The 144,179-nt window shown below is 42.3% G+C and overlaps 1 protein-coding gene across 4 annotated transcripts; it reads left to right on the plus strand.

Annotated features, from left to right (window-relative positions):
* The first annotated feature begins 20,244 nt into the window (after positions 1–20,244).
* KTN1 (kinectin 1) lies at positions 20,245–117,904 on the plus strand. 4 transcript variants are annotated; one of them, XM_058666483.1, is made up of 44 exons: positions 20,245–20,410; positions 41,110–41,659; positions 45,353–45,490; positions 48,200–48,370; positions 49,248–49,378; positions 53,305–53,421; positions 55,859–55,999; positions 59,383–59,489; positions 60,702–60,834; positions 62,533–62,620; positions 65,746–65,912; positions 66,355–66,423; positions 67,659–67,696; positions 68,378–68,468; positions 68,809–68,877; positions 69,243–69,280; positions 69,429–69,510; positions 70,685–70,753; positions 77,070–77,104; positions 77,549–77,639; positions 78,572–78,640; positions 79,132–79,169; positions 80,494–80,584; positions 80,734–80,802; positions 81,852–81,889; positions 82,451–82,541; positions 82,621–82,689; positions 83,099–83,136; positions 85,074–85,164; positions 90,199–90,267; positions 91,691–91,728; positions 93,169–93,259; positions 95,206–95,292; positions 98,803–98,892; positions 104,925–105,005; positions 105,749–105,838; positions 105,960–106,052; positions 106,872–106,943; positions 107,176–107,259; positions 107,423–107,506; positions 110,414–110,497; positions 112,163–112,255; positions 112,736–112,849; positions 117,428–117,904. In XM_058666483.1, exons 2-43 carry the CDS (start codon positions 41,140–41,142, stop codon positions 112,838–112,840), a joined length of 4,050 nt encoding a protein of 1,349 aa, XP_058522466.1. In that variant the 5' UTR covers positions 20,245–20,410; positions 41,110–41,139; the 3' UTR covers positions 112,841–112,849; positions 117,428–117,904. The 4 variants fall into 4 exon arrangements, with proteins under 4 accessions (XP_058522466.1, XP_058522467.1, XP_058522469.1 ...); XM_058666484.1 differs by lacking the exon at positions 107,423–107,506; XM_058666486.1 differs by lacking the exon at positions 95,206–95,292 and having other exon boundaries at positions 20,246–20,410.
* The last annotated feature ends 26,275 nt before the right edge of the window (positions 117,905–144,179 follow it).

Genomic DNA, 144,179 nt, shown 5'->3' on the forward strand with positions numbered 1-144,179 from the left:
AAATCTTAAAAGCAAGGCTTTAAATTATTTTATGGCTATATAAATATCTAGAGATAACAAAGAATATGCAGGGTGAATGACAGCAAATTCGTGAGGGAGGCTGGGACACAGGGACTTGATGTAGGAGCCAGGCCAGCCAAGGTGGGCTTAAGCATAATTTGTGTTAATATGTTATATATTTCATATGTCTACATTTCTTTTTTAGAAGGTTGTATTCATTTATTTGAAGGAATTACAGAAAGAGGGAGAAATGGGGAAAGATTCTTCCACCTGCTGGTTCACTCCCCAGATGGCCACAAAGGCCAGTACTGACTCAGGCCAAAGCCGGGAGCCAGGAGCTTCATCTGGGTCTCCTACATGGATTGTAGCGGTCTAGGTGCTTGGGACATCTTCTACTGCCTTCCAATGCCATTAATAAGGAGCTGGATAGGAAGTGGAGCAGCTGGGATATCAAGGACTGTGTCAACAGGTAGTGTGTCAACAAGTAGTGGCTTTACCTGCTATTAGCAACCTAGGCCTCTGTCTATTTTTTTTAAGGCAATTCCAACAATGTTATGACTGACAAAATCACTGCTTTTCAGCCTTTTGGCTATGATCAAGTGAAGACTGATAAAAACTAGCGGTCAGAAAACACTTGCTTATTATTCTCCACACCTAAATGTATATTTGAATATAACATTTTTGAGAAGTTCGAATCCAAAAGTCCATATGTCCTATAAAAAAGAGAAAGGATGAAAAGAAAAAGTGCTTTCTCAGCAATGCAGCCTGAGAACAGTGAGCTGGAAGACCACCACCAGGGCGTGGCAAGGGGTGCCATGGCTGTGGGAATAGGGAGGCCGTGAGAAACAGGAAGGAGGTAATGCCTGGGTCATGGAACAGTCCATGAAGAAGGTGAGGGAGTGGAATCCAAATGACTCCTGGCATTCTGGCAGGTGTTCCTGAGTGGGTGGCACGGCCAATCACCAAGAAAGGGAATGTAGGAGAAGTAACAGGTTTGGCTGGGGTGGGGTGGATCAGTTTCAGACTTGTTTAGTTGAACTGCTTGCAGGAAGAAAGTCCAATATGTGATTTGATAATCAGGCCAGGGGCTCATAGTCTGGCATAGAAATATAAATGTGATCATCACTGGTATTTGGGGGAACCATAAGAGTAAATGAGATTATCTTATTAAAGGAATATAGGTGAACACTATACATAACAAAACTCATTGTAACAGGAGATGAATCCAGGTATGAGAGATGCTGCATGCAAGCGAAATATTCTTCTGACTCCTGCTCATTGCATTTGAGATTTTTACAAGAATTAGGCACCTGCTTATGACAAATCCCATGTGCATTTCTGGAATATACATAGTCCTAACCCCTCATCTTCTTAAGGAGAAACTAAGCTTAACAACCATCCAAACAGCACAGCTAAATGAGAAAGAAGGCTGATGTGGACAACTCAGTCAATGTTCAGAATCACCTGGGGAATCCACAGAAGCAATTCAGAACACAGACTGATGGAACCAGAGTCCCGGCACAAAACCTGAGAATCACAGCTTTGAGAAGTTCTGTGGTCGGTCCGGTCATGACTCAGGTACACAAGCCCCACCAGCTGACAAGCTTCTGAACTACTTATAATGTTGGCTTCAAGCTGTTGGCTTAATGGTGTGAACACCCAATAAAATACAGTTACTATAATAACAATTACTATTTAAAAAGATTTATGTATTTATTTGAATAGTAGTTACTGTTGGAGAGGGGATGAGGGAGAGAAGGAGAGAGAGAGGGTTTTCCATCAGTTGGTTCACTACCCAAATGGCTGCAACAACTGGAGCTGGGCCAGTCAAAAGCCAGGAGCTTCCTTCAGGTCTCCAACATGGGTACAGGGGCACAAGGATTTGAGCCATCTTCTGCTGCTTTCTCAGGCCATTAGCAGGGGGCTGGATCAGAAGTGGGACATCTAGGACTCAAACCAGTGCTCATATGGGATACCAGAAACATAGGTGGAGGATTATTTTGTTATGCCACTGCACTGGCCTCTATAATTATCTTTATCAACATATATATATCACTAGAGTTCACAAACATGATTTCTGCTACTTAAAGTATTCTGAAGTTTTTTTTTTTTTTCTTAAAGAAGAGTGGATTCTTACACTTGATCCTTTGCACCAAGGCTGTCCTCTCTGTCTTCAGGTCTCCTCATGCAATGAACCTGTCTTTGTGAACTTGGCACAGGATTTTTGCTTGGAGCTACAGGAAGCCTGAGAGCGGGAGTGTGAGTACCAGCCACCAGTCAGTGGGAGATCTGGCATTCCAGGGAAGGGGATTCTTATTCAAATGGCTCTCATTACTGCTTGCTGTCTCAGAAAAACTGCTGACATTTAGAATTCCTGGCAGTTTCGGGGCAGTATTCCCACGGTTAAGAAACTTGCTAAGAGAACTTACTTTGTTGGACTTCAGGCCTGTGCATGCCCCAAAGATCTAATTACATGGACTTCCTGATTGAGAGATATCACATTACACCTACATTTTTTGAAGGAAAAATTCCTTAAATTATTTTGGTGGAACTAGATTGTTAATCGAAAAGGTTCGCAAGGAAGTAAAAGCACACATGTGCTTTGCAAACATATTCGCCAATATTATTAACCGCCTTACACTAAACACTCACCTGAGGTATAGTTTATGAATATCATGGCAGCTGATTTTGACAGTTAAAATTTCTCTATGTTGAAAGTTACTTAGGGCCTGGTGTGATGGCTCAGTGGCCTAAGTCCTCACTTTGCATGCACCAGGATCCCTTATGGGCGCTGGTTTGTGTCCCAGTTGCTATACTTCCCATCTAGCTCCCTGCTTGTCACCTGGGAAAGCAGTCGAGGATGGCCCAAAGCCTTGGGACCCTGCACCCGCATGGGAGACCCAGAAGAAGCTCCTGGCTTCTGGCTTTAGATTGGCTTAGCTCTGGCCATTGTGGCCAGTTCAGGAAGTAATCAGCGGATACAAGATCTTTCTGTGTTTCCTTCTCTCTGTAAATCTGACTTTCCAATCAAATAAATACATTCTTTTTAAAAGAAAGTTAGTCAATAGTTTTAACTTAATGAAAAGCTAATAACTCGTCCAGCAGGATGCCCCATTACCTGATAGGATGAGGGATCAGCAGAGGGGTCACAGAAGGCATTACTATGACACTGACTGGCATTCAAGAACCATACTCGGGGCTAAAATGTGTGAGGCATGCGTGGACCAATCCCCTGACACCCTGACCCCATTGGACGGTTTAGAAGGGCCGGTGGAGTCTATGCAGGAGGCATGACAGTCTATAGGATGCTCTGGGCTGACCAGAGCAACCTCTGGCATAGTTAACAGTGGCTGGCAACAGGCCTGGTTGGAGAGCGTGGTGGAGGCCTTGGCTGCGTGGAGCCTACCACTAAGGGGCACAGGAACTGGAGGGAGGCTGAGTTCTGGTCGGGTCACAGTTGTAATCCCTTGGCACAAATATCAATTCGGCTTTGACGCACCATGCCGGATTAGACCACAGCACAGTTTGGTGCTCCGGAGGACCAGGATAGACGTTGGACGGGCTCGGCTAGGCCTCAACCCCATCTGAGCCATATATGAGATACGCGTGGGTATGGACGAGCCGTAGCTGGGCTGAAACTCTCAACAGCAGGAACCAGAATGGATTGAAGAGCGGAGCTGGCCGAAGGACCTGCTGGAATGCGTGAAGCCCGACACCATGAAGGAGTCGGAGGGAGGAACCTGAACAGTTCCTCTGACAGGACACTGACTCTACAAATAAACGCAAGAAGCATGGAGGTAAATAACCCAGAAGAGGCTTTGGAATGTGACCCACTGGAATACACTTGGCTCGGGTTGGGGCAGACCAGGCTGAGTCGGTTCATGTCATCCACTGGCAAGCCCAAGTGCTGAAACTGTGTGGGGGCCTGGCCGGGTTTGGTTGCGATAAAAAAAAAAAAGTACAAAACACAAAATGCCAAGGTGAAATGGCCTGTGCTAGTAGGGAATGCAACACCCGACCAGCACTCCTCCCACTGGTTTAGGTGAGGGACGAGAGTGTGATGGGCAGAGCCGGGGAGAGATGCGATACTCATTGGTTCCAATAGAGGTCGGGGCTCAGAAGAGAACCAACCCAAGGGTTAAAACCATCAGCTGATCGGAGTGATGGACGGTGGCGAGTACTGTGCTTACTAGTAGTACATGTAGGAGCCTGGACTGGGAATGCCTCAAAGTTTTTTTTTAGGGGGATTCCCCTGAACAAAATGGAGGAATCAAAGCATTAACCAAGAAAAGATGGAAAATGGAGTAGATCAATCAACCACCTCAGCTTTATGCTTCCAGCGGAAAACTGGACAAGGGGAAACCCTAAGATGGACTATGTCAATCAGTGGACTCTGCACCAGCCTCATCATACCTGGACTGTTGCTGATGATATGTTGGAGCTTCTAATTGATCGAGGTGACGCTCTGCTGGCTCTGCCTACAAACCTGAGAGGGCCTCCCTAAGAGGCCGTTGAACTTGAACTGGACAAGTGGGATGCTGGACTCTGTATGGTGTAAACTTTTAATTAGGGAATCTCAACGGAACTTGAGCTGTGGTTATGCATCAAGGTGAAGGAATTCATGATGGGGGAAGGGTTTGGGGTGAAGGGGGGGGAATTCCAGTACCTATGAAATTGTGTCATGTAATGCAATGTAATTAATGAATAAATGAATATTAAGGAAAAAAAAAAAAAGAAAAGCTAATAACTCTAAGTGTTTCACCTACTCAGTGGTTAATTGTTTCTAAGCAATAACTATGCAAATAAGCAGCTAACTAAAACAATAGCCAAGTTAGAGAGGACATGAAATGATGCAACATTAAAATTTTAGCACATGAAAAATTGCTCAATCATATTAGGAAATGCAAATTAAAACCACAAAGAAAATACACTTACTAGAAGGTCTAAAACAAAAGAAAAAAATCTCAGTTACTTGACAATGTAACTATTGACCAGGCTGCGGGAAGAATTAATATTCTCATATAATATTGGTTAAACAGTTTGACAATTTACGAAGTTGAACATGCATTGCATGTGTTTCACTTTTGGAAAATGAGATTAAGAGATAAGCTTATTTTAGTCCTAAATTGTTTAGAATCCATGCAGATTTTCATGATACTCATTTTTGTGAACTTTCTGACCTGTAGGCATGCATTTCAAACTTTTGTTTGCACCAAAATAAACTCAATTCTTTATTTTTTTCATGAACTTTCATGTTAGTTTCTGACCCAGCAATATAACTCTCAGGTTTTTACCCAAGAGAAATGAAAACTGACATTCTTAAAAATTGCAAATACAAATATTCATTTCAGTTTTTATATAACTATCCCAAGTATCTTGTGTGGGAGAATGGATGTTCTCTGTAGTATATGCACATTGAAGCCTGAAGAAGAAGCTGTACAACAGTTACAGCACTGATACACAGCAAAACAAAACAAACAAAAGCCTATTCTGATGAAGTACTGCTAAGAACCTTAGAATGGGGAGACTCGCATTTGTCCTTCTGAGGAGGATAAATGCCATTCTAATTCTAAGCAGACCGGAGAGGAGGCGCTGCCCCTCAGAGGCAGATGATGTGGCTCTAAGCCAAGGAATGGAAGAGACAAGAAAGGGCTTTGCCCTTGAGGATCTAGGGTCCCAGCTCACACCTTGACTTTGACCCAGCAGAGGATGTCTGACTTCCCCAGAGGTGAATACATTCCTGTTGCTTTATGCCACCATGTTTGTGGTAATTTGTAACAGCAGAAATAGGATACTAATATTCCATACAGGATGAAAAGGAACGATCAGGTGGTACACAGCAATGCAAATGAGTCACAGATACAGGTGCTTTGTGAAACAAATCAGATGCACAGGCCACACACTGTCTGGTTTCATTTATGTGGCATTCTTGCAAGTAAGGTGTACAGGGAAAAAGAACAGACTGGTGGTCATCAGGGCCACCAGGTGGTCGCCCTGGAGTAGCCGAAAGGAATTATTTTGGAGTGACAAACTTCTGAATCTTGACTGTGATGGTGGCTTAAACATTCTTGTGTTTGTTAAAGCCATAAAACTGCATACCAGGGGAGGTAAACTTTACTGTATGCATGTTTAAAAATAAAAAATTAAAAATAACTCAAGCTTTAGCAGCCAGGAAAAATGTTGAAGTGTTGAACTTCAAAGGTCACATAACACGAGTCCCTGCCCAAATAGGCACTTGGTTTCAACTCAGAGATCAATCAGGAAATTTTTCTTTCCACAAGTTAACCCTGTGGAGGCTCACATTCTGGGCAGAAAGAAAGGAACTGAAACAAGAGCATATTCTTATGGGTGACCAGAGAGAACTGAGCTCTTGTGTGAGAGCAGAGAGAGCTCCTAGGCCACGAGCAGAGAGAGGAGTAGGTGTCTTTTGAGTTCCTGCAGCCTTCTTCAAGACGAACTGGAAACAGTCAAAATTTGAGAGTTCCTGCAAAGGGCCAAAGATACCAAAAAATGATGGCCTTGTGCCTGCAGATCTACATGAAAGGAGGCATGACAGGTTAGACAGCCCCAGGTGACAAGGAGACCAGAGCAGACTCCACAGTCACTCATGTCATTGTCTCTAGAAGGTTCTCACTCCAGGGGAACTGGATGTTTTTAGAGGGAATCTTACTCTCCCTGTAACACAGATAACGCACTGTGAATGTGAACAAGTTTGGGTGTGGTGTTTCAGGCCATGTGCTGGTTCTGCTATTGTCAGCACTTCTGCTGTTTCATAAAGTTCAAAAGAGAAGCAACTTTTTTTTTTTCTTTTTTGGCATTATGGCCATCCAGGGTTGAGAATGAGAGACAAGTTAGATGTTGAAAGATATTTGTCACAAATGGTTATTTTAGATTTGAAACACTAAATGTCATCCCTTTAAGTTGTGGCGCCCCAAGCAGTGAAAGATGACTTTTTATTACTGATTGGTTAGTAAGCTGACAGAGGGTAAGTCACAAACAGGACTGCTGAGCGTGCTAAGACTTTAGCTCTGCCATTCAATTTGTCATTGTCCCTGCTGGAGTTTGATGTCACCTGGTGGCAGTTCACTGACATAAATATTGTGGGGACAACACTGTGTCTGGCTGCAGCTGCTGGAACAGCTGGTGAGGCACGAGGCATCTCTGGGTTGGTTGGCACAATTTGGATGGATTAATCCACAGTCCAAGAATATACTGTGGATTCAGAGACTTCAGAGATTGGAATTGTACATAGTTTCTATTTTGTCTGCCTGTTATTGCCATACGATTCTGCGGGAGATAAGAATTTTAGCGCGATTGGAGAATTAGGGCTGAATGGATAATGGAAAACAAGCAACAGCTGCATCATATGTGAAGCAATCTCATTGCAACGTGTATTATTACTTTGAGTTTTTGTTTGTTGCTTAATTCATTATCTTTTTTAAAAAGATATTTATTTTTATTGGAAAGTCAGATATATAGAGAGGAGGAGAGACAGAGAAGATCTTCCGTCCATTGATTCACTCCCCAAGCAGCCACAACGGCTAGAGCTGAGCCAATCTGAAGGCAGAAACAAGGAGCCAGGAGCTTCCTCCAGGTCTCCCATGCAAGTGCAGGATCCCAAGGCTTTGGGCCATCCTCGATTGCTTTCCTACGCCAGAAGCAGGGAGCTGGATGGGAAGCTGGGCTACAGGGATTAGAACTGGCGCCCATATGGGATCCCGGGCGTTCAAGGTGAGGACTTTAGCCATAAGCTACCGTGCTGGGCCTGCTTAATTCATTGTCTTTAACAGCAAGCTGAAAACAGTCTACTAAACCAGCCCTAGCCTCAAGAGAAAAAGAATCCAGGAGTCTTAAAATGTGGTTCTCCTTCTCAGATACATCCTCTACTTCCTTGCTCTGCCACTTTCTCAGGCTCTTATGCCTGTGGCTTCTAGCTGCATTTGGTCTGGACCCTTCTTGGTCCTTTTCTTTTGGGCCTAATGGTGAGACCAGTTCTACTGCTGCTGCTGTTAGCCCTGGGTACCTACATCATCCCTGTGGTCTTCCTGAAACTCCCCCACACCGTTGGACCTCATGCATCTTATTTCGAGCGTGACCATTATTCTCTAACTGGTTTAACCTTTGCACCTAAATACCTATGTATACCTTTATCTTTTTTTTTAAATAAGTTTTTATAAAGAGAGTTTTCTAGTGCTTTGAGTACACTTGCTTGAGAGATACGTGATACATGTTTTGACATTCATTTCAGATCAACTACATATGATCCTCATAATACTGAAAGTCATTGTTTCCAAAATGTGTAATCTGTACCCTAGATCCAACCAGATGAGGATATATTTAAAGGATCTATCAAGGATAAGGAAGTTGGCAAGGAATACAGACCACCAGGTATTGTGATATTTCAAAAGTTTTAGAAACCTCAGCTTTTAATAAATCTGTTTTGTGAAGAAATATTATCCAGGTAAAAAGTTGGAAGAAAATCTGTTCAGTAGATGCTGGTTTATAGCACCAAATAAACAAGCCTCCCTACAGGTCAGCTCTTATTAAATTCTTCACACAGGTGGACATGTCATCCAGTTTATCTTTGCTTTTTTTTCCCAAAGATTTATTATTTTTATTGGAAAGTTAGATATACAGAGAGGAGGAGAGACAGAGAGGAAGATCTTCTGTCTGATGATTCACTTCCCAAGTGACCTCAATGGCCAGAGCTGAGTCAATCTGAAACCAGGAGCCAGGAGCTTCTTCTGGGTCTCCCAGGCAGGTAGCCATCCTCGATTGCTTTCCCGGGCAATAAGCAGAGAGCTGGATGGGAAGCAGGGTTGCTGGGACATGAATCAGGCTTGTCTTTGATTTTTAACATCAAAGGCTCCTGATAAGGATTCTTGTGTTGAAAATTTTCTCAGGCAATTTAAAGCAGGTGTGGCATCTTTGAATATAGTCTAAAAATTCAGGGGTGCAAGAAATAACACAGTTTGGATGTTGAGTTATATGAATTTGATATTTTTGCCTGTCCAAAACATTCAAATATCCACTATTTCATATGCTTCACTTTAGTAATTTTCTCTAAATCAATTTAACTCTATTTTGAACCTCTACCTTGGCACACTGGCTAGAAAGTTAAGCTTAGTCATTGGTGCACCTCCCCTTCCATCAGCTCCATCCTTCCTCCAAGCTTCCCTCTGCCTAGGAGTATGTCAAGGCTCCAGGAGGCAGATGATGCACATCTAGGCAGACGGATGTGGTACCTTGCATTCTCCTTTCTGACTCTTCTACCTGATCTGAGAGCTTGCCCAGGATTCCTTCTTACTGCCTCTCACATAGCACAGCCCTGAATGGGAAGGGGGTCTCCCTGATGACTACGTCAAGGCTTTACCGTAAAGCAGATGGATCCCTACCACAGTGCCTGGAACATCACAGCCACTCAGTAAATATTGATTGAAGAAACAAATAAGTGATCTGATATGGTCAGCCGAAGCATAGGTAAGCAGAGTGAGCAGAAAAATGCAATTGCAAACACCAATGTGATAGGCATCCCCTAATTATTTTATTTGCATTAATTCCTCCAGTTCTGGGAATGACTGCAAGAGGTGCTTAACAGAGGAAAGTTGAATTAACTTCTCAACTGTGTGCCAGGCCCCCTGCAGTCTGACTTGAAAGCCTGGATGTTTAACCACTACTCCATCACAGGAGTTGGAAGCAAGGATACTTTCTGCTTCTGTGGAGATGAAACTGAGCATTCAATGTCCTTGGATGTTGCATGTAGCTTCAGCACAGATTTCACCAGTGGCATTTATCTGTGACGCTTCAGATCACTGACAGATCCTGGGTGCCATCCTAGCATACAGCATTCCTCTCTGGCACACTTTTCAGGACTGGCCATGCAAGAAAGCTAACAGCAACAATTGCAGGATGATGAATGGCTAGAAGTAGGGCAGCTTGAAGCATAACGGGGACAAGGAATGCAATCAGGAAATGCTGACCTGGAATTTGGAACGGGGTGAGTTAGGCTGTGATGGATGGAAGGCAGCAGCTGCACGTACAGCACGCTGGCACGTACAGTCTGGGAAACACTGATTACTTTGCACTGAAATGAGCAGCTTGAGTGGTACAGAGGCAAGCACCGACCAGAGCCACAAACCAAAATACAGACCTTTGATTCATCTTTCCAACCACACTCACTCTTGGGAACACAACTTTCCAGTGAGCTGAACATGACTCTTTCTTGTTCAGCATAATTTTTCAATATGATAAAAAGCCACAATACAAGACTGTGGGCCCAGTGCTATATATTATGAGGCCTCTGGACAAAAACAGGGAGGGAGTGGGCAGTAGAAATCTCATGCCAAGATTGAGGGTACAATCATCTGAGCCAATCTCTGACCCAGGTGCTTGCCACTTTTTTGAAATGCTAGCTGGAGCATGCAGCAAAGTGCTCAAGGGCACCAGCAGAATGTAATAAGGCTCCCTTTACAGTATCTCCAAGTGGGGAGCTCCCTTCCCATCAGACTCTTAGCGCCTGTATCTTAGCCTGATACTCCACTTCCAATCCAGCCTCTTGCTAATGGCCTGTGAAAACAGATAAAGATGGCTCAACTACCTGGGTCCCAGGAACCCACATAGGAGACCTGGAAGAAGCTCTACACTCCTGACATTGGCATGGTCCAGTCCTGGTTCTTTGTAGTCATCTAGGGATTAAACCAGCAGATGAAGATCTCTCTCTCTCTTCCCTTCTCTGTAATTCTGAGCCTCTTACAAATAATGCTGCTATGAACACTGGTTACACATATTCTATTTCAGTTTCTGCATTCTATCTTTTCAAGCATAGACTCAGAAGTAGAAATGTTTGAATATGTGGTAATTTAATGTTTAATTTTTATGGCATCATCATTTTCCAGAGGCTGCATCATGTTATACTCTCACTAACAATGCACATGAATTCCAATTTCTTCTCCACATTCTCAAACTCTTCTTAATTCATTTTTCCCCCTTTCAGAAATATCTTTTAGTTTTCCTTTCTCAATACTAAATAACTTTCAAATGAAAGTATTTGTAGAAGATCTTGGTGCAGCATTAATGCTGGGATGGAGGCTTTTACATTGGCATTGTATATTCTACTCTTGGGCTAGAAGCTGAAAGGAATTAGCTGCTGCTGACATTTGCATTTCTCGACTTGTTTTCTTTACAAGCTCCTGAGCCAATGAGAATTGAGGTCTCCTATAGCAAGCCTAATGCATGCAATAGGAGAAGTACAAGCATAAAATAGTGACTTTAAAAGTCAAAGGAGGAAAAAAATGGTTTTAAAAAAATCTCTCTTTAGGGTCTGACATGATTGGCTCAATGGCTAAATCCTTACCTTGCAAGCACTTGGATCTCATATGAGTGTGGTGTGAGTTTGTATCCTGGTTGCTACACTTTCCTTCTAGCTCCCTGCTTGTGACCTGGAAAAGCAGCAGAGGATGGCACAAAGTCTTGGGACCTTGCATCCGCCTGGGAGACCTGGAGGAAATTCCTGGCTCCTGGCTTCTGATCAGCTCAGTGTCAGCCATTGTGACCACTTTGGAAAGGAACCAGCGAATGGAAGATATTTCTCTCTGTCTCGCCTTCTCTTTCTAAGTTTGCTTTTCCAATAAAAAACAAACAAATAAATCTTTAAGAAATAAATCTCTCTTTAGAAATCCGCCCCCCCTTTTTGTCCTGGCAAGTTCATGAAAGGTAGATCCTAACAAACTAACATGAGATTTTAGGCATAGTGATTATTTCTTGGTTCCACAGTATTTAAAACTATAGCTGATTGTTTCTGACAATTTCTTCTCTCTTTACTGTTGTCCTTGGTTCATAAGAATGGAATGTAAGACCAGTGGTCTATTTCCCCTATTATTTGGTGAACAGTAGCACCAAATAAGTGGAAATTTTGTGGGAGGGCTTTGTTTTATCACAGTTGTTTCTCTTCTGAAATGAAATGCATCTTAATCGTGATTTTTGAGTTCTACTCCGTGTTTGGCGCCGTAAGCCCAGCCCATATGGAAGCAGATCTTTTGACAATCACAGATCTCATTACGAAGACACAATAGAAAATGAGACTAATGTACAGTACTTACACGATCATGGTCCGTCCTCAACAGGCTCTCATTGACTAGTGATTTTTACGAGATGCTAGAGAACACTGTGGTTGTGAAAGCTGAAGTTCAAAACCAGTACAGACGTGAAAATAATCAGTGGGTTAAATTTCCAAGTGTAATTTTTGGTCAGTTGAGGAAATAAATGCCTGGGAAAAATGACAAATCACAAACCCAAGCCATAATTATAGGGCAATAATGGAGTAGAGGAGAAAGGCTGACTAATAAGTATTAAGTGATAGATCACAGAATAAGCTTTGGTGTTCTATGGCACAGCAGGGTGAACCAGCACATAAACATCTCTGTGTGTTGTTCTGCTTTTCAAACAAACAAACAAACAAACAAACAAACAATAGCATGGAGTAATTATGGATTATGACAATATACTGAATACATCTTTCAAAAGCTTAAGAAAAGGATTTAAAATGTTCTTACCATAAAAAACTATGCATGTTTAAGGACAGAGTTATGTTATTTGTACGTGTGTCAAGGTACCACATGGTAGCCCTTAAATGCACACATGTTTATGTTTTCATTAATGACTTAAAAATTAAATTAGAAAAATTCTAAAAAGTTAAAAAAAGAACATTTACAAGTAAAAATGAAATATTTGGGTTGGACTAGATGATTTCTACAGTCCCTCTAGGACAAAAACTTTTTTGTACTGCTGGGAAGATCAGATGAATGAGAATTAATTAGAAGGGTAAAGATCAAGGCAGCACATCATTTCTGGACAATAGGAGTATATCACAAAGAATGAACTGAAGTGTGTGTTAGCCAGCACTTCTGCCCTTTCCCTCCAATTTGTCAAGGGCATCACTGTCTCAGATACACCCAAGCCCCTGAAGATGTTGTCTGACAACAAAAGTGAAGTTAGTACTAATACCACAAATTTCTCTTTGGGATACAAAGAAAGCTTGAGTGTCCTGAAGGATGTATTTTGGGAGTCTGGGGACAGACTCTGCCTGTTGTAAGATCCACTGGAAGTAAGTTTACTGAGTATTTTCCACTGAGTAATTTCAAGGACTTGGGAAAACTGGTTTAGTGACCCTACTTGCCAGGGTCTGACTGAGGCATTTCCTGAGATGTGAGACTTTGAATGATTAAACAGGAAAAATCTCAGGCAAACTGGCACAAGTTTGTTACCCTCATTGTGAGGGAAGTAAGCAGCAGTTCAATCCACTGCTGTCTTACTCTTCAGTTGTGTGAGAAATGGACGCACACAATGGCCAGATGGAAGCCTCAACCCTCAGTTCAAATAGGACTATGTCTCCTGCTAGAAGCATTCTTCCCTTGAGAACGAAGACCTTGAAATCTGCAGCAATCAGAAGCCAAAAAATTTTAAGTAGATCATTGGGCATAACACTGGGAGGAAGCATTCTTACTTTTCCTCTTGGTGTCTGTACCTATAGATTCTGTCTAGGTATGGGGAGCTAACTTGTGGCCTGTATTGCCTCTGGTAGAACAACATTCTCATCTTAGTAAGCATTACTTTGGTCTCTCTTTTGTCACCTCAATTCAATCTGGATAGCCATCCCAGCCATTCTGTGGTGTCTGCTACTTTTGCTGAGTCCTTTAGGCCTTAACTCATTGCTGCACGCTTTCTGCTGTAGAACGAGTTCCCTTGTCAGAGGCAATTTTGCCCAGCATTTCAGGGGAACCCTGTGGGTGATGTTACTGAAATCAAGGGAAGAGAAGCTTTTCAAGCAGTAATCAGTGGTGTCATGTGCAACAGAGGAATTCTACGAAACACTGAAACATTTTGCTGGAGTTAGCAGCAAGCATGTCACGGGTAAGTGTGGTAAGAAATGTTTCAGGACCAAGTTGTAGATGTAAAAGCAGATTATCATAGGCTTGAAGGAGTAGTGAAAATACAGTCAAATGAACGTCTATTAGCTAGCCCATCAACCAAGTGAAAACATGTCTTTATAGGAGATGAAGTAGATAGATGAGGTCTGACGTTTGAAGGAACATTTTTTCCCATTAAGTAGAGAGAGTCCTGGATGCACTCAAGGCTGTCAGAGAGAGAGAGAACAAAGGGTTGGAGATAGACAAGAAGGCCATTGCTGCTGATGGGTGACGTCCCTGGGGAGGCCGAGAGCACTGCCATCCAGTGCTCTGAGTCATGTTACTTGGCACTCAGAGAAATTATTCTAGAGCTTTCATAGAATAACAGGTTGTCACAGAACTTGAAGTCTGTTTACTTGTTTTCACAAATATGAAATTTACCAAACAACATGCAGATGTACTAAAAGTTAGCTTTTAAAAAATTGTTGGCCCAGATGGAAAGGAAGTGGCAAATTATAACTATAGTCAGATGTCAAGGGAACAGAGCTTACAAAGGTGAATCGTGGGGTTGTACCACAGGGAGAAAAATGGTGGGCAAGGACTGTCTGGTTCCAGGAGTTAGCGTAGAAGAACTGAACAAGAGCCAACAAACCTAAGCATGGTTGAACAAGCGAGCACAGGGAAGAAGGGGTGGTGTTTGGCGCAACAGGTAGGATGCTACTGACGATACTTGCTTTCTGTCTCTCTGTCTCCCTGTCTTCCAAATAAAAATAAGAGAACATAATCTTGAAGAATAAAAATTTTAAGTATACATTTCTATTGCAACATTTAGTATGATGGAATATTTACTGATTGGATTTTTGACTTGCTGCTATGGGTCTGCCCTCATCAGAACATAGTCTATTTTATTCTACTTTTAGACAGCATTTGTTTATTAGAAAAGAAACGCAAATTATTTACATGATGAAAGATTTCAGAACTTCAGTGGATGAGCAGCTTCATGTGATACCATTCCAATAGATTTCCATCTACATATTTTCCCCAAATGTCTCCATTTCTAAATATAAAACCAATTCTTTTTCTCCAGGACTACTTACCTGGTTCCATATTCTGGTAGAACTTTATTTCCAACTCTCATACTAACTGGTTGAATGTCTCCACCCTTTCTTTTACAGCACGCTACTTCTAATGTTTGTGGTAGTTTTCCTTGAGGTTCTTCTGGCAGCATACTCCCTCCTTTGGTTCTGGTTTCTGTGATACATCCTAACAACCAATACTCAAAGTTCAAATGAAAATTTTAAATGCTTGTTCTACCCTAGGCTCAGCTAGCACCACACCATCTGCTCTCTTCTCTCTCCACCACTAGGAGAGGTTTTTCTTTTTTAAATTTATTTTATTTTTATTGGAAAGTCTGATATACAGAAAGGAGGAGGAGAGACAGAGAGGAAGATCTTCTGTCTGTTAATTCACTCCCCAAGTGGCCTCCATGGCCAGGGCTGAGCCAATCTGAAGCCAGGAGCCTCTTCCAGGTCTCCCAAGCAGGTGCAGAGTCCCAAGGCTTTGGGCCGTCCTCATTTGCTTTCCTAGGTCACAAGCAGGGAGATCGATGGGAAGCGGGCCTGTTGGGATTAGAACTGGCACCCATGTGGGATCCTGGCGTGTTCAAGATGAGGACTTTAGCCACAATGCTACCACATTGGGCCTATAAGGTCATATTCTTAACAGTTACTTGAGTAACAGTGGTGATAGGTTGTGCTGACCCATTCATATCCTCTTGCCTGAATCTGTAAACCATGTGTCATAGCTGCAGCAGGGATGGTCAGCATGAAGGCTTTGGGACACTTAGCAGCTCACATGGTGACCATATTTTTTATTTAAGCCTTACTGAAGACCTAATGGTAAACAATCAAAACTGATAAAACCTATCAAACAGACAACTTATGATGTGAGGATGAAAGAATGCTGCAGCAATTTTCCATTACTCCCCAGGCCATACATCCTACTAGTAAAAGGATAGCGCCCACAAATAAAAGAGCCATAACAATTGGTTATGACAGGACCCCAAAGGAGAGTTGAGAACTGGAAAAGGAAGACTTGTGAGCAATTGCATTAGAGAAAAAAATACTGTAAGGTTTATTTTCACAAACTCTATTCACTAAGAAATGTGACCATCATACAAGATAAAAAGCAGACAACAACACTTGTTTTTGTCCATATGTTTTCTTTTTTGTTTTCTGCAAGTGTTACATAGTAGTAATGAGTTTCTTCTGGACTTTTCCCCTCAGTATTTAATCATGAAAAATTTCAAGCACAGAAAGGTTGAATAACCATGTAATGCACAGTTATACACTTATGTCTTAGACTCAACAAGTGGTGCTATCTTCCTCTATCTATTAGTTTATTATTTCTTTCAGTTGCTAGGGGTACTTAGACAAAAAGGTACACATTTCAGCATTACATTCAGCCAACAGAGTTTATGTTATCTGCTAGTTATTGAAGTAACACTGTAGATTGGATTTCATGTTATATATCTTACTGTGGTAATGACAAAGATATCATGAATAAGTAAAAATGTATATATTCACATGCCAGTAGTTTACATGTAGGTGTTAAAACATGGCCATGGCATATCTGTTTGGGAGTTAAACAGATCTGGGTTCAAGTGTTATTATGCCAGCCATGTGTCCTGGCATTACTCAGTTATTCTATACGCTGCTTTTACTATAACACACTAGGTGAGCTATCATACATTACACACTGACTCAGTGTTTCTACACAGAAAGCACGGGCTGGCTCTTCTCTCCCCATTTAACCCACCCATTTCCAACTCATCAGGCAGCCTTTGAAGAGAGCAGGCATTAAGGCGATTCCAATCATGCTAAATTACGCCACATTCTAACTTTACCCATCCACTCCTGCTCATATTTCCCTGGCAGGTTCCAGTGATGTCTTGAGGTCATATAAACAAAGCAAAAATTTTTTCCTGATTGTGGGAGATTGCTTGCACCTCTGTAGAGAACTGGAAGAAAACTGTTTCATTTATCTATGACTGCATGACCACCTAAAATCACAAAAATTATCTTGTATCAACTAAGCCAGAGATTCCAACAGGGTTTGGTTAGTGATTTTTATACTCTGGTATTTTGTGTGGTCACCTGGCAGGAGGTAACTTGTGGTGTAGTTGGTCTGAGGTCCACAACGGCCTCATTCATCTATCTGGCTCTTAGTGAAGACAGGTGGAAGGCTGGGTTCGGCCATGCCTTCTTCCTCCTCAGGCAGTCTCAGGGCCTCTCCCGTGTGGAGAGGTAAGGTATTGGAACTTTTTCATGGTGGTTCTAAGACACAGGAAGTGGAACTGCCTATCTCTTTCAGCCCACAACTTCTATTATATCCTATGGGTCACAGCAATCACCCAGCACTTCCAGATTCACAAGTAGGGGACATAGATCCCTTCACTTCATGAGCATAGCACAAATCATTCCTCATCATTTCTAACCTGATACAAACACAATTGAATGCAACATATTTGAAGAATCTACCAAAGGGGCACAAGGGAAACCTTTCATGCACCAGATATTCTGTTAAAACAGCTAATCACTTTTAGGTCTGCCGTGGGAGAAAATATGAGCCTCCTCATGCCATGAGTGAAGACAAGGCATACCTGGAGTCTTCCTTGCACATCTAACTCTGAGAGTAGCTTCTCTGCTCAGCCCTGATGTGGTAGAGCCAGGAGATACAATCTATTACTCATGTACTAATGAAATTGCTCTATAACCCAGCACTTCGGGGAAATCTGCAGGCACACAGGAGTAGGTTGCTTTCTTTTCATTTGCTTTCCTCTAAACTTTCCCAAAACACAGAAAGAAGTTCACTTTTGTTACATTTTAAAGAAGAGAGATGGGCACTTTTTAAGTAAAGGTGTCGTATTTTATACTTTTCAATAAAATTTAATGTTATTAGCTATTGCAATGAGAGCTCAGATGCCAGATGTGCTAATCTTTTGAACAATTAGTTACTGATTTCAATGACATTGGAGAGCAGTAAACAGTAGCCAAACTAATTATATCTTAGGTTAATCACATATTAATTGCAGCTAATTATATTACATTATACTATACTTCAAAACTTAGAGGTTTTTCTTAATATCTAATGAGGCTTGCCATGTAGAGAATGTCTAGAAAATCTTTTTGTTCTGATATGAATAAACAGAAAGCCTACAAACAGCAAGGCAACCAAGCACTTTTTCTTAAAAGTCAAAGTTTGCTCACCCAGAAAAGCTGCAGGACCAAAGAGTTAGCTTTTCCTCAGTATAAATACCTAAGACAAGCTACTTATGGATGAAAGAGGTTGATTTTGGCTCACGGTTTTGAAGATTCACAGTCCAAGATTAGTGGTCCTCATGGACTCAGCAATCTGTCTGATGAAGCCCAACATGGCTACATGAGGCCTGTGCAGAGAGAGGAAGGGTCACAGGGTGAACCAGGAATCAGAGGACAACTGGGCAGGCCCTCAGAGACCCCTCTAGGGAGACCACCTGACCAAGGAATGCTTCAGAGCCCTAAGGCCCTCCCTCCAGGAAGGCCACCTGACTAAGGAGTGCTTCAGTGCCCTAAGGCCTACCAACAGCCCAATTGTTTCAACCATCCACCTGGAGGGTCTTCCCCTTCCCAGCACCATCCACCAAAACCCTGGGGTTCAAACTTCCCAAAGTCTGCCTTATTTCAGGGACCATATTCTCTTTCAACCATAGCAGACAGGTCTTTGAAAGTTTCATGAAAAATGTTTATCATGGAATAAATATGCCTGGATTAAAACGTTTCCTTTACACAAAAACCAGTTTATCTTTCAATCCCAGTTTCTCTTTTTGAAATATTTGTTCATTTTTCTTGGAAAGCAAGATTTACAGAGAGATGAAGAGACAGAGACAAAGATCTTGCATCTACTGGTTCACGCCCCAAGGCGGCCACAATGGCTGGAGCCAAGCCAGTCTGAAGCCAGGTATCCCATTTTGGTGGCAGGATCCCAAATCCTTGGGCCATCCTTTTCTGCTTTTCTAGGCCACAAGCAGGGAGCTGGATGGGAAGTGCGAAGCTGGGATACGAACTGGTGCCCTTATGGGATCCTGGTGCATGCAAGGCAAGTACTTAAGTCACTAAGCTATTGTGCCAGCCTCTTTGATTAGTTTTACATGAAATGTTGGAAGTGCTCTTGTAGTTGACACATTTGTAGCCATTATTTCAAAGTGTGAAATGCAGAAGTAAGTGATCTTTGACTTACTTGTATCTAAATACTAACCATCTCTGAAATTACATTGTGTGTGTGTGTGCATTGAAGTCAAAAGGTGCTTTTAAGTACTAACCTGAGGACATGACACGGTTGGTTGTAAGCCCTGAACTCTACTGAAGAAATGCTGTTATCCCTTTGGGTTCAGAATCTGGTGGCTTCCCTTGCAACTAAGCGGGTTTCATGGCACCCGCTGGAACGCAGCCCGTGGATCCCTGAGTGATCCTGAGTGATCCTGAGTGATCCTGACGAGAACGGAAAAGGAGGCAGCTGGTGGAGTTTCAACCACAAAGACTCTCTGGAGAATACAGTGACAGAGATGGGCAGTCCACTCAGCAATTCGGGGGCTGCCACTACATATGGCTCAGTCTTTATTAGCACTTTGCAGGTGCTCCTGGAAACTCAGACGACAATTACCACAGAGTGCAAGTGCATAGTACAGCAGCCCCTTTCAAACTGTAGAAACTTCTGGGCCGCTCTGGTCCGTCCGCACTTGGTCCACCTCGGTCTGGCTCCTCAGCCGCGCTCTGGGAGCGCGTGGGGCCCCGCGGGTCATCGCAGCCCTGGGGCAGGGCCGCGCGGTCTCCCGTGCAGGAAGCCTGGGATGGCAATCAGCCGGGAGGACCGCCGCCCTCATATTGCACACTTTCTCTGTGTCGGTTTCTTTTTTTCCCTCTCTGCCGGAAGGAGAACTTTAAGAGCAACTGGAGGACGGCGGAGGATTTACGGTTTTTAGTGATTTCTGTGGAGAAAGCCTGACGGGGCCCTCGGCTGAAGGAAATCACCCGGTGTGGAGGGCCAGGTCTGCTCCGGGGACAGGGCGGCGTGAGACCAAGCCGGCCTCAGGAACAGGAGAGACGAGCAGACTGCCGAGCCTCCGGTTTCCTCAGTCCTCCCCTTGAGGGCTGTGGACTCGCCGTGAGGAGAACGCGGGGCCACGAGGCGGCCCACGTCCCGGGTGCGGGAGCAAGGCGGGCGACGCAGGGTGTCCCCCCAAGGCGGCGGGCGCCTGTTCCTTTAAGGGGCTGGTCTCCCGGCAGCGCCGGCCCAGACGCCGGGACGTGCGGGAGCCGCCCCGCCCCGAAGCCGCCTGTTTCCTGCGGGGCGGCTCGGCGGCACCTGAGCGACTGCAGCGGCGGCGGCGGCGGCGCCTCGAGCAGGCATCTCGGGCTGCGGAGCCGGCGCCGCCGCTTCTTCTCGATCTCCTTCCTCAGCCGCTCACGGTGAGGGTGAGCAGGCCGCGCGGGGCCTGGGCGCGGGGTTCCCGGAGGGAGGGCTGCTCCGCCCGGGGCTGGGCGTGGGGGCGACCCGGGACGGCCGGGCCGTGCCGGGCAGGGGTGGGGGGCGCGGCCCGGTCATGAGCCGGAGCACCGGCGGCCGCCGGCTAGGCCTTGGGCGTCTCGGAGCCGCCGGCGGGCTCCCGCCCACGCCGGGCCGCCTTGGCGAGCGGGCTTGGCGGGGGCCGCGTGGGCCTCGCTGGGCCCGACCCCCGTTCTGCCGCGGCGTCAGGGATCGTGGCCGGGGACTCTTCGCGGGCACGGCTCCTGAGGGCGAGGTCGGGAGAGGGCCCCGGGGTGACCGAGGCGCCTATTTTTAGCTAGGCCCGAGGGCCCCCGGGAGAGAAGGCGGATTACCGCCTGCTCCGCCTGGGGCCCGAGGGCGTGCGTGTCCCGTGGCTGGGGCGGCTGGAGAGCTGGGCCACGCTTGCGCCATGCTGGAATTTCGCTCTTCGCCGCGCCCTCCGGGTCCTTGGGGGGCATTGGCCTTTCTCCCTGGCCCTTCCTGCCCCGTGCACAGCAGGGCTCGCTGTGGCAGGCAGAGCAGCGTGATGGGAAGAGTTGGGGAAAAAAAAATGAGTGGACGGCCCGGCGTGACGGACCAAGTTAGCCTTCCTCTCCCCGAGGGGTGTGTCCTCTTCGGGCGTCCCCTCCCCCTCTGCGCCCAACAATGGGATGTTTGGTGTTGGGGACCTGGGCCACAAAACCAAATGGGCAGCTCAGAGCCTTGTACCGGGCCATCGGAGCTGGTGTGGAACGTGCGGCGCGGCTTGGGGGAGGCTGGGTGGCAGAGGGGGACGGGGTGCGCTGGAGACGCCACGCGGGCGTGGCGTCCTAACCTCGCCCTGCTGCACCTGGAAGGGGCTGGAAGGGGGCGCTCCCTTGGTAGCCATCCCTTCCGGGAGGAGGGAGGGAGCGGATTCCTAACTGTGGGGCCTGTACCGGGAGCGGATTCCTGAGCTGCTGCTTGAAGGAGCGCTGCCTGCAGACTGTGCAGAGCGACCTAATCTTGACATGAAGTGTTGGAAGTTGTGGGTTTTTTTTTGAGGTGCTTTGTGGGACGCCTTGAGAAATGCGGCTGTCCAGTAGCCTGCCAGAGATAAGCTCCTCGGGTCGACTCCACCCTCGAAAGGGTGTGGGCGTTCACTTGTATGTTTGAACTTGGCTGAATTAGGTGGCACTTGTTCTCACAACCTCACCTAGTAGACTTGCGGCAGCAGCAGCTTCAGTGTGGCTCAAGACAAGTCACCTGAGACTTGAGCTAAACTTGCCTACAGCTGAATTTTTTTTTTTTTTTTTTTTGGTAGAGGTGCCTTGCATAGACTTTCATATTGGATGTGTTCTCTGATAAAAGCTTTTTCTTCCCCCTTTTTAGTTGAAAGACACTGCTGAAATGGGTAAACATGTTTTTGTAGATTCTAAATGCATTACCACACCATCCTGACGTTGACCCAGAAATTTCCTCTAGTTGTGTGGCTAGTAGCAGAGCTAACGGTTTCTCAGTTGTCAACCACAGTTATCAGAATATAGTGTTACATTTACCTTTCTGAGATGTAATGTTGCATTCATCTTGCACTGTGACTTAACATGTCACAGACTAAACATTTTGTATCTGAACATTTTTCTTAAGTATGTTAAACTCTTCAAAATTGCTAAGGATTCCAAGTGTTTAACCCTTTCATGAAGATTAGGTGGCAGTATTAATAAAAGACCCATTAGTTTCCCATTGTATTCATATAAATATATGCATTTATGTATGTATATAAGGAGCGCCATTATTGATACATTACCATGTGGAGTTCTTCCTTTTTTGGATAGGCAGGTTTATAGAGAGAAGGAAAGACACAGAGAAAGCTCTTCAGTTTGCTGGTTCACTCTTCAAATGGCCACAATGCCCCAAGTTGAGCCAATCTGAAGTCAGGAGCCAGGAGCTTCTTCCAGGTCTCCCACACGGGTGCAGGGTCCCAAGGCTTTGTGCTGCCCTCGTCTCCTTCCCAGGCCACAGGCAGGGAGCTGGATGGGAAGTGGAACAGCTGGAACATGAACTGGCACCTGCATGGGATGCTGATGGAGGATTAACCAATTGAGCTGTCTTGCTGCCCCTGCAAACCCCATATAGAGTTTTTGGTATTTTATTGGGTGGGGGCAAGGGACAGATAGAGATATACCTTCAATCTGCTGGTTCACTTTGCAAATAATCACGGTGACTGGAGCTGGACCTGGCTTGGGACCTCCATCCTGTGGAGGTCCAAATACTCAGACTATTTTCAGCGTTCCCATGCCATTTGCAGGGAGCTAGATTGGAAGTGAATCAGCTGCGATTCTGACCTGTGCTGCTATGGGATGCTGGTGTCACAGATGACAGAGCAGCGCTCCTATCTGCTGGTCTAGTCCCAGAGGCCTGCAGTGGCCGAGGCTGGGTGGGCTGGAGGTGGGAATTCCAGCTGGGTATTCCTTGAGGAAGTAGGAAGCCAGTCACTTGAGTCATCTTGACTGCATTAATGCGAAGCTGGAGCCAGAGCTCAGGTGCTCTGGTATGGTATCTGAGAAAAATATGGCATTATTTTTCTCTGGCCATCTCCTCCTGTGTCACTTCTTAAAGCCTGCTGAATCTGTCCAGCTGAATGAACAGTTGTCAACCCAAACTTCCAAATTTGTCTTAAAACTTAGGTGTGGTCTAACGGTTGTATCTTATGGCAGCTCTGTTCAGCACTCCCTCAAAAGTAGGAGTCTGCTTTTTCTCTTCTTGAAAACAAATCCAGAATCCGGTCAGATCTTAACTGCCTCCATTATTCACTACCCTGGTGCAAGGCATTCTTTGTGTCTTGATTAAAATTTTCCAGGTAGCCAGTTTTTAAGAACACTATTAGCACATGTGCTGGCAGCAGCACTAGCTATCACTTGCTGTTTCACTTCCCAAATGCCTGTGATGTCCAGGACTGGACCAAGGCCAAAGCTGGGAGCTGGAAACTTAGTTGAGTTTTCCAAGGTGGACAGTAGGAACCCAGCTATCTGAACCACCACTGTTGCTTTCCCCCTTCTGCTTTAGCAGGGAGCTGAAGGTGGGAGTCTGGGCAGGGACACCCAGGCACTAGATGGGGATCTTGAACTTCCTAACTGGTGCCTTTGCTGCTGGGCTTAATGCCCAATCCTATTTAGCTTCTTGACTGATCGTCCTGCTTCTGTCCTGGCATTCTACTGTCTTCTCAGCACAGCAGGCGGATCAAATCATCCTGTCCTCAAACTCCCGCAGTCGCTTCCTCCTGCAGAATAAAGACAAGTGCTATGGCTGTAGAAGCTTGCCAGATCCCACTATTCCCATCTTCCTGGATTACTCAAGTTAACAAGCTAGTCTCCCCTGCTTGTTTCCCTCCAGCCTGCCCCTGCCCCTTTCCCAGACCCCCAAGATTCTTGCGTGGTTGACTCTCCTGTTAGCTTTCATTCTTGCTTCTTTGAATGTCACTGTCATGAAGTTCTTCCTGACTCTTAAATACAACTGCATCCCCTCCCCTTTCAATCTTTGGGCACTGCTGTTTTCTCCATAGCACTTGCTGCTACCTTTTCTCATAGTATAATTTCCTTACTGTGTGGTCTCTTTCCCTAATCCCAAACACTATCATGCAACCTCTGTGAGGGCAGGAATTTTTGTTTAGGATGCATGGAGGGTTTAGGAGTAGATGGCCAGTAAGGATTTGTTGCGTGCATTCCTGCCCTGCAGTTCCTTGAGAGATGCCTCATTCTTGGATGCAGAGTTTTCATTCTGCTTCTTTCCAGCAGAGTGTGGCTGCAAGTGGGGTTGAGATCCTTGTTACCACCTTACGTGATTAGCACCTCAGTTCATAAGGACTCAAAATACATGAGTGCCTTAAGTGGTTTTTTACCTAATACACTCAATTTTATTTTTATTTGATTGTCTTTTTATTTGGACCAATCGTTCTTCCTCCCTCCTGCTCTTTCTTTCTCTTAAAGATACATTTATTTGAAAAGCAGAGTTACAGAGAGAAGGAGAATCAGAGGTCCTCCACTGTGGCTCACTCCTCAGATGGTTGTAATGGCAGAGGCTGGGCCATGCCAAAGCCAGGAGCTTTATCTGGAATTGGGTGCCAAGGACCCAAGTACTTGGGCCATCTTCTCCTGCTTTCCCAGGTACATTAGCGGGGAGCTGGAGTGGCAGTGGAGCAGCTGGGACTTCAGGTGGCGCTCTGGGATGCGGGCACTACAGATGGCGGTTTCACTTGCTGTCACCTGACGCTGGCCCCATCTCTTTCTTTGATCGTGGAGTTTCCTGATCATCTTTCCATAAATTGTATGCCAGAGGCATTGCCAGTGGTATCTAGTATTGGTTTCTTGAAAGTGGGATGAAAATGTAGGCCCTGGGAAACTAGGTACAGAATCTTTCTAGATTCTACCGATCTTCATTAAGGTCTTCCTTAGGATTTAGCTTAATTTTCTTAGAAATAACACCTTTTGGCATTCCTTTCCTATTTAGCTTATTTACATAAGTCAGTGTACACTTAACTGCAGTAGAGCACGCTGTTAGCTAGAAACAGCTTTCTGTAGATACGCCCATTTTTGCAAAGTAGGAGAGATCCTTTAGGTAGCTTCTCCTTTGAATGAACTCCATAGGGGCCATAGGATTTAAGCAGAATATGAGAATGCCATTTACTCTTTTGTTTTGACTGAATAATATTTTCTTTTCTTTTTTTTTTCTTTTTTAAGATTTTATTGTTATTGGAAAGCCAGACATACAGAGAGGAGGAGAGACAGAGAGGAAGATCTTCCATCCGATGTTTCACTCCCCAAGTGAGCTGCAACGGGCCGGTACGCGCCAATCCGATCCCGGAAACCAGGAGCCTCTTCCGGGTCTCCCATGTGGGTGCAGGGTCCCAAAGCTTTGGGCCGTCCTCGACTGCTTTCCCAGGCCACAAGCAGGGAGCTGGATGGGAAGTGGAGCCACCGGGATTAGAACCGGCGCCCATATGGGATCCCGGGGCTTTAAAGGTGAGGACTTTAGCCGCTAGGCCACGCCGCCGGGCCCTGAATAATATTTTCAAGTGCAATTAGATTATCAGAATTTACATGAGCTTTAAGTATGTTGTTGATCAAGAGATGTTACAATTGGCTACATTCTCACAGGGAAATGTGGGACAGTTGTTTTTCTTACTTATGAGTCATTTGAATTGCCAACGAAACGATCTGATTTGGTGTAGTGAAGTCAGTAGCTGGGTGACCTATAGGTCTTGGGTCTTGTTAACTCTATGACTTTATGCAAATTATTTTAAAAAGTATTTACTTATTTTTATTTGAAAGGCAGATTTACAGAGAGGAGAGACAGATCTTCCATCTGCTGGTTTGCTCGCCAATAACTGCAATAGCTGGAGCTGAGCCAGTTTGAAGCCAGGAGCCTGGAACTTTCTTTCTGGGTCTCTCACAGGGTTCCAAGGACTTAAGCCATACTTTGCTGTTCTCCTAGGCTGCAAGCAGGGAGCTGGATGGGAAGTGGAGCAGCTTAGACTTGCACTGGCACCTATATGGGATGCAGGCACCACAAGTGGAGGATTAACCTGATTTACCACTGCAGTGGCCTCTTATGCAAGTTAGTTATTATTTAGTTCTTTGATTATATAACATGTGTCGGTCCTTGGGAGTTTGAATTTGGCCTTCATATTTAGTACCACTTGTTGTATGTGTGATCTTATAAATTAAATTTATAAGATTTTCCTCCTGAAGTTAGAAGATTAAATGTTTAGTCATAACTAAAATTGGGAGACTTGAGTTCCAAATGGGGAAAATAGTAACAACTATATAAAACAAATGCTATAAAATGTTTTAAGTTCTCCTATTTATTAATTTGAAGGGGGTAAGAGAAACATCCCCCATCTGTTTCTTCAGTTTCCAAATATCCAAAACAGCCAGTTGGGTCAGCCTGATGCCAGGAACCCAGAACCTAATCCCGGATGCCCATTCTGGTTCCTCACCTGCTGCCTATGGAGTAGGGCATTAGCAGGAAGCTGGAATTGGAAGTGGATGTAGGACTCAAACCTAGGCACTCCAAGCAGCGCTTTTTAAAAATACATTTATGGGCCCGGCGGCGTGGCCTAGTGGCTAAAGTCCTCGCCTGGAATGCCCCGGGATCCCATATGGACGCCGGTTGTAATCCCGGCAGCTCCACTTCTCATCCAGCTCCCTGCTTGTGGCCTGGGAAAGCAGTAAGAGGACGGCCCAAAGCTTTGGGACCCTGCACCCGTGTGGGAGACCCGGAAGAGGCTCCTGGTTCCTGGCTTCGGATTGGCGTGCACTGGCCCTTGCGGCTCACTTGGGGAGTGAATTATCGGATGGAAGATCTTCCTCTCTGTCTCTCCTCCTCTCTGTATATCTGACTTTAAAAAAAATATATGTATTTTTATGTGTTTTTATTGGGAAAGTAGATCAGATCTGTGGGTGGGGAGGAGGAAAGGAGAGGCAGAGGGAAGTATCTTCCACTTGCTGGTTTACTCCCCAAATGGCTGCAATGGCTGGAGCTGAGCTGATCCAAAGCTAGGAGCATCCAATGGGTCTCCCTTAAGGGTACAGAGTCTCAAGGCTTTGGGCCATCCTCTACTGCTTTCCCAGGCCACAGGCAGGGAGCTGGAAGGGAAGTGGAGCACCTGGGACATGAACCAGTGCCCACATGGGATACTGGTATGTGCAAGGCTAGGATTTAGCCACCAGGCTGTGATGCTGGGCCCTCAAGTGTGCTTCTTGAGGCTGTCGTTATTAGTGCTCTCATTTTTTAGTTCTAGGTGTCATTTCAGGCACTGCGCTGTGGAATCTTTGTGACTGACGCACTATTGCTGATATGAGTGAGGTGTCATTAACCAAATAGCTTCCAGTTTGACTTGGGTGTTAACACTAATTTTAAGTTTAACCTGGACCCTTTGTAAAAATGGCCTAATTCTTTAGGGGACCAACTTTAGTTGAATTTTGACTTAGAAACAGTGTTTCAGAGCTTGAAATTTTTGTAACACTTTTCAAGTAAAGCATATATTTACAAATTGGAATTATGTGTAAAATATAGCCCATGCATTTACATTGTCTGGATTTGGAGGAGAGAAATAATTAATAAGTGTAAATTAGTTATAAAAGGTGCAAGCTGAATCCTTGCTGTTTAAAAAAAATTTTTTTTTGCTTATTTCTTTTCATTTGAAAGGCTGAATTACAGAGAGGGAGATTGCCTATCTGCTGGTTCACTCCCCAAATGGCAGTGAAGACCAGGACTGGACCAGGCCAAAAGCAAGGGCATGGAGCTCCATCCGGGTCTCCCGTCTGGGTGGCAAGGGCCCATGTTATCTTCTGCAGCTTTCTCAGTTGCATTGGAAGTAGAGGGGCTGGAAGTGGAGCAGGCAACTTGAACTCCACTCATTTGGGATCCTGGTGTCAGGCAGTGGCTTAATTCCCCGCCCGCTCTTTTAGTGCAGATTATTTGGCTCGAATAGGTATCCCTATTCCCCCAGTGTTAATCTGAGCTTTTTTTTTTAAACTTCTTTTTGTTATTATCATTTTATGATAGGGTACCGTAGGCCCTGGGTTTTCCCTTATCCCCTCTGCAATTCCCTCCCCCCTCACTGAGTTCCCCTATATCATTACTATAGTATAATTTTTTATACACAGTCATATGTCCATTATTGTGGGCATGGACAATGGCAGAGAGTCCAGCATCCTATTGTCAAGATATAGTAAGCAGTTTCATTGGGAATTCATTTTTGATCTGGAAGTAGAGATGCATACTGCATTGTATCCTCACATCTGGATATGATAGACTCCATTACAGAGTTACTATACATCCCCTTAAATGAAAAGCCACAAAACAAAATCAACAACAGGAAGAAAAAAATAAGCTTTTTAAACAAAAACAAAATCCAAACAACATTTAAAATAACATAGTTAATCCGATTTATTTTTTAAAAATTTTAAAAAAGATTTATTTTATTTTTATTCAAAGACAGGTTTACAAGAGAGAAGGAGAGATGGAGAGAGAAAGATCTCTGCTGTTTCACTCCCCAAATGGCTGCCAGTGGCCAGTTCTGAGCTGATCTGAAGCTAGGAACCAGGACCCTCTAGGACCTGGGCCATCGTGTTGGTTTCCCAGGTCACAGTAGGAAGCTGGATGGGAAATGGGACAGTTGGAACACAAACTGGTGCCCGTGTGTGATGCTGGCACCTGCAGGTGGAGGATTAGCTCGTTGAACCACAGCACTGGCCCCTTCATCCAGTTTCTTAAAACTGCTTTGTACCATTGATATAAACCCAAGGAGTTTCTGTAAAAAATTTTATTATGGATTTCTTTAAGTATTTTATTTCTTTTTTGGGAGGAGAAATTTGTTCCAAAGTCTAGGAGTATTCAGTATTGTAAAGGTATAAATTAGGGATGAAGTTTATGACTCTCTACCTTCTTTAATTTACATTTATCTTTTCCTACTTGCCTTTACAATTTTGTTGAATGTTAAATATTAAATGTTTCAGTCATTTTGGTATGGTAAGTTAAGCTGCTGCTTGCAATTCTGGCATCCCATTTGGGCACTGGTTCAAGGCTGCTCCCTGCTTATGTTCCTGGGAAAGCAGGCAAAGGATGGCCAGTGAGCTTGGGTGCTGGACCCATGTGGTAAACTTGTGGTAAGTTCTTGGCTTTGGCCTGGTCCAGCCGCTACAGTCATTGGGGTGTGAATCAGTGGATTGAAGATTTCTGTCTCCCTTTCTCTGTAACTCTTTTGAATGAATAAATATTAAAAATATATGATTCAGGGACTGGCACTGTGGGATATTGGGTAAGTCCCCTACTTGCAAAGCCAGCATCCCTTATGGACATGGGTTTCAGTCCTGGCTGTTCGTCCCACTTCTCATCCAGCTCCCTACTATATGCCGAGAAAACAATGGAAGATGGCTTCAGGATTTGGGACCCTGCACTCAGTGTGGGAAACCCAGATGAAGCTCCTGGCTTCAGGCTGACCTTGCTCCTGTCATTGTGGCTATTTGGGGGTGAGCCAGCAGATGGAAGATTCTCTCTTTCTCTCTCTACCTCCACCTTTTAAATAAAATTAATCTTCAAAAGATTCATATATAAAAATAGATATCCATCATTGTTCATATATAGTTTAAAGATTAAATATGAGTACTTGTGTGTTATGCATCAGTCTGTGTTTCTCTTAGCTTTAATTTTTTTAAGTTTAAATGGAGCATTTATGGGTTAGGCACAATGTCTCAATGGTTAAATTGTCATTTGGTGTGAGCTGGGATCCCATATGGGCCTCGGTTCATGTCTTGGCTGCTCCACCTCCCATCTAACTCCTTGCTTGTGGCCTGGGAAGACAATAGAGGACGGCTCAGAGCCTTGGGACCCTGCACCTGTGTTGGAGATCCAGAAGAAGCTCCTGGCTTCTGGTTTTGGATTTGCTTAATTCTGGCTGTTGAGGCCATTTGGGGAAGTGAACCAGTGGGTCGAAGCTCTTTATCTCTGTATCTCCATCTTTCCATAAATCTGATCTGCCTTTCCAATAAAAATAAATAAAAGCATTTATAAGGCATGTATATGATGTAAAAATGTGACCATCGTGTGCCCTGGTCAGATCTAAAGCATTGTGCTAATAGGTATTGTGTTTGCTGAGTGTATCAGAGCATAAAAGAGATCTCTGTCTCACTCCCTCGTTGTTGCTTTGCCTTTTAGATAAATACATAGATTATAAAAAAGCTGAGGTGACACAACAGATTAATCCTCTGACCTATGACACGTATTCCATGTGGAAAGTGGTTTGAGTCCTGGCTGCTCCACTTCTAATCCAGCTTTCTGCTTATGATCTGGGAACACAACTGTGGATGGTTCAAGTCCTTGGGACACTGCACCCAGGTGGGGGACCCAGAAGGAGCTCCTGGTTCCTGGTTTTGATTTAGGTAGCTCTGGCTGTTTTAGCCATTTGGGAAGTGAAAAGAAGTGACGGAAAACCTGTCTCCATCTCTCCTTCTCTGTGTGAAACCTGCTTTTCAAATAAAAATAAATAAGCAAAATCACCATTTCAAACTCCTAAGGAATGATTTCTGGTCAAGGTGAGCATTAGTTGGTAACACCACAGATCCAACGTGGTGTATTTCTGTATGGAAGGATGACACACCAGCTCTACTTTAGGTCTGTTCCCTAATCAAAACCCAGGCATTTGATGGAGTCTGCAAGCCTAAGTAGCAATTGAAAGCAGATAGAAAAAAATGGCAACACTTGTTAAGCATTACTGGTATGTCATTAATAAAATTGAGATTTGGGGCCCAGTGCAGTGGCTTAGTGACTAAGGTTTTTGATCGCGCCTGGGATCCCATGTGGGCGCCAGTTCTAATCCCAGCAGCTCCATTTCCCATCCAACTCCCTGCTTGTGGCCTGGGAAAGCAGTCCAGGACGGCCAAGGCCTTGGGACCCTGTACCGCGTGGGAGACCTGGAAGAGGCTCCTAGCTCCTGGCTTCAGATTGGCTCAGCTCCAGATTGGTGGTCACTTAGGAACTGAGTCATCGGATGGAAGATCTTCCTCTCTGTCTTTTCTCCTCTCTATATCTTTGTAATAAAAATAAATAAATCTTTAAAAAAATTGAGATTTGGGGGTGATATTTACCAATTAAGAAGCCACTTAAGATGCCTGTCTCTTGTATCTGAGAGCCTGATTTTTAGTCCTTCCTCCCTCCCTATTCCAAACGCACACTCTGGGAAGTGGCAGGTGATGACCCAAGGAGTTGATTCTCTGCCGTCTAAATGGAAGACCTGGGTCTTGCTTGGCTTGGCCCAGCCCTGTCTGTTGAGGGCATCTGGGTAGTGAAGTAGCAGAGGGGAGTCCTTTTTGTCTGTTAGCTGAATACAGCAAATAAATAATAATAATAAAAATTCAGACTGGAAACTAGAGGACTAACCCTATCCTCCATTCCAAAGCTCTGATTTCCAAGAACTGAATAGTTAAGTAGAGGTAAAGTTAGACAGCAATAGTCAAAGAACGATAAAGAACGTGGGGCTGGTGCCGTGGCACAGCACGTTAAACTGTTTGCCTGTGCTGCTGGCATTCCTTAAGGGCCCTGGGCTGAGTCCCAGCTGTTTCCACTTCTCATCCAGCACTCTGCTAATGGCCTGGGAAAGCCACAGAGACTGTCACAGTGCCAGCCCTGCTTTCCTATGTTTGCTGTCCACATGCCCCACCTTCAGCACTTAGTGTCACGCAGTGAGCCTGGTTGTCTTCAGGAGCTGTACCTCTGGCTTGCCAACAGTCCGTTCTCTTTGCAAAGCCAGTATTCAGTTTTTATGTCAGTTCTTTCTTGTGTTTCAATATAGGCTTGTATTACTGCGTTGATATTTTTTTTTTTAGTACATTTCTGATCCATCTCCTTTTTTTATCTTACTTTTGAGTTGAGCCATCTTTTAAATAATTGTAATGTTTCATGCAATCATTAAGTGTTGGCATAGAAGGATACTTGAAGTTTTTTCATCTTCATTTCTATCTGTATTGTTCTTGAAGCTCAGCTTGCTACATCCTGGGTAATGTCATTTCCTTCTTTCGGTCAAATGTGTCCTTTTAAAATCTTGTTAGATGTTATTTAACTCTTGAGGAAATCTGATTCTAGTAGCACACTGATTTATGAGTGTGACTAGTATCGTTCAGGCTTTAAGTGCTGCTTGTTGGTGCAAGTTGATCTCACTCATGTTTCTCCAGTCTGAAAGTCGCTAGTCCAACTCAAGATGAGTAGGCTTTTTTTTTTTTCTTTTAAGGAGTAGGACTGGTATCCATTGTCATCTGCACTCTTACTGGTTTTTGTGTGAAGTTTGAAAATCATTTGTTTATTGACTAGGATTCATTTTCTTAAAAAAAGATTTATTTTATTGGAAAGTCAGATTTACAGAGAAGGAGAGACAAAGATCTTCTGCAAGTGGCTGCGACGGCCAGAGTTGAGCTGATCCACAGCCAGGAACCAGGAGCTTCTTCTGGGCTTCTGGACGGGTGCAGGAACTGGAGGAAATGAACATGTTGAGCTTTTTGATACATGATTAAGATGCTTTCTAAACCATTAAGTGACAACTTTGGGTTATGACTGTCTAAGCTATAGAATGCTTTCCAGTTTGTGTTATTCAGTGTTCAGGTGTTAGCTATTTTGTCTCCAAAGATGTCCTGCTTTATATTTGTTCTGCCAAAATCAGATGTTATGTATTGTGCATTGGGTTTTTCTGATTTAATAATCTTTTTATTTAAAAAAGAAGTCGGATAGCTTTTTCATATTTACTGATTTATGGTGGATGAGTTTTGATGTACCTACATTTTTTAGTTAGTGACCATGTCTGGATTTGACTAAAATGATTTTGCTTGTTTTTTTCTGTTATTTTTTGTTTTCCTTTAAGCCTCTGACATCTTTGTTATTTTTTTGAAGATTCATTTATTTTACTTGAAAGAGTTAGAGAGAGAGAGAGAGAGAGATCTTCCAGTTGCTGGCTTACACCCCAAATGGGAGCTGGGAGCATCTTTAGGTTTCCCACGTGGAAACCTAAAGGGGCCCAGGGACTTGAGCCATCCTCCGATGCTTTCCCAGATCAAGTAATTTCATCGTTATGGAAGTCTTCCAAGCTAGAAATGTGGGCATTATCAAATTTCTCACTCTTAGGTTGTTGCCTTTCTTGTTAGTTGTCCCACACGAATATTGTTTCATTAAATATATGTAAATCATGGAAAGCCAGTTTAATTGGTTTCACTTGGTTTTGATTTATCTATTGGGTTTTATGTTGTTTATTATTATTTTTTATTTGTGAGTGTCCTCATTTAGATCTGGCCTGTCTCTTTGCTTATTTTTCCAATTCTTTTGTAAATTTTTTTCTGTTTGAAGGCAGTAGACTGAAAACCAAATACTCATCTCCTGCCTATTGGTTCATCCTCCAGCCGTAACCTCCAGGGCTAGGCTAAGTCAAAACCAGAACCAGGAATTTGTTGATATCTCCCATGGGTGCTTGGAATGTCATTTGTTACTTCTCAGGGTGTGCATCAGCAGGAAGCTGGATGGAGAACCCGGTTGCCCAAATCCAGGCATGTCAGTGTGCCGTATTGCCATGTTATATGCCAACTGCCATATTAATAGCTTCATTAAACAACTATTCCCCGTACTTTCTTGTCTGTTTATGTATGTTTGTTGTAATCTGTAGTTGTTAATTCTAGCATCTTGAGTCTTTGGGGATCCAGTTCTTTAGCTTGCTCAGTTGCCTCTTAAATCATGGTGACTTCGAGTGTATGCTCTCACTTGGCTGGGCATGCAGTCTGGATAATAACAATCTTTGAAAGTCTGGAGGATCCTGGCTTAAGGAGGGAGGATTTTACCAAGAGGGTGAAAACAGTTTGGGCCTTAACATCGCGTAAGAAGAAATCTTCGGGCACCAAATATTAGGGAAGACCCTGAGCAAAGGCAAAATTTGACCAAACCCCACGACTGTTGACTTTGATTTTAGTGCTTTGTTATCTTGCTATTTACCAGTCTTTTGTTTATTTTTGTTTAGGATGTATCTGGAATAGATAGCATGAACTCTGTTTGAAGGTTAGCAGCGATTCAATGCTTCATCTTTAATTTTAGCAAGAGGAGTTCATAAAACACTGCTGAATTCTGAGAGACAATGAGAATCTGAGTAAATGATACTTGGCCTCCAATTATAGACTTTACTACTGTAGACTCTGCCCATTAAATAAATCATGAAAAAAAAGATCAACTTGCCTATTTACAGTAAAAAAAGCAACATACAATTTTTTTTCTTTTTCGATTTAAAGGAAGGGAAATTTGGTTTGATTAATGGCATGTTTGGAATGCAAAATATCTAGTTCCAGGTGATCAGATTACAAGGATCCTTCCCTTTTAATAGGCTTTTCAAGGTTTTTTTTTTTTAAACAAAGAACATGTTACAATAGCATTCAACTTAGATTTCAAAGCCTTAGTAATATTTTAACTTATGGGATATTGAATAAAGCTCTTGTAGATGAGTCTGCAAGCCTTTATATCTTTTAAAATGTGTTTTCATTTGGCCAGCAGTGTGTTACTGTTTTACAAGAACTTTTATGTGATTATGCGTTTTCCTAGGTTGCAAACTTTTTTCCCTCCATCTGTTTGCTGCTGTGCCTGAGTGCTTAGAGGCTGTTTGTACATAAGTGGAAAAAGACTGGCTTGCAGTCTTGCGTTTTGAATTGTTAAGCTTGTCCTAATAAGAGAGTGAAAACAGAGTTTTTTCAATGGAAGGATCGAAAGATTTATAAAATTAGTTTGTATATCTTCTGTTGTAAATAATATTTTTTATAAAGATTTATTTATTAAAAGTTAGGAGAGACAGAGAGAGAGAGAGATTTTCTGTCCTCTGATGCACCCCAATTTGGCCACATAGCCCGGAGCCAGGAGCTTCATTCAGGTCTCCCCTGCGGGTGGCAGTGGCCCAGGTAAGTGGGCCATGTGCAGATGCTTTTCCCAGGTGTATGAGATGTGGAGCATTTGGTGCCAATGTGGGATGCAGGCACTGCAAGCAGTAGTTTGACCCCGTATGCCACAGTGCTGGCCCCGTCAGTGCTTTTTCTTAAAAGCAACGAGCATTGGAAGCATTCCAGTAGTGAGAAAATAGAATATACATTCTTATAGTTGCTTGACATTTAACAGCATATTAAATAAACCTTCAGGTTTTTCCTTTAATGTGTAAGAAACTGATCTTTTTTATTTGTAATATGTAAGCAGTAGTTCTTAGCTTTTATATTTGAACTTTTTATATTTAAACTTAAAAAAAAGAGATTTATTTATTTTTATTTAAAGGCAGATTTATGGAGAGGAGAGGCAGAAAGAGAAAGATGTTTCATCTGCTGGTTCACTCCCTAAATGGCTGCAGTGGCCAAAGCTGAGCTGATTTGAAGCCAGGAGCCAGGAGTTTCTTCCTGGTCTCCCGTGTGGGTGCAGGGCTCAGACGCTTGGGCCATCCTCTGCTGCTTTCCCAGGCCAGAAGCGGGGAGCTGGATGTAGAGCAGCTGGGACATGAACTGTCTCTCTTATATTTAAAATTTTAGAAGTGTAACATGCACTTAGGGATTAATTAAAATTCTTTTTGTGTGAAAGGCATCTAAAAAGTTGAGCAATTACCAGCATGTGAATGTACTTCTCATCTTTTTATGTGATTTTATACTATATATATAATTATGCTCATCATAAAATAATTTAGCTTTTTAATTCTGTATTATCTGTTGCTGAATTAGTCTATATTGTGTACTATTTCTGTGTCCTACACTGTAATACTTCATTTTTTTTACCTTTATAAAATAGCCTTTATGTTTTATCCTTCTTGGTTAAGCAGGTGATTGAATTTAATAATTGCCCCTAAAATTTTTTTGAAAGATATATTTATTTTTATTGGAAAGGCAGATTAGATATATGAAGAGAAGGAGAGCCAGAGAGATCTTCCCCAAATGACTGCAATGGCCGGACTGAGGAGTCTGAAGCCAGGAGCTTTCCCAGTCTGTAAGCAGGGAGCTGGAAGGGAAGTGGAGCAGCTGGGACATCAACTGACACCCATACGGGGTCCTGGCGCATGCAAAGTGAAGATTTAGCCATTGAGTGGTTACGCTGGGCTCTGCGCCTAAGATTTACATATTAGATTTTAGATTTCACAGATTTGTTTTATTAATAGGAACAGATTGTTGCTCCTTCTGAGCAGTTTACATAATTCAGTGATGTAGTATGAGTTTTGTATGAACAATTGTAAGTTACAGGTGGGCGAATAATTTTTTAAATGTTTTTATTTTTTGAAAGGTAGAGTGACACAGAAAGAGAGGGAGAGATGGATCTTCCATATACTGTTTCATTCTTCAGATAGTTGCATCAACTGGGATTGTGCCAGGTTCAAGCCAGGAACTTCTTTTGGGTGACTTATTGAGATACAAGTACTTGGGCTAGCTGGCATTCACTATTTTCCCAGGCACTGTAGCAGGGAGCTGGATTGGAAATAGAGCTGTTTGTGTTGAACCAGTGTACTGATATGGGATGCTAGCTTAAGGTGCTTAACTTACTGTGCCACAATCCCTACCTAAGAATTTTAAACCCATTTGATTAGCATTCATAATAATACTGTTAACATGCAACTTTTTTCTCCCCCATTCTGTTGACTTACTGGATTTCCTTAAGCTTGGGGCAGGGGGAGAACTAATGCTTATTCTTAGAGTAGGGCTTTTAACTTAAGCCTCTCTAGTAAATCCAGAGCTTGTGATTATGTGCAAACCGGAGGCAGTGTGTATACATTTAATCTTTGCAAAAAACGGGTCTGTGTCTTTCATTGATTGCTTAAAGAATTTAGGAGTAGAAGATGGAAGTCGCTGGTATCTTGAATACGGTTTGAGAGTAGTTTGGGCTTGATCACTCATCCCAGGATATTTTACTCCTGCTGCATTTTTTTTTAAAGATTTATTCATTTTTTTATTACAGCCAGATATACACAAAGAAGGAGAGACAGAGAGGAAGATCTTCCGTCTGATGGTTCACTCCCCAAGTGAGCCGCAACGGCCCGATGCGCGCCAGTCCGAAGCCCGGAACCTGGAACCTCTTCCGGGTTTCCCACGCGGGTGCAGTGTCCCACAGCTCTGGGCCGTCCTCAACTGCTTTCCCAGGCCAGAAGCAGGGAGCTGGATGGGAAGTGGAGCTGCCGGGATTAGAACCGGTGCCCATATGGGATCCCGGGGCTTTCAAGGCGAGGACATTAGCCGCTAGGCCACGCTGCCGGGCCCTCCTGCTGCATTTGACAGAGAAATCCCTTTTACCAACATTGTCTGTTTATCCACATTGGAATCTACTAAGCTTTAGATGTGATTAAATATAAAAAGATAGTATTGAAACAAAGGATGTGTGATAATGTGGGAGAAATTATGAAGAGTTTCACTTATTTTCATCTTAAAAGCTACATCTCTGTGGGTTTTCACTTTTGTCAGTTAAACAATATAGCACAGTCTACTGTGGACTTAGGAGAAAGTTGGTATGTTAGTTGCTATACTTAGAACTAAATTGACTTTGCTTCTACTGCTCTTTCCTCTTCCTTTTGTTTTTTCTTTGCTTTTGTACTGTTAAATATCTTGCTGTATTTGCCCCTCAGAGAATTCTCCTAATTTTGTTCTCAGTCCTTTCGCCTTCTCTTTTTTTCTCTTTAAAATACTCTGATCCCATGATTAATCATGCAGATATATTAATTGATACCGTATTTATCCACTAAGCCTTAAGCAGTCACTTTGCTATTTCTTGGGTTATCTTTTATTTTTAAAATTGCTTGCATAGTTGAGAGGAGTGCATGCCCATGGGGGCCTCTGATTAGGGTGGAGAGTGTCAGGTATGGAGAAAGGTGGGTGGGATAAATGTTTCAATATTTTTTTCCTCACTGATCCACAGGGGAAAGGGTTGGGGGTTGCTCCTTGCTGTCAGACAACATCAGAAGCTAGGGATGGGAGACGGGCATTTGATGACACTTGGGAGAGCATGGTGTGGGGAGCAGTGTTCCGAGCGTCTACTTGAGTAGTCGTGTTAGTTGTCGGCTTCATCACTGCAGGGTTGAGGAAATCCTTCCCAGTCTGTTGGCTGACCGGTTCCACCTTTAGTGCAGCTACAGGCCCAGGAACATGCTACAAAACTTAACCATGAGAATTATCCAACTTGTTCTACCCTCCATCTTCTGATGGGGCAGTTGACGTTCCCTGCTGGCCTAGATGAGCTGGCCGTCATGTCCCTCATGCGCATCTGGGCCTGTTGTGCACTGTACAGGCATCAGCAACTGAGGAGGCCCAGTGCTGACACTTGCACTCCAAGGTTGGAGCACACATCCTGTAATTTTCCCTGTGGCTGGGGTCTGAGTCCAGCAGTCTAGTTGAATCTCCCAGGAAATCTTGCTTGGGCTTATGTCAGACTTGACTCTGGTGTGCAATAGCCAGTACAAGGTCAGATTTGGTTTATCACTTGCAACAACCAGTGCACATACAGGTGCATGCAACTGCCTGGTCAATTCTGCCCCAGCCCCGTATTTCACGTGAACTGATGGGTGCTGTGGCCTAGTCTAGTCAGCCTGCTGCAGACTCAGTCCTCACGCATTTTAGCAGGTGCCACGGCCTAGTCGGGGTGGCCTCTACTAACTTCCACCAAGCCCACCCTCAGCCCTGAATTTTGCACATGCTATAGCCCATCCCAGCCTACCCCAGCCCAGCTCAGCCTAATCCAACCTGCATCCCACTTGGTTTTCATGCATATCTGTGGGTGCTGAGAGTTAACTGACCTGCCCCCAGACCCAGTCCTCATGTATGCTGACCCAGTCCTCATGTATGCTGACCTGCCCCCAGACCCAGTCCTGTCCATTGTGGCCTGCACCCAGCTTTGTCTCTCATTCTCACCAGTGGTAGTTACAGTCTAACAGGGGAGTGCCCATAGTTCTCCTACCAGGCATGCTCTCAGTTTTGGATCTTGTACCCACCTGGACACACTATGGTCCAGCCTGACTTGACTCCCACCCAGTCCTGGCACTTACCAGTTGGTGCTGTGGCCCAGCCCAGCTGACCCACACCCATTCTGGGTCTTATGTATGCTAGCAGGTGTAACAACCTAATAGTTGGCATTTTAAAAAAAGAATGGAATGTTTTAGGCATTTCTGTTTAACAGTTTAAACCAAATTTTAAGGCAGGTGAGACCATACACTTGCTTCTGGCACAACTCTATTAACTTTTAGGTTATTGAACTTATTAAATATGTTTTGATCATGTAAGAAAGGTCGTTATTGACTTTTAGCAACACTGAATTTAACAAAGTCTTAGTGTTTCTAATTTTTCTGATGTTTATTATGAATTGATATTTGTAAATTTAATGTATTGTTTATGTAGGTTCAATTTTGAGTATAATGTTGCTCTAAACAACTTTATGTGCTTTTTTTCATAAGCCATGCTGTTGGGATAAAGAATCGGGATTATCGTGACATAGGAATAAAGACATTTTCTGTCTTCATGCTTTGGCATTTGGGTTAGGCTTCTCTGCAGGAAGCGACTTGGGTGAGCCTAGGAGTAAGTTAGATTTTGTGAGGGGAATCTCATGAAGGATCAAGACAGAAAGCTTGATCCCACCAGTCCTGTGTGGCACCTACAAAGTGAAGTAGAAAACCGTTAGAACATTTGAGGAATTCTGGTCTCAGGGTTCATGTGTTCTGTGGCCTGTATTATCCTAGACTTTTCTCTGTTCAGCTTGATCCTGGAGTCTGTTCTTAAGCCCCTGGGGATATAGCTTGCTGTTACTCATCATGCTTTTCTAGCTCTGGCTTGACCTGCCCCTCTTCTCTGACTGCTTTAGCCTTCTGTTTCTTTAAAGCAAAAATTTGGAATAACTCACTGTTCTCACCTTTTCCTCCCTTGTCAAATTGGAACAATCTCTTTGTAAAAAACAAACAAACAAACAAACAGCCCCCAAAACAATTCAGTAATTCTTAAAAAGAAAAAAAAAGCATTTCTGTTGACCAGTAGTACTTAACTAGGTGCTGTAAATATGTTTAATCAATGTGAAACCTGGATAGTTTGTATTAAATAACACGAATCAGCAGAGAAGAACAATGTTGAGTGAGGGTTTTTTTTAGCATTTTATTAGCACATGATTCCCTCTTCAGCTTGGCTTAGTAAGTTCAGGATATATTAATGCTATTATAGAAATTGTGTAGGGAACTATAGACTGTTAAATGACAGTGCAAACACTAAGTTCAATAATACACTTGTTGAGAACTGTTGCTCTCAAGTTCCTTTCCTGACTGACTTCAGAGTTGGATCATTGCTGTTATAGTTTGAATCAAGTATGCTACACATTTTTCAATGAGATATAAATTAATTGAAAGACAAGGTTTAGTAAGTTCAAGTTCATAATGTTAACACTGTCTTGGTTGTTAACAGACAAGTGACAGTAGTTTTATTTGTCTTATAAAATTCATGAGTTCTGTTAAAATTCATGAGTTCTGGTAAAGTTTATAATGTACAAACACAGATTTATGCAACTTAAAAAGCAAGTGTTTTAGAAGGCCTAAAATAATTCTTTGAATAATGTTTCTCTGTTTAAGTGGAATTTGATTTCTTTATCTAGTCATTACTTGTTTGTGAGTAGTCTTAAATCTGTTAGTGAAGGAATGAACTACCTATTTTGTGTTTGCCTTTAAGAGTAGGTATTTCTGATGACTACATAGATGTTGATAATACTTAATCCCTCTTTATTTTCATGTGTTGTATTTATCATCATTATGGAGTAAAAGGAAAAAGCTAAATACTCCAACCAAAAATGGATATTTGGTGGGGATAATGAACATTTAAATTTCGTTTCTTTCTACTAAGGTCTTTTCACATAACTTGAAAATGGAAGGGCTTGTTAAAATTACTCTTTCTAGTTACCACTCATATTCATATTTCTTTCATAGTGATTTGAGTTGTAATCGACGGCACGATGAAGTATGTGGCTTAAACAACTGCTAGCCTGTGTATATTTGTAGATTAGGCAGGTATTTCTGAAACTCTACTTTAAAAGAGCAAATAATTTGTGAATTTGTTTTTTCAAAGATTGAGATTTTTCTGTTTTTTGTCTCCAACCCCCCCCCCCCATTTAGGTTTTATCGGATCACGGTAACGAAAACACCATGGAGTTTTATGAGTCAACATATTTTATTGTCCTTATTCCTTCAGTTGTTATTACAGTAATTTTCCTCTTCTTCTGGCTTTTCATGAAAGAAACACTGTATGATGAAGTTCTTGCAAAACAGAAGAGAGAACAAAAGCTTATTCCTACCAAAACAGATAAAAAGAAAGCAGAAAAGAAGAAAAATAAAAAGAAAGAAATACAAAATGGAAACCTCCATGAGTCCGATTCTGAGAGTGTGGCTCGAGACTTTAAATTATCTGATGCTTTGGCTGTAGAAGATGAGCAGGTTGTACCTGCTCCATTGAATGTGGTTGAAACTTCTAGTGTTAGGGAAAGAAAAAAGAAGGAAAAGAAAGCAAAGCCTGTCCTTGAAGAGCAGGTCATCAAAGAAGGAGATGCCTCGAAGAATCCTGGTAAAAAAGCAGAGCCCGTCCCAGTTACTAAGCAGCCCACCCCGCCCTCTGAAGCTGCCATCTTCAAGAAGAAACCAGGGCAGAAGAAGTCTAAAAATGGAAGCGGTATTAGAATCTGTTTGACTTTACTACATGATTCTGTTTCTGTTAATAACTTTAGGTCTTTGCAATTTAGACACTTGGTGAAATGAGCATGTTGGAGTCTGAAATAAGGATTATTCTTTTCACCGTTCTCGTTTATATTAATTAGTGGTAGAAATTAGTATTGCTTACAAAACAGCATTTAAAACTAAACTTTATATTGTAAATATAAAGAAAGCTCTTAATGAAATGCTATAAAATATAGCTTAGCTGATTTTACTAAAGCTACCAAGGACCTGTAAATATCAGTAAGCTAAAAGTCTATTTATTTCAACCAACAATTTTTAATCAATGTAATTAGAATTAAAGATGAAAAGATAAGTCATAGTTTCTTTGATTTCACTTTACAAGCATTTGTCATGTAATTATTTTATGGCAGGCAGTATGCTAGATATTATGACTATAAAGGTAATGGTATGTAGACACAAACATAGGTCATTGTAATAGAAAGCATTTAGTATCATGATCTAGGTTTGTCTGCATCAATATAAGAATTTCGAGGTACCCAGTTAGAGTATGGACTATCTAAAAGTAATTTTAGATTTTGCTCAAGTATGAGCTAATTTTCTTTTTTTAGTCATCACTCTGAATCCATGAGATTCTACGTTGTTGGAATCAGTCAAGCCAAGATTAAAAATATTTTTAATTAGGGGAAATATTTTTATTAGGGGAAAAAAGTGTTATACTGAATGTGTGCAAACTCTTCTCTTTTTTGTCATTATTTCCTAAGCAATACAGTAAAACCACCATTGGCGTTCACGTTGTATTAGGTGCTCAAGGTAATGGTAGAGATGATTTAAAGTATATGGAAGGATGGATGTAGGTTCTGTGTAAATTCTAGATGCTTTTATATAAGGGACTTCAAAACCTGTGGGTTTTGATGTCCTGGGGTAAGGGATTCCTGAGACTAATATTCCAAGGGACAACTATACAGTAGAAAGGGCTTGAGAAGTGGTGCTGTGATGTGTGGGCCTTGTATGAAAGAACTTACTGTCAAGCTGGGGAGTGTGAAAATTAGGTGTATTGAATTTTAGATATTGGCTTGCCAGCCATAACCAAGGCATGGCAATACAGATGCAAAAGTAAGCACCCTGTGTTTTAGTGGGGTAATAGGACATGAAAGACATTAATAAAATGTGATTTATATAAGAGACGTACACAGTAGAGGAGTAACAGAGAAGCCAAAGCAGCTATCCCTTACAGGGATAGTGCCTGAGTTGGGTCATTAAGATTGAATCTCTTCATCATGCAAACAGTGGGGTCTTATTTTGCATTGAGTGAAAGTGCAAAGATAATGCAGTATGGTGTTACTGAGCCATGTAAAATGGCTAAGAGCAAGTGTGAAGAGTGGTAGGGAATAAAACGGAAAAGGTAGCAGTGGCTAGTTCATGGTTTTTGTATATTGTATTAAGGCGCTGGGATTTAGAGGTTGTAGCCATGTTTATATTTCCAAGCATATTTGTGTCTTTTCCTTGTCAGAAAACTTGTGAGGATAGTTTTCATGGGGCATTATTTGATATAGGTTAACCACTTAAGAGATAATTATAGTTGCCCAAAGTTAGGATGTAGACCTAAAAAATACGAATTAGGCATACAAAGGGAAAATCATATGGTTAACCTCATTATGTATAATATGGCAATTAAAGACATAAGGTCAAGGTTGGTAAATTGGAATCTGCAAGTCAAATCTGGCCAGCCTCTCTTTTTTTCAGTGGCCTGTGAAATGAGAATAGCTTTTACATTTTAAGTTGTTGGTAAACAAAGAACAAAAGAATATTTGGAGAAATGTGGAAATTCTGAGTCAAACCTCTGTAATTTTTTAAATTTTTATTTTTAAAATTTATTTGAGAGGCCAAGAGGAAGAACTAAACCATTTTCATATGCGGATTCACTCCTCAGTTACCTACAACTGAGAAGTTGGAGATGGAGCTGGAAACTGGGAACCCGACTCAGAGGACCCGGGAGGATGGCAAAAACCCAACCGCTCGAGCTGTTACCACTGCCTCCCAGGACCCTCACTAGCAGGGAGCTGGAGTCAGGAACAGGAGCTGGCCATTGCAGATAGCCCCTTGGATGTGGGACGTGGGCATCTTGACGAATGTCTTGATAGCTGGACAAGATGCCTGTCCTCATGAAGTTTATTGTGTGCTGCAGCAGTTGTTCCAAGTACATCCATCTGTGAGGGCTTTCACCCTGCAATGTCAACTTGAATAGCTGTGGCAGAGTCTGTGTGGCCCACAGAGCCTAACCTTCTCATTCTGTATACCTTTACAGAAAAAAGCCCTTGGCAATCCCTGGTTGCAGCAAACACTAGCTTAGGGGCTATTAAAGGCTAAATGTGTTTGTGGAAGAGAATGCTTTCAGTTTGTCTTCCAAGTGCCTTTGGGACCATCTACTTGGAGAGCTACAAGGATAGGATAGGTTGGGCAGAGTCCTAAGGCCACAGTGTATATTCAGAGGCCTTAACATAAAGGGAGTTGTACTTGTGAGTGTGGATAAGATCCTCCAAGGGAATGAGGATATGAGATGTTCTGTAGGGGCAGTTCTTGGGAGGCTGCGAAGGAATATTCCGTGTAGCATTCTCAGGGGAGCTGATAGGGGATTTTGTGTTTTCTTGTGGAAGATAAAGAAAACATGGCATATTACCATTTTAATCATTAAAAAAATATTTAATTGAAAAGCAGATAGGACAGGGGTTTGTCACCTACTTGTTTACCCCCGCAAGTACCCAAAGCAGCCAGGTGAGGGACGATGCAGAGCACTGAATCTGGACCTCCCACATTGGCTGCAGCTGTTGGAGCTGTAAGAGCTGCCTCCTAGAGTTTACAAGAGGGATCTGAGGCCAGACTGGAACCCAGACATTCTGTTATGGACATGTGGATGTATCATTAGGCATGTTAACGATTGCATCAAATGCCTGCCTCGATTTTCCCTGAAGTGGCCTGTTCATTCACATGCTTGCTTAGTTGCCACCTCCTGCTGTCTTCTGAACTCAGCTTCCCTGAATGAAACTTTATGTTCACTAGTTAACACTACTTCCTCATTCCCCTTTTCTCCGCCCCTGGCAAATACCACTTTACTTTCTGACTTCATGAATCCCGTCCTGTAGGAGGTTCATTAAAACATGCATTATTTACTCTCGTATTACTGGTTTATTTCACTTAGCATATGGGGAGGAGAGAATTTTAAGAGGTAGAGACCAATAGAAAGAAATGTTAATGATCAGTCTGGTAAGGATTCATGAGATTTATTTGCAGAGTATTGGTATTTGGAACATGAGGGTTCTGAGTTCATCCTTTTATATACTGTAAGAGATAAAAATAAGGTTTCAGTAATTGAGAAGTGATTGATTGAAAGAGTGCAGACCAGGGTGTTGGCAGCCAGGGATAACAAGATGGGGGAGTTTTTATTTTTTAGACTTGTTGGCTGAATTGGGCTGTAAGTGGCTTTGGGGTGATTTATAAAAGAAGGGCAGTTACATGGAAGAAGTGATGTAGTAGAGTAAGAAAAAATTTAGAATGTAAGTTGTTGGTGAATGTTATATGTCAGAGCTTAAAATTGTAGTGATAAAGCATTCTGAGATTTATTAATAATTGCATGTTTTGTGCTGTGTTCATGGTTTGCTATGATGATTGTTTCCATTTTTGTTTGCTGAAGATGACCAGGAAAAAAAGGTGGAAGCTGTCATGTCACCTTCAAAAAAACAAGAAGTGTTACCCCCCCATCCAGAGACTAAGCAAGAAATCATAACGGCGAAGAAGAAAGTTTCATCAAAGAAGCAGAAGACAGAAAATGGTGAAAATGTGTAGATATTTGTTTTATAAATGCTAATTTTAGAAAAATATGGTAGGACAGGGCTTGTGGAGACCTCAGTATTTACTTCGAGACATGAACAGATAGCACAGAGGTCGATCCTGTATGTGCTGGTATACTCCCCAGGTGCCTGCAGTATGCAGGGCAGGACCAGGGTGAAAGTAGGAGCTGAGAGTTCAGTACCATGTGAGCTGTGGGTGCCCAGCTATTTGAACCACCACCTGCCAGGTCCCTGGGTCTGCCCTAGGATGAACCTAGAAGGGCAGTACAGCCGTGACTTAGGCATTCCAATAATCTGTACTGTAGCAGCTAATTGTAATGTACAATCCAAAGCATGGAGGCTTTGTAGTGCTTTCACAGATGGGCAGAGTGTAAATTAGTGATGGAAAGATTATTTGAAATCTAAAAAGTGCCAAACCTTTATAACTATATTCATTTTTAACCAGTTTTAGAAAACTGAGGTTAAGTTGCTGCTTGCGGTCCTGGCATCCTGAATGAACACTGGTTGAGTTGTGACTGCTCCATTTCCCAGTCCGGGTCCCTGGCAGTATTCCTGGGGAAGCAGCAGCAGATGTCCCGAGTCTTTGGGTCCCTGCTATGAGACCAGGCTCCTGACTTCAGCCTGGCAGCCCAGACTGTCGCAGCCATTTGGAGAGTGAGCCAGCAAGTGGAAACGCTCTCTTTCTGCCTCTTCGCTTCACTGGTTTTTAAATTAAATGCATCAGTTTTTTTTTTTTTCCAAAAAATGTGAGTAGCATGCAAACTATACATAAGAAAAAGTCTCTGCATATTTTTACCTTTAAATACCACTCAAATGTTATACTTGAGGATGTTAACTGGATTACTCTGCATTCTCTGCTATTTCCTAAGAAAGGTATGCATCTTTATAGTTAGCATCTAATGTAACAGTAATGGAACAGTCTTTTTTGTTAGGAATTTTCTAAAGAAAGCAGTAATTTTCAGATATTACTGGACTGTGGTTTCAACCAGTGTTAGAAACACTAAATTTGGAAAGAGGAAAAGTGAAATATTATTGCTTGCATTAAAGTTATGATTTGTAAAACAGGTCTGTAAGAAACATTATCTGAATATATTTGAGAAAGCTGTTAACATTTAATTAAAACAGTAAAAAATTATTCTTGAAGGCAAAGGAACAGTTTTCTCAGCCACATGTTCACTCCCAGTATGTCTACAACATCCGGGACTTGGGCCATGCCAGTGCTTGGAGTTGAGAACTCAGTCCAGCTGTGGTACAGAAGTAGCAGGGACCCAGTGACTTCTGTTGTCACCTGCTTTCAGTAGCAGGAAGCTGTCACAGGAAGGGGAGGTGGAACCCGGAACCAGACATATTGCCAATATGAGATGGGGTGTTCCAGCAGATACCATATCTGCTGTGCCAAATGCCTGTCCTTAAGTAGTGAACATTTTTAAAGATTTATTTATTTGTTAGAAGTAGAAAGATTGAAGATTTTCCCTTCAGTGGTCAGCCTCCCCAAATGGCTGTAAAGGTTGGAACTGGGCCCATCTGAAGCCAGGCACTTCTTTGAGTCTCACATGGGGACAGGAGTCCAAGTACTTGGATCATCTTCAGCTGCCTTCCCAGGTGCTTTATCAGGGAACTAGATTGAAAGTGGAGTAGCCAGGACTTGAACCGATGTCCAAATGAGATGTTGTGCAGCAGGAGGCAGCTTTGGTCATTACGCTGAGGCACCAGTCCCAATATTTAAATTAAAAAAGAAGATCTGTTTATTTGAAAGATAGACTACAGAAGGAGAAATCTTCCATTTACTGTGTCACACTCACTAAATGGCTAAAGGGTTGGGCTGAAGCGAGAAGCCCAGGACTTCATTTTGGTCTCTGACTTGGGTAGTACGAGCCCGAGTACTTGGCCCATTCTCTGCTCCTTTTCCAGCTACATTAGCAGGAAACAGGATCAGAAGCAGCCAGGGCTTCAACCTGGCTTGGATGTGTACATGGGCATTGCAAACAGTGGTTTAACTCACTGTGCCACAAGTGTTTGATGTATTTAATTTTATATGAGAGAATTATATGCACACCAAAGCTGTCTCTGAAAAGGTAGGATGTAGAGATTTGCTTCTAGGCCTGGAAATTCGAATCTCTAACCAAGAAACATCAGGTTTGGAAGTTTTTCAGGAATAAAATAATTAGACTTCCTTCCTTTGCTTTTAATATTGTTCTGGAAGTTTTGGCAGATATAGTAAGAAGTACCTCTGGAATTAGAAGCATGATTGTGAGAAATGAAAAGATATTTTCAAGAAACAGTGACTGTGACCTTTGTAGTTAGTAATTAAAAGGAACTTAATAAGTTCCTTAAGAGCATGAAGGATTAAGCAAAGTACCAACACAGATAAAAATTTGTTTTTTTGAACACTGATTGAATGTGAATTGATACTTCCATTAAAACAAAACTTAAAGAAATGAAAGAAGACTTTAAATACTATTAGAGGGGAGATAGTACACATTTTTTATTATTAAAATTTTAACGTTACTTTAAAATATTAAGCTGATACTGCTTAGTTGGAAATGCTTTGCTTTGTTAAATGATGAAATAGGAACTTAAAATGGCTAGTGTTAGACTTTGAAAAAATGCATATACCATTTTCTTGCATGTTGTTTGGTTCTTTGGTTCTTAAAAATTCTTATTATGGTTTTGTTGAACTTAAATTGCAGTCTTGATAGATGAACCCCTTATTCATGCAACCACTTATGTTCCTTTGATGGACAATGCTAACTCAAATCCTGGGATGGATAAGAGAGAGGTTATTGATCTGATTAAAGCTGACCATGTAGAAGGGATCCAGAAACCTGGGGCTAAAAAACTGAAGACAGAGACGGACAAAGGTAATTAAAGAATGGGAAGCTTTTGAAACACTTGACTTCTGAGAGGGCAAGTACATCTTCACTTTCCAGCAATGCATGGCGCATACTGCTGGAATCCCGGCGCTGAAGGACTCTGGCGAGGCGTGGAGCACAGGATCCCCCAGCTGCTTGGCTGTCTGGGGGGACTTTTCTCTGCCTGACTCCTGTGAGATTTTTGGTCACTCACAACTGCCTTCATCTATTTTGAAAAGCATGATTTTTTTTAAAGCTCTTTTAGGATGACATAAAATTATGTGCTTCCATTCTTCACGCATGCATCCAGCAGGCTTTTATAGCTTATGATGCAGCTGATGTGTTTTGGTTTGAGGGGTGGCGGTCTCTTTAGATTGTATTAGCAGGGAGCTGGATTGGAAGATGTGGGTGTCCCAAGTAAAAGTGGAACCAGCTGTGCCACAGTGCCCTCCCCAAGGATTTTATTGTCAGGATTGTGTGTATGTGTGTGAATGCATGTTTGTATGTATGTATTTAATCTTTTTAGAATCAGATTTGTTACCAGTATCTTAGAGTTTATTTTCTCATCCATGTAATTTGGTTTAAATGTCTCAGGTTTATTTGAGACTATTGTTATATATCTAGTGTAGATACTAGCATATGTTATATACTTAACATTTTTAAGTGAAGGCATTCTGGCATTTTGATAAATGTAATTATTCCACGTTATAGGTGATAAACACTTTCTCCTGCTCTTGATTTGAGCATTTATTATTTGACCAGAAACATAAATGTACTTTCTGTTGATAATGACTTCCTGGGCCGGAAATTCTTAGTGCTTACCTTTGTTGAAGTCACTACTTAAGTCTTTTAAAATGTCAACTCCCTGTTTTTTTTCTTAATTAAGAAAATGCTGAAGTGAAATTTAAAGATTTTCTTCTGTCCTTGAAGACTATGATGTTTTCTGAAGATGAGGCCGTCTGTGTTGTGGACCTGCTGAAGGAGAAGTCTGGTGTGATACAAGAGGCTTTGAAGAAGGTAACCGTGTTTGTTGATTGTATTTGTGAGCAGTAATTACAAGTTCATCAAGCAACTTCTGCCGGAGGGATCGTAGTCTGCTCTCATCCCTAATGCCTCAAAGCATGTAATTACACCTAGAGGTTCCATAGGACTTCAGAAATTATTTCACATGTCTCACCTAATAAGTATACTACTGTAGTTGAATCAAGTGTCTTTTGAGTCATTGCTTTAAGTGAGAAGATGTGTGCCTTTGGCAGTTGGACATTGTATAACTTGCTTTGCTCTGACTGAAGGACTAATGTCAAGGTCAGGTGGTATCTGAATAATATCTGTGGAATGTTTTTGTGATTGAAGATAGCACATTAAAAACCCTAAGGATTGTTGTTTGGTGTGTGTGTATGTGTGTGATTGTAATAGTATCATTTTAAAAGAAATGATTTTTAGATGGCAGAATCACTACTATAATGAAAAATTTGTAAAATATCTCAAAAAAAATCCCCTGAGGCTAACATCACTGTTCTTATGAGTCATGCTCACTGTAATGCCACTTGTTATTTAAATGCTGGGAAAGGTGATAAGGTTTCTAGTATTACTTAAGATAAGGTGACATGGTATGCAGTATTTAGTATTAGATGATTGACTTAACTGTTCTTTATCTGAGGTGTAGTGGACACACCCTTAGGCCCCATTCCACCCTATAATCATTTACCTGCTGTGAAAGCTTCAGTGATTTGGTTTTTCGTTCCCTCAACATACAGACTGCTGTAATCCTACCTATTGCCTCTGTGCTTCCAGATTCAGATTCATGTTTCCTTTTAACTTTCATTTTTTTTTTTCACATAACTATAAAGTGACTTTAACAGATAAAGCAAGTTTCATTACTCACTACTTTAAAAATTAATCTTTGTGACTTTCTCTTTGTACTTAAGAAGACATAATCTGAGCCTGGGCTGGGGTCATTTTGGAATAGGGAGGTAGGCTGGGGTGATGTTCACTGAGGGCTGTTGATGCTGGCAGAGCTGGCACCAGCGGCCTGTCTGGGTCAGGCTGCTGCATCCATCAGCAAGTGTGAGATCCTGATAGTCTGGTGCATCGAGGCTCCCTGGTCCAGGCCACAGCACCTGCTAGTGCCAGGGGCAATAATGGCTTTTGGTGTCTGCAAGCGGCCCATGCTTTCAAGTTGTGCTGTCCTCAGGCTTGTCAGGATCATCAGTCTCAATGACTAGAGTCTGTGGATGTGTGGTCTGGCCTTGGTTCACACGTTCCTTGATTGGGCCACTTTCGCTGCTGACCACGTGCAAAGAAGTCAACAATTTCTCAGAGCAATGATGATAATGATGCCGGGTATACAACCATTGACACTGGTAGGAAATTTTCTGGCTTATGAGAAGGATCCATTAGAGGGAGAGATATTTCCGAATCCAGGATGCATAAGCCCTATGCTGCTAATCAGCAATAAGTAACTATAGAAGATGTGATGAGTCTGCATGTTTCAGCAACCCTTAAGATTAAGGGTCAGGAATTTTTAAGGAGGGATTGAAATGGGTCAGCTAGATCACTGGTTTAGAGTTGGAAGCACATCTCCCCCATTGCATGTGTCTGCCACCTGCCTACCAATCAATCGAATGACCACTGCCACAGGTCCTGCTTTGGACCTGGGATGGTGTCACAGAACCATCTTTTTGCTTCCATAAGGCAAACATGAATTCACAGTCCAAATTGTTCTTCCTGCTGTTTTGTCTTGCAACTGTTTGGACTTTTCTTTTCATAGCAGCATAAATCTGTCTTTACTTCCAAGTGTCTGTTAACAGTGTGCTTTAGAAATCCATGGCATTTTGTAATGTACTATGCTTGTCAGACAGCCTCCAGTGGTGCCTGACTGGATTAAACAAGGAGTTTGAGGGTACTCAGAGAGTAAATTGATAATTCTATATGACTTTGAGTACACAGTCCGATTGTTCTGTTCCAAAGTACTTTCTTGAGTGAAGAATCTGTCCTTTGGCTCATTTTATTGAAATTTGGTGAGCACCTATCTAAAAAGAATTGTTAGCTATTTATTTTGAAAATTGGGAAACACTCCTAGGAGGAAAAAATTCTCTTGCTGAAGTTAATATATTACTATCTAGGTGTTGAAAATCATTGCTTTTAAAATAAAAAAGAAAAATCGTTGAAGTGTCTCCTGACTAAGGGTGTTGCTAGTGGCCCAGGGGGCAAGAGTAGTCCTTCGTTGTTTGAGACAGCTTTGAGTTCCAGAGACTGAGTGGTAAATGAGACAGACCTAAGCAGCTCAGGTCTGTGAAGAGTGAGTGAAACAGATCCAGTGTTTCTGAAACTGTTCCCATTTTCTCTTGTCCTTAGAGTTGTTTAAAATCTTGTTCTTGGTTTCTAGCAGGCTGATTCTGTTCTCTGCTCAAGCAACTCTGCCTTCGAGTGTTCCTGTATCTGAGGAAACCTAGTGGAGTTTAATTTCTTCCTCTTCCTGCCATAGAAACTGAATCATGTCCATATTTTTTCAGTAGATTGCAAAGTCCAGGTGTGAGTGGATTCCCTTGCTTAGTAAAGACAGCTGTCGAGTGTGGAGCAGGGTCAGTCCAGTGACTGGTGAGAAGGATGCTCAGAAAGGAATCCTGGGCAATACCAGCTGTTGGAGGTCTAGAAATGTCACTGCAAGGGATGCTGAGGAGGAAGGGATCCTGGGCAGTGCCAGCAGCTGGACAGCTAGGAACATCACTGCAAGGGATGCTGAGGAGGGAAGGAGGGGAAATGCTAGGAGTTGGCAAGACACAGAGTCCAGGGACTAGGAGGGATGGGCAGAAAGGTCACTTGTGGTCTTGTGTAAAGGGGACAAGAAAGAGAAGAATGGAAAAAGTGGGTTTAACTCAACAATGGAGGAAACAACCAATACAGTTGAGAAATGGGCAAAGCACTTAAGTAGCTTTTCAGAAGGAGACATACAGGTGGCCAACAAATACACGGAGAAATGCTCAGCATCACCAGCTGTTAGGGAAATGCAAATGAAATCCACAGTGAGGTATCACCTCACCCCTGTTGGAGTGGTCAAAATCCAAAACACAGAGTGATAAATGCAGGCAAGAATGTGGAGAAAGGGGAACACTTACATACTGTTCACGTGCATAAAGTTAGTGAAGTTACCGTGGAAAATGGTTTGGAGATTGTTTTAGGAACCGAAAAGTCTTGCTGTATGATCCAGTAAGTCCACTAATGAGTATATACCAAAAGGACAACGAATCAAGGAGATCTCTACACCACCATGTTTATAGTAGCACTCTTCATAGTAGACAAAATTTGGAATCAACCCAAGTGTCAATCGTCAGATAAATGGATGAAGAGAAAATGTGTATATACACAGTGGACTATTAGCTATAATAAAGAATGGGATTCTACCGTTTGCGGCCAAATGAACTCAACTGGAGTGAACTTATTCCATGGAGTGAAATAAGCCAGACCCCTGAAGACAAACACTGCATGTTGTTGCATTTGGGAGATAAAATTTTAAAATAAAATAAAAACAATCAAAAATAAGGGAGAGGAAATGTCTATATATCAGTATCACTACAGATATAGTTTTGTAAAACTTTGCTTGAACTTCACAGTTTAGCTCTTTCCTGATGTTACACCTGGAGGTGACTGAAGACAGCTGCATTGATGAAAGTTTCCATTTGTTTGATAGTTTGTCTTCTCGCCTGCTAGGACAAAATTAGGGGAAATCATGGTCTTGACTCTGGATTTAGAATTTCAAGTTCTGTAATTCTTTGTAAAACTCTGTTTCTGATCGATAATTTCAGAATATATTTTGCCAAACAGAATAAATAATGTTATAGTATTTCATGATCATTTTATTGGCCCACAACTTGATGTCAGATACTGCATTTAGTTTCATTAGCTCTTGTTCACGAATTCTACAATTCCTTTTTAAATTGTAGTCCAGTAAGGGCGAATTGACTGCACTTGTACATCAGCTTCAGGAAAAGGACAAGTTACTGGTGGCTGTGAAGGAGGATGCTGCTGCCACCAAGGATCGGTGTAAACAGTTGGCACAGGTGAGGACCTTGCTGCTCCAGACACCTGCTGATCGGGCTGTGAAACATCTTGGAAACTGTCCACAATTCCTGATTTAATTACCTGAATAAGAAGCCTGTGCTCTACAAAACCACTTTTGGAATTTTTGGAGGGAAGGGATGTGTCTCATTCTGACATGATATTCTATCCTATTGTGGAGTTATGAATTTAGGATAACAGTACTTATAGATATCCTACTTTCAAAATAGCAGAGGCATTCTGTTCAGATGTGCGGGAGTTTAATTGGCTCTGACCTAAATCTGTTCTCCGTGGCAGCACAAAACTTGGTGGGATCTTGTTTAAATCTTCATTATAGGATAAATGTGAGACTTGTGCACAGATACTTTATGCAGAGGTCCTTGTGATCAAGTTTTTCTAAGAAGTTTTCGTCTGAGAGGATTTTAAAGTTACTTTTTTGTTTCTTTGGAGATTTATGTGAAAGGCTTATTTTGGGAGAGAGTTCTTCCATTTGCTGGTTCATTCCTCAAATGGTAGTAATGGCCAATGCCTGGTTGGACTGAAGCCAGGAGCCAAGAGTTTCTTTGGGTTTTCCCAGGTGAGTGCAGGTACCCAGGGACCTGGGCTGTCTCCTGCTGCCTTTGTAGGTGCGTTTGCAGGCAGCTGGATCACAGGTGGAATAGTGGGGATTCAAACCAGCATTCCCGGTTTTTGTTTTTAAAGACATTTTGTAATGTCCTATACCCTGATAACTAGAGAAAATGTGATCACGTTCTTCTTGAACTGCCTATTTCTCCTTTTTAGAGATTAGAAATAGTAAAGACACTTTATGAGTCATTCACTTAGCTGGTGATGACTTCAGAGAGTGACTTTATTTGAAGGTAAATGATTTCTGTGATTTTGAAGCTAAATAAAGTCATTGGAATTACCTGATTAGATTAAGATCAGAGCTGCTAATGAAAGTAAGTGTCCCTTACAATTATGTAGCTCTTACTTTTTGTCTGCAATTAAAAAATTAGGAGTAGGTGAATATGAGGTGGGGGTGAAGCTGTTGCTGGGGTGAACACATCCCACGTAGTAGTGGCTTTTGGGCATCTCCACTGCTCTGCTTCCAGTCCAGCTTCCTGCTAATGCATCCTGGCAGGTAGCAAAAGATGGCTCGAGTATGTAGACCTCTGCTGCCTGCTTAGGAGACCTGCATGGAGCTCCAGACCTCTGGCTTCTCCAGCACTAACTCTTGCAGGCTTTTGAGGAGTGAACCTTTGGGCGGACGGGCTCTTGTGCTTTTTTGCGGAATCATTCTCTCTGTGGTTCTGCCTGAGATGAGAAAAATTAACTCCCCCTCCCGAAAAAAAAAAGGAAATAGATGAACTGTTTTCTTTGAGGTAACTCATTTCTTTTTTTAAGATATGTATTATATCAATGTAAAGATGCATTAATATAGCCATATAAATGTCTATATTAACACGGATAGTCATAAGTTACTGAAAGTTTGAAGTTTTCTTACACATTTTCTTAGAGCAGAGACGTGGACTAACTGTCACTGCAAGTCATTTTAAAGCTGCTTGGTTTTTATGTGCAGTGATGATTAGTGTTCCAGGAGTTTGCAGTGCTTGGGAAGATGATAAAAATTTTCTTTTTGGTTTTTACTAGCCCTTATTGCAAGCTTTTATTCCACCATAGACTGGTCCCAGTCTTTTCCTCTGGGAAAAATACTTCTGTTTTGCCTTTCTTGACCTTTTTCCAAGACCTTTCCCTTACTTTATAAAGGACTGACACTGGGAGTAATAGAGAATTAGATGGTGTTCTTTTTTTTTTTTTTTTTTAAAGATTTCCTTATTTTTATTACAAAGTCAGATATACAGAGAGGAGGAGAGATAGAGAGGAAGATCTTTCATCTGATGATTCACTCCCCAAGTGAGCAAAATGGCTGGAGCTGAGCTGATCTGAAGCCAGGAGCCAGGAGCCAGGAACCTCCTCCAGGTCTCCCACATGGGTTCAGGGTCCCAAGGCTTTGGGCTGTCCTCGAGTGCTTTCCCAGGCCACAAGCAGGGAGCTGGATGGGAAGTGGAGCTACTGGGATTAGAACTGGCGCCCATATGGGATCCCAGCGTGTTCAAGGTGAGGACTTTAGCCACTAGGCCACCACACCGGGCCCTAAAGTGTTCTTTCTTATAATCCAGTTAGAATGCAGATGTGTTCTAAGTACGTGGCATGTAACTCTTAAACCAGGTAGTACATTTGAAATAATAGGAAACAGCATGATACAGTGGCTCTGAATGGAACTGGGGTGAAGAGCAGGTGATATGTGTAGAATTTTTTAACTTTTGGCTTTTTAGGTATGCACTTAATGGTTCTGCATTCATGATCATTTTATTGATATTAAAATGTTCTTATTGTTGAAAGCTGATTATTTTGCTAGCCAGATTTTCATAATTATTTTCTGATTTGCTCTCCCAGGAGATAATGACAGAGAAAGAACGAAGCAATGTGGTTATTGCAAGGATGAAAGATCGGATTGGAACACTAGAAAAGGAACATAATGTGTTTCAAAACAAAATGCGTGTCAGTTACCAGGAGGCTCAACAAATGCAGATAAAGGTATAGTTTCATTTTGAATTAGCACACTTTTAAATGCCTTGTATGTGCAAGACTCTGTGCTCTGCCATTAACACCTAATGGCAAATTAACTCCTTTTCCTGAAGAACGCTGCTTTTTGTGGGTAAGGATAAGCTGGGGAGGCTGGAAGCAGTAACCCAAGTAGACCATGACAATTAAGCACAATGTTGGGTACTTGGAAGCAGTGTGGTATTGGAGGGCGGTTATGTAGAACCTTTTGAAACAATTAGGTGTGGTTAAGCAAGGTAGTTAAGAAATAGGCACTGTGTCTTAAAGTTATTTGGTGGGATTCCTTAGTTCTGTCCCTAGAGACGATGGCTCAGTGTGGTGGGTACCTGAAGAATGTGCTTTAGGCATTTCTGCTGCAGGTTGTGCAGTGTCAACAGTTTGTGAGAAATGCTGTGAGAGAGGTGGTAGTTGGGGACTGGCATTGTGACACAGCAGGTAAAGCGACTGCCTGTGATGCTGGCATCCCATATGGATCCAGGTTTGAGTCCGGCTATTTCACTTCTAATCCAGCTCCCTGCCAATGTTCCTGGAAAAGGTGTGGAAGGTGGCCCAAGAGCTTGTGCCTTACACTTGTAGGAGACCCTGAAGAAGCTTTAGGCTCCTGGCTTCAGCCTTGCTGAGCCCTGGTTATTGTGGCCAATTGGGGAATGAACCAATGGATAGAAAATAGCTCTTGATTTCTCCTTCTCTCTTTGTAACTCTGCCTTTCAGATAAATAAGTAGTTCTTTAAAAAATGTAGTATTTGGGAATCAGGACTGGCATTGAGAATAGATCTGGAGAAAGAAATAAGGGATCCCTCTTAAAGGGCCTCAGGTGCTGGAAGACTGGAGCCAGATGAGAAATTTAAGTAACCCAGCCATGTGATTATATTAGTGTTTTAAGTTATTACTGTGACAACAGTGTGGAGAGTGGAATAAGGCAAAGGAAGGTGGGAAAAGGAAGGTTTTGCAGGAGTTCAAGTCATGGAATAAGGCCCTGGAATCATGTGTGGTCAGTGAGGGGATGAGTTTAAGTATGACATGAGAACTAAACAGAGCTTGGTGTGAGAGGAGAGAGGTGTCGGTGAAGCAGGTCTTCAGGGCTTTGGGTTAAGCGACTGTCTGTCTATACTCGCTGATCTGCCTTCCATCACTTTTTTGGGAGCTTCAGTTCTTACTGTCCTGTGAATCTAGGTAGGACTGGATCAGTGAATTTGTATTTTTTTGTTAGTGATAAAGAGGCTATTGAAGATCATGACTTAGATGTGCTTGCCAAGTGAGTGTATATGCTCTCCTTAATTGGGCTTTCTGGACTAGTGTTTTATTGAAATGATTATTCATCTGTTAGTATATACTTCAAATTGGAACGCCTGCCATTACCTCTAATTTAATACTAGTCAGAACTCAGTCTTGTCTGTGATTCAGGTTGTTTTTATTTTCCAGTATGATGAGCTAGTTTGAATCCTTTGCCTTTGTTCTCTCTTGCACAGTCTATAATTTGGTCTGAAATGTTAAAGAGATTTTATTTTTGATTATTCTTAAAATCAGTGCTTAGATTGCTTCTTAGTGTGTTATTTCATCTTAGGATAATTGTAGCTCCTTACTGGGTATTATAATTATTTTTTGATAAAACTATTCATTAGATAGTTACTTTAGTCTGTTACAAAGTTTAAAATGATTCATCAGTGTTATGGTATTGCAGTTATCAGAGTTTTCCATTAAAATACTACTGCTACCAAAAACAAACAAAAAATTTAAAAAGTGATGCCTCCGCCGTGCCCCTTGTCACGCACACTGCCAGCTGCTCCTTGTCTGCCACTCGAGCTGTCCTCTCTGCCATCTGCTATGCTCTCGTGCAGCTGGCTGTACTAGCCTCAAGTGAGCGCTTCGTGGTTCCTATTTATTGCCCTTTTGAAAATCAGTCAGATACATGTAGCACCATCTTTTATGGAACGTGAAAAATAGTCGAGGGATTCATCATTAATTTGATTGCTTATGGAGGATAGATTGTAAATTCTGCAGAAGTTCTCTGGAAAAACTAGTTTCTTAATTGAGTTATTAATAAGATTATCAGTAGCTATTTCTTTCTTTCTTTTTTTAATGTTTACTTGAAAGAATGACAGAGAAGTGGGGACCAGTGCTATGGCTCAATCGGCTAGTCCTTTCCCTGCCAGCGCTGGCATCCCATGTAGGTGCTGGTTTGTGTCCTGGCTGCTCCACTTCTGGCTCACTGCTTATGCCATGGAGAGCAGAGGAGGATTAAAAGCCTTGAGACCAGGAGAAACTCCTGGCTCCTGGCTTCAGATTGTCTCAGCTTTGGCTCTTGTGTCCATTTGGGCCCGTGAACAAGTGGATAGAGGATCTTTCTCTTTGTCTTTCCTCTCTGTAAATCTGCCTTTCCAATTAAAAATTTTTAAAAAAAAATGACAGAGAAAAAAATGAACAAGATATTTACGTGCTGTTTGATTCCTGAAATGGCTGCAATAGCCAGGGCCGGGGCAGGCTTAGACAGGAGCCAGGAACTCCATCTGGGTTCCCATGTGGATTGCAGGGCACAAGTACATGGGCCGTTTTCCGCTGCTTTGCCTGGGTGCTGTTGTGAGCTGGAGTGGAAGTAGAGTGGTGGGGACCAGGCTGTTGCTCCGGTGTGTGATGCTGCTGTTGCAAGTCATGCAGGCTTCTACTCATTTCTCTAAAATAATTACACACGGAAGTAAGAGTCACTATTCTTTATCTTATGATGTAATTCTGAAATCCACATTAGTGGTCAGGAGAATAGTGAGAATGGTGGTTACCAGGGACTGGAAGAGGGAAAAATGGAAAGTGATTGCTTTTAACAGAGGTTTTCTTTTAAAACTATCTACTCATTTGAAAAGCAGAAAAAGAGCACGCTTCTCTTCTGTCTGCTGGTTTACAAACTCTGGAACCAGAAGTGGGAATGCATGCTAGATCTGAGTGAAGCAGCCTAATTAGCTGAGCCATCACCTGCTACGTCCCGTGGTTTTCATTATCAGGAAGTTGAGCCTCAAGTGCAGCCCAGGCCCTCTGTCTTAAATGTGGGTAACTTCACTGCAAGACTGCTTCTGGGGTTTGTATTAAAAGGTGGACAAAGGTGTGCAGGTGATATAGTCATGGTTGTACAGCCGGAGGAGTAGCACTGAACTGCACATTTGTGCACCTCATTTTATGTTATATATACTTTATATTTACTTTGCATTCATTGCTAAAAATATAATTCTTCAGATTTGTTTTTAATTGGAAAAATGATTTAAAATTTCATTCTGAGGGTGTTTTTCACAATCTTATCAAATAAGATTTTTAAAAGGTAGCTTTGGCCATCTTTGTTTTTTAAAATCTCACGTGTGTAAAACAATTAGTTTCAGCAGGTTCGTGAACAGATGGAAGCCGAGATAGCTCACCTGAAGCAGGAGAATGGTATTCTGAGGGATGCCGTCAGCAACACGACGAACCAGTTGGAGAGCAAGTACGCTTCTAACTGCTCAACTTTTTAACTGAGCGGCGGAGTCATTTTCTTGAATTCTCAAAGTAGTGTTTGATAGTAATTGGCTGGTCTTGTTTCCTTAAAATGTATTTTTTTTTAAGATTTATTTTTATTATTATTGGAAAGCTGGATATACAGAGAGGAGGAGAGACAGAGAGGAAGATCTTCCATCTGATGATTCACTCCCCAAGTGAGTGCAATGGCCGGTGCTGTGCCAATCCGAAGCTGGGAACCTGGAACCTCTTCCGGGTCTCCCACGCGGGTGCAGGGTCCCAAAGCTTTGGGCCGTCCTCGACTGCTTTCCCAGGCCACAAGCAGGGAGCTGGATGGGAAGTGGAGCTGCTGGGATTAGAACCAGCGCCCACCCTGGATCCCGGGGCATTCGAGGCGAGGACTTTAGCCACTAGGCCACACCGCCGGGCCCGGCTGGTCTTGTTTCTTACAATTTGTTTCTAGAGTGATTTGTTTTTCAAAAATAATTCTCCATGTGAAGAACTTTAGCTGTATAAAAATTCTATGTATTTACATTTTATGTGAAAAATTACATATTTACATAGATGTATTTATATATTATATTTAAACTTTTAAAAAAATACTAGTCCTACCAGTGGAACAGCGTATGAATTTATGAGACAGAATTTACAAATTTTAAATCATCTACCCCTTGCAGCAGTGGTTTTCAACCTTCCTTATCCTGTAAAAGCATCTGTCATGTTAGTTGAAAAAGCATGTTGCATCCTGTCTCTAGTCCAGTGTGCTCTAGTGGCCATGTGGTGGAGCCTGGGAACCTGCATGTTAAGGCACGTTCTCTGTGATAGTGGTGTGGTTAGTTCTGGAGCCGTGCTTAGCAGTCCGTGCGAGAGTCTAATACTTTGCTTACCCAGAGTCAGTACTCTGGTTGATTTTAATAGGTTTTCAGAAGACTCTTTGATGCACTGTTTATTCATGCTCATGAGTTTGTGGTCATCCATTCTTTTTATATATATATATATATATATATATATATATATATTTACATAATTTATGTAAATGCTACACTTACTCAGGAATTATACTCACCCTTTATTGCTAGTTGTTATTATGTTCTTTTTCACTTGACTGTAAATGGAATTACTAGCTCAGCAGAACCATTTTATTTGTTCCTTGTATGTGTTTCTAATACTGGGAAATTCCTAATCTAGTTACTGTTTTTAGGCAGGCTGCAGAACTAAATAAACTGCGCCAGGATTATGCGAGGTTGGTGAATGAGCTGACTGAGAAGACGGGAAAGCTCCAGCAAGAGGAAGTGCAGAAGAAGAATGCTGAGCAAGCGGTCACTCAGTTGAAGGTGATAGATCGCCACATGTATTTATTATTTCACGGATAATGTTGACATGTAGTTCAGTGACCTGCATGTGTATGTGTATAGGCTTGAGAAGCATAGTTTGTAGCTTTTTGGGGCTGAAAAAATGCGTACTATGATGAAAGAATTGTGCGTGCACTTGTATTTGAAGTTAAAGACTAGGTATAAAATAAATTACGGGCTGGTATTACAGCTCAGTGACACACCCTGTCCCCTGTAATGGTGACATTCTCCACTGGAGTGCTGGCCCAAGTCCTGGCTGCTCTGCTTCTGATCCAGCTTCCTGAAGCTCATGCTCCTGGGAAGGCAGAAGAGGATGGCTCAAGTTCTTGGGCCCCTTTTACTCATGTGGGAGACCTGGATGAATCTTTGAACTTCTGGCTGTGTCCTGCGCCAGCCTTGGCTGCTGTGGTCCTTGGGTAGTGAATCAGCAAAATGGAAGATATATCTCTTTCTCTGTCACTCTCCCTTTCATATAAATATTTCTTTTTTAAAAAATAAAATTACCTGATTGATCAGTGTAAGTAATAGAATTTCATCTTATAAGTGGGATTAGTGTTCTATATGTGTAAATAAAAAAATGTAAAATTACCTTTAACATCCATTTTATCATCTGTAAATGCAAAAAGTCTAATAAGTTAAGTCCAGTAAAGTCTAATTTTCTTTCACTGTTGGATAAGTAGCTTTGCTTTGCTTGTGTAGAAGACCAGAGAATGTTCCAGTGACTCATGCTTGAGAGTGATATACAAAAAATTGCTTCACTGGATCTTTAGCCAGCAAAGTGGTGTTTGGCTCAGTGAGATGCTGATACTCGAAGGAGAAAAGTAGGGTTGCTTAGAGCAGCTGAGGGAGAAGCACATTACTGTATCATTTTGCATGCACTCTGGACTGTGTGCACATCGCATGAGACGATAGAAAATTATCCATTCTTTTATTGAGGAAAGGAATTGTAGAAAGCAAAGTTGATTTGTGTAGGTTCAGTATAACCTCACTGTGTTTGCCAGTTGCAGAGTAGCATGGTTTAAAAGGATTTTGAGAATTATTGAGTGGAAAATAGTGAACTTAACATTTCTTGGTGTTTTCTTGGTTACTACATGAAACTGACAAACATTAAATGCCCTTTTGTTTCATGTTAATCCTGCTGGCAGATTTGTTGCTGGTGTTTAAGGACGGAAGTAATTCTATATGAATGTGGATAAGCAGATAATGGTTTTAAAGACTATAGTCGTAATTGGAGTGTTGTGCTTAAAATACATGTACCTCAAAATACAAATTTAGGGACTTGCTGAGGTTTAGTAGGCACTGTCACATTTTTTAGAAACATATCAGCTGGAAGACCAGTGGAAAACAGGTCATAGCTAAGTGTATCAAATTTGTACACTGGAATAGCTAGGCATTTTGCTCCAATTCTGAAAATACTGAGTGTGTGAACTAATCTCTAATCTGTATGTCTTGTATAGTAGGTTGCATGATGACTGTGGCTGCTAAATAAGCCTTTGAAGCTTATTATCGTGTTTATTACGATAAAACATGGGAAGCTCATTGCAGTAGGCAGTTTTAAGACTCAACTAGCGGTAGAAGATTTTTTTTCTTTTTAGATTTGAGCCTTTGAGTTTATGCTACCTTGTCTTTCCCACCCTTGCCACCCTCCCTGTCCTTGCCACCCTCCCTTTAAACATTAAGGTTCAACTACAAGAAGCTGAGAGAAGGTGGGAAGACGTTCAGAGCTACATCAGGAAGAGAACCGCAGAGCATGATGCTGCACAGCAAGGTAACATGTCAGCGGGGTAGAGAACTGGGAGGAGAGTTCTCCCTTTCCCTCTGTGAACAAAGTGCAGTAGGGTGTTGTGGTTATAGTGCAAGAAAAGTGGATTTTATACTTCCCCCAAAATCTTTATTTCTTTTGACATTTGTTAGCATTTTGTAATCAACCTGTTAGCTTTGGAGACTGAAGCAGTAGTTTGTAGGTAAAATTATAGAACATAATAAAATGATAGGATCATTGATTGTGTGCTGTCTTTATGTAGTTATTCCCTTTGTTCCTTGATAGTTCTTTATTTTATTTTTCATTTCTAAGAAAAGACTCTATTTTATGTGATGAAGAGAAAAATAGACTATTACCAGTCCTAGCATTTTACTTAAACCTGTGCCTGCTTAATAAATACTAACTTACTACTCACTTGTGATTTGGTAGCTCCATGTGGGAGACAATGGGGTTCATGCTGTTTACATTTATGTGTCTGGTGCTCTGTTTTTCCCTATGAAAGAGTGAGCTGGTAGAATATAGTACCAGGTGAAAGGATAGACCATGCACAATTTTGGCTCCTTTGACCTCTGCCTCTGTCTCCCACCTCAGGAATAAACCTCTGATTGAAATAATTCAATGCATCCAATATACTTGAGGACCCATTTCTCTTTATGTAATTTTTTATTGAAAAACATTAGCTTATTTTTTAAAAAATTGATATTTAAATTAATGTTTTGCTTTAAAGCAATGGAAAATCTGTTTTTATTTGAAAGGCAGAGCTACAGAGAGAGAACCTTCCATCTACTGGTTCACTCCCGCAGTGGCTGCAATGGCTAGAGCTGAGCTGATCGGAAGCCCAAGAGCTTTTTCCAGTCTCCCACGTGGGCGCAGGGGTATAAGGACTTGAGCCATCTTTCCTGTCTTCCCAGGCCATAAACAGGGAGCTGGATTGGGATGCCTGTGCTGCAAGAGGAGGCTTAGCTTATGAAACCATCGCAGCAGCCCCTACATCTAATATTTTATATCTCATCAATAAAGAATAAAGATTTTCTTTGATGAGCTATATATGACTATAGAGATGATATCTTCCTTTTACCAGAAGGAATTGCTCTAGAATTTTGCCTTTTGCTTTCAGTGTTGTATTTTGCATTTCTAAACAAATGCAGTGTTCACACACATACTGTTTGATAGTCATCCACCTTTGCTGCAGGAAATGAGGCCTTAACACTCTCACACCATTTGTTCTACTCATTTCTTGATTACACAGACTTACTCATTAAATCTTTGTTGTTTGTTTATATCATTATGATACTAATTTATTGCTGAGCCAAGATAAACATAAGAACTGATTTTTTTTTCCTTAAAATGTTTTGTTGACATCTTTGTAGGGTTCAGCGCGCTATCTTGGTGTGTTTACGCATTGGGTAGCAGTCGATTCCAGGATATTTAGGTTATTCACCATCCCAGACATTCATGATTTCTCTGTGATGAGGTAGTTCATGGTGTTCCCTTTTAGTTACTGAGAGCTGCACAGTACAGTGCATTGCTTGTGATCACACTGCTGTGTAATAGGACACCAGAACTCATACCTCCTGTAGTCTGTGACTTTGTGCCCATCGAGGAATCTCTTCCCTGTTCCTTGAACTACTGATTACTTTCTAGAGCTAATCTCTGCTTTACTTTTCCACCTGTTTGATCTTTTGTCTTACTGTGTATTATTTTACCTGTGGTTAACGCCCTTTGAGATCTAGACACTGCCATATCCACCCACTCACCCATCTCAGCATCATAAACACAAGGTAGGGAGTCTGTCAGCTTCTCCTGATGATCTCCCTCACAGTCTTCTGTTCTACCCTAGCACATGTTGCTTGCTAGATTGATTTCATGGCTGTCTCTTCAATTTTGTTTTTTGTCGCTGTGCCCTATTTGATTGGTCCTGTGTATTGCTATCTTTCTTGATTTCCTCATTCATTTAATAGAGCACATTTTCCTGTAACTTCATGAGAGTATGCCTTGAGGTACATTTGTTGAGTTGTATTTTGTGTATCTGAAAATGCTTTTATTTCTGCCTTCACACTTTTTGGTTGGATATAGAACTTTCGGTCTGTATTAATATCTTCAAAATTATTTGTTATGTTTTAACTTTTTTAGTGTTAAATATTCTGCTCATATGAATTCTTGTCATCTGAATTTTATCACCATTTGTGTTTTAAGTTTTAGGAGTTCTTTATTGGATTTTATTGCTGTTAGTGTCTTGTATAGAGATAACAAGCACATTTTGAGAGAGACACACACAGGTGCACACACATTTTCTCTTCTTTCCTGCATTGTCTTTCTGTCATTGGTGTTGATCTCTCATACATCTTCCCTATTGCCCTCACCACTAACTCTCAGTTTTTAATTTGTTTTATAAGGCAACGAGGCTATTCTTACAATAAATAGCTGATAACTTTTTGGAACACTTTCTCATTTTTTATTGCCAAATTAGTCATCATCACTATTTAGTTTGTCTTACTTACTGTGTTTATGTCTTAAATTTATTTTCTGATTGCGTGAACATAATTTGTGTTTGTTTCCTGCTTTCCTTCTTGTTTGGGCTCATTAAAGATAGAAAAATAACAACATTTTAATTGGAACATTTGTGTATCTGTAGATAATGGGATTATTTTCTAGCATTTTTTTGATGTTGTTGAGTATTAGATGTTTCCAGGCAGGAGAAGTTCAAGGAATTTGCAGGGAACGTAAAGAGTGACTTTGTCAGAGCTCTTTTTGGGCTCCCATCCAAGTGCTAACCAGGCCCGACCCTGCTTAGCTTCCGAGATCAGACGAGATCGGGCGCATTCAGGGTGGTATGGCCGTAGACAGAGCTCTTTTGGGAAACAGAAGATAGTTTTTATGTATTATTTCATTTTAGTGTGTACTATTCAGGTTTTTAATACATAATTATTGAATATACAGACAGTCTTCGATACCGAAAAAAGGCCGTGTCTGATTTCAAGATGCTTGCTCCCTAGGACAGGAGATTAGTACAGTGTGGCAGGTGCTTGGATTAGAGTTTCTAGAGGAAATAATGTCTATCATAAAGATTCCTTAGGAGTAACTAGGAGTTAATTTATGACCTTTTATGAAAAGGTGATACTTCTTTACAGATTTGCAAAGTAAACTTGTGGCCAAAGAAAATGAAGTACAGAGTCTGCATAGCAAGCTTACAGATAACTTGGTTTCAAAACAACAATTGGAGCAAAGACTAATGCAGTTAATGGAGTCAGAGCAGAAAAGGGTGAACAAAGAAGAATCTCTACAAATGCAAGTTCAGGTATTTCTTTCTGTTTCTTTAAAAAAAAACAAAACACAAAGGTGGATTGAGCATAGGTGAGAGCATGGTATGCCTCACCCTCATTCTGGAGTACTGATGGACGATTGCCTAACCTTTGAGCACTGTCCAGTGTGCCTGCAGCTGTGCTCATTATGCTCCTTGTATTAGATTAGGAAGGGCATAACATACCCTTAATTTCTGCCATCCAAGTACTAACCAGGCCCAACCCTGCTTAGCTTCCGAGATCAGACGAAAAAGCTTACGCTGCATACCCTTAATTTCTAACAGTGGACCCTGAATACAATTCCTAGTTGTTGATAGTGATGCCTTTTGGAATCTAAGCATGCCTCTTTGAAGATGAATAGATGTAACTCATTATGTTTATATACATTGAGATATTTATTAATAACATACTTTATGTTTTTGATTGAAATTTCTAAAGGATATTTTGGAGCAGAATGAGGCTTTGAAAGCTCAAATTCAACAATTCCATTCCCAGATTGCAGCCCAGGTAAATGGTGCTTTCTTACTGCTTATCGTTAATAATAGGTTCACAAGTATTTAAAAGGCATTTGTATGCTTGTGGAGTGTTGAAGTCTAGGTTAGTAGTAGAGACACTAGTTAGTGAATCAGAAAGTGATGATGCTCTGATAAAAGCACAGGCTTGGGGAGAACATGGAAGAAAGAAATTAAAATCCAATTGACAGGAAAGGAAAGTGTTAGAGAGCTTTTACCATATGATGAACAGTTGTCTGTGTCTTGTCATAAAATAGGGAGTTGGCCAAATGGTGTCTAGAACAGTAGTTTATGCACTAAAATATCCACTAAGTTAAAGCCTCACAGTGTAACCATCCCGAGATTTTGCTTGCAAAAGGGGATAGTTATCCCGTAGTAACTGGTGAACTTTCTGAAGTGTTCCACGTGTGTTGTAAGATGTGCTGTTCTTTGGTAACATTCATCTGTTATTTAGAATGTAAGTAACATTAGGAAAAAGGTAAAAACCTCCAAGAAGTACTTGTTTTCATTGTATATGTACCATGAATTTAAATTTCAAAAATTCTAGCCATTGTTTGTAGCCTAAGTTTAGTTTAGAAGTCTGAAAGTTAAAGTTCAGACAAGTTCAGATTCTCAAAGTTTTGGGTGAGAAGCAAATCTTTGTTTGTTTGTTTAAATTGAGTTGTTGATAGAAACTGTAGGTGACGTACTAGGGGACAAAGGTGTGGGTGTGGAAAACATGGGTGTATTATCAAGTTACCCTGGACTGAGGGCTTTAGTGATCTGCAGTGAGATAGCTTTAGAAAGCTCAGGAACCAGTTAATTTAAGAATGCTATAAATGCCTTTTGAAAATAAAGATGATGATGTGCTTTACCAGGCTACTTAATGATCTTATTCATGAAGTAGATCATTCATTATTGGAAGTTGTTAGTTAAGAGTCAAGCTGCCCAGGGATCAAATGAAATGCTTTTGTGGCTATTTTTCCTATAAATTCGTTTCTTGTCATTTAAATAGTTCCCAGGCCTGTCAGCTTCCGGTCTAAATGTCTTATAGCTAATTCCCTGATACTGGCTGTTGGTAGTCAGACATGCTTTCGGAATGGTAGCTCATCTTTGTTGAACACTCACAATGTGTCTCCTGACAACTTTGTAGACTAATTTGTTGTATTTTTTGAAGCTCTGTTACGATTATTATGCAAATTTTAAGCTTTCTCTCAAAAGGTTGTATGTTGACACTGTTTTCTTTCTTAGAACTCCGCTTCAGCTCTTGCAGAGGAATTACACAAAGTGTAAGCCTACCTTCCCACACTTCTCTTACAATCATATGGTCGCCACTAACTGCTCCTTGCGAGGTTTAGTGCTTACCACCAGCTTGATACTCTGTCCCATTTGGAAAACTCTGTGAGCTAGATTTGGACCAACTTCTTTTCTTGCCTTTTTTTTTCCCCCTTTTAGTAAGTTGGTTCCTTACACGTTATATATTCTGTTACTGTGTATTCATTACAAGAAAAGGGAAACTTTATTTCATTGAGGTTGTTAGCAGCTGTGTAGAAGAGGTCATTGCATTTGAGTAGTGCAAGTAAATTCATTTTTGTATCTAGTAAGTAGTTGTAGTCTTTCTGGGTTTAACTATGTGGTTATGTACCTAAAACAAGGTCCTATGGTTGTGTGTGTCTGGATGTCATGTATGGTTTTTTATAGATTACTAGAATTCAGAAATTTGGAACCTGAAATCTGTTTTTGATATTGCCAGCCTTCTGAACTTAAGTTAATGAACCTTTTTGAGTTTTAAAATAGAAGTATGTATTTGAAGTAGTAGTGTTAATACATTGTATTTATTAGGACGATAGAAAGAAGGCACAGTTTTGTGAGGAGCTATTTAAGGATAATGCTATTTAAGACTTTTAACCTTTTATTTGTGATTTGACTTTTGATTGTTATTGAATGTACAAATATATTTCCTTTTAAAGGATTGCAGAAAAGGATAAGCAGATAAAACAGACTGAAGATTCTTTAGCAAATGAACATGATCATTTAGCAAGTAAAGAGGAGGAACTTAAGGTACGGTAGTTTATATAAAAGCTCAGTAGTTTACAAGATGAAATTAAGTTACACATGTGTATATTGTAGGTGAACACGTACATGTGAGAAATGGAAAAAAAACCCTTAGAACCAGTTTGGAAGGTGTATCTCTGCTGAACTGCACCATTCTCTAGTTTACTAAGAAGGAAAAAAGGATTTCTTACGTGATGTAATTCACAATAACCTGAGGAAAAGACTAATGAGAATTGATGGTTTCTGTTTCTGATTTAAGAAATTTGTAATTTGAAGCTCTTAAGATGAATTACAGCTTTAAATTTGGTCATAGCAGTTTTAACAGGGTATTCTTTTTTTCTTGTAGGGTATACAGAATATGAACTTCTTACTAAAAGCTGAAGTGCAGAAATTACAGGCCCTGGCAGCTGAGCAGGTGGATGTTCATTGCTTTGAGCACTTACTTCAGAGTTCTCATTTATTCTTATTTTCATTGATAGTGTTGTTTTATGCTGACATAATGTTTGGTTCAGGGAGCTGTCACTTCTGTGTTTACAGAGGAGTCTTAAACTGTTCATGGGCTGAATTGTTTTTGCTTTTGCTGTTGAATCTGAAAAGGAGACATGTTTTATTGGGATAAGAATTGACTAGTGAGAAATAAAAATCAGACAGCAACACAAATATGTTTTATTCTTGTAAGTTATTCCAAATCTAAGAGAACAACTTTAATATGTAAAAATAAATGGAAGAATAATTTTAAGTACTTCCTAAGAAATGATACAGTTCTTATTTCTGACACAGGCTGCTGCTGCTCATGAATTGGAGAAGATGCAGAAAAGGTGATGAAAGCTTCATATAAAGCCATTAAAACATGCTTAAGTTAACTGTTATAGAAAATATTACTGTATATAACTGACAGTTAATGTATGTGATTTGTAAAAATTTCTGAATGTGTAAACTATTTTAATTGATGTTTTTCTCTTATAGCATTCATGTAAAAGATGATAAAATACGATTGCTTGAAGAACAGCTACAACGTGAAATTTCAAACAGAATGGAAGAATTCAAGGTATGTGATTAACGCTTGTGAACTCAGCTTCCTTAGAATAATTTTTTGCAATTTTTGATTGACGTGAATCTCGAAATGTTAGTTTTTCTAGATGTGTTTAGATTTCAAAACTTTGTTCTACTTAAATAAATGTGTCTTCCTCATGATATTTAAAGCAAAATACATTTATTTATTTATTTGGAAAGCAGAGTGCCCAAAAGGGAAAGAGATCTCACATCCTTGTAGTTCACATGCCAAATGCTCCCAAAGCTGAGGCTGGGTCAGACCAAAGCCAGGAGCCTGAAACTTGCATTAGGTCCTCCATTTAGCATAGCAGAAATCAGGGCTTTGGCCCATCAACTTTGCCTCCCAGGTACATTAGCAGGAGGGTGGAACGAAGCAGAGGTTGACTTGAGTCCAGGCACTGTGATTTGGGATGTGGGCCCACTCCTCCATAAACTCTGACGTGTTCCTCATAGGAGAAGTCGCTCTGAAACAGTGGTTCAGTACCTCATTTTGGGGTGTCTGCAGATAGGCTTTTTATAGTAAACCTGTTTTTCCCAGCAGATTCTGTTCTTAAGATAGGCGTCTGAGATGTGCTTGTACGTGTTCCCTGAGCTTTCAGCTGCTGATTTGTGTTTGTGACTGTTTGGCCTTTCTCCATCTTGCTGCAGTACTAGTCTGTTCAGAGCCAACTGGTTTGACAGTGTATCCATTATATGAGTGTTTTGAAGATTTATTTATTTTTTATTGGAAAGCAGACATACAGAGGAAAGGAGACACAGAGAAAGATCTTTCATCTGCTGGTTTACTTCTCCACTGGCTGCAATGGCCAGAGCTAAGCCAATCCAAAGCCAGGAGCCAGGAGCCTCTTCCAGGACTCCCACTATGGGTGCAGGGTCCCAAGGCTTTGGGCCGTCCTCTACTGCTTTTCCTGGCCACATGCAGGGAGCTGGATGGGAGGTGGAGCTGCCGGGACATGAACCGGCGCCCATTTAGTATGCCAGCCGTTACAAGGCGAGGACTTTAGCCACTAGGTTATTGTGCTGGGCCCTAGATTTGAGTTCTTATGCCTGAGTATAATGTACCTTTTTATGAGAACTTAAACCAATAATAAGGGTTTGATTGTCTAAGAACCCTTTCAGATGGTTACTTTTTACCTTGTCCTTAACAGTCGGTAAATTCTTTCTTCCAGATCCTAAATGACCAAAACAAAACTTTAAAATTGGAAGTTCAGAAGCTGCAGACGATTATTTCTGAACAGGTAAAAGTTTTCAAGAATTAGAAAGGAGAAATATTTATTGTTTAACATGACTGGATTTCTTCTTAATTATCTACTCATGAGAAATTTTGCTGGAGCTTAGATTTGTCTTTTAATCGAGTTATGTTCCTCTTGTGTTTATCAAGTATCTAAATTAAGGGAAATCTCCTTTCCTGAGATGAAGAAGGGTTTCTTGAAGCCATTTTGGCATGTTTGGCTCTCAGACTGCAAGTTCTACCTTAGACTTCTGGAGCCTCAGTTTTCTTTTTCAGGCAGCATGTTCTCTTAAAAAAGAGAATGAACTTAAGATATGTAATCAGCACTGGAAAAACAGAGTGCTTTTGATCAAATTGCTCCACATTTTGATACTTCACACTGAGATAGTACTTGCATCTTTTAAGTTGTATTAGGTTAAGTTGAAGCTTCTAGAATATGCTTATAGAATACTTCTAGAAGCTTCTAACATTGTTTTATTCCTTTTCCTTTAGTATTTGCTTTTTCTATCTCATCTCTACCCTATGTCATCACTTTTCTTTCTTACACATTTTAGCAAGTTATCCTAACTACGGAAGCTTCAGATAGTCTTGGCTTCATGAATTGGAGCTTAGTGGTATTTGTTCTCTGGCTATTTCTGAATCGCCTTTCTACACAGTTTTGCAAAGTACTTTAGACTTTTGCTGTTATAAGAAAAGGTTGCATGTTTCCCTAACATTGCTGTAGTTTTATTGTAAGCTATAGCAATTGGTTGCACTTGTTACAGGAAATGCATGCATTCTTCTTATTTTAAATTTGTATTTAAGCGGGTTGAATTGGTGTGAGTAGCTGTGCCACTGCAAGTGTTTTGTCACTGTGTATTGTCAAGAACTGATCCGTTCATAGATCTTTTCTCCTTTTGTTAGGCTATAAATTATGAAAGAATGGATATTTCATCATATCTAAGTTTCTCTGTTGTCGCTCTTAATTGATGACATTTAAACTTTCAGGTGTTACGTAAAATGCCTGCTGTGACATGTAACACTTTGACTTGGATTAGATAGAATACAATAGTTTTTGTTCTTAGTTCTTATTATGAAAGAGAGAATGTTGTTTTTACATATTGCTTATTTGAAATACATGTTTCAATGTATAAAGTTTTAATTTTTATAAACTTCATGAAGATAAAATTAATGTCTAGAAGCTTCTGAATCTGTCCCAGAGTCCCAGTATTCCAGTGTTATCCATGTGCTGGCAGCTCTTCCGCAGGTTGAAACAGTAGATCTTAATGTTTTTTTTTTTGTTTTGTTTTTAAGACTTGTTTTATTTTTATTGCAAAGTCAGATATACAGAGATGAGGAGAGACAGAGAGGAGGATCTTCTGAATCACTCCCCAAGTGGCCGCAATGGCTGGAACTGAGCCCATGCGAAACCAGGAGTCAGGAGCCTTCTCCAGGTCTCCCACGTGGGTGCAGGATCCCAAGCTTTGGGCTGTTCTTGACTGCTTTTCCAGGCCACTAGCAGGAAGCTGGATGGAAAATGGGGCTGCTGGGATTAGAACTGGTGCCCATATGGGATCCTGGCATGTGCAAGATGAGGACTTGAGGCTACCGTGCCGGGTCTAGGCCCTTAATCTTTAAAATCTCTTTACTTCTTTTCTTGTTCTCCATAATTAGACTAGAGTGAGGACATCAGCTTTGAAATTTGGTTTACCTTTGAGAAATATATAAGGGCTTGAGAATTGTCATTCTGTTATGCTAGATTTAATTCCATGTTAAATTTGTGGAAGTTAATATTAAAATTGTTTTTCAGCTGCCTTATCTTAGTATCAGCCACCTATTTATTATAATTTTTCTGTGCACATAAATTTGTTTTTGTTATTTTGTTTGAAAGACAGTGAGAGGCAGAGTTCTCCCCTCATTCTTGAAATATCTGCTGCAACTGGGATGGAGCCAGTCTGAATGCAGGAGCCTAGAACTCAGTCTGGGTCTCTCTTCAGAGTGGGAGGGGCCCAGGTGTTCGAAACATCACCTCGGCTTCCCACATTATGAATTAGCCAGGAAGGTGGAGTCAGAGAACTAAGACCCCACCCCAACCCCTAAGCCTCTGGTTACGGGTGTCCCAAATGACAGCTCAGCCACTATGTCAAATTCCAACCTCTTTGTATACTTCACATGTTCCACTAAGTGACTGTTTCCAACAAGAGATGGATTTTTGCTTTGTCACAGAATAAAATTTTAGAGCCACATTTTGATAATTGATAAGGGAGATCAGTTTTGTGATATTAGTTGAAGATGTGTTGTAGATAATTCTTAGAGTTGTTCTTCTGTTTCTGAAATCTTTGTTTTCCTCCCTTGATTGTTAGAAAAGCACTTGACTTTGTCATAGTTGTGACATTTCTGTCATCCTGTCAGTCCAAGGAACCATCCTTTTGGTTTTGTTCTCTATTTTTATTGCTGTTACTAGTGAAAGAAGACCTAAACATTCATTAAGTTTTAATTTCTTTCATTTCTACTTTTCTTTTTTCTTTCTTTTTTTTTTTTTTTTAAGATTTTATTATTATTGGAAAGCCGGATATACAGAGAGGAGGAGAGACAGAGAGGAAGATCTTCCATCCGATGTTTCACTCCCCAAGTGAGCCGCAACGGGTCGGTACGCGCCGATCCGAAGCCGGGACCTGGAACTTCTTCCAGGTCTCCCACGTGGGTGCAGGGTCCCAATGCATTGGGCCGTCCTCGACTGCTTTCCCAGGCCACAGGCAGGGAGCTGGATGGGAAGTGGAGCTGCCGGGATTAGAACCGGCGCCCATATGGGATCCCGGGGCTTTCAAGGCAAGGACTTTAGCTGCTAGGCCACGCCGCCGGGCCCTCTACCGTTCTTTAATTGCTTCCTTCATGGTCAGAATTCTGAGTGACAGTTGAGAGATCCTCAGGATTTTTATCTTGAGCTTCACGAAGCAGAAGTCAGTGAGGACAAAGAAAGACAAGAGGCAGCAGATAAGGCAAGCTATGATAGTGTGGACAAATCTGTTGCGAGGATTTTATTTACTTAGGATAATGTGAAACACTGGGGTGAGGAGATATGCCTCTTGACTTTTTAGCAGAGAACAGCATGGGTTTTTATTCTTGCTCCAGTAGATTGTGGAGATTGACTGGCGAGGACTCCTATGCTCGTTGTGCTGCTGCTTTGTCATGTTTGTGTTGCAGAAGAATTTGCCCTTGTCTGAGATGTAGTTCTGAACATCAATTAAAGAACCGACAGTAGAATCAGGTTAGACTCTTAAAGAAGGAAATAAAGTAGAAATGCTGGGTAGATGCTAAGCTGGGTCAGTTTTGCTGAATTTAAATATTTGATGAAGAACTTATAAGAAGAACTGTTTAAACCTTAACATCATTGAAGGGAATTCTGGACATGTTTGTTTACTGAGTATATCTGTGCCTGACTAACTACATACTGAGGCTGTGGCATGAGTGACTCAATTTCGAGATAGGTGTATAAAGCCAAAAAGTATGATGAGGATTCCTAAATTATATGTACCACTTTAAAGGAAGAAATAATGTGTTCTGTTCAAGGAAGCGAGAGGGGCAGCAGAGGGGAAAACTAAACCTGATTTTGAAAAATGGTCTTGAATTTGCCAAATAGTGAAGAGGCAGTCCAGTCTTAGGGAATGCAGTCACGTTAGTTTGTGGCAAAATTGCGGTTTTTAGTGCAGAAATACAAAGCACAAGGTGTTAGAGGTAGAAAAATATTTGCTAATGCCCGAGTATAAAGGATTTTGTGTTTCATGTGGACATCATGAAGTTGAGCTAGGCTGCCACAAAATGGTATCACAATGATGCATGACCATTTAGTGTAACATTTTAGAAACTCTGCTAAAAAAGAGATGTTTGGCTTTTTATGAATAGGACTGACTAAAGACATAATATAACTGAATGTATAAGTACAGAAAACTTGCGCTTCATAGTATTAGATCATGGCAACCCATGCCTCCACATTGAAGTTGAGCAGTAGCCTTCCCAGCTGCTAACTCTAGCTTCATGCCCATGTTCCCCCTCACAGGCAGCTGCGATGGCCAGCGTTGAGTGGGTTCCTGCAGCCTTGTTGGGCGACCTGCTCTGCATTCCACTCCCAGCTGTGGCTGCAGTGCTAGGTGTTGTGGGCAATTGAACAGTGAACCAGTGAATGGGAATTCTCCATGTGTGTCAGTCTACTAAAAGGAGAACAATTGAATTTGTTAAAAAAAAAAAATAAATAAATAGAAGCATTAAATCTGTTTGTGGGAAAGCATTAATCAGAAATAAAGATGAACAAAAACCAAGTTCATGAAACATTTATATAAGCTTACTATATGATTTGTTTTTCTCAATCAATCTGATTTATTTTTGACAATTCTGTCTCCCTTCTGATAGTGACAGTAAGACACTTTTCCTGGTGGAAGTTCTTATGTTTTCCTACCTTCCATATGAACTAGTGGGAAGGAAAGAAATTAAGGGTTCTTGCTGTCTGAGATGAGGTAAGGCAAAGGAGTTAAACTTAGGCATTGAAGAGAAGAGGTTTATTTTAGAAATAAGTGGAAAGTGGAATTTTTGGATTTGGCAGTGGAAAAATTTATTTGTGAAACATGTTTACCACAAGAATGGGACAAAATTAAGAAGATAGATTTGGAAGAGTGGGTTGAGGCGGGGAGAGGGTAAAAACTCCCAACTCCTGTTGTCAACCTGCAGCTGTCCTGTGTCTGGGAGTGCTGAGGGGGAAGCTGCACTGGATCAAATAAACCCTAGCAATGTGGACTTGAGCGTGTTTAAAGGGATGTGGTGAGAAGTGTCGGGGTGTGTTGGGGAGCCAGCTTCCATTTCATGTTTTCCTGCTTTATAAGAGAAGCTGTTTGTGGTTACTTTGTAGTTTACCTTCAGTTTTCAAGGATTCTCTATTTTGGTCTGGATGGTGCTTATGTAACAGCTACACCTGCACTGAGCTGCACTTACCCGTGTAAATGTAATACAGTCTGAGAAAGTAAATGACTGCCTCTTACTTGTGAGGCTCTAAAGTCTTGAAATCACTATTTTTGAATGATTGTATTAATCTAAACTGATATATTAACTGGTGATATATAGTAATGATTAAATAATTATTCAGAGGAGAGTATTGGGGCAGAGACATTGAGTTGGCACTTGGCATGCTTGTATTCTGTATCAAAGTGCTGTGAGGCCACATTTCTATAAAGTTTTTCATTTGAGGATTTATTATTTGTTTTTACTTGTAAGAGTTACAAGAGATAGGGAACGACAGAGAGAGAGAGACAGAGACAGATAGAGAATATGAATCTTCCATCTACTGATTGACTCCTCAAATGGCTGCAGTGGGCAGAGTTGAGCTTGTCTAGAGCTTCTTTTGGGTCTCCCAAGTGGGTGCAGGGAAGCCACCCTTCACTGCTTTTCCAGGGAGCTGAAGTAGAATAGCCAGGACTGGAACTGGTGCCCATATGGGATGCTGACGCCGTAGGCAGAGGATTAATGTGCTATGCCACTGTGCCAGCTGCGCTATTTATTTATTTTCATTTGAAAAGCATGTTTACAGTGTGAGAAAGGGAGAGAGTGAGCGAGAGAGAGAGAGAATGATCTTTTATCTGCTGATTCACTCCCGAAATGGCCACAATAGCAGGAGCTGGGCTAGTGGGAAGCCAAGAAATAGGAAATTTTTCCTGGTGTCCCTCATGGTGTAGGGGCTCAAGCATTTGGACTGTTTTTTGCTGCTGTCCCAGGTCATAAACTTGGAGCTGGATGAGAGGTGGAATAGGCAGGACAGGAACCAGGGCCCACATGGGATGCTGGCACCACAGGTTGAGACTTAATGTGCTGTGCCATGGTGCTGGCCCCACTTCACTTTTGATGTAGTTTCGTGCTAATGTGCACCCTGGGAGGCTCAGTTGGTAAGTCAAGTGCGTAGGTCTCCTCTGGAGATCTAGATGTTGGTTTCTAGACCCTTGGCTTTGGCCTGGTCTAGCCCCAGCTGCTGGTATTTTGGGGAGTCAGATCTCTTTTTCTTTCTGCCCTTCAAGTGCAATGTAAATATTTAAGAAATTTATGTCCAAAAAATTGTTTGTGTTACTAACTCATTTTGCCTGATTATATGCTCCTTTTTGTGTGTCCTTTGTAAAGATGCATTTCTTGTGTTTTTTCAGTTACATAATTCAGCAACCATTAGCAACCATCAAATAGGGCCATTTTCCTTGATTTTGGAAATTATTCAAATCCCTAAGCATTTTTTTAAATAGAATTTTGTTTCTCAGCTTGTTTTACCTCATTCAAATTTATTAAAAGTAAACTTTTTGTTATTTTTATTTCAGCCTAGTAAAGATGTTTTGGAACAAATGGAAAAATGGTAAGGTTTTTAAATTTTCTTTTAATATTTGGATGACTGATTCGTATCAAATTTTAAGTAAAATTATTAACTACAATAATATCGATTCTTAAAATTCTCTTTGTACTGGAGGAAAATATGTGCTACTGATGCTCTGAGGCCACAGTCCAGTTTGTGGGCGCCTCTGGTGCAGTGTTTCACTTGTTTAGGCTGCTGTGTGACAGGCAGCGTTGGAACACACTTTGGTAATGGTAAGAGAGCAGGCCAGGAGCCGTGATCCCCACAAACTTTTCTAGAAATCAAAGCCGGTAAAGGATGATGAAGAAGGGAGCTCTTCCTTGTACAGTACTTTGAAATGACATCATTGACTTTGGGGAGTAATTTATACATGTGTTGGAGGGTTTCTGTAGTGTGGTGATTATCATTTTCATCTCAGACACATTTGTTTTATTTTATAATTTTCAGCATCCAAGAAAAAGATGAGAAGTTAAAGACTGTAGAAGAATTACTTGAAACTGGACTTATTCAGGTGGCCACTAAGGAGGAAGAACTGAATGTAAAGCATTTTACGGCCTCCTTTTTTGTGGGGTTATTCAGTGAACATGAAGGGGTGGTTTTTCTTATCATTTTTAAATTCTGTTATTCACATTTTAATGGATTTAAATAATCTTTCATTATTTTTTTTTTTTTTAAAGATTTATTCATTTTATTACAGCCAGATATACACAGAGGAGGAGAGACAGAGAGGAAGATCTTCCGTCCGATGATTCACTCCCAAAGTGAGCCGCAATGGGCCGATGCACGCCAATCCGATGCCGGGAACCAGGAACCTCTTCCGGGTCTCCCATGCGGGTGCAGGGTCCCAATGCATTGGGCTGTCCTGGACTGCCTTCCCAGGCCACAAGCAGGGAGCTGGATGGGAAGTGGAGCTGCCGGGATTAGAACCGGCGCCCATATGGGATCCCGGGGCTTTTTTTTTTTTAAGGCGAGGACTTTAGCCACTAGGCCACGCCGCCGGGCCCAATCTTTCATTATTTTAAAGATTCTTTAGAAATAAAAATATAAAGGTGCTTAGTCAAGTGGAGCAGCATATGTTTCTGCTTGAATCCATGTCCTAATTATCACATAATGATAACTGGTGGGTGCCCCAGGTCATCAAATGAAAGCCAGAGAAAGAAGAGATTGCAATTGTCTTATGGCTATCATTAGCCATAACTAAGATATGTTTGCTGGGAGAGTATGTTAAAGCGAGCCTGTTAATAGTCAACGTGATAAGTGCATTTGAGATTTTGAAAATACAGGGAAAAATACTTGTGGGGGATAATTAAACTAGTAATTCATTTCGATATCTATAGAAAATAGAGAATTGCAGAACAAGCGGAGCTTTCAGGTCTTCTCGGGAGGAAAAGTAGCAGCTAAGGAAAAGTGAGGAGTGATCTGTTTTGATATAGGAAGTAAATGTGTTGTGCTTGTATGTTTTTGAAAAAGGCAATAAGAACAGAACATTCGTCTCTCACGAAAGAAGTGCAAGACTTAAAGGCTAAGCAAAATGATCAGGTAATATATATGGGAGATCCCGTAGCTGCTCTTTAACCAGCAACAAGCCCATTGCATTAGAGTGTGACCAATCTGCTGTTCATCCATCTTCCTTCTTCTGGGGAACATCTTGTTGATTGTGGGACTCCGAGTATAAGTAATAGAAACTTCAGTTGATTGAGTACTGGCTGTTTGCCAGGCAGGTGTAGCGTACTCTATAAAGGCAGGTGACAGCTATTTCCGATAGTGAAAGAGGCTGCCTGAAGTTAGACAGCTTCTTAGTTTTCTTTTATATGGATAGAATTATTTTCCTTTGGTCTATTTTTATAAGTAGCCCGAAAGCTTTTTACTTTCAAAATGGATTGTTTTCTTCATTAAATCTATAACGAATACATTTTTTTTCAAATTTGGATTTTCATACAGAGGAAAATTTAACAATGGCGTGTTCTTCTATTTCTGACTCATTTGTATTTTGACCATGTGACTAAAGAACAGTATCTTTGTGTTTCTAGGTTTCCTTTGCAACTCTAGTTGAAGAACTTAAGAAAGTGTAAGTAGTAATAATGTTACTAAAACTGGTCCTTCTCGTTTGATTCATTATTTTTTAGTGCTTACAAGTTTTGTTTTATTGTGTAATTGGGATCGCCAATGTACATTAGTTTAACTCACTAGAATTTTCCATTGATGTGATAAGGGAGCTTGGCTATGATTACACAAGTTTAAAATGATTTTAGAAAATCGTCTATCTCTAGGAGCATCTGTTCGACCTAATAGTTATGCTCCTTGTGTGGGTCACCCATATTTTTGGTGTGAATCCTGGTCAGCTTTCTGCTGTGTAGACCCTGGAGGATGTCAGGCGATGACGCGCACAGTTGGACCCCTGTTGCCCCTTGGGAGAACTGAATGGCTCGTTGGCCACTTGGGAACCCAAGGGATGTGCTAGTGGCCAGGGTCTTTGTCTCTGCCTCTCTCTCCCTCTGCTTCTCACATAATAAAATTGTTTTCCATCATTTTATTTATCTTTTAATGGCATCTAATGGCTGATTTTCTGACTCTGCTGTGAGAACTGTTAAAGAGCAGATAATGTTGTTTTCTTTTTAAAGATTTATTTTTATTGGAAAGTGAGATATACAGAGAGGAGATACAGAGAGGAAGATTTTCCGTCCGTGGGTTTTTTTTTTTTAACCGTCCGTGGTTTTTTAAAGAGACTTCTATGAAGTTAGCTGCCGTAATTGTCAGTTCTGCCGTAGCTTTCAGAGCCTTGGAAGCCAGTATTGTTAAGTGGAACTTACTAAAGTATGTTCTGTGGAATGCAAATCATATATACCCCGTGTGCTTTTTAAGCATATCACCAATTCCTTGGGCACATGAACTTTAGCCTTCTGGTACTTGTGGATTAATTCCCATTTAGGAGAAGTTTTAGTCTCTTTCCCTCCTCCCATTGTGCCAAGGTATGATATTGTGGTATAGTAAGTAAAAGCCACCTCCTGCAAAGCCAGCATCCCATATAGGCACTGGTTCATGTCCTGCCTGTTTCACTTTGATCCAGCAACCTGCTAGTGTCCTGAGAAGAGCAGCAGAAAATGGCTCAATTTCTTGGACCCCATTACCCATGTGGAAACCTTGAGGAAGCTCATGGGTGTTGGTTTCCCTGGCCATTCTGGCTGTTTTGGGAAGAACCAATTGATAGAAGATCACTCTGTCTTCTCTCTATATAATTCTGATTTTCAAATAAATAGAATTTTGAAAAAGATACTGCTATTTTACTTTAAATGGAAAGACGGAGGCAAGCCTTCATTATTCTGTGTGCTGTTTCTAAGTTGGTATGTCTTATTGATTTCTATGCAGCATAATACTGCATTTCTTCATTTTAGGATCCATGAGAAAGATGGAAAGATCAAGTCTGTGGAAGAACTTCTGGAAGCTGAACTTCTGAAAGTAGCCAATAAGGAGAAAATAGTTCAGGTATTAGGAGAGAGGGAGCTGTAAATTTCATTTTTGTCTATCAATTTCAGTTAATATCATTGAATTTCATGTGTTTGTCTGTGCATTGCATTTTATGTGAAATTTCTGTGTTTCCATTGTCCAATCTTGTCTGTTTTGTCATTGTCAAGGATTTGAAACAGGAAATAGAGACTCTAAAAGAAGAAATAGGAAATATCCAGCTTGAAAAGGCTCAACAGGTAAACATCCCAGAGCCGTGGCATGACAGATTTATTAGTATGTGTTTATGAGATTTTTTTTTTTTTAGTTCTCAGGAAAACTCTTTAGTGGTGTGCTGTAGGTTTGTTGGGTTATGTGATTTTTATTTATTTATACCTAAATTTATGTTCTTGATATTCTCATCCATTTATCTTTAAATATTGAGCTTTGAAGCGGTTTCCTAGAAATTCTTTTTTATTAATGATGTATTTTACTTTGCCAACTTTTGAAAACACAACACTTGGTGATTTTTTTTTTCTTTTTTTTTAAAAAACCAAGTGAGCCAAAATGTTGTGTTGCTTAACTTCTGTGTGTTGAACATCAAGTACAAATTCTGTTTTGGGATTTCAGAGGTGTATGTGATAACCTCTGAAAATGGATAGATTTTGGTGAATCTGTTTTGATAAGGTTAAAAAAAAGGTGTAATTCCATGTAAGAGATGATTCAGTCGTGCAGTGCACATTGTCAAAACTCTGTGCTATAGATTAAAGATAATGTGTGAATGAAATGCGGCATAATGAATGATCATACTTGTGTAACAGAGTAGGAGAGAGTTCAAAAAAGGCTCCTCAGAGGAACTGAAATTGAAGAGGCTATGAGATGAGAGTTGGGGATCACAGCTACTCTTGGACTGTGTGATTAAGAATGAGGAGGTTAAAAATGGTCACTGTAGAGTACTGAAGAGTAACTGGCCTTGAAGCCTTCTGTGGAGAATTGTGACATGATGGGGAGATATGTATGGCTAGTTAATATTTCTGATTTTTACAACTGTAGAAATATACCATTATTTGGACTTACTCATTACTGTCTTCCTTATTCTCAGTGCCTCTTATGTATTTAGTTTGTTACTTTTATGGACATTGCAATCAGAGGAAGATGAAATCAAAACACATCCCATTTTGGCATGAAAAATTCCCATAGAGTCTGTGTACTTTGAAATGTACTTGTTGTGGACAGTTTTTTATCATAAAGCTTAGTTAGGCTAACTGAGTGGCTCATGCATCGCTTGCATTTCCGTTTTGTGTTTCAGTTATCTCTCACTTCCCAAAGTCAGGAGCCTCGGCACTTGTAAGTACTGCTGCTCTCATTCCCTTGACCGCTCTCTTCCACAAGTTGAATGCTAACATAATTCTATTTGATTTCAAGTAGTAGTTGTAGAAAATACCAAATTATTTCAAAAGGCTTTATAGTCTTTAGGTTTTTCATTATTCTTGAACATAATCAGTTTTTTGATGGAAAGTCTTTTTATAATTTATAATCTGAATATGACCTTAAGTTTAGATACGTCTGTCTTTGCCAAAGCTGGTCATAATAAAATGTCTGCAGTGGTTTATCTTGACTGAAGAAGGGTGTTACGGAGATAGTGGAGCTATCCTGATGTTTTTTATTTTTAGATCATCAGTGATGGAACAATTTTAATAATCTTAGAGTGATTTTCTTTGTTCATACTTACCAATCTGATTATTTTTCGTAATTTTGTATACTTTTATAACAAAATATTTTTTAGTTTATTTTAGTTAGCTTTGGTTCTGAGTGTTACTCTCATATAGTATTTTTGTTCTTAATGTCAGCATTGTTGCTTTTTTAAGGTTGTAGCATTTTCATTTACTGTTTGTAATTTATTGTTAGGTTAAAAGGAAAGGAGGAACAGATGAATACAATGAAGGCAGTTTTAGAAGAGAAGCAGAGAGACCTGGCCGACAGAGGGAAGTGGATACAGGTGAGAGGACAAAATAAATATAAAAATGCCACGTTTTGGCATTTGAATGCTAATTAAACTCATGTGTATTTTGTTTAAGGATCTTCAGGAAGAAAACGAATCTTTAAAGGCTCATATTGAAGAGGTAACACAGCGTAACCTGAAAGAGGTATGGTAGAACCAGATGGCCAGCGTACTGCTGGGAAGGCAGGCAGGAACGTGGTGTGGGATTCTGAGCCAGAAAATGATCTCGTACCGTAGCTTTGTTATTACTAAATGCAGGTTAACTTTTATATGACCCAGTCATAGTTCATTTGTCAATCTAAGTGTATTTCTTTGTCCTTATGTTTTAGCATGAGCTGTGTAAGCTCATCGTTGAAGGTCTGTTTAAGCAGTGCGTTGGTCTAATAGTCCTTTAAGAAATGGATCCTAAAATTTACAGAGTATCTTCTTGTTCTGTTTCATATGTGGCTCAGTCATAAGTTTACGTATATTATGTTTTTACTTAATTGGTGAGCCTTTATTTGTATTCTGTTTTTCTTTGATATTGGTATTAAAAATGCAAATCTGTTTCTTAGGCGTGTTCTGCATCACAGTTAGAAGAACTTGAGATTGTGTAAGTATGTTTTTATCCAGCATTTTGATGAAGAACTTTTCCTTGGTTTCCAGAATTTGCTTAAGTATTGAAATCAGTTTGTTCTAAGTCATTATGTTGATTTTAAATATGAGTTATTGTGTGGAGACAAATAAGCTAAATCTCTTTGTAATAATAAAACAGATACTTCAAATGCTTTTAAGTACCAGAAACTTTATCCTTTCCAGATATAAAATGGTCATCTGTTTGTTTTTTTTTAAAGAAAATGAAGTTATAAAGAGAGATTAAATTTATTTCAAGTTAAAAGCCACGTTAGTATTTTAAAGAACAATATTTATGAAGTAATTAGAAGATGATAATCTTAGCTGTTGTCTTGATAATGACTAACCTTTTTGTAATAGTAACTTGCTTATAAGAAAAATAGAATTTGTTCTATCAGTTATCCTGTCCAGTTTGATGAGTACAGGAAATGTCTGTCGTTGTGGATGGTAGTAATAGAAGATATTTTATCTGTAGAACCTGTTTGCAGTGGTGATGAAGGGTATCTGGACCTTACCTTTGGGCTCCCTGTAAAATCACTTGCAAGGGTGTTTTCTTTGATCTAGTGCTTGTTGGTCTTAGTGCCTATTTGAAATTGTGTTTTTCAAAGTGAAATATTAAAGATAGCTACTAGATCGTTTCTTTTTTTAGCAACAAAGTAGGCAGCTCTATTCTTGGCACCAGGATTGCAAGTTTGTGAAAATGGTGTTTATCGCTTATCCCTTTGTGTAAATATTGAGGTACTAAACTTCTCATTTGCCACTAAGAACCTTAGAAGCTTGTGGTTTCCTGGTAGTATGTTTATAGATCATGGAGGAACGGATTTCCTTTGCCCTTTCTTTTTCATTTTAAAACTAACTGACTATTTTGAAAGGAGTATTTGTATACTTACAGGAAAACTTGAGAGAAGTATACAGGCACTCCTGTGTGGGATAGAACTAGAATTGAACTTAGCAAATGCTTGAGAGTCTAGGATGTGAATTCTGATCCTGGGTATGCTGAAAAGCGTAAGATGATTTCCTGCCCTGAAGAAATACTTCAGCAGATCACTTTGATAGTGTCAGGTTTATTCTAGTGGAGGTCTCTTGCTTAGGGTTGCAGACAGCACTCACTTGGGTTTGACAGGTTATTTATATTTAGCCTGCATAAGGAAGAACCAGGGTGTAATACATACAGCATCACTTTAGCTTACTTGATTAGGCTGTTGTAATTTCCAGAACCAATGAATTTTGGCTAAGATTTTTGGGATCAAAACTGATTTCTTTTTAAATTTATTGGTGGGACAGAGATTGAGATGTGTGTCTGAGTGTGCATATGCACACACGTAGAGAAAAAGGAAAAACACACACATGTGCCCCCAGCTGCCAGTTCACTCTGTAGCTATCTGCAACAGTTAGAACCAGGCCATGCCGGAGCTAGAAACTGGAAACTCAGTCCAAGTCTGCAACAATGTGGATGACAGGTCCCAAGTACATCTGCGATTAGCTGTTGGCTTGTTCAGGCTGTACATTAGGTGGGAGCAAGAATCAGAAAGGGATCAGAGACTGCAACTTGGCTGGCAGTCTTTTATAAGCCTCTTAACAGCTCAACCCAACTCTGGGCCAACACTTCTTTTCAGTGGTAATTTTTATGATGCATTGACATACAGGTTTGTTCTTAGCCCTTATTTTAGAGTTTCTTCTTAGATAAGGCCATATTTGCGTAAAAAATAAGTCAGCCATAACAATTTAGAATGTACTTGGCTTTGATTAGTGATCCTAGATGTACTATCTTTATACAAAAGGCTAAGTTAGTGTAATGTGGAGAGAAGGAGCTGGAAGGTATTGTTTGTATTAGATTTTTACTTAGGAGTGATGTTGGAATATAGTTTTCTTTTTTGTATGTGCATTAGTAATATAAGTTCTTTGTCAAAAATTTAGGTTGAAAGAAAAAGAAAATGAACTGAAGAGAGTAGAAACTACGCTAAAAGAGAGGGAGAATGAACTTTCCAGCAAAACAGTGCTGTTACAGGTGAATATGTTTACTTCAAGTTATTGTGTAAATTGCCACCATTGCATGTTTATAAACAGAAATTTAACTGCTACAAAAGGAAAAAAAATACAGAGGTTTTTATCTTGGGTATTATTCCTGGGAGATAGTATATCAATTGTTGATATGGCTTTTGAGAAAGTATTTGTGCATCAAATAAGTGCACAGGTTTAGACTAACTTTAAAAACATACTGTAATTATATCCACACTTATTTGGTTTCCTCCCAAAGTTACAATGCCTTCGTGATCTTTTCTCTGTAAGCACATTTCTACCTTTAATTTTTACTAGCATCATGGCACTGTGATTTATCATCATTTATATAGCAGTCTAGTTGATGGATACCTAGATTATTTTGGGTTATTTTTGTATAACAAAAATGTTGCAGCTAATATTTTTTACACACATGTTTTGATAATTTTTTCTGGAATCTCTATTATAAAATCCTTTAAGTACATAATGTGTAAGTGGATATATAAAGTGAATTCTGGCTCAAAGGCATATGGAGGTGTTTGTATTTATTTTTTTGAAGAATGAAATAATTTATCTCGGAAAATTGGTATCACCCCCCCCTTTCAAGCATCTAGTGTTTTTTTTTTTTTCCTTTTTTTTTCTTTTATTTCTTTTATTTCTTTTTTAATTTATTTTATTGTATTGTTGTTGACAATCTTTACATAGTTAATTGCGGTTAGAAAAAAAAAGGTTCAGGGGATATAGGGAAATGGGTAATACTATTATGTCCATATTGTTTCCATCATGTATCTGAGGTAAAGGGGGTATTGAGGGAGAAGCCCCACCCGGTTTCCTGCCCACCCCAAGTCCCGGATGTGGGGCATGCTCTGAGATATTTGCTCAAGTGGTTTTAATAGTTCTCCAGTTATGAATCGCTGCCATTTTCGTTCGATGAGGTGGTCCACTGATTGATATGGTCCATCATAAAGTCACCGTTTGCCCCATATTTCGCTGCCAACATATAGCTGAGATGAATGATTGACCTGTTCTGTCTTCTGTCTTTTCTTGGTTAGAGTTCTGAGTCCAGCAATTCGATTAGGGGAGTTCTCCAAAGAAACCTTGAGGTATTCCCAGACTAGATTCTTGTATGTTCTAGCAAGCACAGGGCCTGGCACAGTCCATCACCCCGATCAGCTGGTGGTTTCAATTGCTGGGTTGGTTCTGTTTTCAGTCCCGAGTTGCACTGGAACCAATGGGTGTTGCAGTCCAGTCTGGTTCTGCCCAGCACATGCTCGGCCCTTACATCAACCAGTGGGAGCTGCAGCCTAGTCGGGGCGACCCACAATAACCCCCATCAGGCCCACCCCCTACCCTGGTTTGCCAGTATGTGTAGCAGTAGACCAGTCTGTCCCCCATCCCATTTGGCTCTTGTACTTGTCAATGGGTATTAAAGCTTAGTTCCATCTAACCAACTCAACCATCCAGCCCTCACAGATGTTGTTGAGTGCCTCTCTGTCTAGCCACCCCAGCCCCCATCCTACTTTTCATGCCCTCCCGCGGGAGTAGTGACCCAGGAAGGGGGAACCCACTTTTTCCCTCCAAGGTCTCTCTCAGTCCCGGTTTATACACTCTTCGGGTGGTTCTGTGATTTGACTTGACAGAATTAGTCCCCAGTGCCAGCTTCTGCCCGCTGATGCTGTGGGCAAGCCCAAACATCCCTCACCTGCTCTAATTTATGCTTTCAACCACAGGAATAATCAGCCCAGCCTGACTTTTCCCTGATCTAGTCCACATTCACTGCACAGGTGTTGCAGCCTTGCTTAGTCTGGTCTGCCCCATCCCAGCCCACGCTCTCCAGTGGGAGTAGCTGTCCGGCAAGGGGACCAGCCCCTCAATCCCCCTGCCAGCTCTGCCCCTCCTTTCCTGGATATCACGTGTGCTGGTTGGGTGCTGCGGTCACATCCAGTACAGGCAACCTCACCCTGGCATTCCATAATGTGTACTGGTTTTGTCACAACCAAACCCGGCTCAACCCACACTCTGTTCTGGTGTTCGGATTTGCCAGGGGATGACATGAACTGATTCAGCCTGGTCTTCTCCTGACCCATGCCGAATGTGTTCCAGTGGGAAACTTTCCATGGCCTATTCTGGGCTGTTTCCTATCATGCTTCTTGCGCTTACTTGCAGGGACTGTGTCCTGCCAGAGGAGTTGCCCAGGCTCCTCCATCAGAACCCCTCCCAATGCCAGATTTTGCGCATACCAGGGGGTCCTTGAGCCAACCCTACTCAGTTCACGTCCTGTCCTAGCAGGAACAGTGGGTTTTCCTGGCTGGCTTTCACCCCATTCTGGTTCTTGTTGGATGTTTCAGCCCAGCCATGCAGCCCCCATTCCAGCACATGTGCCCCTTGGTGGGAACCTTAACCCTGTTAGGGTGTCCAACTAGGGGAACTTGTATTTCCACAGGGTTGGGCCCACACAACCCCATAGAGTCTACCCCCAGACCAAGTTCTCTTGAGTGCTGGATACAGTCTTGACCCTGCCAAATGTGACCACTCCACCACTCCACCACTCCACCAAACAGTTGGGTAATGGTACCCATCACTGCCAAAGAGGCCCCCATCCATAGTATTGGTGTGGGCTGGTGTGTGACGATCAGTGATGTTCTAGGCAAACAGGCCATTTCTGTATTCCGAATTGGGTTGGTGTATCTGACTAACTGTAATTGTCTCCTGGGTACTTCCCTCCAAACCACCAGGTTTCAGTCCCCACGCATGCCTAAACCTTCCATGACCCTGTCACTGGGTATCACCCAAGATTCACTACTCACCTACACTAAAATTGGACTTAGTCATGGGTGTCCCCAGGCAGCGAACATATCTTAAAAAACCCCAGAGCAGGCCACCGGGCGGCCAGCAGGCAAAGCCTGGCAACACATGGTGCACTGGCCGCCCTAGTTGAGGCCGAGGACTCGTTCACTGCCTTGTGGCAGTGTCTTTGGCGTGAGCCCCCAGCATTGGGTCCGACCCGGCAGGGGCACCCCCCACAGCTGCCACACTGTGAGGAGCGGCACTTGCCCCCAAACCCAAGGCCTGAACCTCACCCAAGTTCACCTAGCCACAAGATATTAGCAGCTGGGCGGAGCTCGGAATTTTAACCCAGTTCCCAAGTTCCCTCATGGCGTACTTACCCTGAGGAAGGAGCTCTCTTGGGTCCTAGTTGAGGCTGAGGACTCGTTCACTGCCTTGTGGCAGTGTCTTTGGCGTGAGCCCCCAGCATTGGGTCTGACCTGGCCGGGGCACCCCCCACAGCTGCCACACTGTGAGGAGTGGCACTTGCCCCCAAACCCAAGGCTCGAACCCCTCCCAAACTCACCTAGCCACAAGATATTAGCAGCTGGGCGGAGCTAGGAATTTTAACCCAGTTCCCAAGTTCCCTCATGGCGTACTTACCCTGAGGAAAGTGCTCTCTTGGGTCCTGGGTGAGGCCGAGGACTCGTTCACTGCCTTGCAGCAGTGTCTTTGGCGTGAGCCCCCAGCATTGGGTCTGACCTGGCAGGGGCACCCCCCACAGCTGCCACACTGTGAGGAGCGGCACTTGCCCCCAGACCCAAGGCCCGAACCGCATCTAGTGTTTAAGATACGTAGGGAAATGGGGTTGGGGGACAGCTGGTTTGTGGGTGCTTCTACTGCTACGTATTTACTGGGTTTGCTCCCATCTCACCTTCCAGGGGCTATGATGTCATACTTCCTCTTACTCCCAAACAGGTGTGTGTATAAGTTGTATACTTTTGTTGGAAGACAGACAGATGGGATGAAGGTGTTCCACGTGATGTCTTAGTTGCCTGTCCCAAATGCCTTAGTCTCTAGGGGATTGAGTAATACTCAGCTGCCCTCCAGAAGTGTTCTGGCTTACACTCTGGGCAGCAGAGAGCCATACCTTTTTTCTCTTGAACTGTGATGAAGATGTGAATATTTGATGTTATGCCTAAAATGATGGTAGGGTGTTTGTTGTTTGAAATGTTTATTTCCAACTTGAAAGACAGAAAGAGAGAGAAAGATTGATTCTCTATGTACCAGTTCACTTTCCAAATGTCCTCAACAGCCAGGCTGAGCCAAGCCAGGATTCAGTGGCCTGGAACTCCATCCAGGTCTCCCCTGTGGTTGGCAAGGACCCCAGCACTTGAGCCATTGCCATCTGTTGGGGTTGCCGTGATTTGCTTTTGACTGTGAGAGGAGCTGTGCGCTCTTCCTATGTTTAAGCCATTTATGTGTGAATCATTCTTCTTGTTTCCTTCATTTCCCATATTCATTTATAAGATTCTTTTTAAATAGTAAGAGATTAGCCTTTATTGTGTGAAGTGAATTATTTTGGCTTCATTATGGCTTTTCTCTTCATTTGGTAGTTTTCTGTTCAAGTTTATACTCAAATGTAAGTAGTTACCTGGTTTAAGTCTTGGGAAGAAAGGTATTGTTCACTCTGGCCATAAACGTCTTTTCACATGCTTTCTTCTAATATGTTGACAATTGTTGTTTGCCTAAGTGTTTTATTTATGTAATCTATTTCAATTGTATCATAATGTTGTAACTTCCTATTTATTTTAGAAAAGGGCTTGCCATGTTGCTAAATAATTAATTATTATCACAGTAGTCCTCCCCAAGGGACATCTTTGCTGGTCCCAGCGGGGAAGAAGGTTCTGCATCTGGCAGGTAGAGAGCATGGATGCTGTTAGATGTCCTGCAGGATAGTGCGTCATAACAAGGAAACGTTTCACATAAACTGCCACAAGTATCACACCTGAGAAGCCTAGCTCTGCTGGTGATTTGAAGTGTCATCTTACACTAGATTCCTGCAGGTGTTTGGATCTGTTTTTGGATTCTGTTTGCAACATGTTCCATTGCAACATGCCCACTCCCAGACTTGTACTAAATATGATTGCTTTGTTTGTACAGTGTATTTTAATAGGGCCTATTTCACCTTCGAAAGTCATATTTTGGAACTTTTCAAAAGTTTGTATGGAAAATAAAATTCTGTTGAGGCATTCATGGTTAGTTTTTGTTTACATAGGAAGTGCAGAGTGAAAACAAATTGTTGAAGTCCCAAATTGAACAGCTTAAAGAACAGACCTATCAAGAGGTAGGTACTATTAGATATCTTGCCTTTTATTTATGTAATAAATTATTAACCAGTTTCTGTTTGTAGGTATTGTTGTCACTTTCATTTTCATTGAGAATGAAGTGTGATGTTTTTATCGATGTCTTTTATGAAAGTTATGCCATAGCCATTATAAAACAGTTTATAATTTTGGGCATAGATTTGGGTTAATAGTTATGAGGCTAGCTAAGAAACCCATTTTCCATGTCTGAGTACCCGATTTTTTTTTTTTTTTTTTTTTACTTTTTAAAACCTATTTATTGGAAAGGCAGAGCCCCAGAGAGAAAAGGAGAGACACAGTAAGAGAGAGATCTTCAACCTTCATTCTTCAAATAGCTGTAACATCAGATCTGGACCATGACAGTGGAACTCCATGCTGCTCTTCGAATGGATAGCAGAGGCCCAAGAACTTGAGTCTTTATTTCTTACCTTTCCAAGTGTACTAGCAGGAAGCTGGATGGGAAGTAGAATGGCTACAACTTGAACTGGCACTCTGATATATGGGATGCTTGCATTTTTGGCAGAAACTTAACTGGCTATGCCGCAACTCCTGCCTGCAGCTTATTTTGATGTCCACGTGTAAGTTTTGACTACAGCATCCTGGAAAAGGCAGCTTTGAGAGACCTGGTGACAGCTCAGTGTGGACTCCTGCCACGTGTGTGCCATACTTGAATTAGATTCCTGGTTCTCTGACTTGGCATCTGAGGAGTAAAACAGTAGATGGGAATGTGCTCTGTCTCCACTGAAGACAATTCTGTGATTTCTAAAATGCACAGCAATATTGCAGTCTATTCTCTAGCTCTGCTTTGTATGTATGAGTTTCTGACCCCTTTGAGTGCTTCTCTTAGCAAGTCAGTGAAAATCTTATAATGATCAATTTCAGTGTACCCGATCAGCCCTTTGCTTAAAGAACAGTGATTGACGGGAAAGTAAAAAATGGTTAGTATTGTAGTAGTACTTTGACACTATTTAAAATAACCTTTTCAATGATAATTCTATTTTGTGAAAAGCAATGAAAATGTGTGTTTCAAGATACATTATCCACAGTTTCCTTCAAATTAATTGATGAATAGACTTGGAAGTATCTGGAAATCCGGAATTCAAGTGCTTGTAGTCAAATATGAATTGTAGAGTGTAAAAACTTAAAATATCTCAGTACTTTACACAAAAAATTGGTTAATACTTATTAACTATGTAGTGACAAGATTGGATTTAGCAGTTAGCACAGCTTCTAGATTTGTGTATATACATGTATTTGTACTTATTTTTATTGATTAAAGATAAGGCTCTAGCATGTGATATTTTTACCTTTGGCATTGTCTTAGTTTATATCTAAGAATTTAATTGTTTAAAATCTTCTAGAAAGCATTGTTTTGAAATATTGCTTTTTTTTTTTTTTTAACAGACATCATCTTTTCCCCCTCATGAAGAATTATTAAAAGTGTAAGTAATAAGCTTGATTCACAGTTTGGGAAGTGGTAATTATTTTTATGTTCTGTCGGTTTTCAGGTAAGCAGTGAATGTAACTGCAAGTGGTGATGTAGAAATTTCTTCTAGTTCTGTTTGAATATCTTGAACTACAAGTCACTAGAATATAAATGTTCCTTTGGCTGGCTCATTCTCCTTGTTAAAGTGTACATGAATTTCTTTGTTTTGAACGAGGTTCTTGGTCTTGCTGCTTTTCTCAGACATTCAGAAAACATTCACTCAAAGTATACTGTTCTTTGGAGTCTTTGCTAACTTGGTTATCTCAGTTGTTCTCCTGAGTCCTGTCTTCTGGATATTATTGTGGAATTGAATTATGCAAACTTCTGTTTAACTTTGGTATTTTAGGAAATGCATAAATTGTGTGGTTGCTATATTAAGGAGAATTTATTTTTGTACTGAAAAATGTTTTTCTTGCCAGTTTGTAGTTTGTCTATGAAGCTACATTTAATTAAGATCATTTCAGAGAAATTGTATGTTTTAAGAAGTTTAATGTCTACTAGGCATGTCAGTAGGCTATAAAAACAGTCTAAATGTTTTCCTTGTTGACTTATCTATAAGTAAATGTTACTAGGTTAGAATTGTGATTATTAAATGAAGTCTTGAATTTGACTATATGAAGCCAAGGCCAATAAACATTTGCTGCTAAATGTTTAATAGTATATATTTTAAAGTTTGTGGGGCAACATATATCTGTTACTTTTTACTTAGAATAATCCTTGAAGAACTTTATACAATAAACTGACCTTACTTTGAACGTTATAAAACAGATTTTGGGCTAGACTCCTTATTCTTAGGAAATAGCTATTTGTAATTTAGTTTTTACCCCAACTTATTATCAATTGTAAGAAAACTGCATTGTGAATCTTTGCCATTGAATTTTGCATTTCTTGGAAATATCTAATTGTTGGTCAAGACCAGAAAACGACTAAATCCTAAGATGTGTAAGCATGGCAAGAGGACACTTAGTCACAGTAATATTTTTTTTTTTTTTTGCTGTGGATTAGCCATATAAAGTCTTAGCACACACAGAAACTGACTTTCTATATCATTTTCACTGCTCTGAAAATAGCTACTGCATTGACCCAGCTGAAAAAAGAAGTAACTACAGCTGTACAGTTTTCATTCACGATGTTTCCTAGGGGTTGAGATTTCCCATTAGCATATACCTCAACATCTCATGTAAAAGCATAGTTTAAACATAATTTCTGAAACTGAGAACTCAAGAGGTGGGGATTTTTGTGGCAATGCTAGTAGCTTAGTTGTTAAATTAGTGCATTTTTTTCAAAACATCATTTATCTGTTGGTCACTTAGAGTAACAAATGTTGGTACTGGTTATTAAAGTGTATTAGCTTTTGCCCTAAACTCCTGCTGTATGTATTAATGTTTTGGCTTAGAATTTCGGAAAGAGAAAAAGAAATAGCTGATCTCCAGAGCAAGTTAGAATCCCTGAAGGATGCTGTGGAACACCAGAGGAAGAAAAACAACGTAAGCAGATCTGGGTCACAGTCAGGCTTTTGTTTTGTTATTTCACCACTGAAATACAGTTCGGGAATCCTTCTTTGAATCTACCTTTGCTTTAGATTTCTGAGGCTGTGTGTGGCTTTTGGAGAGAGGACAGTATTCATTATTTCATTGCACAGTAGATTTTTAAAAATAAGTGAACAGGTCAGTTTTTACACATGAATTTCATATTAGACGTTGATGTTAAAGTATACCTTTAGTATTTTTTTTTTTGTTCTTTTTAATAAAAAATGCAGTTGAGTTTTTGTTGAGCTTTTATTAGGGCAAATAACTTTTACAACCTACTACTTAAAATCAAATATATTTCCTGATAGACTATGCTAGCCATTTTTGAAGACTGAATATAATGTTAGTATCCACACCAAGTATGCTCATTAATTTTTGAAGGTTTCTGAAACCTTTAAACTGAGAGTGCAAATACTGGCGATTAAATGTGTTAGAGGGTTTAGAATCTGCTTATAGTTATTAGTGTGGGAAAGAAGGTACGTTAAGAAATAAAGGTCCTAATGCTTTTACTGAATTCACAAATAGAAAATTTGAGTGAATTCCTCACTTTCTTTCTTACTAGAGGTAACACGTACAGGTAAATCCCAGACATTCTTGCCACAGAGAATTTTCGCGTGCAAAATTATGATTATGATGACTTGAGCAGAACTTAAATGTTACTAAAATCTGAGGGAATATATTTAGTAAGCAGGATGTATCTTTTATAATGTGAAATATTTTCAAAGCAATGTTAAATTTTAACACTTTATTTTCTTGCACCTCTGAGTTTGTCAAAATTAGGTCATGCATTGCCCTTTTGTGTGTTGGGTAGCATCACTAACAGCATTGCTGGCCATAGAACTTGAGGTGAACTTGCTGAGAAATTGCTAACATCTTAACATATGTTTCATTATTGGGGTTTTGAGGAGGAAAGTGTGATGCCAGTCTAGGACAACAGTAGTATTGGAAGCATGATAGCATGAGGGAAGAGCCAGGACTCATGAGGCCGGTAGCCTGGAGCACTTCTCTCTTCTAGTTCTGCCCTTCTTTCACTGTATACTTGGCCCAAGCTATGGTTTCCGCATCTGTAAAATGCAAACAGCTTCTTCGCTGGCTGGTTGTAAGGATTCATGGGAGCTTGTGGTGCCTCAGGTGCGGGGTCTGGCACTTAATTCAGCATTCAGTACATGGTGACTATTGCCTTTTTTGCTTTTTATGTTTAGGGTTCTCATTGTGAAGCAAGACTGGACTGTAGTAGAGTGCCTTTATTTTTGCTAATGAAATGTTATTAGAATGTAGGCCTTTCAGTTTCCGGGGGCCTCTGTTTCTTAGAAGAGAGAACATGTTTGCTAGCTCGCTGGCCTCCCTCTTTGCCTTGTCACCTCGGTCCTGCAATTCCTGGCAGTTTGATCTTTATGACCATGTGGAGAAAGACGCAGAGCACAGTGAGCTGCTGCTGCGTTGCTCCTGGTGGATGTGAAGTGTGTTAATTACACTGAACTGGCCACGCAAACCGGGGTGCTGTGGAGGATTGACCCCAGAGTGATCCTGGGCTTTTAAAAATCACGTGAAAAGCTTCTCCAGTGTTGGTGTCTTCAATTCTCAATTCAGTGCACCTGAATCATGTTGGTAATCTCGCTGTGTGTGTTTACTTCTGAAGGCATTCTTCCCTGTCACGTGTGCAAACTAATTATTTTAAAAGTTGGCATTTTGGTGTGTACTAAAACATGGAAATGGGCATCTTTATTTTCTCATTCAAACTTCTAAAACATTGCTCTTTATTTTTTGGCTAATATGCATATTTTCCCATTGAAATAATTTTGCAGTAACCAGCATTTAAATGCAGTGCAAAATACTGATGAAGTAAAAAGCAAAAATCTTTTAATAATGGATAAACTGAAATCATTCTTTCTAAAAATGATTAGGACCTTCGGGAGAAAAACTGGGAAGCAATGGAAGCATTGGCCTCAACTGAAAAAATGCTGCAGGACAAAGTGAACAAGACTTCCAAGGTTGTAATGCTGATTCCTAGAAATAGTCCATTAACAGAGAAAATCTGCAGCGTGTCATAAAATCAGACTAAAGCATTGATTTTACTGCAATTTAAATATCAAATCTCCTTATCATCTGCATTTATCATTTCTGTCATCTCTGCTTTTTTTCCCATCTGCTCCCAGATTCTTGGATTGTGGGCATGCTGATTTGTTGTGGTTACCTAATTGCTTGAGCTTTGGTGAGCACTACTGGAAGCTGATGAGTTACAGAGGATGTGTGAAACCCCTTAGTCCCTAGTCAGAAGGAAGTGCACCTGCTTGTTGTTCAGAACTGCAGTGTCAGCCGCCAGTCACAGGTAGAACAGGCATGTTGGAGAACCGAAGATTTAGGCACGGTTAGCTAGGTTTTTGGGGAGCATGTGAGAAGAGTCACACAAGGTAGAAAAATTAGAAGTCTTTAATACAGGAGAGTGGTCAGTTCTGAGAAGACTACTGGTGATAGTGCCCTAGAGGGAGTGGACTTAGATAGTGTGCAGTGTTAGTAGCAACGGAATATTCTATTGACCAGAGTATGTAAATCACTTCTAACACATGACTCTGTCTCTTTGAGCTTAAGTCATTCCATTGACTGTTAAAATTTTCAGTGAGTTGTTGTGGGAAAGTTGATATTATAGATTCAAGGAATTGGCGTGTCAAACTAATCCTCTACCTGTAAGCGCCAGCATGCCACTTGGGTGCAGGTTTGTGTCCTGGCTGCTCCGCTTCCGATCCAGCTCCCTGCTTATGGCGTGGGAAAAGCAGTGGAAGATGGCTCAAGTCCTTGGGCCTCTGCACGCACGTGGGAGACCCAGAAGAAGCTTCTGACTTCAGATGAGCTGCAGCCACTATGGCCATTTGGGGAGTGAACCAGCTGTGGAAAATCTTTTTCACTGGCACTCTATCTCTGTAAAATCTGTGTTTCCAGTAAAAATAAGTGAATCTTTAAAAAACAAGTTAGCCTTAAGCAAAAAGAAAAAAATGGAAGGAATTGAATGTATCAATTCACATAAAAAATAAATGTGGAAAAGGAATATTGTGTTTTGCAGATCTAATGAAGATGCTGTATGACTGAGATAAACTTTCTCTATTTTGTGTGCTGTGGTAATCAGATCAAGTAGGATGTTTAATTTTGAGTAGTCATGATTGTGCAGTCCTTTCTGTAGTTATTGTGTGTGGTTTCTGGTTATTCCTATTACTGATTTAATTGTTATAAGATGCCTTTATGATTATTTTGTTAATGAGATTTTATATTGGAAGTGTTAGCTGTGAATATTTTACCACCTGCTCTTGGCACTCTTGCATGTTATGATTCCAAAAGAAAACTAGATTTATGCGCTTGAAGGCATCTTGTGTAGGTCATGATCTACACAGACAGAATTCATAGTATTTTATCTCATAACATTTGATCTCAGCACAATTTGGACACTCCTTAGAGAGCATAGGCATCAAGTGATGTTGACTGATTCAGTATCAAAAAATGTGTTAGAAAAGGAATTATGTAAAATACTTCTAGTATTTTATGATACATAATTAAAAGAATTTAGAAGACACTATATCAAAAAGAATGATCTTCCAGCTGATGGTTCACTCCCCAAATGGCCATAACAGCCATAGCTGGGCCAGACGAAGCCAGAAGCCAGGAACTTTCTCCTTGTCTCCCAGATGGGTGGCAGGGCCCAGACACTTGGCCCATCTTCCACTGCCTTCCCAGGTATTGTGCCATACGAGTTGAGGATCTGCTTGTGATGCTACCAGTATTGGAGTGCTTGATGCAGTCCTGGCTGCTCTACTTGTAGCCTCTAGTGTTCCGTTTACCTAAAATGTAGCAGAAGGTGATACGTTGCTGTTCCCCGATGATTTTTGTGATAGTGAATGCTCTAGAACGTCTACTATAATTGATAGGCTTGCATACAAGATATTTTTATTTTAATTAAAGATAGTAAGGAATTATAGTATTAGATCTTTTCTAGTGGTTAGAATAAAAACTGTTGTTATAATACAAACTACCTTGTCAAACTATAACCTTGAAGCTGAAACTGTGTGATACAACAGAAGTCACTTCTCTTTCCGTGGCTCGTAAATACAGATTATCTCCTTTAGTTGAATTGTTTTATCGTGGGAAGTTTTCAGTCGTTTTCTGTTCCACGGCGTCTATTTTCCAGACTGATTCCCTTGAAAGATTTATCTAACATTTCTCTGGTTAGATAATAAAAATGAGCTCTTCATTGTCTCTGAAATAGTAGCTAATTATTTTCTTTCAATTAATGTAACTCAGCTTATGTGGTTAGGTATATTTCTGAAAGTTAGGGGACTTTATTGAATTATTGAAAATACTCCATTAAAACACCTGTTTAAAAATGTAATAACATTTTGTTTGTAGAATATGATGAAATCTGGCCTTGTACTGCCATGGATTTTTATGTAATTAGATTTTCTTAAATTGAAATTGATGTGCCTTAAATTGGTAATAGCTTTACAGATCACATCTAAATGGTGGTGTGAAGATGTAATTGCCTTTGTGCTGGTCTGTGTGCACTTTTGTCACCTATGGAGCTTGATGGTTTTGTTTAGACATGCTATTCCTGGTGTGGCTTAGATGCACATTTTATAGTGGTATATATTTTTTAATGTTGCACAGATAGGTTGAATAGATTTTTTTTCTTTTGCTGTGAGATCAAATCATCCTATTTTTGGCAAACCCTAGTTTTGAGTTTGTAATTGATATCCTTTAGACTTTGGTTTACAATCAGCCAAGTTAGACATACACATTGGGAATACATGTCTTTAAATGTGTGACTGATGGAGACTGCAGGCAAATATGAGAATTGTTTTATTTTGATGTTCAGTGTTAGGCAGTGATGATTTTTCCTTGCTCTTCTTCCCATTCTGTCACCCATCAAATGTTGATGGTCCTTTTTGCTTTGTTTATCATGAGTAGCTGCACTTGCCCTTTTAGCTGGAACTAGTGAAAGTTACTGTTGAATTACCATGGTGTTGCAATTCATTAGTGATTGTTGTGTTTTGTTTGTTTTTTTTGTTTTGTTTTTGGTAGGGGCTTATTGTAGTCAGGGACCTGTTAGGCTCAGGTGCATAGTTTTTGGATTGTAGCTTATAAAGTTGTAGAAAATGGTTTGTGTATGTTTTATTTTGTGATTTATTTGGGGTTGGGAAAGAGGTGCATTGCATGGATGTTTGTTTTTGAATTGTTGCTAGAGAGACACTTCATTTGATTTTTTTTAATACCAAGGGAAACATCCTTATTGTCAAATATTCTTTTGACTTGGTTACCGTCTAAGACATTATTTTCTGTTTAGGATGCTTTAGAGATTTTGCAGATTTTTTCTGAAACATTTTAATATCTAAAAATAGGAAATGTTAACATTTGTCACTATTAAATAGTTTCTTCTTTCTTCTCTTGTTAAAAGTCCATAGCTCTTTTGGAAAATTTTGTGATTTTATAGGCTTGATTTGGTTCATCTTCTGCTTTAGGAAAGACAACAACATGTGGCAGCTGTTGAGTTGGAGGCTAAAGAAGTTCTCAAAAAATTGTTTCCAAAAGTGTCTGTGCCTTCCAGTTTGGTAAGATTAACTCATTTTTCTTGATGTTTTCTTGTCATTATTAAGAAAGTTGTGAATAAGCAGCATTTGCATCCTGTGCTTGGTTTCACTAATCTACTGGTTCTTTAATCCTTTCCACTATTAATGTGGGACTGCTTTCCAGTGGTTATGATAAGTAACTGGATTTAAAATTCTGTTTGTTCTTATGATGCTTTTATTATGTTCCTTAAGTTTTACATATCAGACATCTTACAAAGCCTATTAAGGTCACATTTGGGAAAGAAGTGTTTCTGAATTGTTAATGAAATCTATAATGTTCTTACTGGCTGTATTCAAAGTAGGATTTCATTTTAAGTGGTTGTGTCTTAGTTTTAAGAGTGCTTTATTTCTTTATACATTCGGTACTGTGAATTGGGATTTTTCCATTTCCAAACTGAAAATGTTTGTTATTTATTAGCTTCTTCAAGCAGCAGTCTCAGCCTGACTGTTTTGACCATTTGGGGAGTGAATCAGCAGTTAGAAGATATCTTTTCTATCTCTCTTTCTAGGAACTCTGACTTTTAAATCGATAACTAAATCTTAAAAAAAGGAGAAGATAATATAGAACAGCTTGCTTTGCTTATTTAAGATTGTCATGTTTTAAGTGGAAGAAAAAAGTTTTGTTCAAAAAACTTTAATATGGTAAAGTTTGAAGTTTACAGTAAAGTCAATGAGTAGGCATATGAGTTTCCTAAAATGGTAGGTTTTTTTTTTACTTTAATGCAAAATTGTGTTTATTTTCGAATATAGAATTGCAGAAAGAGGGGTCCACTTCAGCATTTTCAGTATCTGAAATATGACATACATAGAATCTTATTTTACCTTCCATGACATACTTCTTGGCTTATTCTGAAGTTCAAACATCAGTGTTTTCTTTGTAAATATTTTAGTACTTATTCCTTCAAAATTTTAAAAAATTATTTTCATTTATTTGAAAGGCAGAGCTTAGTGCCCCAAGTGGCTTTAAGGGCTGAGCGTGGCTGCAGCCAGGAGTTGGGAGTACCATTCTGGTCTCCTACATGCACAGCAAAGACCCAGCATGCTAACTTGAAGTGTGCACGTTAGTGTGGAAAGTGGCTCAAAAGAGGAGTTGAGTTCACTGATAAAGGCTGTGCGCATCCCAAGCTGCGTTTTTACTGCTGCCCCAATGCCTACCCTCAGTGTGTGTTTCTAAAAAGCAGGAAGTAAACCAGTGAATAGAAGATTCTCTACTTCTCAAATAAATAATTTTTATTTTTAAAAAATGTTAAAATCTCTTTTTAAAAATACTAATATTGTGTTTTTAAAAATGCCCTTAATTTTTATGTGGGAGTGTCAAGAAATTTATGGAAAAATGGAATTGAAAGAGTAAAAATTCTCCATGAGATTCCCTCATATCTGTCAGCTACTTGGGCCATCTTCTGCTACTTTTTTCAGATGAATTAGCAGGGAGCTGGATTGAAAAATCTACTTTTCCAGATGAACTAATGGGCAGCTGGATTGGAAGTGGAACAGCTGGGACTTGAACCACACTCATGGGATGCTGGGATCTCAGGCAAAAAGTGAACTGACTGCCACCACGCTGGCCATAGCATTCCTTTTTAATGGCATACAACCTGCTGTTAAGAACCAAATCTTTTTGACTAAATATCATAAGTAATAGGTATTATCTGATTTTTATGCATACATTGTTTGAATATTTCTGCATGTATCCAAAATTAAGGAATGTGTTAGTGCCCAGCATTGTGGTATGGCAAGTAAAGCCGCTGCTTATGATACTGGCATCCTGTATGTGCACCAGTTCAAGTCTCACCTGCTGACCTGCCTGGGAGAGCAGCAGAGGATGGCCCAAGGCCTTGCGTCCCTGCCAGTCACGTGGGCGGCCTGGACGAAGCTCCTAGTTCCTGATTCCAGGCCTGAGATCAGCCCAGCTTCAGCTGTTGTGGCCATTTGGGGAAAGAGTCAATGGATAGAGTTAATCTCTCTTGCTTGCTCGCTTCCTCCCTCCGTCTCTTTGACTTTGTCTTTCAAATAAGTATTTAAGAAAATATGTTGAACTTCCTATGTGCTACAACCTAGCATTTTCAGTTTTGAACATATGAAGGCTAGTAAACCATAATAAAAGTAAGATTAATTAACATAAGTGAACAGTCATTAAAAATAAAGGAACTTGTATGTATGAAATAAGTTTTTTGTGTGTGTATTTGCTATTCCTTTTTGCCTAAGCAGATGAGCATAGAAGAGATACGAACTGTAAGAGTTAGAGGGAAGTTTACTGACTCTAAACAACTATATCAGTTTTCACTGTATTTTAATTTATGTTAGATGCCAGTATTTGAAGCAGTTAAGTAGGATTTCAATAGTATTCAATTAGTCTGACTCAAACTTAATGAGAAAACAGTTCTTATAAAAGAACAGATTCTAGAAACAAATTTGATACTAGAGATATTGCATCATAGAGTGATCTCAGCCTCCAATTCTTTTTTTTTTTAAAGTTTAAAAACTTATATTGTTAAAAAAGGAAAAAATTGAAACTAGTTTCTTACCAGGAAGAAAAAACAGAGACGTTATCAAAATAATATTCCGAGGACTACAAAAGAACTATTAAGGACAAGTATTGTGATAAGATAGATTACATCATTGCTTGTTACTCCAGACATTCAATATCAGAGTGCCTGTCTGAATCTGGTTACTCCGATTCTTTTTTTTTTTTTTTTTTTTTTTTCATTTTACCCTGTATCTAGGGTCAGGGAAAAAAACAAAGGGAAAAGCCCCACCCAACCTCCCACCCATACCAGATCCCCAACGGGAGGCGTGCTCTGAGGGTCCTGCTCATACAGTTTTGATCATTTCTGGATTGCTGCCAATATCTCAGTTCCAATCGCAATGAGCCCTATTCAGAATCCACTGGCTAACAGTCTCTTCATGGTTGGGGTTATAAGATCAGCAGTTCAGTTGGAGGGATATCCAAAGAAACTTCGTCTGAGATGATCCCAGGCCTGATTCTTGCACGAGTTTGCTAGTACAGAGTCCGAAACCATCCGTCACACCAATCAGCTTATGCTCATGCTGGTCGTTGGGATTACTGGGTTCGTTCTGTTTCCAGCCCTGTCTTCCTCGTGAACCAACAGGTGTTGTAGTCCAGTTCGATCCTGTCCACTTCATACTTGGTCCTCACGCAAACCAGTTGGAGTTGCAGCCTAGTTGAGGCGACTCCCCATAACCCCCACCAGTTCTGCCCCCTACCTTGGTTCCCATGGTTGCCAGTACACACCGCAGGCTTGTCAAGCCTGTCCCGCATCCTGTTTAGCTCTTGCATGTGTCGATGGGCATTGAAGCCCAGCTCAACCCAACCAACCTACTATCCAGCCCACACACCTACTGGCAGGTGCCCTTCTGTCCAGCCACCCCTGCCCCTGTCCTGGTGTTCGTGCTGTCCAATGAGAGTGGTAGCCTCGAAGGAGGTGCCCACTATTTCCCTTCTAGGCCACACTCACTCCCAGATTATGCACTCTCCAGGTAGGTCTGGCATTAGACTTGACAGCATTAGCTCCAAGTGCCAGCCTCTGCCAGCTAGTACTGCGGCTAGCCCAACCAACCCTCACCCACTCTAGTTTTTGCTTGCACCCACAGGAATAATCAGCCCAGCCTGGCTTTTCCCTTATCTAGCTCACATGAGGCCCACAGGTGTAACAGCCCTGCCTATTCTGATCTGCCCCCATCCCGACCCACGCTTTCCAATGGAAGTAGTTGTCCAGCAGGGGAGCCCATATTCCCGTGTCGGCTTTGCCTCCTCCCCCTGATTATCACATGTGCTGTTTGGGCGCTGCAACCACATCTGGTATGGCTCATCTCACCTTGACATTCCTTATTGTGTACTAGTATGTGTCGCAACCAAACCTGGTTCGACCCACACTCTGTTCTGGTGCTTGGACTCACCAGCGGGTGATGTGAACAGGTTCAGCCTGGTCTGCCCCCAATCCATGCCATGTGTATACCAGTGGGATAATTTCCGTAGCCTGTTCTGGGCTGTTTCCTATTGTGCTTCTTGCGCTTACCTGCAGGGACTGCGTCCTGCCAGAGGAGTTTCCCAGGCTCCTCCATCAGAAACTCTCCCAGTGCCAGGTTTTGCGCATACCAGTGGGTCCATGAGCCAGCCCTGGTCAGTTCACCTCCTGTCCTAGCAGGAACAGTGGTGTTTCCTGAATGTTCTTCAACCCAATCTGGTTCTTATTGTTGGATGTTTCAACCCAGCCATGGCTCTTCCATACCTCCATACAGCTTACACATGGTTCAGTAAGGGCTGAGACCTAGCCTAGTCTATCATACATTTCCCCTGGTCCTCCAGAGCACCAGATGGTGTTGGAGTCTGGCCCGGCTTGGTGCTTCCATTCCCAGTCCACACTTGTGCCAAGTGGGATTACACTCGTACCCTGATTGGAACGCAGCCCCATTTACAGCCCATGTGCTCATTGGTGGGAAACTCAACCCAGGAAGAGTATCCCCTTAGCTGCCCAGCTGGGCCTGTTCAGCCTCCAATTCTGTTTTCTATTTTCACTTGATTTTGGTAGTTTACTGTGAATCTTGATTGAATCCCATACAGAGTCAGTAGAAATCATAGGAGTTCTTTTCTCTTAAAACTAAATTGGTGACCTAGGAGGAATAAGAGAAAATGCTATTTGAAGAAATGGACAAACACTCCTCATCCAAATTTAAAATTCAGGCAAGAAGTATCAAATTTTTAAAATTTAGAATATGGAGCTCACCATGGTAGCCTAGCACCCAAAGTCCTCGCCTTGAGCATGCTAGTATCCCATATGGGCGCCTGTCCTAATCCCAGCAGCCGCGCTTCCCGTCCAGCTCCCTGCTTGTGGCCTAGGAAAGCAATTGAGGACGGCCCAAAGCCTTGGGACCCTGCACTCACATGGGAGACCTGGAAGAGGCTCCTGGCTCCTGGCTTTGGATCAGTTCATCTCCAGCTGTTGTGGCCGCTTAGGGGGTGAAATCAATTATTCTCTGTCTCTCCTCCTCTCTGTATTATATCTGACTTTGCAACAGAAATAAAGTAAATCTTTTTTAAAAATTTAGAATATGATTAAAAGTGTATTATGTATTATTTACACTGGCTAACTTTTCTGCATAAGTTTTGTTACATTTATGTAAGTATCTACATATGTCTCATGATCTTAAATATAATTCATGAAATTTTGTTTAAAGCTTTACTTATTCTGAATTTTGAGTTACAGAGACAGAGAGAGTCACAGATCTGCTGTTTGCTGATTCACTTCCCAGTTGGCTGCACCAGTCAGTGCTCAGCCAGGCTGAAGCCAGAGGGTTCTTCTGCATCCCCCTCCCACCCCAGGCTGGCAGGGACCCAGACAATTGGACCATCTTCCCCTGCTTCTTCCAGGCTGTGAGCAGGAGCTGAATTGGAAAGGGAGTGGTAGGGAGACCAGTTGGCACCCATATGGGTAGGTGGCAGCTTTATCCACTGTGCCATAATGCTGGCTCCAAGTTTCTTAACTTGAAGGAATAATCCTTGGAGCACCTTCACAGAGATTTGAATCTTCTTAATCAAATATCTTCACTTGAACTCTGAGTTTATAAATTTGAAACATTTAGCTTTCAAGAACTATTTTGCTTAGAGAAAAATTTTTAAAAAATTAGCCATTCTGGGTTTTCTATGTTGAAAGATTGAATATGTTAGTTCTGACGCTAGTGATTGGTAGAGCCCATATTTAAACTCAGGTCTTTTATTTCTGAGTCCAACATTCAATTGTCATCATTCTTGGTTAGGATAAACATTTTAATTTTGATGGTATCATATTGGTCAGTTTTTAGTGTCTATTTTGAAAATCTAGTTAAGTACAATTTGTGCAGCACTTTTCTGAAATTTCTGGTAAAATGGTGCCTTGCGTTTGTAGGTTTCTTTCATAATTGAGTGATTTGTTATTTTTGAATGTTTAATCTATTTCATGTATATACATATTCATATACATTTGGAAATTGACAGCTTTAACTGTTTTCCTCCACAGAGCTACAGTGAGTGGTTGCGTGGATTCGAGAAGGCGGCGAAGGAGTGTGTGGCTAGAGCTTCAGGGGCGGAGGAGGTCAAGGTTGGTTCAGGAGTGGAGCTCTCAGTGTTGCAACCAAACAGAAAGGAGGAGGGAGCTGCAGCTGGCTGCTGTGTGCTTGGGAAAGACAGTGATCCATTGTTGGTAACATGACGATCTCTGGAGGAATCCTGTGACTCTGCCTTGCATTTATTTGCATGGCAAATGTTTTACCAGTTCTATAGTCAACTCTGTAGTAATCCTTTCCAAAACCCGAATGCCTAATTGTTGTGTATTCTCTTTTTAGCTTTATTGTAAAAAGTACAGAGCAGTTTAAATAAGGTGGCAGTCTCTCATTGGCTTGCCGAAGCATCTACAGATAATCATTATGACTATTGAGAAACTGAGTCGGTTTTTATTCTTAACTACTAAAGCTAGAGGATTTGTTATTATGGATTCCTGTATCTTAAGTGGTCTGAGTGAAATCTCCTTTACTGTGTGTTTAGCTTAGAGACTATGGCCTTCACATGTGGATCTGCTTTGATTTTATGATCTGACTAAAACGTAACAAGCCTATTTGTTCTAGAATTGTGTATTAATATTTTGTGGTGAGTGTATCATTAGTTGAGAACCAAATGCCCAAAAGATCATGGAATTTCATTGGTACTTAGAAGGGTTGAAATTTAGAGCTCCATTGTAAAACATTTTGAAACTATTTATTGTAATAAGTCATTAGGTATTGAACCAAATTTGAAACACAAAACTCCGAGGTTACAAATTACAGAACTTTATTTCATTCTTTGCAGGTTCTAGAGCACAAGTTGAAAGAAGCTGATGAAATGCACACGTTGTTACAGCTAGAGTGTGAAAAATACAAATCTGTACTCGCAGAAACAGTAGGAAATGGGTTTTAATCTACATTTTTGGTTTTTAAAAAATTTGTAACTTTTTTCATGTTTGAAATAAGTCTATTTGGCCTTAGAATGTGGATTTTTCAAAACACCTTTTTTTTTGTAGGAAGGAATTTTACAGAAGCTACAAAGAAGTGTAGAGCAAGAAGAAAACAAATGGAAAGTTAAGGTCGATGAATCACAGAAGACTATTAAACAGGTATTTTGATGAGAGGTTAGTGCAGAGGGTTTCAGGGTATAAGTGTTGACCCAGCACCAACACCCCGGGTGAAGCACACCCAGAGAGGAGGAGGCTGGAGGGCAGCGGTCGGCGTGCTGCTGAGGTCTCTGGGTGCTTCTCCTGTGCCTTCTCTCCTGGGCTGGAAACCTCTGAGGCTTAGAGTAAGACTCACAGAATAGGAAGGACTTTGTAGTTCTAGAATGAGTATGTGATAACATCAGGTTAATGGTGGCGGGGAGAAGGAGAGTGGAGGAGGTATTCTCTGTGTCCATGGAACTGCATCATGAATAATAATAATAATAATGAAGCAACATCAAAACAAATTTTAGATCCAAACTAGTTTTTAAAAATATTCATATTTAATCTCTGCTACAGTATTCAAGAAAAACTAGTCATTTTTCTGTTTGTGTGACTTGAATGTTACTGTGTAGTCTTCATTTTTCTCCCATTTACTTGAATGTAGTAAATGGTGCCATCTGTTACATTCTCAGGCCAATCTGTGCAGAATTTAGAGCTGCTGTTACTTCATGTTACTACTTTGGGATTACATGTGTTAGAGTATTTGTTAATTATTAACAAAAACTTATGTATTTTAAATCGGCCTAATTAAAACATCATGCAAATGAAGTAGGTTTTGACCACAGTTTTAATCAAGTAGCATGTGAATCTCTCAGTTTTATGGCCTTTTAGCAATGTAGTTTGACTTGTAATGAGACAGGTTTTGAAACGTCTGAAATGAAGCAGAAGCTTGGCCTTTTGGGTCGTTTTCCTTGGTCCTGAAACTGTTGTACGTTTCAGATGCAGTTGTCACTCACCTCGTCAGAACAAGAATTAGAGCGATTAAGAAGAGAAAATAAAGATATTGAAAATGTATGTATGTCATTGATTGGGCTTGTACTCTGTGAACTCCTTTTTAACAGTAGGGGTTGTCTGAAGATCTATATGTTAAGGTTACTTGCATCTAGTGTTGTGATTATGCTCTTAATATTTCAGTTTGAGTTAATATGATATTTAAGAATATAAAACCATAGCTTTGCATTGTGGGGAAACATGAGAAGAAATCTTAAATATGTTAACTTTTCCTTCTTTGTTGCATTGCCAGCTGAGAAGAGAGCGAGAGCATTTGGAAATGGAACTAGAGAAGGCAGAAATGGAGCGAGCTACTTACGTGACGGAAGTCAGAGAGGTACTTAACACCAGAATTGCTCATCCTTGCCTCTGTGGGCATATTAAGTTTATATCAGAATGTTACTTCAGCTCAGTGTAAAGTGTCTGTGGCAGAGCTTCCAAGTAGCTACAAAACATGGGATAACAAGGAGATCAATCTTAAACTCTAAACTTCATTGCAGCTGAAAGATCTGTTGACTGAATTGCAGAAAAAACTTGATGATTCATATTCTGAAGCAGTAAGACAGAATGAAGAGCTAACTTTGGTAAGCAGCTTGTTCTCCATGGGGCACCAAGTAGGCTCTGACAGCACTCGTGCTGACCTGTGGAGACACCAGCCGTACTGTCCCTTGCTAACCTTAGCTTGGCCTTCTGGAAGTTTCAGATACTCTTTCTGTTGTGACTCCCATGATGAGCCTTCTTTGCTTGACTCCTGAGATGATCCTTCTCTTCCCAGCTCCTAACAATGGCATGTTTGGCTTCCAATTCCTTTTCAGATGTTCTCTGTTTTCTAAAGCCTGATTTTTTGAGCGATGATGTTATTTTCAGTGGCTGAAACAGAACAAAGATTGGCTGAATTGTGAAGATTACTTGTAATGCATACTTAGTGTTAGAGCTACTTACAAACCCAAAGAATCCCTCTTGGAGTCAGTAGATAGGATGCTGCTGGGCAAGAAAATTCAGAAGTGTGGTGATTGGTTCAGGTTGCTCACAGTACAGACTGTTGCAGTTGGCCAGGCCTTCTTACTGCCTTAATAGGAGGTGATTGAAGGCTGAACACTCTGCCCTTCGATCAAGGGCATTTATACAACTTTTTTAGTTATCTCTCAGTAGCTTTTATAAGTTATAAATGACAAGCTTATAAAATTCTTTAATCCTAAAAATGTGGACTTGGAGTTAGCTACATGTCTCAAGATACACAAAGCCCTCTATTCGAGTTCTTCAGCTTTCTGAATGCTTGCACTCATGTAGCGTATGTAACTGTGACACAGGTATGGCTGTTTCGGTCTCTGTTTTAAGTAACCATGTCTTCCTGTGACTTAAAATTGTTAACAACAAATGGTTAGATTTTTTTTTTTTAAATATTTATTCATTTTATTACAGCCAGATATACACAGAGGAGGAGAGACAGAGAGGAAGATCTTCCGTCCGATGATTCACTCCCCAAGTGAGCCACAATGGGCCGGTGCGTGCCGATCCGAAGCCGGGAACCAGCAACCTCTTCCGGGTCTCCCACGCGGGTGCAGAGCCCCAAAGCTTTGGGCCGTCCTCGACTGCTTTCCCAGGCCACAGGCAGGGAGCTGGATGAGAAGTGGAGCTGCTGGGATTAGAACTGGCGCCCATCTGGGATCCCGGGGCGTTCAAGGCGAGGACTTTAGCTGCTAGGCCACGCCGCCGGGCCCAATGATTAGATTTTTTTAAAAAGTATCAAAATAAGCTCTGGGAAGATTACTTAAATTTGCTTCCACAGCTTGGACTTGTGTGTGCTAAGGAGAACCTCTCGTTCATCTGTAGTGTTGGTCTGTATTGGGGTGATCAGTGCTTAAGGAGTACCGCATGAAACACACACAGAGCCAGGTTCACGCAACTCTGTTTTCTAAGAAGTACCATCGAACTCACAGGGCTATTCTTATATCTCCGTGTTGACTCAAAACTCTGATTTGTGGTTTTTGTTTGTCTGTGAAGAGGGCATTTTCAGTGGTAATTGTTTGGATTTTTTATTTGTTAGGGGCATTTTTTTATGTTTGACCTTGAAGGTTTGGAATCCTTTTTTTAGTCCATTCCTTTGCTCAGGATAGCTGTTGCCACATTTTAAGATAATTTTGTCTTTCTGTACATACGTGGTGTGCTTTTGGTCCAGAAGATTAGCCAACCTCCTTGACATACAGAATTAAACTACCATTGGGATATTTAAATGAGTTTGTCAAATGAAATTTACATGTGAAATGTCCCCCATTAAGTTTTCTAAAAATTATTTTTATTGAGAAAGCATATATACTAAAGAGTTATAGAAAGATCTTCTGTTTGGTGGTTCACCCCCTAAACAGATAAAACGGCTGGAGCTGAGCTGATCTGAAACCAGGAGCCAGAAATTCTTCCAGGGTTCCTGTGCAGGTGCAGGGTCCCAAGTGTTTGGCTGTCCTCGAATGCTTTCCCAGGCCACAAGCAGGGAGCTGGATGGGAAGTGCAGCAGCTGGGACATGAACTGGTTGGTGCTCATATGAGATCCTGGCAGGTGCAAGGCGAGAATGTAGCCACTAGGCAACAGCGATGGACCCTTTCTTCAGTTTAAATGACTTATTTTCCTTTTTGGATTGCCAGAACTATCTGGAAAGTTGTATCTATTGGTCAGAGGACAAAAGCAATCGACTTAACAAGTTTAATAAAACAAAAAAGTTCTTTTCTTTTTTTTTTCTTCTTTTTTTTAAAGATTTATTCAGTTTATTACAAAGTCAGATATACAGAGAGGAGGACAGACAGAGAGGAAGAACTTCCGTCTGATGATGCACTCCCCAAGTGAGCCTCAACAGGCCGGTGTGCGCCGATCCGAAGCCGGGAACCAGGAACCTCTTCTGGGTCTCCCACACGGGTGCAGGGTCCCAAGGCTTTGGGCTGTCCTCGACTGCTTTCCCAGGCCACAAGCAGGGAGCTGGATGGGAAGTGGAGCTGCCGGGATTAGAACCGGCACCCATATGGGATCCCGGGGCGTTCAAGGCGAGGACTTTAGCCGCTAGGCCACGCTGCCGGGCCCGGTCAGTGTCTTTAAAAAACATTACCAAATTGACTATAACTGAAGTAAATGAAGAAAACCTTTGAGAATTGGTAAAATTTCTGTTTGCCTTTTAATTTGGAATAATTTCAATAAGTATTTTATGAACAGTTTTTTTTTTAATTTGGTTTACTTGCTATTTAATGATTCTGTTTTTAGACTTGCACTTTTCTGCTCTAAACTTGAATTCATTTCTGTAGCTTTCTTACCTTTAGCTTTACAGACGGGGACCCTTCACTGCTTGGCTTCTCTATACGCCTGGTGCAGCGTGTCGGCTAATCCACTGTGCATAGGAACTGTTGGTGGTTTCATTCTCTTACTTTCATTTCCAGTGCTAGAAGTGTCAGCATAATTGAAGAAGGATGCAAGTGAAGCTAATTGTGGCGTTGCTTTATTTTTACAGTTGAAGACACAGTTAAATGAAACACACACAAAACTTAAAACTGAGCAAAATGAAACAAAGAAAGTAGCTGGTGATCTCCATAAGGTATGATGACGCTGGCTTGTCCTGGAGCTGCAGCGCCCGGGGCTGCATTGTGCCTCAGTTCCTTGGCATCGTTGTATTAACTTGTTTATGAGTTTGGGCAGTTATAGTTTTTTGAAACTAAACTTTCTAACAGTGAAATTTTAAATTTAATTGGAGTTATTCTTTAAAATCTGGTTAAATTATGGTTTTTGTTGCCATTCATGAAGAGTATTTTGGTTAAAACTAATAGTTACAAAAAAAGCAAAAATGGAACCAAAAAGGGCATGTTTCTCATATTTGAGACCGTGTTCCGACTATTTACTCTTTATACAGCCACTTTTTTCTTCATCTCATACACATGTGTGATATTTAGGGTTTCATGTGTTACTCTTTGTTTTAAGGTGACAGGTTATTTGTTGTATGGTTGGAAATGCTTTAGTCCAACTCAGGTATGCTTGTGTCTCCGCTGTCTTAGAGACTCCACCATCAGCTACCCCATAGCACAGTGTGTGATGGTATCTGTTTCCGTGTGTCCTAACCAGTACTGAATATTGTTATACATTTCAATATTGACATTTTTATCGGTTGTTTTTTAGAATTAAAATTCTTTTGGGATAATCACCTCTTAATAAATTGAACGAAACATTTTTTGTTGTTTCCCATTGCTAATAGCTTGTAACTATTGCAATGCGAAAGTCTAGGAATCCAGAAGTACTTTTGGTTGTTTCAGTGTACATGTGGACTTGAAGTTTCGGACCATAACACTTTACTTGTAGTTTACATGGTCAAAAGTTCAGGATGTCTTTTTACTTTGATAAGTCATTTTAAATTTTGACATCTGGATTAAAATGCAAAGCACAGTTTTAGTTTGGCAATGTAATTTCTAAAAATACTTTAATGATATAAAATAGATGTTCAAAGATATAAACTTGTGATGTTATTTATGATTGCTAAAATAGTAACGATAGGTAATAGTTAACTGTCCTCCATTTACACAGTAGAAATACTGTGTAATATTCAATATGAGATGCACATAAATATTTATTGACCAAAAAGGGTTAGCAAATGCTTTGTGAAACAGGCAAATATAAAGCAGCCTGTTTCTATGAAACTTTGTGCTGATTTTTTTAATAAGCATGTGAGCCTAGAGAGGCGGCTGGAATAGAGGTCAGCCGACGCACTGTCTTAGGGGTTGTGAGCCATGTGGGGTTTCTGTTCTCTCCCCTCCTCTCCCCTCCCCTCTCTTCTCCTCCCTCCCTCCCTCTCTCTCCCTCGCTCTCCCTCCCTCTCTCTCTTTCTCTCTCTCTCTCTCTCTTTCTTTTTCTCTCTTTCTTTCTCTCTTTCTCTTTCTCTCCTCCGTTCCTTTCTTTCTTTGACATAAACTTTTAAAGATGTAATAGCTGCTTGTGAGCTGTACACAGATTGGGGCCACATTAGGCTGACTCCTGTTCTAGACCAGCATTCCCCTAAAATATAAGCAGTGATACACAATTTCTATCATTTTAAATTCTTAAAAAAAATGAATATGTGTATGTATATTCTGATGGGGAGTGGGGACTATTTCCAAGAAACTTTGTATTTTGAGAGAAACTGATTTTTCCCAAATATGTAGTGAAACAACTTTATGTACTTGTATTTGTTTAACAGGTGTTCTGTTCAGTAGCTGCTGTTTTGCTTTCTTTACAGGCCCAAAAGTTACTGGAACTAATCCAGTCGAAAATAGTTAAAGTTGCTGAAGACACTACCATTATTGAGAACAGGGATATTTCCCCAGAAATGGTATGCATTTTAACTTCAAATTTCTGGGTTAATTACCCTATAAACTGTTTGAAGCATAAAAAATAGAGATAGATCCATCTCGGACAGGTAAAATGTGTTCTATAAGTTATGTTGCACTCTTCATGAAGGTTATCTTTTTTTCATCTTATTTTTAATAAAAATGCAGTGATTTTATTGTCGTTTTCACTTTGTGTGGATTTGAAGATTTGTGTACAGAGGTAATTATGGAGTAGTGATGCGTATTTCCATTGTTCATAGACATTAGGGTTTTCCCTCTGTGGCCAAGTAACAACGTGTATAGGATAGTGTTCTTTGTTGCTAGCAAGTTTACACCTCTAGTTAGCAAACAGCATTTCTCTGTGGTTTTCAGTAATTTTGATTTTTAAGTTCTTTTTGAGGTTGATGTTGGTGTTTTCTAGTTTTTGGCTACCAGGTCCTCTTCCCACTGTGTGGAGGTCTCCTTCACTTGCCTCTTTGCAGGGGTCTTCTGAGAAGGAGACAGTGTCTGCCAGTCTGAATCAGATTGTGACGCAGCTGCAGCAGTTGCTTCAGAGAGTGAACCAGCAGCTCACCCAGGACAAGTAGCATGAGCAGGTGGGTTTGGTAGGGCCATCTGAAGGGCTGCTGTTGTCACCTGGGATTCCCGAATTGCTGTAACTTATCAGGCTGTTCCTCTATGTTTGCAAATTGAGTGTCCCTTAACCAAAGTGCACTGAACCTCAAAGTGCTCCAAAGCCTGAAACTTTGCAACACTGAAATAATGCTCACCATTTTAGATTTTGAAGCTTTCTATAGTTCCGGTTTCTGGTTTGGGGTTCTCAACTGTTAAACTATGGAAATTTTCCAAAACCTGAAAAAAAACTTCTCAGACCTAAAACACTTTTGCTCCCAAACATTTCAGATAAGAGATCCTGAGCCTGTGATGAGAGACTCAGGGCGGTTAGGAAATGTGTTGACAAGTGCTCTGAAGTTGGTTAGTGGGCCTTGATTTCAGTGGAGGAGAACTCAGGGGGTTATGAGGCTGCTTGAATTTGGAGTTGGCCCCATAGATGGCCTTGAGCGATTTTATTTTGCTGTGATGGTCTGTTTATTTTAAGTCTTGTGAACCTTTTTCATTTGCATATTTTCACATTTGCTTTAATAGTATTGTACTAGAAACTACAACACTTTTCTTTGATAACAGTATTTTTAAAATTCTGTATTTATGAAGTCACAATAATTTGTTAACATTATCACATCAGTCTTGATGACCTAGATGGTTGACAGGCAGCTTCCCTAAGTGAAAACATAGCAACTTTCCCAGCTTACAAATGTAAATCCAAATGTGACAAGTGGCAGGATGGCTAACAGTGGTGTGCTATGAGTGATGTGATGGACGGGGTGAGAACAGAGCTGTGCTGAGCCCCAAGGGCTCTCCTTCGTTAGGTTCCAGCCAGTCCTGACAATGGTAATTCCTTATGTTTGTATGCAGTGGGCTACATAATTATTCTTTTTCCTTATATGTTGACCTTATCTTAAACTGATGGTGAATTCATCTTTTTGTGTATGCTTTTAAAACTGACATCAGATGATTAAATTGAAAATGCTTTGTGTGATCTTTTTTTGAGATTTATTTATTTGAATGGTTGGAGAGAGAGACAGGGATGTCCCATCTTTTGTTTCACTCGCCTAAATATCTCCTGACAAGCAACTTGGGCCATGCTGGAGTTAGGAGTCGAGAACTCCATCTGGGTCTGTTGTGTGAGTGGCACAGACCTTCCCAGGGTGTGCAGTGGAGGGTGCTGGAGCAGAAACAGAGTGGCTAGGACTTGAACCGACACTGTGTTGTGGGATGCCGGCATCCCAAGCGGTGCCGTAGCAAGTCCTAAGAATAAGATGTGTTCATCCTCATGATGTAGAGAAGAGTTTATATCTGATGTTTAGAAGCCTTTGTATTTTTAAAGAAAGATCTTTTTATTTATTTGAAAGAGAGGACGTTTCCATCCGCTGGGTCACTCCCCAAATGACCGCAATGGCCAGGTTGGGCCAAAACTAGAGGCCAGGAGCTTCTTCCAGGTCTCCACAAGGATACAGAGTCCCAAGCACTTCATTGCTTTCCCAGGCATAGTAGTAGGTAGCTAGATGAGAATGGAGCACCTGGGACTCGAACTGGTGTCCATATGGGTTGCCAGCCTTGGAGGTTGTTGCCTTTACATGTTATGTCACAACACTGACCCCACAGAAACCTTTTTTAATACACACTTCAAACAAGCATGACTTATTCAGGATTGTTCTGTACATGTTCAATAAAGAAAAATGTTTGAAATGAAAATAGACACTGTAATTTAAAATTTTTTTAAGATTTATTTATTTTTTTATTGCAAAGTCAGAGAGAGATACAGAGAAGAGGAGAGACAGTGAGGAAGATCTTCCGTCTGATGATTCACTCCCCAAGTAACTGCAATAGCTGGAGCTGAGCCAATCTGAAGCCGGGAGCTAGGAGCTTCTCCTGGGTCTCCCATGCAGTTGCAGGATCCCAAGGCTTTGGGCCATCCTCTGCTGCTTTCCCAGGCCACAAGCAGGGAGCTGGATGGGAAGTGGAGCCTCCAGCATAAGAACTGGTGCCCATATGGGATCCTGGCACATTCAAAGTGAGGACTTAAGGCGCTAGACCACAGCTCTGGGCCCAATAATTTAGATTTTTTAAAGATGTGTTTTTATTTGAAAATCAGATTTACAGAGAGAAGAAGAGACAAGAAAGAGTCGCCAAATGGCCACAGTGGCCGGAGCTGAGCTGATCTGGATCCAGAGCCAGGAGCCTCCTTTGCAGCAGCCTTCCTCTGCTGCTTCCCAGGCCGGTTAGCAGGGAACTGGATCAGAAGTGGAGCAGCTGGAGCGAACCATGCCCATGTGGAAAGCTGGTGCCACGGGCAAAGGCTTGGCTTCCTCTGCCATGATGACAGCCCAGATACACGTTTACTTAGGATTTTGGATTGCTATAGGAGTTAGATGTGTTTAGTGTGTAACTTGTAAAAATCTTAAACTTTGTTTTCCTTTTGGAAGTTGTCTTCTCCATTTCCTACGGCTGCTTCATCCCTCTCTGTCGAGTGACAGGGATTGGTTAGGATTTATGCATTGACGACAGTGCTATTTATTATGTACTACGTGTGTTCCCAGAGAGCTGTTTCTCCTTGTTTACATTAGCCTGCTTTCTGAGTGTCCTGGTTGTATTTCTGACCAAATCTGGGAACTTTACTGTCCTAGCTTCCCTCCCGTTGGACCCGGTCTGTGGAGTCGTGAGAGGGAGAAGGGTGGGTGCAGCCTCTGGCCCTTGGTGGGTGTGCCGGTGAGCCCAGCATGCTTGAAACATGCGTGTGGTCACTCTGCATCAGGCTGGCAGCTGTCAGGGTTGTGCTGTGGTCCCTGCTCTTGGCTGGGCTTGCCCCTTCCCTGTCTCAAGCACACTGTTTCCTGGTGCCTTTTATCTTTGTTTTCTTTTTCCTATGTTCTAATTTCTTGGTGCCAGCCTCTTAAGAGTCATTTCAGTTAATTCTTTTTCCTTGAGTCGATACTTGGTTTGTCATTGGTGAAATGGGGAGACCCACAATATTAGCCGTAAAAAATGGAGGTGAGGCTGTGTGTGTGTGTTTGTGTGTGTGTTTGTTCCTGCCTCCTTTGACAAGTAGATTCTTGCAGGATGCCGTCATCCTCTTGCTGAAGTATGAGAGTTAGTATTACAGATGGAGAAGAGCTGCTATCTCCATACCTAATGCTCGGCTTTCCACGAGTCAGGCCTCATGTTATTGTAATGTGTTTATGTAGGGTTTCAGAGTTTAATGAACCACTGGTCTGTGTAGACTCTCTCATCAGCAACAGCTGGTGCTGACTGCTTTTTAAACATCTAATTGCTGCTTTCCTCTCTACTTTTTATCTTGAAAATTTTCACACGTCAAGCTGAAAGAGTAGGGGCAGCTCTTGGGCTCCTTGTTGAGCTGTGCTTTGGGAGAGCTGTGTTCTGCATCTGAATGCCAGTGACCTGCTCCTGCTCCTGGAGAGCTCTGCGGTGGCCCAAGGCCTGCTGCTCCCCACCTGGGGGAAGGCCTGGAGTGAGTTCCTGGCTTCCGGTCGTGGTGGGCAGTCGGAAAGTGAACCAGCCAATGGGGGCACTGCCTGAGCTGACAGAATAGTGTGACTCCTGAACTCTGCGTATGTCTGGCCCTGAGTATTTTGCTGATGTGAAAGCATTTGTAGGTGATTTTGGGTCTTCATGGCGCCTCTGAGGAACTCAGAACCAGGGCATTCTCTTTGAAATCCATAGTGTCGTCATCATAGCCAACAAGGTTAAACAGTATTCGTTTATGATTATTCCTGCTTATCATTTATCACGAGTTTTATAGGTTGGGGGTTCTTCCCTCCCCCAATACCCAGTACTGTTTTCACATTCAAGTTTCTCTGGTTGCAATCAGAATTGCTTTTTGGTGATTTTCCTGCAGCCAGTATCCAAATTGAAATCTTGTGTTTGATTAATAAGTCACTTTATTTTCTCTAATTATTTTAAAGTTTCAGTTCTTCCAGTCATCTGAGCTAGGAAACACATGATGTCAGAGTCCTACTTAAATTTCAGCGTCTTCCCTTCTCAGGCGTGCCTGCCTTCGTCATCTTTACATTCCCTGGAGTAAGACTAATGAAAAGGAATTCCCAGTGGGGCCTTCAGGCTCACATGTTGAAATGTCTGCATAGAGGGGCCAATGTTGTGGCACACAGGCATCTCATTGGAGCACTGATTGGATCCCTGGCTGCTCAGCTTCCTGGTAATGAACCTGGGAAATTTACAGGATGGCTGAAAGATTGGGCCTCTTCCACTGAAGCTGGAGCCCAGGATGCAGTTCCAAGCTCCTGTGTTTGCCTGGACCAACCCTGGCTGTTGTGGCCATCTCGGGAGTGAATCATTGGGAGCAAGACCTCTATCACTTTACGTATCAAGTAAATTAATCTTTAAATGTCTGCGTACAAACTTCTCTGTTCTGAATACTGCTCTTTGTTTTGTTTTGTTTTGATTGCCGTTGTATGAATTAGTTTGCATCTAGTTAAAAGGGCCCCATTAGACCAAATGGAATAAATACAAGACAGTTGTCTTCTGGTTGCTTTTAGTTGCTTTGTTGTTAAAATGGATTTCTTTCTGATCTTTTGCAGAATGAAGTAATTGGGAAACTGTTCATTGGAGGATAACAGAAGGCATTGTATTATATTTTGCCAAATTAAAGCCTTATTTATGTTTCCACCCTTTCTACTTCGTCAGAAACACTGAACAGAGCTTTGTCTTTTCTAACCCTTGTTAGACTACTGATTTCAAGAGGAAAATCTAAAAAGCCAACTCTGTAGACACCTTCAGAGTTTAGTTTTATAATAAAAACTGTTTGAATAATTAGACCTTTACATTCCTGAAGATAAAATAAACATGTTTATCTTTTATTTTGCTCAGTAAAATTGTTCAGAAGATCAAAGTGGTAAAGACCATGTAAAGTTTAACATTTTAATACTGATGTTGTACACTGTTTTACTTAACATTTGGAGGAGCAACTCCTCTGACTTCAACTCAAGAAACACTTTTTTGTTGCTAATGTAATCTGTTTTTGTAATGGCAGCAAATAAAGGGATGCTTCTTATTCAGACTTGACTGACTGTGGATTTCATTCCTGCTCCAGATCAACACTGACTTGTCCCTTGTAGTTGCCAAGGTTCTAAGCGGACGGCCTTGCTTGGTTCTCTCCCTGAGCCCAGGGTCTCCCTCCTGTGTCGGGGAGGTCTGCCTGTGCCCACTGTAGGTTACAGAGCGCCGCAGGAAGACCAAGGCTGCTTTGTTTTTGCTATTGTTTCTTTAGTAGGAATAAACTTTCTGTTGTTCTTCTGTAGGAATCAGCTTTTCCATTTCCTTTTCAGGCAGAATGTTACGGAGTCAACATCTGTAACCTTCTCTCTTGACAGTTTTTTTTCTTAATTACTGTTAACAATCCCTTGTGCTGCTGAGTAGGCTGTGCCCGGCAGGCCTCAGCAGAGCTCATGGCAGCTGCTATTTGTCCAGCACCTAGAGCTGCCCTGGGCTGGGTCACTCCTCCTTGCACCACAGTGTCAGCTCTGTGAGCACATGGGGTCTTCTCTTTGGTGCTCTGTTTGCTGCACACGGAGAAAACGCCCAACACTTTGTTGTGCTCTAGGGATGGAATTCACTGTTAGAGCTCAGAATGTGTTCACGGGTCGCCTGCTACCTGGCCATGTTCACAGCACACAGGGCAGGCAGAGACGGATGGCTGGTACGGGCTGGCTGGGGCCTCTGGCTCGTCATGCCTGGTCCGGATATTCATCTGTGGGCCAAACGGTGTTGGCAGCCTCTCGCCTCTTTCCCTTTCTCACACCCTTTGTGAAGTCGTTCACTGACACAGCGGACACCCAGAGCAGCCCTGCGCGTTGGGATGGGCAGGGCTCTGACAGAACTAAGCAGTTCCGGGGCCGGGCCACAGTGAGTCATGAAAACCAGAGGAAATAACCGAAACACAAGCTCCCCCAGTTACTCTCCTGTCAGAGCTGTTCCTCCCGAGAACTGTATGCAAATACATCCACATACATTGGTATTTTAACCTCCTAGTATGTGTGAATATTTTTTTAAAAATTATCTTTCAGTCTTTTTTTTTTAAATGACTATTTCCAACAAAAAAAGTGTAGGAAGTAAGACGAAAGCCTGTGCACCCTCCATCTTCCTCCCAGTTACTGGTGTTTTGTCATGCCAAGGGTTCCGGTAGAAGTGAGGCACTGGTGCGTGTCCTGAGTAGCCCCCGCTGCTCCTGCGCCCTCCTCCGGATGCAGCCGCTGTCCTGACCCTGGGCTTTGTCCTTGGCAGTTCACACCTGATGCCTGTGGGTGTAGCCACGAGCCTGGTGCAGCTTTACCTCAAAGGAGCTTACAGTTCACACCCGTTCATTCCTCCTGACCTGTGAAGCTATGGTATACCTTACGTGCAACAGTTCTGCTAAGGGACACTCAGGTTGTCGCCAGTTTATAGAAATGTTAGATTTCATTTTAAGTTCCTTTCAGAGAGGTTTTTTGGTGTAATTTTGGGCAGTATTTGTTTTATATGCTTCACTTCTGTGGATTTGCTAAAGGATTGTCTTCCAATTGTTGGACAAGTGAACATGACCCGAATGACTTAAATTTCCTGAATGTGTGGAGACTTCGGAAGGAAGAAACCAACTACACCCAGAAAAAGCATATGTAGTCTTGGTTACAATAAAAGGGTTATCAGCAAGGATGTGACTACCCTGTCACCATGCTTTGCAGGCTCTCATAGTGCTGATGGACGGTGATGATGGACGGGGCAGCCGAGAACGCACAGGGAACCCTTTCCCTGCATGCCAGGTCCGGTTAAGCAGGATTGACCCCTACTAAACCACCTGCCGTCCACAGCCCATTTCACATGGAGGGATTGAGGCCTGGCGCCCAGCACCGCCAGCCCAGCACCTCTGGAGGCCTGCTTCCTCTGCTCTTTCCCGTCCTTTGCTGAGCAGCACCATCTGCACAGCAGGGATTCTAGCACTTTCCTCAGGATGACTGAAGATGAAGGGCAAAGTGTGAGACAGGGCCTGGCACAGAGAAAGTGCTCAATGGATATTCCTCTCACACAGCATCACTTTTTCCTCCTTGAATTTTTGTTTTAAGGATTTATGTATATGAAAGGCACAGAGTCAGAGAGAGATGGAGCGAGAAAGACAGATCTTCCATCTGCTGGTTTGTGTCCCAAATGGCTACTACAGCCAGGACTGAGCCCAGTCAAAAATAGGATCCAGAAATTCCATCTTAGTCTCCCACATGGGTTGGCAGCAGCTTGAGTATATGGGTCATCTGCCACTTTTCATTGGCAGGAAGCTGGATCAGAAGTGGAGTAGCTGGAACTTGAACTAGTGCTGTGATAAATGGGACCCTGCTGAGTCCTGGGAGTGGCAGCTTAACTCACTATGCCTCCGCACCATCCATGGTCCTGTACATGTTGGTACACAGGGTATCTGGTAGTATAATGGAGTTGAAGTTCAGGCATGATGCCAAGTACGGTGAAATGGTTTCCAAGGGTCCCTGGCTCCAGAGACGGGATCTGCAGAGCAGGTGCTTGGTGTGTTACAATGTTGTGTGTCCTTGGTGGAACCTCGCAGAGCAGACCCAAAGCTGGGGCAGGACTGAGCCTGGGGCCTGAGTTCTGTAAGCTCAGCAGGTTGCGTCATGTGGCCAACGCCTCTCGTCCCAGCATAGGAAGTTACCAGCCCAGCCCAGGACCCTGTGCCTTCTCTCCTGCCGCACCGGAGGGATGTGGATGAGTGTGGACTGCTCTGGGATGTGGAGAGAGGCTGGCAGCTTGGCCTGAGGTGCTTGGCTGTGGCTGAGGTGCCTGCTGGGGAACAAGCTGCTTGGCTCCTCCCCCTGATGCCTGCACAATCCAGGGCCAGGTGCTGGGGCTGTTTTTGGTAACCGACTTCAGGAATTACTCTCCAGCATCCCCAAGCTGCCAGTCTGTAACTGCAGTCTTTTCTCCCTCCCTTCCTCTCCTCCCTCCGTCTCTGGGCACAAATGTCAGTCATCTGCTTTCCTAGTGACAATGAGCCTGATTCAGAGGCTTAGTAAACTTCTCACTGGAGTTTTCACCTGTTCTTACGACCATAAGCTCCTCTTGGACACCCAGGGGCTCTCATCTTTGGGGGAAGAGAACTGTCCCGGGCTAAGCCCGGCCTGAGTGACCACGCTTGGTCTTAGCTAACAGCCAGAAGCGATAGAGAAGGCTCCTAGGATGAGGACGCAAGGCTTGGGAAAGGCTTCTGTGATACAAACTGGGAGGCAGGGCCAGGCCAGGCTGAGAAAGGAGAGGAACAGGAGGATGCAGTTGCTATGTCGTTACAGCAACATGTCCTTCATTTACAGGGAGGCGTCACTTCCCCAGGGTGCTCAGAGGTCAGAAATGGGCTTTCACAGGGGCAGCCGCATGCCCCACACCAGGCATGGCACTCGGAAGTGGCTCCAACCCTGTCGCATTGCCACGACCCATGCAGTCTCATGCCCTTTCAATATGAATAGAAGCCAAGACTCGGAGTTCAAACCACTGAGCACAAACCGCAGAGGGCACATGAAGCCTCACTGCAAACCCCGGGGCTGTTTCCTTTTTTCTCTGTTTTTATTTTTATTGGAAGGATAGATTTACGTAGAGGAGACAAACATCTTGGATCTGTTGGCTCACTCTCCAAGTGTTTGATGACTAGGCTCCAAGGCAGTGTCAGAATAAGCTGCTTTGGCGCAAGAACATGTGCTGTCCACGCCCCAGATGGCTCGGCCTCGCGAGCTGAGCCGGTGGAAGCACCTGGAGGAGCATGCAGTGCTATACTCGGTCAAAGGAGCAAGGTGAGCCTTCAGCCCCTAAGCGGCTGTCCGCCTCCACCCGTGGCCTTTCGCGGTAGTTACCACATCCGGCCACTAGAGGGAGGCAATCGACAACGCATATATGCAAGCTTCGCTTTGCAAGGAAAAGAATATTTTCCTCCTCAACTATGTAAACAACTTAAAAAAAATAAATTTATTATGAAAAGAATATTTTTTCCTGTAAGGGACTCCGAGGGATTTACAATAGATAAGTCAAAGTTTGTTCTGTGGACTATCTGTGACAGCCCTCAAGGTTTGATCTGCATTTGTTGAAAATTCCCACGATGGAGACTCTATGATGGACTGTGTCAATCAGTGGACTCTGCACCAGCCTCATTGTACCTGGATTGTTGCTGATGGTATGTTGGAGCTTTTAATGGATCGGGATGATACTCTGCTGGCTCTGCCCTCAGACCAGAGAGGGTCTCCCTAAGAAGCTGTTGAACTTGACTGGACAATAGGATGCTGGACTCTATGTTTGGTACATGCTTGCAATGAGGGAATCTCAACTGAACTTGAGCCGTGGTTATGCAACAAGGTGGAGGAATCCACCATGGGGGGAGGGTTTGGGGAGGGGTGAGGAGAATCCCAGTACCTATGAAACTGTGTCACGTAATACAATGAAATTAATGAATAAATTAATTAAAAAACGCATTTAAGTAATCCAAAGTAAAAAAAAAAAAAAAAGAAAATTCCCATGATGGCATCCTAGTCTTAGCTTCACAAATTTTATTTATTTATTTATTAAAAAAAAGTTTGGGGCCCAGCACGGTAGCCTAGTGGCTGAGATCCTCGCCTTGCATGAGCCGGGATCCTATGTAGGTGCCAATTTGTATCCCTGCAGCTCCGCTTCCCATCCAGCTCCCTGCTTGTGGCCTGGGGAAGCAGTAGAGGATGGGCCAAAGCCTTGCGATCCTGCATGCAAGTGGGAGACCCAGAAGAGGCTCCGGCTCCTGGCTGCAGATTGGCTCAGCTCTGGTCATTGAGGCCACTTGGGGAGGGAACCAGCAGACAGATTTTTCTCTGTCTGTAAATCTGCCTTTTCAATAAAAATAAATAAATCTTTAAAAATTGTTTAAGAGAAGGTGTTCTATTTTTATTGGAAAGGCAGAATTACTGAAACGAGGAGATACTGAGAGGGAAAGGTCTTCTCATCCCACCAAATGACAGCAACAGTTGGAGCTGGGCTGATCTGAAGCCAGGAACCAGAAGCCTCCTCCAAGTCTCCCATGTGGGTTTGGCCATCTTCCACTTTTTTCCCAAGTCATAAGCAGGGAGCTGAATTGGAAATGGAGCAGCTGGGACTAGAACTGGTATCCATATGGGATGTGGCTCCGCAGGCGGAGGTCTAGCTCACTGCACCACAACATTGGCCCCACAAATTATATTTATTTATCTATTTACTCAGAAGCAGGGAGTGAGGGAGAGAGCGAGACAGAGAAATCTCCCATCCCTTGGTTTATTCCCCAGATACCTGGAGCTGGGCCAGGCTGTATCAGGAGCCTGAAAAGTAGTCCTTCCCAAGCGGGTGGCAGGAATCTACCAACCTGTTCCCTCCAAGGCCATGCGGCCCAGGAGGCTGGAAGGGTCAGTGGAGCTGGACCTGTAGCCAGGGATTCTAGTCTGGGGCAGGTGTCTAACCACGGGGCCACACATGTGAACAGCAGGGACTGTCCAAGAAACAAACACAAGACCCTCAGGGCCAAATGAGCTACTTTTCCTCCATGTTCTCGGGCTTCTCACCTTTGTCCGTTGTGCTTCTGCTGTGGCCACACAGGGCTTGGTGGGGGGCACGCTCCTCTTCATGCTTCCCTTGCGTGGCACTCCAGCCATGATCCTGGCTGTCTGAGGCCTGATCGTGGCACATCCCTGGGCCTCCCCTGGTGGGAGGACACCCTTGCCTTGCAGGGAACTGCCTGCTTAGCTGGGCCAGAGGTAGCCTGTGTGGTTAGTGTGTGCAGAGCACTGTGTCTGTTTCAATGCCATTCTCATCCTGTGGTGACTTGTTCTCTTCTTATTCTTGGAGAATTCTATACCTTCCCTTTTCTTAAGAGGGAAAACAGGATGCCAGGATAGGAGTTGCAGCTGTGTCATTTGCTAAGCTGGCCTTGACTTAGGCATTGTAATGTCCATGTGGGGCGAGAGGAACCCAGGAATTCGGGCCTCACTGCTGCCCCGCAGGCAGCTGGGTGAGCAGCGGGAGTGAGGTGTGTTCATTTTAGCCACTGGGCTGCATCCACCCTACATGTCATAGGAAAGCAGAAGATGGTCCAAGCGCTTGTGCCCTGCCACCCACTAGGAGACCCAGATGAAGCTCCTGGCTCCTGGCTTCAGCCTGGCCTGGCTGTTGCTGTCTGTGAAGTGAACCAACAGATGGAAAATCTCTGTAGTGCCAACTTTTAAAAATAGATGCTATTTTTTAAAAAGATTTATTTATTTTTATTACGAAGTCAGATATAAAGAGAGAAAGAGAGACAGAGAGGAAGATCTTCGTCCGATGATTCACTCCCCAAGAGAGCGCAACGGCTGGCTCTGTGCCGATCTGAAGCCAGGAACCTCTTCCGGGTCTCCCACACGGGTGCAGGGTCCAGCATTGGGCCGTCCTCAACTGCTTTCCCAGGCCACAAGCAGGGAGCTGGATGGGAAGTGGAGCTGCTGGGATTAGAACCAGCGCCCACAGGGAATCCCGGGGCATTCAAGGCGAAGACTTCAGCCGCCGGGCCACACCGCCGGGCCCGATGCTATTTTTTTTTTTTTAAAGAAAGAACTACAGAGCTTCCTCTGATCTCTCATTTTAGACCCAGGGTAGAAGCTGCTAGTCTCTTATCCAGGGCCATGTGACTCTTTCCACGCCAAGAGCAGCTCCCTGGTAGGGCAGACGGCGGCTCTGTGCCAAGAGTGGAAAAGTTGCTGCTGTTTTCAAATTATTGTGATGCCTCAGGATTATTTGAATTCCAAGCATCAAATTGTCCAAAGGACCATAGTTGATTTTATATAAAAACAATAGAAAGGATAGGAATGAATGCTGATGGTGGGACAATCATTCTTGCCCAATGAAAATCTTTTCTTGCTTGGGAGACACTGCCTTGGCTTTGGTGTTTACTTAGGAGAGGAGACAAATTGAATCTGATGGCAGGGCTATTTCAGAGAAAGAGGGCATCAGGGCTAAGCCACAGGTTAGGGGGTGCTGCTAGACGCTCCAGTTCTGGGTGACCCCCTGCCCTTGGTGTAGGCCAAGGGCACTATGTGCTTTTTAGGGCTCCCCATGGGCAGGCTGGCCCCACAGAGGTGGAGAAGTCTTGGGTGAGAACCAGACGGCTCCAAGGGCAGCCTTGCGGGGACCTGGCACCCTGTCTTACTGCAGCGAGACCAACCACAAGATCCCTGGGTCCCAGAAGCAGTGGTGGGGTGAGAGGTCCATGGTGGAGCTGGCGACCACACCCACAGGTGTGCAAAGCATTGATTTCAATGTGACAAGATCAAGCTGTTGGGTTTTGTGGAAGCTTAAAGCAAGCCAGCAGCACATTCTGCAGATGGCAGCTGAGCACTCTTGGCTTGTTGGGGTTTGAGTCCCTGACCTCTCCACGTCGAGACCCACCTTGTATTCTAGCCCAAGCTCTCAGTTCACCTGGCACTATCGAGTGTCTCATTCTGTGCCCTGAGTTGTGAGCTGATGGTGGTGACTGTGAGGGCCCTGGGGCCACGGCAGCCAAGGGGGGGAGGGCACAGGAGAAGCCCACCTGGCCCACCTGAAAGTCATTAAGAGGCACGAGGCCTCCCCCCACCCCAGAATGCACGACACCTGCTGGGAAATTTCTACCTGACTTGGCTGCAGAAAGCAGGCGCATTAGCAGCCCGGAGCATGCTGGGGCCGCAGCATCAGCTGCAGCCGGATACCTGGTGTGAGCCCTTTCCAGCAGGCCAGACCACGCTGGAGAGGGGGCCCAGCACAGACAAGCCCCACGCTCCGAATTTCAGGCCCTGTGGCATTGGAGAAGGCACCATGCGGGTGAGTGACTTGTGAGGGCAAAGGCAGCTTACTTGGGAGTGGGGACTCTCGGGAGCTTTGAGGAGACTGCAATGCAGTGTGTATCCTGTGGCTTTGAGCTTGAAGTTCCAAGTCATAAACGTTCATTCTCCAAGAGGAACAGTGCCTGGTTTGGGGAAAGCAATTGTGTGTGTTCGGGGTGGGCAGGAGGAGCTCATCGTTTTCAGGAGAGCTCTGTCTGCTCCTAGGCAGCTTGGGACAGGAACAGGGTGGGCGGTCGACCTACTGTCCTATGGGTGGGGTAGTGGTGGCTTATCTGTGTTTGAGTGCTGCTTCCCCTTCCTGCTTCCCAGTACTGCTACCCCTAGCCTCCTGCTGGGGAGATGCTTGGACTCTGCCTGGCCCTGCTCCCCTACTGATGTAGTTGTTGGGAGTGCAGCCACTGTGGGCACAAAATCCAGCTCCCAAGAATGCAGGCCTGCCACGAGGGGCCTGACACCAGGCACCCACCCCAAAGAAGGTGTGGGTGCCAGGCACGGGCCAGCAGCCGCTTGCTTCAGCCAGGAAAAGGGGAAACTGAGAATAAGCCAGCTTGTAAACAAAGAGGCAGGTGACATGTGCCTTACCTCCCAGCCGTCTGGCAGCTGGAGCAAGAAGAATGAATTGTAGTAACAGGCCAAAGAACATCTATTCAGTTAGCAACAAAGCTACAAGGATGATCTCATTTCCTCCTCATGAGGGCTCTGTGAGAGGGCCCAGTGTGCCTGTCGCATAACCAGTTAAGTGGTGAGCCCCGGCGAAGGCACTGCGCCGCCTGATGCCACAGAGCAGCCTGGAGCTCCCAGCTCAGTGCTGACCTGCCTTGGTACACGGGAAAGCGATGCATGGCCCTTTCCGATTCCGTTATCGACTCGGAGTCTAGAGAGGAGCCGTCAACAGTTCCGTGGCACAGCCTGGATTCCTCCATCAGTACCGTGCGTGCAGGTGCAGGGTGGGAAGCGTGTCTCGAGGAGCAGGTGTCCCGGGGGCTCTCAGAGGGTCGCTTAGGGAGTGCTGCACAGCCAGCTTCCTGACTTTCATAGCTGGCTAGCAATGAGCTCAGAAGTGAAGGTGGCAGTGCTGAAATCGGGGCACCGGGGACGACGGGCTCCCTGAACTGAGTATCGGGCACTTCGGCCTCACCTAGCTGTAAGGTCCAGGTTGTGCTCCGCCTCAACCTGCGGCCCTGCTGACAAAGGAGGTTTTGACCTGGGGCCAAGGACTAGGGCTCCTGGCTCCTCCCAGGCTGAGGGTCACCTCGCACAGACTGTTGAAGTTCCCTCTATGCTTTTTCGCTAGGTCATAGTCCTGCATTGTCCAATTCTAAGGCAAGATGACTTTGCCCTTGGACTGACCTGTCCAGTGGCTCTTCTACAGGAGATGCATGTGGGGCTCAGAGGGTCTGAGTGCCCATTTCTCTGTGGCAAGTGTGGGAGGAGAACCTCAGAACCAGAGGGTCAAGGCATTGGCTATCAGCCTTCATTTTTCTTTTTAAAGGATTTATTTATTTTTATTTACAGAGAGAATAGCTACAAGAGCTGGAGTAGAGCCAATCTGAAGCCAGGAGCCAGGAGCTTCTTCTGGGTCTCCCATGTGGGTACAGGGTCCCAAGAACTTAGACCATCCTCCACTGCTTCCCCAGGCCATAAGCAGGGGGCAGCTGGGACAGGAACTGGTGCCCATGTGGGGTGCTGGCGCTGCAGGGTAGCGGATTAACCAGTTGAACTAGTGCACCGGCCCTCATCAAGCTTCATTTTCCTCTTCATCTCTTCCGTGTGTGCCCTGGGAGGGCTGCCCTTGGCCTTTATATGTTACCGTACTGAGATCCAAATACCTCTGGCTGAGCCTCGGTCTTTCCTCACTAATGCGCTCGGCGATGACTCACTCCCCAAGGACTCTGCTGTGAATGCGTGGTATTAGAAAGCTGAAGCTGTACCTTTTCATTCTGATCGCTCAGAAAGCGCTCCCTTGCTCTGATGTGGCTGCCAAATTCCAGTGGGATTCTTCACTGATGATTTGCAGACAGCTGAGCATCTTGTCAACAAACAGAAAAATGAGAGCTGCAAAGTCTCTGGCCTCTGGAGTCAGAAAGTGTCGAGCGTGAGATGTCCTGATTCCCTGGAATGACTGCCCCTGGTTAGCGAGTCGCGCCACCATTGATTGGCCCCTGGCTGTGGAGGAGTCCTATTGTGAGAAACTGGGGATCTGTGCAGGACATTGGCCCAGTCCTATCTAGACGTTCTCATCCAGCAACATCACCTAAGAGTTCATGTCCTGATGGATCTCTCGGGGTCAGTATTGTCTTTCTTTATGATTTTAAAAAATATTTCCAAGTTCTTGTGTAGCTGTCATGGTGGAAACCCCAAGACAGAGTCCTTGTATTGACCATTAATGATCATTGCTGCCAAGTCCACTCTGAAAACTGTCCAGGCATCGCTCCTATGAAAGCAGGTACTTTAGCTGGGGAGGAGATGAGTGCCAAGTTGCCTGGGCTGGGTCAGATTGGAGGGCAGATGCAGAAGGTGCTTAGGGACAGTGCCAGGTATTGGGCAGTGCTGAGTCCACAGAGCGCTGTCCTTTTCCCTGTCGGCGCCTGCAGGGAGACAGCCCTGGGGCACAGGTGCACTGTGGGAACAGTGCTCTGTAAACAGAGATGAGAGCTGGGCATGGAGTTACTCCTTACTGGAAGAGACATTGAAATAGACCCTCCGTGGGGGTCTTCAAGGAAGCCCCTGCCTAGGCACAGCATGTTGGGGCGGTGGCTTCAGATGTAGTGGTCACCAAGGCATGCTCTGAAGAGTATTTGTCTGTGCAAGAACATGAGGCATGATGGAAGACCTGTACTCCAGTACAGGTGCAGTGGGAGAAGTGCTAATCTGTGCACAGAAGCGATGCTGTGGTCCAGGAGCCAGCAGCAGGCTGAGAGTTCTGAAACCCTGTTGCCCAAGCCTTGGATCTTTTTCTCCACCAGCCATCAGTTCCACCCTTTCTCTCTCTGGCTTGTGAGCTTCCCTGTCCTTATTGAAGGAGCCCCACCCAGGGGCTTTGAGGATCAGCAAGATCCCAGTAGATCCTGGATCTGAACTGTTCTGGGAAGAGCTGTCTGCTTCCCCACCTCGGGTACTTGTCTATGGATAATGGCTGACCATCAGATGACCCGGAGGCTGTGCGTGTTACAAAGATGACTAGGATGAAATAGACTGACACATCCGGATGCTGTGACTTTCTATAACAGGGTTCCTTGGAACTGACAGGCTGTAACCAGAAACGCGTGTCCAGCAGTCAGTTGGCGATGTCTCTGGTGCCAGGTTGTCTGACTGCTGTTTTGTAGGGAGCCGTCTGCAGCTCTGACTGAATACTACTGGGTGTGGGGCTGGTGGCTCTCCCTCAGGGGACCTGGCAACACTGCGACAGGGTCCTCTGGAAGCAGCTGCAGCCTCGACTCAGCTGCTTTTGTCACCCAACTTTTCTACAATCTGCTCCAACCGTTAACTAGCAGGGTCCCTTAAAAGAAGGTTGGGTAAATGCCACAGAGCAGTGCTCCACCTTCAAGCACCAGTATCCCATTGGGTCCTGGTTCATGTCCTGGCTGTTCCAATTCCCATCCAGCTCTGGGTTTATGACCTGGGAATATAGCGGAGGTTGGCCAAAACCGTGGGCTCCCCCATCCACTGGGAGACCAGGAAGAGGCTCCTGGCTTCAGATTGGCTCAGCTCTGCTCTGATCATTGCAGCCATTTGGGGAGTGAACCAGTGGATGGAAGAGCTTCCTGTCTCTCCTCTCAGTAAATCTGCCTTTCCAATAAAAATAAATAAATCTTAAAAAAAATCCCCATGGGACAAGGTGACAGAGGATACTTCCATGTGACACTGTTTGTACTGATGTTTTGCTCATCTCTCTTCTTCCCCTACATGACTTTTTTTGGTAGGTTAATGACATAAGGGGCCTGTTTAAGCTATTGGAGTGCTAGGGTTGCTGGTTCTCCCAGTTGAGAGGTCTTGGGGGGTTTTCCTGCCAGCAGGGGCCTGAGACCAGTGAGAGGGTGAGACAACAGTGTTCTTTGGCTACAAGAACCACTGGTGACAGTCTGATTGAGCATGTCTGTTCATTTTAAAGCAAGCACAAACTTATATAGAGTAGGAAAAGGGAAGGTGGAAGGGTGTTCCCCGACAGTCTTCCCACCCAACAATGACGCTGTAATTGGTTAGAAGGCATGTCAATTCCTTTAGACCCTCCAATCATGTCACGGGTCACATAGGCTGGCAGGTGTACTGTGGGAAGCAGGCAGAGATCCAGGAGTGATCCCCTCAGAGAGGTAACTCAAGTTTGCTGTCAAGAAAGGCAAATGCCTTCATCTATAAACCTAGAGCGTTTCTACAGGTCTCTTTGCTGAGGCACACTAAATACTAATTTTATTTTTTCTGACGATGTGGGTGCTTTGCAGAATGTTTTTAAAAAACCGTTTAAAGAACTAGGACCCTCCTCAAGTGCAAAATCAGTTCCCTGATGCATTCAACAGATAAAGCACAAGCCCTGGCGTGAAGGTGCTCCACCCTTGGGACTCTTTCCCCTTCTTTTAACATCAGTCAATGAGCCCCCTCCATTAACCCTGGCACTTGGTGGGATGGTAGAAAGCTACCGTATCAGCTGGAAGAGTGAATTGTTGAACTTCAATATATATTGACAAGATCAAGATACCATCGAGGATTCTACGTAACACCAGTTTTTGACAAGTGTTTTCAGATACCGGTGATACAAATGTCATGGCCTCTACACTGGCCCCTTTCAGATTTTTAAAAAAAGATTTATTTTTATTTGAATGGCAGATTTATAGAGATAAGGAGAGAGACAGAAGTAGAGAGATCTTCCATCCGCTGGTTCACTCCCCAAATGGCTGCAATGGTCAATCTGTAGCCAGGAGCCAGGAGCTTCTTTTTGGTCTTCCATGTGGGTGCAAGGTCCTAAGGACTTGGACCATCCTCTGATGTTTTCATAAGCCATAATCAGGGAGCTAGATTGGATGTGAAGCAACTGGGACATGAACCTGTGCCCATATGGGATGCCAGCCCACAGGCGGTAACTTAGCTTACTGCACCACAGCACTGAAATCAGATGCTGTACCCCTGAGCTATACTTCAATACTGGCTACTTTGACAGAGCGAGTTTCTATCAAGAGGGATGTGACTACGAGCTTAGGCTGTGTCCCTGGCATGGGGGTGTTTGGTGGTAGTGGTGGTACTGCCACCCATTTTTATCTCTGCTTTCCTGAATTAGCCCATCAAGACACAGTTGAATGGGGAAGAGGACCTGGGAGCCACAGCACCTGAGCAGAAGTGATTTTCCATTCATTTCTGAACCAAAACTTCATGACAGTCTCAAAGCTGAATGGCTTCCAAGCTTCTCTCTCTTCGTTCTCTTGATCCTCAATTTGTTCAGGTCCAGTTGACTTGAATGTTGTTGATGGCCAATTGATCATTATGGTGACTGTTAATTGTTTGAAGGCTTATGGCTTTGGATTGTCCTCTACTTCTAACCCAAGTTCTCAACTTTCATAGATCTCCAATTCCCATTGGAGAACATGGACTGTTTACTTGCTGTGCAAGGGATGAGTCTCAAAAAGCACAGCTAAGCAGATGTGGGCAGTACAGGAAGTGTGTGAGCTGAAGATCGTTGGTGGATGAGCTTTTGGATCGGATTCTGATTGCTGAGGTCTAGACGTGGTTTGATGGTTTGAGCGTGTCTGCTGAACGCCTGTGTGTTGGAAGCTTGGGCTTCAGTATGATTATGTGAGAGGTAGAACCTTTACAAGGCTGGCTTAATGCAAGGTGACTAGGGTCTTGGATGTGTGGCCCTTGGGAGGGATGTATGCTGGTTTCCGCATGGGAGCCAGTTCTCATGGGAGCAAGCTGTTTTAAGAGCAAGAATGGGTCTTCAGTGGTGGCTTCTTCTTTTTAAAGATTTATTTATTTATTTATTTATTTATTTATTTATTTATTTATTTTGAAAGGCAGATTTACAGAGAGGAGAGACAGAAAGATCTTCCATCCACTGGTTCACTCCCCAACTGGCCATAATGGCCAGAGCTGAGCCTATCTGAAGCCAGGAACCAGGAGCTTCTCCTGGATCTCCCATGTGCATATAGGGGCCCAAAGCTTTGGGCCAACCTCCACTGTTTTCCCAGGCCACAAGCAGGGAGCTGGATGGGAAGTGCAACATCCGGGACACAAACCGGCATCTACATAAGGATTTTGGCATGGGCAGGGTGAGGACTTTAGCCACTGGGTCCAGTCTTTGGCTTTTTGTATTGCCAGCTCTCCCACTCAGTGTGATGCCCTCTGCTAGGCTGTGATCTAGCCAGGGGGCCCTCGCTGGAGGTCAAACAGATGGTAGAGCCCGCCCGTAGACTTCCTGCCTCCAAAAGGGCTAGTTAACAAGGCTTTTAATGAAGTACCTAAGCTGAGGCTCTTTGCTATAGCAGTGACTATTATGTTGACTTACGTTGGTCAACAGCTATTACCCCGGAAGGCTCTACTCATCAATAAGTCTCTGATCATAGCATGTGTTAGTTGCGGCCTCCTTTTGTGTGAAAGCAGCCAATAAGGACCTGGTAGTGGCATATGGGCTTAGTTTACTATAGATAGAGTAGATGTACAATATATGTACAATAGTAGATATACAATTATTTCTGAGAACTCTCCAAACAGAACCCATTAAGCTCTATTAGTGATTAAGTTCTAATGAGTGATTGCTAGTTGGTGTAAATTTTAAAACATAGGGAAGGTTACACTAAATGTAGTTGTCTTTTCATTTGCAGGGCAATTTATTGTATCTGATGTATTAGTTGTGGTATCTTGGGGCTAGTGTAAACCATTTGGTTCCATATGAAAACTCTGTAGACAAAATAATTAAAAATTTCCTATAAATGAGTATTAAAATTATAGGCATTAATTTTTCCTCCAATTGATTGGTCCTATTGTCTGCCAGTCCTGGTGGAATCCACCTGCTTCGTCCAGAGGATCTCGCCCATTCTCTGGAGGTGGGCAGCAGTTTGTTCTCTTAGCATCATGCTATGGTACTTCTCTAAAACATTTTATTGTGTCATTGCTTTCCTTGGTTTATAGAAAGGCAGTGGTGCAATGAGGTCAATAGGCAGGCAGAGCTTGTGTTAAAGGGTTGACACAAGTGAAACAATGAACTTCATTTATGGAAGGGGTGTTGACTATCTCTGATTAGGGCTATCTTTAATTAGTGATGATGAATGTGCCATTCATTCATTCAGTAACTATCAATACATCACTCACAGTATGTAATCTGCCCCTGTCATTTTGCTCCTATTTCTGAGAGGCAGAGAACAGAAGGAAAAAGATAATGTGTGTTTGCTGTTTCATCCTTAAATGCCTGAAACCACTGGGGATGGGTCAGGAGCTGCATGTCAGGAACTAAGTCCAGGTCTGCCATAGTTAGGTGGCAGGGATCAGTTGAGCTGTCACCACTGCCTCCCGGGGTCTACATTAGCAAGAAGCTGGCGTTAGGAGCCAAAGTTCAACCCAGGCATTCTGATAGGGGATGTAGGCATCTTAGTTGCCTCCCTCTTATTCTTTCTTAAATGCCCAAAGACCTTTTTGCTGGATCACTGTTGATGCTAGGTAAATGTGAAGCATAATCATGACCAAGAGAACACATCTCAGTGAACAAACACTCCTTTACACCATGAGATTGCATCAGCCACAGTTCCTTTCTTTCTGGTGAGATTTTAAAAATGATGACTAATTCATTAGTTGTAGTAAGGACTCTAACAACATGGGCTCTAAAACAAAACAGGCTGGGTTTCTGCCAAGTATTGTATAGTAGCCCTGAGGCAAGCCCCATGCTGTCTTAGCTTTTTTTTGTTTGTAAAATGGGATAATAGCATTACCTACTGTCTTGGTCTATTTTCTGTTGCCATAATGAAGTACCCTAAGGTGGGCAGTTTATAAAGAAAGATGGTGATTTGAACTTTGGCGTTAGCTTATTTTCTTGTGAGAACCCCATACCATGTCACATCATGACTGCAATGTGCAAAGAGGAAGTGGGCATACTCAGAAGGAACACATGCACCAGAGAGACAGACGGGAGACTGGTCTGCCTGGCCACAGCCTATGTTTGTGTTGACTAACCTACACTCAGCAGTTTTGCCGCCCTGCAGCAACACTAAAATGACGAGGAATTTCAAGGGCCTGGTAAGAACAGGAACCGCCACCGCAACCAGCACACACACACACACACACACACACAGCGAACAAACACATACACAAACAAACAAACGAATGAAAAAAGGGAAGGCAAACGAAAGGGCAAATGAAAAGGCTTTATTGCCAAAAGCAGGCTGCTTATATACTGTTCTCCACCAATCACTTCTCCTCGTGGTCCACGGGGTGCTATCTGATAGGCCAGCAACTGCAGCGGGGCAGGATTAGCCTATCCTTGTGACTTCCTGCCCGCCTACTGGCGGGACAAATCCCGCCTCCTGGCACTCGGCCAGCTGCCATCTTGCGGCCCCTCATATACATGTGGGGTTGGCTGCTCCCCACATCTCCCCCCTTTTTATTTAAGGGAGGCCCTGCCTGTCTTACGTCGCCACCTCCTTTCTCGCCATTGGGTGGCAGAGCTTCCAGCTCTACACCCTGTCTTAGGTTGGTAGGTGTCCCCCGCAGGTCTTACCCGTCTTTGACTACCGGTCTAGCATGCTTAACTATACGTGGGGGGAGGCCCCTGCTCCCAGGGCCATCAGGGCCTGACGCATAATGGCGTTATCTTGCTGATGTCTCAGGCACATAAACCAGACAAGCAGGAAGATCACGAGGCACAATAACCCTCAAAGGGACAAAAATCCAAGCCAATGTCCAAGCGGACCACAGATTGTACCCATAACAAACCCATTGTCCCACAGGAGCCACCTCAACCCGGGTGGCATAGATGGTTACAATTTTTCCCCATGCAGCCAGTGTGTAAATTATCAAACTGAACATCCCAAGTCCCATAGAAATAAACCAAAAGGCTTCTCCAGCGTGTAAATTGTCAAACTAAACATCTCAAGTCCCATTCAAATAAACCAAAAGGCTTCTCCAGCGTGTAAATTATCAAACTAAAGGCTTCTTCAGCAGTAAATTATCAAACTAAACATCTCAAGTCCCATTTAAATAAACTGAAAGGCTTCTAAGTAGATTAGTTGCAAGTTGGAAACTGAGAGAACCTCAGATAACATGTCCACCTGTTCTTAAATCAAGTCCACTCATCAGTTCATGATTAGCAAGCCAGTCCAAACATGTTGGTTAAACTGCCTCTGTGTCTGAAGAACCACAGAGGTCTGTCGTGCCAGGGCATTCACAGTCATAGCCGCTGGTACAGCAGTCACTAGGGCTGCAATGGCCATGGCATCAGCAGCAGCAGCCGTAGCTATTGCTGTCACAGTGGCAGCGGTAACCCCGAAGTCGTGCTCTGGCCGCGGGAGGACTGAGAGGTCGTCTTCTTTAACCGTCACTGGTCTGGGAATATAGGTGGGCACACACATCATCACAGCTGGCGGGTACTCGGTTGTATTCCAACATTCTGAAAGAAAACAATCTATTGCACAAGTTAAGTGAATCCCTACCTGACTAGCATTGCTAACAAGAAGCACAAATGGAGGCCTCAGGCACACAGGAGTGGGCCTAAAAGAAAAGCAATGCAATTAACCACTGCTACCAAGCTCTCAAAAGTATCATTACCTGAATATAAATAGAAGCAATTCTGCAACTGGCCTCCAAGAACCATGGACATTGCTGCTCCCACAGCACAAATGGAGGCCTCATCTCAAAAGAATTTGTGGTTGTACTCTGCATAGGATTTTTGTAGGAATACTTATGTGCTCTAAATGTACTGTTTTTATCTGTGGGAAAGTTTTCCACACAGACCTGGAGAGTGCTCCAGTTGATTCGGGATAAGGCTGAAATTTTCCTAAGGTCTAATTAGTCAATACAATGCAGGGTGATGGCACAGAATTACTAATACTAATACTCACCTGAAAAAATATAATAACCCACCTAATCGAGTGGTCACATTAGCATAGGGCGCAGCCCCTCTGGTATAGAGTGGGCGAGCCCAATGAAACATTAGTGGTAAGAAAGGCCGGGAAAACAAGAGAAGTATTAGAAAGGGGCAGAGGCAAAGGCCAGATAGTTACAATGCCCCAGAGCTGTCTCTCACTTCCTTGCCCCTGTACCAGGATTATGGACACTATCACCATTCGTAGAGGGTTCAGCATTAATGGTTTCTGGCTCATTTTCTTCTAGAGCTTCTTTTGCCACAGGTCTCACCAATCATTCTGGAATCCAAATCGGGGAAGAAGCATCTTGGGGAAAAACACAAACGAACCTCGGGCCCAGATTAACACTGGATCCGGGCCTTTCCACTGACCAGACAAGATATCCTTCCACAATACTGGGGGAAAAACCTTTTTTGAGGGCTCCGCATGCAGTTCTGAAGCAGACCGGCCTTCAGCATCCAAATTTAAAAAAATAAGGATAAATAGAATTATAGCTAGCTTGTCCTTTAGGGATCTATATTGATCCCCCCTTTCTGTTTATATAGCATAGTTTTGATTGTGGAATTTTTTTTTCTACACTTCCACAGCTTTATTGCCTCTTGGCACCATTTATTAGCCTGTTCATACGCTAACTGCTTTACCAAAGGCATTGCTGACTCCACCTCCCCCAAAATTCTCGAGGCAGTTTGAATGAGTCTAGCTACAAAATCAGCATTAGGCTCATTGGCTGCTTGAATAACTTTGGAGAGGCTTCCCTGTAGATCCCCAGTGCCTGTAAGCATTTCCATGCCTTAGTGGCGGCACTTATTTGAAGATACACCGCAGGAGGGCATTGAAGTTGATTGCCTTGCCCTGCGTAAGGGCCAGAACCAGTAAGCATCTCTAAATTCCACTGGGGGTTTCCTGCAGCAGCATTACACCGCGCAGTGTCAGAACAAAACTCTTGGTATACCACCTTCCAATTTAAATACTGACCACCAGAAAGGGTGGCATGAGTCAAATTCATCCAATCATTAGGGGTTAAAGTTTGGGTGGCAAGGGTCTCCAATAATGCTATTGTAAAAGCTGCTTGGGGTCCATAGGACATGACCACCTCTTTTAACTCCTTTATCATCTTAATCTATAGGCTGATAATATCTCTGTTGATTTTGGTCCTCTAGGACTGGAAACACAGAGGAGGAAGACATAGCTTCCTTCCATCCCCACGGGGCATTGGCACCGCAGGCACATGCCCCATGGCAGCATGACCCAATGGGGTTGTAAGCGGGTGGGGGGGCGGACGGCACTCTTTGCAGCTTCGAAGAGTGCTGTTCCAGCTCCTCCCCTGTAAATTCCCTTTTTTCACTATCATTTCCTTCCTCGGAGTCAGAATCTACTTGGGAGGCTCGACTTTCTCTTTCCAATAGATAATCCTCCCTAACACTAGAAGTTTCAACCACCTTCAGTGGAGCAGGTACAACCTGCTCATCTTCTACAGCCAAAGCATCAGATAATTTAAAATCTCGCTTTTGTTCTCTCTTCTGTTTTGCAAGAACTTCCTCATACAGTGTCTCTTTCATAAAAAGCCAGAAGAAGAGGAAAATTACTGTAATAACAACTGAAGGAATAAGGACAATAAATTATATTGACTCATAAAACTCCATGGTGCTTTCGTTACCATGATCCTATAAAACCCTGAGCGGTTGAGGAAGGAGATTGAGAGGAAGCGGCGACACCACAGCCCGAGATGCCTGCTCGAGCCGCCACCGCAGCAGTCGGTCTGGTCCCGCTGAGCCACCCTGCCTCTCTGGGCAACCCCGCCTCTTCGGGCTGTACCTACTTAACCGGCTCGAAGGCAAAAATAAAATAACTTTTACTCTATACACTTATACCGGTGTAGGCTGGGAATACACCATATGTAGGTACTCTCTGCCGCTTTTCCTATGCCAGCGCAGGCCAGAAAATTCCTGTCTCTCTCTGCCACTTTTCTTATGCCAGCACAGGCTGAAAATTTTCTGTCTCGGCCGCTTTTTTTTTTCCTGTTTGCTTTTCTATGCTGGCGCAGGCTGAAAGTTTTTCCCCGTACGGGCCACCAGAATGTTGCCGCCCTGCAGCGACACTAAAATGACGAAGAATTTCAAGGGCCTGGTAAAAACAAGAACCGCCACCACACTGGCACACACACACACACCGAACAAACACATACACAAACAAACGAATGAAAAAAGGGAAGGCAAACGAAAGGGCAAATGAAAAGGCTTTATTGCCAAAAGCAGGCGCTTAAATACAGTTCTCCACCAATCACTTCTCCTCGTGGTCCACGGGGAGCTATCTGATAGGCCAGCAACTGCAGCGGGGGAGGATTAGCCTATCCTTGTGACTTCCTGCCCGCCTACTGGCAGGACAAATCCCGCCTCCTGGCACTCGGCCAGCCGCCATCTTGCGGCCCCTCACATACACCTGGGTCGGCTGCTCCCCACACAGGAGACCTACACAGATGCTTTCAGGAAGGTAAAACATTGGCGTCCCAGTTATGTCTTTAGACATCCCATCCCCTCATTACATTGAGGACCAAGCCTCAGCATAAGTTTGGTATGGACAAACCATATTCAAACCATGGCACCTGCTTCCCAGGTAGGGTTCCAATGGATCATCCTTGAAAGGCTTATAGCATAGCAAGTGACACAGGGCAAATTGCTCAGTGAATGTTGACCATTTTAATTGTAACCTTTGCTTCTGTAATTTTCCTTAATTTTCAAGGAAGCTGGTAGTATGGAGTGATTGTTGCATATGAATAACAATAACAGTCTAATTTACCTGACTGTTGTCTAATTGTTAACTGGTAAAGAAATTATGCTGAGTCAGCATTTTGTTCTTCCACCTCCGGCTATGCAAACACAAGAGTGCAGCAATGATATGAGGCCTGTAGCACAAGTCAGATGACGCAGAGTTGGATGGTGCACCTTTTGGATTACGGGACATACTTGGGTTAATTCTTCAATCAGCTCCTCAAATTTTAGGTTGCATTTCCCCAGGAACACAGCTGAACTTCTAGAAACCATAATGTGGCAGTGAGAACATGGTTACATGACGACTTCATACACAATTTCAAGAATTGAGCAGCAGCATACATCCTCCTAACCCCACTGAATGCTATGGAAAGCTTTTCGTGTGGAAAAGCCCCTCCCCCACATTGTAATGGTTACTGAGCTCCCAATAATGCACTAGGTTTTGAGTTGTGTATTAGTTCATTTACTCTTTGGAGCACTCTGATGAGTAGATAACATCATTCCAATAATTCGGATCAGACTCTGAGTCTCTAAGAGTTTTAGTGATGCGTTCAAGTTCAAATGGTTAATGAGAAAGCCTTGAGAGCCAGGCCTGTCACCAACAATGCCACTGTGGTGATCATCGCTGCTGTTTACTTGCGGGGTAGAACGGTTCTTAATTGATGTAGGATTCTCCAGAGCCTGGCTTTTCCCTCTGAAATGTGGTTGGCTGCTCTGTCAGCCTGCAGCCTGTGTGACTGCACAGAGCAGACTGCCCTCCCGGCCCGAGCAGGTGCATTATAAACCTTTGTGTTTTTCTTTAGGGGCAGGGCGTGATAGGGTGGGATTTCTTCATTTTTACAGTTGAGTTGTGATGGACCTTGAGTTTCAAATCTTACTGGTTTGTTTATACCTGTGCTTAGTAACACTGAAATGTTTTCTTTTGAAATAAGAGGAAAAATCCAGTACGCAGGAAACAAAGTGCTGAATTGGAAATCTTTTCTTTGTTGGCAATTTGGTAAAACAAGCAAACACACACACACACACACACACACACATACAGGATGTGTAAGGAGTTGTCTTTTCATTGAGCAAATAATTGCAACACTTTTTTTTGTAATATTTTCACGTCTCTTCATTTCTCTTGGGATTGTGTCAGCATGGCCTGGGGTGCTGCCTTTTTGACTAGGCTGTGGTCTGTGCTCATGTAAGTGGATTGAATCTATTTCTAGTGGAATCTGTCCCTGTCTGTCACCCAATTTTTATCAGTAAATATTTGACTATAAGGCCAGCAGGCCCAGACAGAACCCGAAGTATCAGGCCTCAGTGAATCCCATCCGATCAGTACGAACTCAATCAGCATGGTTGTAAATTGGCTAAAAACATGCGATGAAAGCCATTACAAGTACTCTTGTCGGTGTGGGCTTACTCCACTGAGAAATGTTTCAGATTGGCTTTTGCCTCGTGCCATGAAAGATGAGGCCCCATTTGCTTCAAACTAAATGTTTCTTTAGTTTCTTGTCTAGATATTAAACAGGAACCAGAGGATTGGGAGAGCCCTCCCTGGAATGAATGGTTCCGAATGACTTAGAGGTTGCAGGTCATTGTCTGAGCTAATGTGAACTGGCAGGCAATATCCTTTCTACTGAGATGAATTGTGTATTCAGGGTTGCCTGACTTTTTTTTTTTTTTAATCTGAGTTAGAGAAGTCAGAGTAGATAAAAATGAAATGACCCATTATCAAATAATCAATGAAAAAGCTGTATACCTGTGATGTTTCTGGATCAATACTCAAGTTACCTTTCAGTTGAAGAATTATTCTTGTGTACTTCAGAGTAGAACAAAGCCTATTTACAGCTCAGGTCCCAAGTGCACTATTGGGTGTAAAAGAAGAGAAAGATATTAATCCATGGCAGACAAAAGCACTGGTGCTCTCTGCACAGTCCCCTCTCCAAACAGTGCCCAGTGACTGCTCTCAGGAAACACTGATCCAGGGGCATGCAAAGAGGGGATGGTGGAGGTGAGGCCCTGCAGAAAACAGACATTCATACCCCAAGGGCAAGAGTGTAAAGCAACAAAGACTTTCTGAAAGGCAAATTGCATCGTTTCTGTCTGCATTTAAATTGCTACACTCTTTGATCTAGCAATCCAGTTCCAGAAATGTATCCTCTAAATGCTATCATACCTGTATACACCAGTGGAAGATGTTTCTTGTTCGTGATGATAAAAACCTCCATCAAAAAGGGAATGGTTAAGCAAATGTCAATTACTATTGGATATTACAACTATGAAAAAGAATGAAGTAGATATTGATGAGGGAATTTTAAAATCATAAAATGAGGCCTAGCGCAATAGCCTAGTGGCTAACTCCTCACCTTGCATGTGCTGGGATCCCATATGGGCACTGTTTTGTATCCCAGCTACTCCAGTTCCCTTCCAGCTCCCTGCTTGTTGTCTGGGAAAGCAGTTGAGGATAGCCCAAGGCTTTGGGACCTGGCACCCACATGGGAGACTCAGAAGAAGCTACTGGCTCCTAACTTTGGATCAGCTCAGCTCTGGCCCAGCTCTAGCCATTGAGGCCCCTTCAGGAGTGAACCAGTGGATGGAGGATCTTTCTCTTTGCATCTCCTTCTCTCTGTATATCCAACTTTCCAATAAAATAAAAAATAAATCACAAAATGAAATTAAAAGATAAGTTTAATTGAAAAAAGTTTTAATTTAATTTTTTAATTAGATGTCAGCTGCTGGTTTGTGCCCTGGATGAAGTGGCTGAAGCTGAAGCCAGAGACTGGGTGCTTAATCCAAGTCTTCCACATATGTTAAAATGTTGTATTGTAACCTTTACAAAGGTGCAGGTATAACATGTTAACAGTTTTAAAGCATGAGTGTATTTTGCTGTAAAACTTTTATAATCCAGGCATAGCTTTTCATAATAAATGTTTTCTATGAACTTTGAAAGACCCCGAATCTGCTGACTTGTAATCTTGGCAAGTTATTCAGCCTCTTCTTGCACAGTCCAGGTATGGAAGAGATGTAATGATCTTAGCAAGTACTGGCAGAATGATAAAATAAATGGATACATGTGTGTACATATACACTCTTTTTATTTTTGTAAAGACTACATATTATAAAGGTAACCGAGGAAGGCGTGAGATAGAGCTAAGCTTACAATCCCTAGACTCTGGCTTGAGTTTCAGGGGTTGGGACCAGGGGAGATGGAGGAGGCCGTGCCCGTCATGCTGTGCCCAGCTGTGTGCACAATCATTTGAGGGAGGAACAGTGTCCTCATTTTCCAGAGGCGCGTACGAGGTTCAGACGCTTACCAGAGATCATACAGATGTGGGCAGCAGAACTAGGCTTCAGGAGAGATCTAAAGGAGACAAAGCCAAGCTTCCCACCACCACTTTCCACGCTGGGACCGTGTCCTACTCGTCCTGGAGTGTTGCATGTGTTGAATTGTGCAGGGCCTGGCTCTGAGCCCTGTGCTTATTATCTAATGAGATACTTGCGTAAATAATGGTGGACACTGACCTAGAACATCGCATATTTCCTGTTCTTTAATAGTTTGGAATAACGATAATATTTTCATGTTTAAGATATTATCTCGATTCTGGCAGTCAGAATAGGCTGTTACACTGCAGAGACAGACTGAAAAACTTTGGCAGATTCCTACCTGTCATGGGGACTTCGCAGTTGGCTATACTCCACCTCTTGTTTCCTTCATTTGGGACTCAAACCAAGGAAGCTGTGGGTCTCCTGGGAGAGGAACTGTGCAGTGGCTCTAGAACCTTCTGTACAGGACCAGCACATGTCACCTCCACTCCCATAGGTCACCGCCCCACTGTCACAGTTGGTCAAACATAAACACAGCACATGATATTCACATCAGAAGCATCTTCACTGACAGTACAGTAAAAAAGGAGGCTGTGAGAGGCAGCACCTATCTTGAACAATAATGCAATATCCCCAATGCCTTATTGGGAGTACTCCATAAGCCCCTGACAGCAGATGGTGGGTCCTACTTCTGTGCAGCTTAATATTGACAGTCAAGCATTTGTTTTCTAACATCAGTGCTTTCTTGTCTAGAGAGTAAACCTCCTGTGATGTTTCTTTGACAGTTTTCACCATGTGTTGTGGAAGAGCTCAGTATCCCTGAGATGTTCCAGGTGGGGGTATGTGAGGTCAGAATTCTTTTGTGGCTACTATCTCTACCAAGGTATTGTCTGCCCCTTGATCTTGTTCTTGTATGACCGACTGGGGCGTTCTCCAGCTGCTGCGACTTGGATGAAATCAGATCACATTGGAGACAAAGGCAGATATGAGAGTCTGGTGGCCTTTCATGAAGTCAGACATTACAGAGACTTGCAAGAACTCCTTCCACCATTGTTTTATTTGAGAGGTGGGGAGATCCATATGTGTACACAAAAGCACCCACATCCCAAGATAAAGAAGAGAGAGAAAGTGAGGCAGAGTTAAGTGTTTAAAAGGGAGACACAGAGAAAATGAGGAACACACATACACACACACACACGCACACACACACAATCTCTGGTTTGCTCCCAGAATGGCTGCAGTGTCTAATGGCTGGGCTGGGACTGAAACTGGGAACTTAGAACTCAATCCGAATCTTTCATCTTGATGGCAGGAACAGTGATTCGAGCTACCAGCTCTGCTGCCCGGGATGTGCGTGGACAGGAACCCTGTGACTCAGGAGCCGGAGCTGGGAGTCAAATGCAGGTATTCTGGTGTAAGACACGGACATCTAAACGGGCAGGCTAAGGGTTAATGCTTCTGCTTTGGAACACATAGTCACGTTTTAAAAAAATGTTGACATGTAATAGCTTTATTTTTATGACATTAATGATTCCCTATTTAATTTTTAAAATTTTAATTTCTGATATGGCAAATATCAATACTTATAATACATTTATGCAAAAACTCCTCTGGGTCCTTAATAGTCTTTCAAGAGTGTCAAGCATCTTGGAGAATAAAATGCTTGAGAACCTTTGCTTAAAATGGTTGTGACAGGCCCTGCCTGTCTCACTGACAATGTTAATTGGAAAGATTATTAAAACACAGTTCAAGTTTCCCTAACCACCCTGGAGATGGCTTGGAGCCCAGTGGGCTCTTACAACCATTGTTCTTTGTTGTGATCATCACCAGTGTTCATATCTTATGCTTCCTAAAGGGGAGAGATAATTTGTTTGTTAGAGAATCTAGGTCGAAGGAATCAGTTCCAGCTTTGTGAGGTATACAGCTTGATGCTATAGCAGTAACCTGAAAGAAACATGCCATTTCCTGATAACTGGTCCTGCTCACTTAGTGTCTGGAAACTCTACCTACTTGTCTCCCTGGCTTCTGTGCGGAAGAGTTGGAGATACTCCCCCTGTTGATATGGGTGAATTATGGTAATGAGAACTACTTTGTACAAGGCCTTTATTCAGACTCCATGGTGCTTTCCTCCTGAAGTTGCTGCAAAGGGTAGGCTGGGTCATGTGGCATACTTGCTTCCCAAGGGCACAGGAGGGCCCAGGTGTCCAGGCATGTGGGCTGTGGGGGCTGCACTAACGGCCTGGGAAGGTAAGAGTGTTAATATCTTGTGCTTATGCAGATTCCAAAGCTCCTGATTACAGAAGTGTTTGGAGGGCCTGGAGGGAT

The sequence above is a fragment of the Ochotona princeps genome, chromosome 6, assembly GCF_030435755.1.
Source record: "Ochotona princeps isolate mOchPri1 chromosome 6, mOchPri1.hap1, whole genome shotgun sequence".
Taxonomy (NCBI): domain Eukaryota; kingdom Metazoa; phylum Chordata; class Mammalia; order Lagomorpha; family Ochotonidae; genus Ochotona; species Ochotona princeps.

What these genes read in the sequence shown, in the direction of transcription:
- KTN1 (XM_058666483.1), top strand. Translation starts at nt 41,140, where the DNA reads ATGGAGTTTTATGAGTCAACATATTTTATTGTCCTTATTCCTTCAGTT. An exon ending in GAAGCAGAAGACAGAAAATG is followed by an intron (nt 45,491 to 48,199) that starts GTGAAAATGTGT and finishes CTTAAATTGCAG; the next exon opens with TCTTGATAGATGAACCCCTT. An exon ending in CAGGGGCGGAGGAGGTCAAG is followed by an intron (nt 105,006 to 105,748) that starts GTTGGTTCAGGA and finishes CATTCTTTGCAG; the next exon opens with GTTCTAGAGCACAAGTTGAA.